This window comes from Danio aesculapii, chromosome 14, assembly GCF_903798145.1.
Source record: "Danio aesculapii chromosome 14, fDanAes4.1, whole genome shotgun sequence".
Lineage (NCBI taxonomy): Eukaryota > Metazoa > Chordata > Actinopteri > Cypriniformes > Danionidae > Danio > Danio aesculapii.
The window spans coordinates 30,554,840-30,699,018 of NC_079448.1; the positions used below are offsets into that span (position 1 = coordinate 30,554,840).

General features: G+C 35.3%; 6 protein-coding genes across 8 annotated transcripts; 4 read left to right on the top strand and 2 right to left on the bottom strand.

Moving 5' to 3' along the window:
• The first annotated feature begins 927 nt into the window (after positions 1-927).
• Positions 928-5,327, top strand: psmd10 (proteasome 26S subunit, non-ATPase 10). The gene is made up of 5 exons (XM_056472267.1): positions 928-1,104; positions 1,230-1,328; positions 1,573-1,719; positions 3,393-3,559; positions 4,799-5,327. The coding sequence occupies exons 1-5, from the start codon at positions 991-993 to the stop codon at positions 4,950-4,952; spliced, it is 681 nt and encodes a 226-aa protein (XP_056328242.1). The 5' UTR covers positions 928-990; the 3' UTR covers positions 4,953-5,327.
• Positions 5,328-12,469: 7,142 nt separating this feature from the next.
• xiap (X-linked inhibitor of apoptosis) lies at positions 12,470-22,346 on the top strand. Its single transcript, XM_056472739.1, has 6 exons — positions 12,470-12,671; positions 16,620-17,407; positions 19,443-19,542; positions 20,281-20,347; positions 20,615-20,705; positions 22,000-22,346. The coding sequence occupies exons 2-6, from the start codon at positions 16,639-16,641 to the stop codon at positions 22,188-22,190; spliced, it is 1,218 nt and encodes a 405-aa protein (XP_056328714.1). The 5' UTR covers positions 12,470-12,671; positions 16,620-16,638; the 3' UTR covers positions 22,191-22,346.
• Positions 22,347-26,016: 3,670 nt separating this feature from the next.
• Positions 26,017-68,177, top strand: stag2b (STAG2 cohesin complex component b). 2 transcript variants are annotated; one of them, XM_056472973.1, is made up of 34 exons: positions 26,017-26,216; positions 32,845-32,977; positions 33,082-33,160; positions 36,006-36,149; positions 36,344-36,440; positions 38,000-38,076; positions 38,186-38,390; positions 38,495-38,646; positions 42,633-42,706; positions 42,836-42,959; positions 43,077-43,175; positions 43,902-43,981; positions 44,581-44,688; positions 44,834-44,945; positions 47,839-47,956; positions 48,053-48,156; positions 48,263-48,355; positions 49,465-49,554; positions 49,646-49,849; positions 51,310-51,380; positions 51,498-51,585; positions 52,008-52,088; positions 52,181-52,273; positions 55,574-55,748; positions 56,092-56,231; positions 57,084-57,185; positions 57,276-57,424; positions 58,842-58,970; positions 59,076-59,281; positions 61,054-61,282; positions 63,247-63,360; positions 63,454-63,580; positions 65,337-65,414; positions 65,706-68,177. In XM_056472973.1, the coding sequence occupies exons 2-34, from the start codon at positions 32,934-32,936 to the stop codon at positions 65,727-65,729; spliced, it is 3,810 nt and encodes a 1,269-aa protein (XP_056328948.1). In that variant the 5' UTR covers positions 26,017-26,216; positions 32,845-32,933; the 3' UTR covers positions 65,730-68,177. The 2 variants fall into 2 exon arrangements, with proteins under 2 accessions (XP_056328948.1, XP_056328947.1); XM_056472972.1 differs by having other exon boundaries at positions 65,337-68,177.
• Positions 68,178-70,419: 2,242 nt separating this feature from the next.
• On the bottom strand, positions 70,420-75,627 carry zgc:113364 (uncharacterized protein LOC548339 homolog). Its single transcript, XM_056472829.1, has 4 exons — positions 75,283-75,627; positions 75,100-75,190; positions 73,008-73,230; positions 70,420-72,532 (listed from the first exon to the last, which is right to left on the bottom strand). The coding sequence occupies exons 1-4, from the start codon at positions 75,550-75,552 to the stop codon at positions 72,505-72,507; spliced, it is 612 nt and encodes a 203-aa protein (XP_056328804.1). The 5' UTR covers positions 75,553-75,627; the 3' UTR covers positions 70,420-72,504.
• A 4,355-nt stretch (positions 75,628-79,982) lies between these two features.
• hmmr (hyaluronan-mediated motility receptor (RHAMM)) lies at positions 79,983-97,040 on the top strand. 2 transcript variants are annotated; one of them, XM_056472621.1, is made up of 20 exons: positions 79,983-80,150; positions 80,936-81,034; positions 81,196-81,272; positions 82,267-82,344; positions 82,475-82,663; positions 82,755-82,841; positions 82,933-83,044; positions 84,944-85,009; positions 85,146-85,219; positions 85,353-85,423; positions 85,508-85,875; positions 86,264-86,412; positions 88,403-88,617; positions 88,697-88,813; positions 91,618-91,776; positions 92,177-92,563; positions 92,692-92,764; positions 94,414-94,590; positions 94,667-94,817; positions 95,985-97,040. In XM_056472621.1, the coding sequence occupies exons 1-20, from the start codon at positions 80,105-80,107 to the stop codon at positions 96,002-96,004; spliced, it is 2,715 nt and encodes a 904-aa protein (XP_056328596.1). In that variant the 5' UTR covers positions 79,983-80,104; the 3' UTR covers positions 96,005-97,040. The 2 variants fall into 2 exon arrangements, with proteins under 2 accessions (XP_056328596.1, XP_056328597.1); XM_056472622.1 differs by having other exon boundaries at positions 81,199-81,272.
• Positions 96,705-100,704, bottom strand: insb (preproinsulin b). Its single transcript, XM_056472623.1, has 3 exons — positions 100,554-100,704; positions 99,387-99,596; positions 96,705-96,851 (listed from the first exon to the last, which is right to left on the bottom strand). The coding sequence occupies exons 1-3, from the start codon at positions 100,702-100,704 to the stop codon at positions 96,709-96,711; spliced, it is 504 nt and encodes a 167-aa protein (XP_056328598.1). The 3' UTR covers positions 96,705-96,708.
• Between the last annotated feature and the right edge of the window lie 43,475 nt (positions 100,705-144,179).

Sequence of the window (144,179 nt, forward strand, 5' to 3'; positions counted from 1 at the left end):
ACCAATGCATGTTTTGTCATTACTTTTGTCTGCTGTACTATTTTGAGAGCAAATATTAGCCTAATAATTAATATTTTTATATTTATATAACAAAATGTTTAATTTATGAATTATGTAAAAATGTTCTAAAACGTTTATAAAGGTCTTTCTCAGAAACAAATTTCGACTTAAAATTGACTTATTTTCGACGACATGAAAAAGACGTCTTTTCATCTTTCACTTTTCCACCTGTTTTCCACATTGTTTGGACGTCTGACAATGTCGTCTTTTCGACGACATGAAAAAGACGTCTTTTCATCTTTCACTTTTCCACTTGTTTTCCACGTTGTTTGGACGTCTTACAATTACGTCTTTTCGACGACATGAAAAAGACGTCTTTTCACCTTTCACTTTTCCACCTGTTTTCCACGTTGTTTGGACGTCTTACAATTACGTCTTTTCGACGACGTAAAAAAGACGTCGTTTCGTCTTTCACTTTCCCACCTGTTTTCCACGTAGTTTGGACGTCTGACAATGTCGTCTTTTCAACGTCTTTTCGACGACTTTTTGCTGGGTGGGATATATATATATATATATATATATATATATATATATATATATTCAAAGTCATCCACTGTATATCCACTTATATTATTACTTTAAATGGCTATAATACATTACATTTAAAGCACTTTAACCATTTAAAAAACATATTTAATAAAAAAAAATATTCTTTAAGTTTCTAGTTTTTTGGGCTATCAAAATTTCAAATCTATCAGAAAACTAAAGCCAGACAACTCAAATGAATATATTTCCTGACTTTTACGTGGTTTATAGACCTTCATTTTAGGTACTTTCTGGTATTTTAAATAATTGTTTTATAATTATTCAGGCACTGTTCGGCGGCACCTAAGTCAACTGTTTTATCCAATGAGATTGCAGCTTCCCTGTTTTGGGCGGGGCTATCTAGATTGAATTGTCATACTGGTGCTGCACACCAAAAAGTGTGAGATGGAGGCGAGAGTTTCAAATGTAGAAATCTGTAACTTGGCTTACGGCGGAAAGTTTGAAGAATTAAAGAAATGCGTCTTGTCTGACAGCTCACTAGCGACGAAATCAGACCAGGTAAGTGGAAGCAGTTGCTGCACATGTGTGATGGTTAGCATGTTGCTATGGTGGAGTGTTTGTATTCATTCAAAGACTGCTCAGAGGTGTGTGAAAGTGCTTTGAATGTTTTCGATTTCGTGCAGGACAGCAGGACAGCTCTACATTGGGCTTGTTCAGCAGGACACGTGAATATCGCGCAGTTTCTGTTGGACCTTGGAGTAGAAGTGGATCTTAAAGATGATGTGAGTCAGCACTGTGTCAGGAATCAGTCCTGAAGCCTTGTACTGCATCACTACATGTGATTGTATTTATTAAGACGTGTTGCTAAGTGTTTATTTTGTTCTCAAATGCATACAGAAGTGTGCAGTTCATAAATGACAACAGTATTATGTGTTTAAATGTGTGGACTGTAGCACTGCAGACACCATTGTCATGCACTTCATATCCTCTTGGTGGAGATCTTTACCTTTTCTTATGTGATTTCAGGCTTGTTGGACTCCTCTTCATATAGCAGCATCTGCTGGGAGAGAAGAAATCGTCAAATCTCTAATATCCAAAGGAGCCCAGCTGAACTCTGTTAACCAGAATGGTTGTACGCCTTTACACTACGCAGCATCTAAAAACCTATACGAGGTAGCTTCTATGTTTCAATCTGTGGGTTACACTTAATTAGACATTAGATTGTTCTTCTCTCTCTGTTTCTTTCACTCTGTTATACTGTATGCAAGACACAGATGGATCAAAATAAGCAGGTCATGTGTCTGAAGAAGGGCGGTGATAAGGCAGATAAAGCATTTAAAATACAAGCATCTGATGATAAATTGTGAATGGAATGAAGGGTTGTGTAATCAAAACAAATTATATGACGTGTAGTATTAAAGAAAATAATTATTTTTATAATAGAATGCATCACACAAGAGAACTCGCTTATTCATATTTATTGAAAGGGGAAGATAAACCAACCTGTAAATTTCTATGTAAAATGTAAAACATAATTTTTTTTATTGGTGCTGGGCAATGATTAATTGCATCCAAAATAAAGGATTGTTTTGAGATTTTTTATATATATATATATATATATATATATATATATATATATATATATATATATATATATATATATATATATATATATATATATATATAATGCATATATGCTGCTAATATGATTTCGCTATTTAGAGTTTGCAAATAATACTTTTATGAAATTATAATACTAAGAAGAAAGTCCGAATGTGCGAATATAAAACCAACTTTACCTCTATGTGGAAGTTCACATACCCTGCCGTACAGGTGCAGTTCTCTGTCGGAATGCTGTTGTTTTGCGTGTTGGTGATTAATTACCCAGGCCGTGTATAACGTTAACTCCGTCTTCTTTCCTTGTCTTTGGCTAAGCAGAACCTCGGTTTTTAGTTCTACATAGTGTTGAATCTGGTAATCATGGAGCATTATTTCTTGCACATTACCACACAGAACAACATTGTTGGCATCCAAAGACTTATAGACCTTTAACTTCTCTCGTAAAATCACTTGGAGCTTTAATGAGATTGTATATTTGGGGCTGGATGCTTGGTCATTTCGTCGTATCCAATATTCATTGGGAGCGTGCTATGGCAAATGGACCTGTCAGATGAACGCCGCTCACTTTAAAGTTAATTTTGCTGAATCACTGTGCTTATCACTGGGTGACGAGCTGTTATAATATGCTGTAAGCATTATGTAAATAATATATATATATATATATATGTATATATGTATATATATATATATATATATATATATATATATGTATATGTATATATATATATATATATATATATATATATATATATATATATATATATATATATATATATATATATATATATATATATATATATATATATATATATATATATATATATATATATATAGTGTGTAATCAATATATCTTATTTCTAAGACAACAACAAACTCTGTACCGCATCGGATGTCATTCCCTCGCTGTAAATGCAAGTGCTTCTGGTTTCTTTCTGCCGCCTCCCTGCGTGCGCATCCTGAATATTTACAAACATGGTAATTGGTCTATAAATAAACATTTTATCAAATGTATCCATGCATGTGTGTATTTATATATACATAATAAATATATACAGTAAACACACATTCACTACATTCACTTTCATTGTAATCATAAAAACATAGTTCAAATCCTTAGTGATTTTCTTTTTCTAATAAAAAATGTGTGTGTCTATATTTATTTATTTATTTAGATAAGTAATTTAAAACCCATTCACTAAATGGGTGTTCTTATCATTGTTTTTAAGATAGCCCAGATTTTGCTGGAAAATGGCGCAGATCCTAATGCAACAGATAAACTGCAGTCCACACCACTGCACAGAGCATCTGCCAAGGGCAACTACCGCCTCATTCAGCTTCTGTTGAAAGAGAGCGCTTCTACCAACATTCAAGACTCTGAAGGAAACACACCACTGTAAGTTGTATAGAACCACTGTCTAATAGTGCTGCTACTTGTTGTCAGTGCTTCGTTATGTCTACTGTCTGTGTTATGTATGTGTGTGTGTGTGTGTATATATATATATATATATATATATATATATATATATATATATATATATATATATATATATATATATATATATATATATATATATATATATATAATATTTGAAGGCAAAATTATTAGCCCTCCTGTGAAAATGTAATACTTTTTAAATATTTCCTAAGTACTGTTTAACAGTGCAAGGACATTTTTACATTATTTCCTACAATTTTTTTTTGTAATTGAAAGCCTCGTTTCATTTAGTTTTGTCAAAATAAAAGCTGTTTTAAATTTAAAAACCTTTTTAAAGTCAATATTGTTAACCCCATTAAGAAGTTGTTTTTTTATTGGCTGCAGAACAAACCACTGTTGTCCAATGAGTTGCCTAATAACCCTAACTTGCCTAGTTAACCTGATTAACTTGGTTGAGTCTCTAAATTGCAGTTTAAGCTGTATATTAGTATATTGCAAAATAGCTAGTAAAATATTATGTACTGTTATCATGGCGAAAATACAAAAAAATGTTATTTGAAATCAGTTATTAAAACTATTTATTATATTATAGTTTCAAAATGTTTAATAGCACCTAGAAAATATTTTTAAGGACATTTTTTTACATTGGGGCTAATACTTTTGACTTCAACTGTATTATCAGTAGAATAGTAATAATAATAATTATTTTTATTAGTAGTATTTAGTTCTTTCAAATAGTACTATGTTTAAAACATTCTATGATATTCCATGATATCTTCTTTTATGTTCAACAGATGAAAAAATATGTTTTAAAGAATGTTGGTAACCAAATCGTTATCGGTAGCCTTTTTGCCTTTTTCCCCACTCACTATGAAAATGAGTGAAGGACCATTAAATGTTTTTTTTTACCAACATTTTTCTAAATATCTTCTTTTTTTATTCAACTGAAGAAAATATTATATATAAAAAGGGAATGCAGAACAAATACATTTTAAACCTTTATTCACATCTTTTATTGAAGGTTTTCCTCCAAAACCTGTTTTTTATTGGCTTTAAGAAATAGAATCACATGGATTTTGTATATCCTGAAGGTGATTAAATAATCAGGGAAGTTTATTTACACCTTTTTATAGTTTTATTGTAAATAATCAGGAAAGTTTTACTTGCATTTTTTAATTGTTTTATTGTTGTTTCCAGTCATCTTGCATGTGACGAGGAGCGAGCAGAGGCTGCAAAACTCCTGGTGGAGCATGGTGCCAGCATCTACATTGAAAACAAAGAAAAGATGACTCCTCTGCAGGTGGCTAAAGGTGGGCTGGGCTCTGTGTTGAAACGCATAGTGGAGGGTTGATGGACCCTGAGAAAAAAAATTTAGAAATGCACTTAAAGCTTTTTTTTATAAGCTGCTGGTCAATAATGAATGCTTCTCAGAGATGGTGATAGAAAGAAAATGCTTAATGGTGGGAGTTTTTTAAAACGAGGCAAAAAACAATGCTGTGTTCAGATTTTGGCAGTATGTTGGTCTCTTTTCATGCATTTTATTGAGTACATGAGTTTAAGGCTTACAAAAAACATTCTGAATATTATTTGTCTTTTCCTGCCATAGATGCTTTATTTCTGTTAAATCTACAGCTCGTTTTGTCTTTGTTAGTTTAATGTAAAAAGTCATTTCTAATTTTGTATCACTCTGAAAAGATTACAACATCAGTGTTTTCTTCCATCTTGATGCTTGTTTTTTAATAATGAAAATAAATTGTAATTGAATACAGTTTGATGTTGCAGTATTTCATCCGATTATGGAATTATGGTTTGTTTTATTCTATAAAGATCTGATAACTTCCAAAAATGCACTTTTTATTCATGTACAGCTGTGAAAATAGGTATTGAGCATGCCATGTTTTTCCTGGGAATAATATTTCTAAAGAAGCTGTTGACATGGAATTGAACCAGATGTTAAACCCAAACAATACAACTAAAACAAAACAAAAAAAATCAGTAAATGAATTATGTGGATTAACAATGGAATAACACAAAGAGAGAAAACGAATGAAACGTATTTAATACTTTATATAAAATGTTTTTTTGCTGATGGCAGCTTAAAGACACCTCTCATATGGTGAATGAAGTCACATGCTTTGCTCAGGTGTGAGTTTTTCACAGACCTCAGATGTTGGACTGAAGCAGCTAATAATAATTTACAATGAGGAAGGGCAGAGGGTTGCTGAATAACTACTGATAGATTTCAGCTGCTGTCTGGCCATTCACTGCCTTTCTAAACCTCCCTTCATGTGTTCAATAATTATTCCCTGTCATTTCATTTTTATTATTTTTTTTGCATGTTTGGATTTCTTTCGTTACCAACATCTGGGGAAAAAAGTCCATGGCACCTTTAGAAATATGTTTTCTGAGAAAAATGGTGACATGTACAATACTTATTTTCCTTGCTGTATATATTTAATTAATCAGAACTATCAGTAAATAATTCATCATATCCATCCATCCATCCATCCATCCATCCATCCATCCATCCATCCATCCATCTATCCTTTTAAATACAATATTCTGCTTTTATTAAAGACAAGATGCAATAGTAACTGAAAATTTAGCTTAACAGTTTACTTCCAATTTATATTGTTGCAGTTTTTCTGTTTTTGTAATATTTTGATCATATAAATGCAGACTTTCTAATGGTGATACATTGTAAATGGAAGTGTACAGGATTGTGAGATACACTTTTACCGTCAGTCATTCAGTTTTTGCTTTAACACACGCAACATGTGGCTTTTACCAGTTCTAGTTCTCCTTTTTATAAAATAAAAAAATCTTAATGGGTGTATTCAGGTAGACTTCCTCCTACATCAGTTTCTGTTAAATAATATCCATTAGATCATCATAAAGCAACTGCTGACCACATACATTCAGAAAACCCTTATAAAGGCATGTGATGTGGGTGCCAGTTTCAGATGCCATTCTGTCAGCGAAAGCGCAACCCTTCAAATACAGTAGTGGTCAGTAACTTCCCCAAATGCAAATCTGCTTGGCATGATTCCCCATGGTGTTATTCCATACCTGAATGCTCTCAAACACAAGAAAATTCCTTTCATGAATACAAAAGTCCCTCAAATCATAACTGCACATATCAGTTTCGTCCACACAGGTTCCATCAGCATGAACAATGTGTAGATTTCATTGATAAACTTTTTTTTTTTTTTTTTTTTGCTCAAGAAACCAATTCCAATCATATTTATTGCAGCTTCTATGGACTCATAACTGGTTTAGTCAGTTCAAAAGTACTATGCAGAACTATTTCACCTGAAAAATGAAGCATCTGTCTTCATTTACTCATCCTCCACTTAAACTTAAAGAATATATACTGATGATTGTCATGAAAAAATGAGCCATTGACTTCCATAGTATAGCAGTAGCATATATACATAATACTTCAGTATTATTGTGCCTATTATACATTTGAACTAAATACTGTAGTACTAGAATTCAATGGCGTTTTTTTTTTCCCAAAATAAGATTATCTTGTTTTGTGTTCAACAGAAGTAAGACATTCATAATGTTTAGAACCACTTGAATGAGTAAATAGTTCACCCAAATGTAAAATTTCTATCTCATTTAACATGTAAAATGCATTGTCACACTGCAATATTACGCAACTGAACTTTTACATACATAATCAAGATCCTACATGACTGGTGAATGCATATTTCAGCTCCTTCTCTGTAAGTATAGATAATATTTATCTCTGTGCTACTAGAGTTCACGCACTGTCTAAATACCCCAACATATATACTCACCTGCCACTTTATTAGGTATACCTTACAACTACCGGGTGGGACCCACTTTTGCCTTCAGAACTGCCTTAATCCTTCAAGGCAAAGATTCAACAAGGTACTGGATAATTCCTCAGAGCTTTTGGTCCATATTAATATGATAGAATTACACAGTTGCAGCAGATTTGTCAGCTGCACATCCATGATGCGAATCCTGTTACTCCACATCCCAAAGGTGCTCTATTAGATTGAGTTCTGGTGACTGTGGAGGCCATTTGAATACAGTGAACTAATTGTAATGTTCAAGAAACAAGTCTGAGTTGATTCGCGCTTTGACATGGCGTGTTATCCTGCTCTTTTTCAGACCATTCTCTGCAAACCCTAGAGATGGTTGTGCGTGAAAATCCCAGTAGATCTGCAGTTTCTGAAATACTCAGACCAGCCTGTCTGGCACCAACAACCATGCCACATTCAAAGTCACTTAAATCCTCTTTCTTCCATATTCTGATGCTCCGTTTGAACTGCAGCAGATCGTCTTGACCATGTCAGACCATGACTGAGTTGCTGCCATGTGATTGGCTGATTAGAAATTTGCGTTAACGAGCAGTTGGACAGGTGTACCTAATAAAGTGAGTGTAAGCCGGTGAGTGTAATTTGTATTTTGCAATGTTCATTATATTTAAAATGTACTCCTATTGTATGTTTATTTACTCGTACACTACTGATAGCACTTTGAAACATTAAGAGTTCTCTTTTGAAGGGCGTTTCGTTTTTTTTTTTTTTGCTTAACATTTGACATTACCATTTGAATTTAAAATATGTTTTGTGTTTTAATACATTTTAAAATGTGAATTATTTCTATAATATTAAAGCTGGATTTTCAACATCATTACTGCAGGCTTCAGTGTCACACGTTTCTTATGATTTGCTGCTCTTATGATCAGTTATCCGTGTTGGTGTGGGTTTCCTCCGGGTACTCTGGTTTCCCCCACAAGTCCAAAGACATGCAGTATAGGTGAATTAGATAAACTTAATTGGCCCGTAGTGTATGTGTGTGTATGGATGTTTCCCAGTACTGGGTTGCAGCTGGAAGGGCATCTGCTGTGTAAAACATATGCTGGATTAGTTGGCGGTTCATTCCGCTGTGGCGACCTCTGATGAATAAAGGGACTAGCCAAAGGAAATTGAATGAATGATCAGTTATTGTTGGTTTAATCATTAATTATGGTTCTTAGAATTTAAACGAAATCATATTTTCGTTGAAACCATATACGCACGATTCTTTGATTTATCCAAGTTAATAAAACCGTAATTTGCCTACTCAAATATTTTGATCTAAACTCTGAAATAGCCCTTCGGATAATGTTCGAGGCTCATTTCTCTTTGAGTAAAGCATACACGCAATGCATCACATAACTGTAGGATGCGTAAGTGTGCTCCATGCAGGTGAGTGGTCTTAACAAACCACTCGTAGGACACACTTTCTGTCTTAATATGCCAGGCACTTTATTAGAAATACTTCTATATTTGTTTATATAACTCGTATTTACATTTATAGCACTTCATTTACGCATTAACATTTAATATCTCTTGTTCAAATAGATTATAAACAGCGGCTACATTTATTATTTTCCACAAAATTATTAATTAGATTAGATTAGATTCAATTTATTGTCATCACATGTACAAGTACAAGGCAACGAAATGCAGGTAATAAGCATACACTAGAAATAAAATGACAACTGCTGTTTGTTAAAACTAGTTAATTATTTTTTTGTGGGTGGGGGGTTGGGGGGGACACCATTTCATATTCAATCCACTTAAATTAGTAAAAACTAATAAGTTACCTTCCTTCCTGTTTGAGCTTTGGGCTCGTGAAAATTAGATGTTATGAAACATCAACATGGTGCAGCTAAATATCAACTTTGATATTAACGGCCCTGGGAGTAAGTATAATTCTTTCATGTTGTCCCAATATTGACTGTGTGGAACCCATTTTTACAGACTAACTAACTAACTAACTAACAACTTTTTCAGCATTAATAATAAGAAGAATAAAAGAGCAGTTTAGAGCTGCAAACCAGGATATGATTTCTGAAAGTAATGAGTAATGGCTCCGGAAATACTTTACATTTTTCTGATGTTTCCACATTTTTGACATAGTGTACAATGTGTACTGGGTATGATATCTATTTGAAGAATTAGATGGTTGGTTCTGCATTTCCAACACAACTGAAATCTAAATATCTTTGACAAGAATATGGTTTTATGTCCTAATCCTACATGCCTGACGTCAGTAAATATATTATAGTACCACATATAAAGAACATAGTGGATAATAATTGAGTATTTCACTTTATTATTACTGTGTTCTTTGCATGTTTTTATGTTATCTGAGTATTTTCATTTTGTGAAACTTTTACATTACTACATTCTGTAGCATCACATTTTGAAACAACACAATGATAGGATGATAACAAATGCAGTATTTAGTCAAGTAAAAAAAAAAATCGGGAACACAAGAGAAATCAAAACAAACACACAAAAATCATGTATGTAGATTAATACAAATTTTTAAGGCCGTTTCCTCAAATGGAGTGTTTTTTTCTCCTTTGCTGAGCTATAATTGGCCACTTCAGCAGCACTTACAGCAAAAGTTCAGATTTATACATATTTATTCTGAAGGTTTTTACATTTAGATGTTTTTATAGATTATTTGCCTGATTTTCTAATTAAATTGATTTGTTTTTGATGAAAATACATAATATTCTTAAACAAAAAATTTTTTGCAAATCTTGATGCAATCAATCAACAGGGGAAGTATGGTGATGACCTTTTTTATGCAGATTTTTTAAGCTATTCATTTGCATTGCCATGCCTTAAATACACAGAACAAACAAATGAAGCTAGATGATAATCTAATCTAATTTAATCAATGACTTGGAAAACCAAACCAGTAACTATGTAAACCAATAAGAAGCAGGAACACGGCAAACCAGGTAAGAGAACACAAAGAACAAGATCACCATTAAAAGTATAAACTGTGAAAAGTATGCAGAAGTATACAGAAACTGCAAAATTAAGCTAAATTTTAGGATTTATTATTGTAAAGTATATTTTGGCTATCAGTGGTTTGTGATGTAAATCTGCTGTAAAATAAGGAGCTGTTAACGTCTACAGTATATGGAATGCTTGAATATAGACATTTCCATGTTTGTGTACAACCATTTGAGTTTGGTAGATTTTATATACAGTTGAAGTCAGAATTATTAGCCCCCCTTTGAATTTTTTATTTTATTTTTTATATTTCCCAAATGATGTTTAACAGATCAAGGAAATTTTCACAGTATGTCTGATGATATTTTTTTCTTCTGGGAAAAGTCTTATTTGTTTTTTTCTGCTAGAATGAAAGCATTTTTTTAAAAACCATTTTAAGGTCAAAATTATTAGCCCCTTTAAGGTATTTTTTTCCGATAGTCTAGAGAACAAACCATCGTTATACAATAACTTGCCTAATTACAATAACCTGCCTATTTCACCTAATTAATTTTGTTAAGCCTTTAAATGTCACTTTAAGCTGTATAGAAGTATCTTAAAATATCTAGTCAAATAGTATTTACTGTCATCATGACAAAGATAAAATAAATCAGTTATTAGAAATGAGTTAAAACAAAAAACTGCTCTCTGTTAAACAGAAATTTGGGGAAAAAAAAACAGGAGGGCTAAAATTTCTGACTTCAACTGTGTGTGTGTCTATATATATATATATATATATATATATATATATATATATATATATACTCAGCTAAACATTGCAATAATACATTTGCAGAATAACATATAGGATAATTAAAGATTCTGAAGTACAACATGAGTAATATATGTCTGCTTATTATAGTGTTCTTAAAATTAATCGATTTTTCATTCATTCACTTTCTTTTCTGTTATTAATCCGGGGTCGCCACAGCGTAATGCACTTCCAACTTATTTAGCATATGTTTAACGCAGCGGATGCCCCTTCAGCTGCAACCCATCACTGGGAAACACCCATACACTCTCATTCACACACATACACTATGGACAATTTAGCTCACCCAATTCACCAATAGTGCATGAGTGAATTTGTGGGGGAAACCAGAGCACCCGGAGGAAACTCAAGCGAACACGGGGAGAACATGCAAACTCCACACAAAAATGCCAAGTGACCCAGCCGGGGCTCAAACCAGCGACCTTCCTGCTGTGTGGCGATCATGCTACCCACTGCGCCATCGATGCCCTTAATCAATTTTTCTTCATGTATATTTTATATTGTATTTTATATTGTATGTTATATTGTATTGTATGGCAATTTTTTTAATATTTTGTTAACCATGTCTTGTTAAATAAACCTTTATCAGCCAATACTTGAGTAATATTTATGTAAAATAAAATATTATCTCCCACTTTCTGTTTTTCTAATTTAATTTGTGTACTGCATTAGAATAAATATCTAGAAATTTATAATTCATAATATTCCTCATATTTTGGTAAAATTATACATATTGTACTTCTTTTGCCATATGATGACTTTTGTTCCTCTAATTTGTATATTCCTTTGTATTAAAAGCTTACATGTAAATACTTTATTAGCGTATGCTACTGTTATGGTCTCTCATTTACTCAGGCCTACTTGTTTCTGTGTATTCAAAAACCACCACTGTACAATAAATACAGGGCGTAATCGGTACTCACTTCACTTTACCTCTCTTTGTTAGCTAAGTTAACTATATAAAGTAATGTATGGTATTTTCCAAACGTAATGAAAAAATGAAATGAAAATGCTGTGGTCGCGTTTCTCGTAAAAACGATACAAAAGCCCCTAAAAGAAGATGCAAGTGGAAAAAGAAAGCGTCATGCCAAATTTCCCACCACTGTCCGCTTGGGTGAATTGTGACGTCTCATACTCTACTTCCGTAACGTTAGACATTTTATTTAAATTTACTAATCCTTTTTAATTTTATGTATTTAATCCTTCAACTGAAAAGGTAGTGTTGATGATTTGACGTTGCTTGGAAATCCTAGTGAAGAGCCCCCAATCGTCTCTGTGTGGCTCTGCCAGGCATGTCGATAGCACGAACGTGACGATTCATGAACTCACCACACTGAGTTCCTGTTTGGGTTGTCACCATTGACGCATCCATCCCTCTGCGCTGTCTTGTATTCGTTACTTGCCTTCGACCAAGAACAGACTAAAGTGCAGCTTTCGTTTTTTGAAGAACTGCACTGGATAACGTGTTTCCTGACCGAAGGTAAGCAGACATTGATGTTGATTGTAGCACTGAATGTTAGCTAATGCTAACGCTAGTGCTTTGTACTTAACCTTAACAGCCTGGTTGTCAGTGTAAAGGTCGAAGTGTAACGTTAGCTGGTCAATTGCTCTGTGATCTCCTCTCATCTTAATGTTTTGCCTGTCTTTTTCCTGCTGTTTTTAAATCGAAAAAGAAGAAAAGTGGAAGAGATATGATTGAGACCCCTAACGTTAACTGTCAAAAGCGAAACTTTGTAAACGTGCCCCGTTTTACCGTCGTGTGCCATGAGGTTACACATGAAGATATTTGTTAGTAGTTATGTAAAGTTTTGTAAGATTATCGTGTTTAAATCAGTTGTTTTCGAACCCGTTTCTAGCTACTAGACCAGCTGGACAGGCTGGCCATACTAGTTTATGGTGGTCCAGTTGGGTTTTGGAACCTGGTCAACCTGTCACTGACAGTTGTACATATAATTATTGTAGATAGATGATACAGTTGTCTAAAGATGTCACTAAGTTTCCACTACCTTGCACGCAGTTTATATTTGCATGTATGTGTTTTACATGAAATAATTGTATTTATAATATTTAAATTGCATATTTTATAATGTTTTAATTTTTCAGAAATGTAAATATTTTGCACAATTAAAAATGAATCTATAATGTTAGCTATTAACTAAAATTTAAGCTTCCAAAGATTATATTGAATATTAAATGTATATTATATAAATTTGCCTCACTGTTCATATCTTCCAATCTTCCACATTAGATGTACACAAAAATGATTCCAGTACTTATTTTGGTGTTATTTTCTGACAGTTCGGCAATCTGTCATTACTCTGATCAGGATTTTTGGAGCCGATACCAAGTACTGATTCCTCATGGTGATCGGCTGATAACGAGTATGGATTCTGATGCTTCAGGCTTTATATTACTTTAACAAAGCATAAAGCACATTTTCCCTCTAAGTGTGATACTTAAGTGGAGATCTCTCCTTACCTGAGAGAATAAATGAAGAATGTTGCATATAATCCCTTAAACATGTCTCTTATAACCATTTAGTGTGGACATATCATGGTCAGCTTTACAGAAAATAATAGATAATACACAAATAAAAGAAAAATTACTGACAAAGTCATTTAGAAACATTTGAAATGATGAAAGAAGAATTCAACATGTCTCAATCAAGAAAAAGTTCAGAGCGCACACTTGATGCATAAGAAGTTAAAATGGATCTTCCTCTGCTTGTAAACAAACGAACACTTGCGATCGATCGGTTCATGTTATCGGCCAGATTAGCGAGTACTGATTGAGTCATAAAATGTGATTATCGGTGGAGCATCCCTAGTCATTACTATAATAATATCAATATTAATAGTTTAAAAAAGGTTTTGCACGTCTCTGGGAATTGTTTATATTGAACTGTTTGTATGTTTTGTTTATATGAACTGCCATATTTTCCATTATGGGAGTAGCATGTTATGATAATACATAGTAAGGTGTGATAATGTTACTAATTGTCATGCCCATGTCAGCAAGTGATTACATAAGGCTCCAAGTCATTCCACTTGTTTTAATAAATGTAAATTTAGACATTTGAATCATAATGTTCATTATGTACAGTCATATGATGTAAGGATGATTGGGTAATGTACATGTCAGTGTAGACTAGCCTGTGGAAGCATATCTGAAATTCTCTTTGAGAACAGGGAGGATGTTATATTTGAGTCTCCTACACATACTGGAGGCGCTATGCACATGTGACTGACAACGCCTCTGAAAGTGACAGCAACCTTAAAAACTCCCCTTGATTCTATATGTTTTAAAATGTCTAAAATAATCCTATCTTTTGACGCAAGTTTAAAGATTGCTTCAATCGTTTAGGGCAGCTATAGAAATCCATTCAGTATCATGTGTCAGTGAAGGACTGGTGGATATGAATAATGTGCAAACAACATGAAAGCAGCACAAAGGCGCTTCCTCAAAGTTTGGAATGTTCTGTTCAGCACTTCATGTTCACGCTGTTCCCAATGACTCAATTTGATATCGTACAGTTGTCACGAATGGCATGTGACGTCACTGGTGTATCTGATTGAGGCGATCATTTTGAAATCTTCTCCGTACGCATCAATACTTTTGCTCAGTCTTGCCTGAGTTATTGACCTGAGAAACCACATATTTAGTTTCTTGCACTCTGAAAGTCTATCAGTCAACACTTAACCAACAAAATATGTGTACAGTTCTGAAGTAGACACTATATAATCCAAAGCAGTAATATTGTGAAGTGCTAAATGCATAAGAAAAGTCATTTATAATTTTAATTTTTCTCTTTAGAAGCCATTCTAATGTGCTAATTTGCTTCTAAAATGCAACTAAAATTTAAAAGTATTTTAAGAAGTTGTACAACTTAATATTTTTGTGAAAACTGTAAAACATACAGTACTACGGTCATTTAAAGGTTAGTTAAGACAAAAAACTTTATCAAACACATTGAAAAATTATATTAGGAGGTTAAAACTATTAGATAAGATCTTAAATAAAACAAATACTCTTTAATAAACACTTGTGTTCATAAGTAAAAACAACATAGTTTTTTTAAAAAAGTTATTACAAAAATTAACACCATCTGTTATAATTGTGGTGCGAGGGAAAAACACGCTTTTTTTTTTTTATTACTTTTTTTTTTGTCTATAGCAGGGGTCACCAAACTTGTTCCTGGAGGGCCGGTGTCCTGCAGATTTTAGCTCCAACCCTAATCAAACACACCTGAACAAGCTAATCAAGGTCTTACTAGGTGTACTTGAATCACCCAGGCAGGTGTGTTGAGGCAAGTTGGAGCCAAACCCTGCAGGGACACCGGCCCTCCTGGACTGAGATTGGTGACCCCTGGTCTATAGAATATAAATCGATTCTCAAATGTTCAGAATCGATTCAAATAAAGCATACATATATAATTCTTCCCTTAACAATTTGTTAGTATTATAATCAACATAAATGTTTATAACTTATATACATATAAGTGCCACTTTTTTACATTCAAAGCTAATTAATCCAGAGTTTAAAAATAAACTACAGAGTGAGCCATTTATATGGATGCACCTTAATAAAATAGGAATGGTTGGTGATATTAACGTCCTGTTTGTGGCACATTAGTATATGTGAGTGGGCAAACTTTTTAAGATGGGTGGTGACCATGGTGGCCATTTGGAAGTCGGCCATCTTGGATCCAACTTTTGTTTTTTCAATAAGAAGAGGGTCATTTTCCACATCAAACTTATTGGGAATTTCAGAAGAAAAACAATGGTTTTAATGTAACTTTATTCTTTTATGAGTTCTTTACAAGTTTCTGACCACTTATAAAATGTGTTCATTGTGCTGGCCATTGTGTTGGATTGTCAATGCAACCCTCTTCACCCACTCTTCACACACTGATAGCAACACCGCAGGAGAAATGCCAGCACAGGTTTCCAGTATCCGTAGTTTCAGGTGCTGCACATCATATATATATATATATATATATATATATATATATATATATATATATATATATATATATATATATATATATATATATATATATAATTAAATACATAAATAATTAATAAAATTTTTAATGATGCTAGTACTGTTATACAGAGACTCCAATGATTGACAGAAGCATAGAAACTCTAATTTTGGTTTAAATGTAAAGTTGTAAAGATGAAAATGTACAACAGAAGAAATGGGAAAAATGTAGGTTAAGAATCATTTTGGAATTGTATCATGATCCTCAGATCGGATCGTGACGTCCCTAAAGATTCCCACCCCAGTTATAATATTTCACAATACTACTGGTTTTACTATATTTTACTATGCATTCGTTTCTATCTGTTTTTGACCGATTTATTATTATTATTTTTTTTTTTTTCTTTGACCTATTTTTAATATTATTTTCTTCTTTATTTGACAGAAATTTAGTTACTGCAGTTATGGCACACTCAACTCATAATGGCGAATTGGAATCTGACAATGTGCCAGCTGATTGGTCAGTCATGAAGAATCGGGTGAACTCATTCCAACGGTTTCCATATTCTGAAGACATTTCAGCACAGCGACTGGCCCGAGCGGGCTTTTACTTCACAGGCGAGGGGGACAGGGTGCAATGTTTCAGCTGCAGTGCCACTGTGCAGAACTGGAACAGAGGTGACACCCCATTGGAGAGACATCAGCAGGCATCTCCGGAGTGCAGGTTCCTCAGCTGTGCTCACGGCATGAGAAACTCCAATTCCATCCAGAGTCCTGATTACGATGAAGAGGCAGAGAATAGAGAGTTTCTACTCCGCACGGGAGAGGTGGTGGACGAGTCCATGTATCCTGTTGTGCCGTATATGAAGAGTGAAGAAGCGCGCCTGAGTACTTTCAACAACTGGCCTGCAGACTCTCCAGTTCAGCCTGAAGACCTGGCAGAAGCAGGGATGTATTATGTTGGGAGGGACGACAATGTGCAGTGCTTCTGTTGTGGAGGGGGTCTTAGCGGATGGGAGCAAGGCGATGATCCTTGGAGTGAACATGCGAAGTACTACCCAAACTGCTTCTTCTTCTTGGGCCACAATGTAGGCAACGTGCCTCTGACAACACCTAGGCCAAGAGCTAATGTCCACCCTACGGACACTTTTGAGGGGCGTCTTGATAGCTTCAGAGGCAGACAGCATCCGATTGACCCTGAGAGATTGGCCAGAGCTGGTTTCTACAGCACAGGTAACTTTTGTTTTCCTTGGTGGAGTTCTTTTTTATGTTAGTTGTAGTTTTATTGCTTTATGTTGGTGGACAATAGAGCACTGAGGTGATGATGGATTGTTGTTGGCAATCCTGGATATGTCATTGATTAATTAGTTCAGTAGGATTTGGATTATTCCGGAAATTAATATACAGTTAGTTGTCCAACATAGTTTTGAATTTTGAAGCCAAAATACTGACTTAAGACACTTTTTTTTAATGGTTGAAGTGTCTTTTGTCCAATCAAGTTAAATGGTTAAATTGTTTTCCGTCAAGTAGCAAAATCAAGTTACATAATTGGCTCAAAAAAGCCATTGGGGTGACAATGTTTAATCTTTGTACTTGGACTTTTTTAGCTGTTTGTTGCCAGTTTTCACAGCATAAATAAATTAATAAATTAATGAATGTTTTTATGGGAGCCTGTTTTTAATTGCAGGATAAAATTAAAATGTAAAAGTTGCGTTTTATTAGGGTTGAATCGATAGACAATGTCATCGTCCAGTGCCGATGGCCGTTAGACATCACAAGGCTGAGCCAGCATAGCGATCCTCTGCCTCACCCCATCGCAGCAGGCTCACAAAAAAAAATACACACTTAGGCCCGTTTACACTAATACATCTTAGTTTTAAACTGACGATTTAAGAATGAAAATGATCCACATCCACACTGGCATTTCATCTAGCATTTCTGAAAAGCCCTCCTAACACATTGTACTGCTGAAAATGCACATCACGTGACCACACACACAAACACAGTCATGCGCTGCAGCGTATACGCGCGTCTGAGCTCCAGCCATTGGCTCCAGCAGTCAGCGGGTGCTTTGAGCACAAAACCCCAGAGAGCAGTGCACATCGGACAGTTTATCAAGGATGCACTGCTGTATCGCGTCTCACTATAGTTGGTAAACATATGATATTTAATGAATCTTGTCTCTTATCTAACGACTCTTCTGTCTTTTGAATCTATCAGGTAACATGTCACAGCGTCAGTACACTGTTTCAATCTTTTGCTTTCACGCTTTTACTTAGTAATTTTAGGGAAAACCGCAGATACTGTTGGTTGGTGCCTTTTAAGTTTGTCGACGCCATTACAACCACAGATCACTCTGCCTATTCATGCCAGAGTCCCGCGGAAAAAGTGTTTGACAGGTGGTAATTTGTGTCCAATTTATCTTTATTTATGATTTGGTTATGGGTAAAACAAAGACCATGCGAGTCAGGTAGTTGAAACGGTAGGCTACAAATAATTATTTTGTTATAAATTATTATAATGAATTTGTTATGAATTATTCATAAATTATAAATTCACCGCCTACAACAACGATGCCATCATCCATCGTGATGTTTCACATTAGACATCGTACGATGCCAAATTGGTCGACATTGCCCAACACTAGTTTTTATTATCATTTCTTGCATGTTTTTTTTCTCTCAGAAATGAGATATAAACTCAGAATTTAGATTTAGTTCTCACAATTTATTTTCATGCTTTTTTTTGCTATTCTGATTTGTTTTATAGACCAGCAAAACAAAGCTTAAAATACTGAATAAAAATTGCAAGATATATAAAATCGCAATCTTCAGAAAAAAATTGCAGTATACATTTTTGATGACTGATTGTTTTATCTTGTGGAGTCAAATTTTTCATCTTAATTTATATCAATATTTTCCCATAACTTTATTTCTTACAGTTTATAGCATCTTTTATAGCAATTCTGGCTCAAGATTATTACCTTAACCTTCTTAGGAGCATAAAATATGTGATGGAATATTGCAGTTGCAATTATCTTAAGCTTCTACAAACCACAGATTTAATTTCAACCATTTAACTAAAAATACATTTAGAAAAACACATTTACAACAGGGGAACTAGAAGTAGTAAAGTGTAAAGTTCCTAGCGACTTACTTTACTTCAGTGTTTTGAAATAAAAAATATATTTGTTATAGAAGTATATGTCAAGAATGCAGCACTGTTTTGGAACACGCTGACCAACCTGTCCTGCTGTTTGGTTATACAGGTGATCAAGACCGTGTGATTTGCTTCAAATGTGGAGGAGGAGTGAAGGCATGGATGCCTGAGGAAGACCCTTGGGAGGAACATGCCAGACACTATCCAGGGTGAATTACTTTCTCATATTTTTAAGACATTTGCTTGTAATAAAATAGCTGACTAGAAGAGAGTTGTGAAAAGATGTAAATAAATAAATATATTTGGTACATTTTAATGAACTTGCTGTCTTTTAATTACTGTAAAACCATTCAAATGCTCCAAAACAACAACACAATTAGGATTGGATTAGAATACAAATTCTGTCTGATGACAAAAGTTGTTCTTATGGCTGAATGAATAAAAATGGTTAAATCATTACTATTTTATAGTCATTCATTCATTCGTTTTCTTTTCGGCTTAGTCCCTTTATTAATCAGGGGTCGGCACAGGGGAATGAACTGCCAAACTATACAGCATACGTTTTACGCAGCGGATACCCTTTCAGCTGCAACCCAACACTGGGAAAGACCCATACACTCTTGCATTCACACACATACACTACAGCCAATTTAGCTTACTCAATTCACCTATACCACATGTCTTTGGACTTGTGAGGGTAACCGGAGCTTTTATAGTGAATAAAATAAATTGAATGCATTTTAGGTAAGACATTAAAAGGTTTTTGTCAGTTTAGATATCACAACATAAGAATGTTCAGTATTAAAACAGATTTTTGGCTGATCTGTCCTTATTCTTCCTGAAATCTAACAAACATTTCAAATGTATAGTTTATTGTATATTTTAGATATAGATCTAAAGTCCTAAGTCTGATTACTAATTCTGAAATTATTATCATTGAACCCTAGTTGCAGTTTCCTTCTGGCAGAAAAAGGAGAAGAATATGTCAGCAGTGTTCAACTGAGATATCCAAAGGTGAGCCTTAACCTACACTAACACTTGTACTCTCTTAAATAAAGAGAATTCGGTAACACTTTATTTCCCATCTCCTTGTTCCATGTACATACTTGTAGGAATAACAGAATTGTTATTAGTTAATATACCACGTTATATGCACCTAACCTTCATCATGACCCTAAATATAAGTACATTTTTAGTGTATACTTGCACTGTATAATTTCATTAATAAATATTGTGACTTTTTTTTATATTGTCTTATGTAAATGTAATTTGTTCTTACAGAGGCCAACTCAGAATGGCTTTTCAAGTCATGAAAGCGGTTCTTCAGCCCAGGCATTCATTCAAGACCCCAGTGACATGTTTGAGAAAGCGGGTAAGTGCTTCTTTTCTGTAGTTTTCTACAGGCTTTTTCTAAAGTCTTCTATGTGTGGGCCCAAGTAAATTTCAGTATTATTTCACAAAAACTTTTTAACAAATGTATATTTATAACTCTTTTACCAATATGGTTTAATTACCTTGCTTACAATAACAATAGATGGAACATAGACCATATATGGTGAGGATATTGACCTGGACAGACTGTTGTGCATACATTTCGTTTATTATAGTTTTTAAAGCTTTAACATAAATTGTAAGCACTAGGTATGTATGTATGTGTATGTATGTATGTGTATATATATATATATATATATATATATATATATATATATATATATATATATATATATATATATATATATATATGTATATATATATGTATGTATATATATATATGTATATATATATGTATGTATATATATACACACCCAAGGGTGTCCAAACTCTGTTCTGGAGGTCCGGTGTCCTGCAATGTTTAGTTCCAACCCCAATCACAATCAGACACACCTGGGCAAGCTAATCAAGCTCTTACTAGGCTTTTTTAGAAACATCCTTAATGTGTTTAGGGAAGTTGAAGCTAAAATCTGCAGGACACCGGGCCTCCAGGAGAGAGTTTGGACACCCTTGGGCTAGCCACGTATTTTAAGAAATGTGCCAAAACAAGTTGGAGTTTGGACACCCCTGCACTAGCCGAACTGGAATGGTACAAAAAAATCCTTAGTGTTTTTTCCAGTAAAATTCTGAAATTTTATTCATAATTGTCTTAAAAAGGTTTTAAAAGTCTTAAAGGAGACCTGTAATGCCCCTTTTTACAAGATCTAAACTAAGTCTCTGATGTCCCTACAGTTTGCATGTGATGTTTCAGCTCAAAACACCTCATAAGTAATGTTTTATTACTCTTTGAAACTGCCCCTTTTAGGCTTTCATCCTAATCATGCCATTTTGGTTAAACAGGGATTGTGTCAGCATAGTGGCAAATCTAGTTTCCCCCACAGTCCAAAGACACGCACTGTAGGAATTGAATAAGCTAAATTGGCCATAGTGTATGTGTGTGAATGAGTGTGTACGGATGTTTCCCAGTACTGGGTTGCAGCTGGAAGGGCATCCGATGCGTAAAACATGCTGGATAAGTTGGCGGTTCATTCCGCTGTGCTGACCACTGATAAATAAAGGGACTATTATGAATGCGATTAATCTTTGCCCAGCACTAATTCTTCTTCTTATTATTATTATTATTATATTTTAGTTTGAACATTTAGTTTGTTTCTTAAATATATTTTCTGCTGCAGATGACCCAATGATGGAACTTGAGAAACTACAGAGGGAGAAGCTCTGTAAGGTCTGCATGGACAGTGACATCAGCATCGTTTTCATACCCTGCGGACACCTGGTCACCTGTCAAAAATGTTCACAGTCCCTAGACAAGTGTCCCATCTGCTGTGCTACCATCACACAGAAGATAAAGACGTACAATGCCTAAATGACAAAGAAGCCAGCCTTCCATATGAACCCCGAAGTTCACTGAAAGTGGCAGAATGTAAACCTCATTCCTACAATTGCACATGTGTAAATGTGTCAAATTTGATTTAAGGTGTGTGTGTGTTTGTATATATGTGTTGATGTACTAAATTCTTATAATATATATATATATATATATATATATATATATATATATATATATATATATATATATATATATATATATATATATATATATATATATATATATATATATATATATATATATATAGTTTTATTTTTTCATTTAGAACTAATAATAATAAGCTGTACATTTGTGTCTGTTTGATCAAGGAAGGGACACACTACATTAATATTTAACTTGTAATATATTGGGAAATTTATTTTTATTTGACAACTGCTTCTCTCGAATACACAAAATCTGATTGATGTTAATAACCGTAGTGCCTTCATGTAGACTTGATATGTATATTTACAGTTTGTTTAATTGACATAATCATGTACCTTGTGTTTGCTTTTATTCATTTCATATTGCTTAAGACTTTTAATCATGTTCAAAGTTGACAAAACTTCACCAGTCAAAGTTTTTTTTCTGTTATCAAAATTAATTTGAATAATGTTTTGTGTCATCACAGTGATTATAATAAAAGTAGAATTCTCCACGGGTCTTTTGTTTCTGTTATAAATACACTAGAAATGTGAGGCTAAAAGATGTTATGCTTACAATACTAAAACAAATGATTCAGAATTATCTTGGCTGCCTGTTAAGTTCCATATCGATCATGAAATATTGCTTCATACCTGAAGTCTTTAAATAATCTGGATCCTGTTATCTGTCCAACCTTCTGTCTGGCTACAATCCAACCCGCTCCTTAAGATCTCAAAAGTCAGGGCTTCTGGTATTACCCAGATAGCAAACTCCACTAAAGGAGGTCCAGCCTTATCATACATGGCTCCTGAACTCTAGAGTAGACTTCCTGATCATGTCCAAGGCTAAAACAGACTCTTTCAGTTAAAAAACAAGATTAAAGACCTCTCATATCACAAAACTGTAGGATGCGTGAGTGTGCTCCATGCAGGTGAGTGGGCTTGACAAACAACCCTAAGGACACATTCTTTCTGCTTAAATACACCAGGAACTTGGTTATAAATACTTCTATGTTTATATGTTTGTTTATATAAATCATATTTTCATTTATAACACTTGCTTTTCACAGTTACAGTTAATATAATGTAATGTGTATATTTATATAGCGCATTTATAGTGTATGGCCTTAAGCGCTTCACAATTATGAGGAGGATCTCTCCACACCACCACCAGTGTGCAGCATTCACTTGGATGATGTAACGGCAGCCACTGAACAACGATGCCAGTGTGCTCACTACACACTAGCTATAGGTGGAGTGGAGAGACAGTGATACAGCCAATTTGCTGGATGGAGATTATTGGGAGGCCGTGATGGGTAAGGGCCAATGGTTGGAATTTGGCCAAGACACCAGGATTACACACCTACTCTTTACGAGAAGTGCCATGGGAGTTTTAATGACCACAGAGAGTCAGAGTTAATATCTCTCCGAATACATTATGAGCTACAAATACATTATGAACAGCAGCTACGCTAATTGTTGAGTCAAGAGTTAATATCTCTCCAAATACATTATGAGCTACAAATACATTATGAACAACAGCTACGCTAATTATTTTCTTTGTTCTCTATTTCCACCTGGGGATGCCCATCCCAAAGCCTCTAGAGATTGTGCAGTGCCACTTGATGAGGAGATGATACCAAACTTTGAGGACAACACATACGCCTACACAAATATACTTAGTTAAACATGTACACATGGACATCACCTGTATACTGTAAAACTCCAGGTTAACGTTGTTTATTTATAATAACTTTAACTGTTAAAACCTAACCGTTACTAGTTAATTAAAGGCATTAGTAACTAATGAAGTTATGAGTAACTAATAACCTTAACTTTTCAGAATTTGATAGTAAAGCAATAATGTGCACCTTTTATGAAGCTGCCTTGAAACAGTAATTATTGTGAAAAGTGCTATTTAAACTTGAATTAAATTGAATTACACAGCTATTAAAATAAATAAATAGTAATTAAGAAACTGGTTGAAAATGTTTTCCTAATTTGTTTGATTAAAACAATTTTGATTCTATAATGTAAACTACTTTTGCTATTACTTCCAAATTTAAACTATACGTCTTATAGAACTTTGTTTGGCTTTATGGTGAGAAATGTAGCCTGTTTTCATACATTTCTATTCATTTTTAGACACAATATCAATGTAGAAGATAATATTTAGTGATTTTTTTTTTGACCAAATGTCGTTAAAAAGCTGTAAATGACAAAAAAATATGTGTAATTTGGAAGAAATATTATCAGAAAATCTAATTTAATAGAATAAAACTAACATATTAAATCAAGAGACAAAAAATCTAGTAAATTCAGAGTTTTGTAATGATCATTGAACTGATTGCTAATTAATTTTAGTATATTACGTTAATTGTATGCATTTAGCAAGTACTTCTGAAATATAAACTTTAATTAAATTGAATTACGCAGCTATTAAAATAAATAAATAGTAATTAAGAAACTGGTTGAAAATGTTAACCTAATATGTTTGATTAAAACAATTTTGATTCTGCAATGTAAACTACTTTTGCCATTACTTCCAAATTTAAACTATATGTCTTATAGAACTTTGTTTGGCTTTATGGTGAGAAATGTAGCCTGTTTTCATAAATTTCTATTCATTTTTAGACACAATATCAATGTAGAGGATAATATTTAGTGAATTTTTTTTTTTTGACCAAATGTCATTAAAAAGCTGTAAATGACAAAAAAATATGTGTAATTTGGAAGAAATGTTATCAGAAAATCTAATTTAATAGAATAAAACTAACATATTAAATCAAGAGACAAAAAATCTAGTAAATTCAGAGAGTTTTGTAATGATCATTGAACTGATTGCTAATTAATTTTAGTATATTACGTTAATTGTATGCATTTAGCAAGTGCTTCTGAAATATAAACTATAATTAAATTGAATTACGCAGCCATTAAAATAAATAAATAGTAATTAAGAAACTGGTTGAAAATGTTTACCTAATATGTTTGATTAAAACAATTTTGATTCTATAATGTAAACTACTTTTGCCATTACTTTCAAATTTAAAATATATGTCTTATAGAACTTTGTTTGGCTTTATGGTGAGAAATGTGGCCTGTTTTTCATAAATGTATATTCATTTTTAGACACAATATCAATGTAGAGGATACTATTTAGTGATTTTTTTTTTCGTTCTGACCAAATGTCGTTAAAAAGCTGTAAATGACAAAAAATATGTGTAATTTGGAAGAAATGTTATCAGAAAATCTAATTTAATAGAATAAAACTAACATATTAAATTAAGAGACAATAAATCGAGTAAATTTTAAATTTACTAAGTTTTAGTATTTTACGTTAATTATATGCATTTAGCAAGTGCTTCTGAAACACTGCAGTGACGCCTAGCTGTCAGATTGTTTGTACTTTTAATAATTTATGTAAATCCACAATAGTTTGTTAATTTATTGATTATACCAATATACTTGATATTAATTTAAGATTTTGTGTTTTGATTAAAAATCTATTAAAAATTCTGATATAAGTGGCAAATATTTTCATTTATTATTAATAAACCGATTTCTTGGATTATAATCTGTGTCGATCCCTTTTTTTTTTTGCACCTGAGGTTCCCGGCCGCTAAACGTCAGTGTAGAGCTTGGTGAAATGCCTCCACTGAGCACCAGGTGGCAGCTCAACACCAGCGGTTTCTCTCTGAGTGATCGGAACAACAAACCGAACGGAGCAAGCGGGGTAAGAGCGTGTCCAAAACCGCCTCTGACCGCCACTTTCAAACTACATCCATGAAATAGCCGCGAACGCGCACTTTAAAGCCACCGGAGTCCATCCAGCTCTATAAGAACACCTTATAAATAATCCGGAACCGACCCTGACGATCGGGTAAGTGGTAAAATGGCGGAGAGATTTATAGAAATTAGTGGCTTTAGGGTTATTTGGATGATGTGTTAGCCGTGTTAGCTTGATAAGCGAGGGACAGGATCCGAAACGAGCCGCCGTGCTTCTGTTGCCGTGTTTAAATCCTAAAAACCACCTCGCTGCTCTCCGTGGGAATTTCTAAAAGCTTGTTGTGGTTTCATGGACGAGTGTAGTTAGTGTATTGTGTGACGTTTCATTGGTAAACAGTTAGCTAGCGGGCTAACCTTACCCTGCACAGTCAGGAACACAAATTGAGAGGCAAGATGGAGGACGAGGACGCGATGTTTTCCCCCCTCTTTCCGAGATGGAAAAGCTGATGTCGCACTTAATATGCTAATATCATCACGTTATCAACATTAAACACACTCGCTGTCCATTTTTACGCGTTATATGCACGCGTGTGATCGGTGCGCGTGCATAATGTCTGGAAGCGAGCGGAGCCAAAATGGAGAATCCCGAAAACAGCTGTGCTGGATTGACTTCAAGATGGAGATTTTTTCCCCCCTTCTGATCGCGTTTTTATTCTTACTATCAGCCTATTGTGGGATTTCTCGAATGTAGTTCATACAAGCTTGTCGTTAAACGCAGTTATTATGCGTTGTGCGTGAAACACTGCGTGTAATGTAGTAATATCGTGGTAAGAAGTGCGACGAGGAGGAGTTTGCGAGCGTCCGCCTGATCTCAGCACTCAACTTCACAGACTAGCTCTAGACATTAGCAGATCCCATTATTTCTCACTTCTCTAACCAGTGGGGTCGTGACCCAAAAAATCAGGACTCGCTTTTGTTTTGATGGGGTGCTAAATCCGTTTAAAATGAAACAGTGTAACCGTGCCTGTGTAGAAAAGCAACATTACATATGCTGATCAACTTTTAAAAGGAGGAAAAGACACTTCCCATATCTTTTGTTCCTGACGTCACAAGCAGTGCGTCCAATCACACTTTACGGGATTTTGGCGCAAATTCATCTGTCACTTCGTAAAATGTACTATATTGTTATTATTTTTATTGACTTGTTAGTTTTACAATTTCTTAATCGTTATATGACATGCTATCCACATATTGCTTGATCTCAGAGGGTCTTTGCAATATTGTTTTCAGGGTGTTTTAGTGTACCGTACTTGGCTTGGCGTTCAGTATTAAAGGTAGTTGTTTTAGATCAGATATGTGCTTGTAATATGATAAACGCCGGAGCGGGGGGATATTTAGATTTGTACTATATAGAGCTCAGTTATATTTTGACAGATGTACACATATTGAAAGCGAGCAGGAACTGTAAAGCATGAGATTGAATAATGGTGCAGTATTAGTTTCGGCTGTCAGTGTCATCCGTGTGCGTTCAGCAAGTCACAATGGCTGTGCACGGAAGCGTCATTTGGCGCCACTTTTCTTTCGAACTCATTGTCGATGATGTTGATGCAATCGCTTTTGAATTCCCGCCTTATCGAGTATTTTTCAGCAAAGAAACCTGCGCTTTATTGCGTCTCTGCATCGCGGATAAATGCGTGCTTATTGTTACATGCTGCGTGTTACATAACTGTTATCTCACGTTCTCATCGCACGATTCGCAATGCATTTGGTACAGATCATGTTAGGAACGTGGTATATGTCATATCTTTTTTTACGCATAATGTACAAGCTTGTGCTTTTTAAAGCTTTTTATTGCACGCATTTGAGTAATAAAAGCCACACCTCTATGCACACATATAGCCTAAACAGGTTACATTAAGGGCCATAAAATAAGTGCTTTCTGTTAAAAATGTTTGTAAGAGAGTATTTATTAGTAAAACACACATTAAACAAGCATAATTCTGTATTTAATATAATGGGCAGTGTCTACTGCGTCATTTTTACAGCGGTGGCCGGGTTTCTCCTCTCCCTGTACATGTTTACGTCCACAAATGTTGCTGCCGGCCTCTGGTTGGATGCGGTAAAAGGAGGGCGGATGTGTTACTTCTTTATATGGGCACAGTGGTAGACGTGAAGCTCTGGGTCTCGGAGATGTTTCCTGGAAACGGTGGAATCTGGTTAGCCAATCGGCGAGCAGCGCGACATGACAGACTCGGCGAGCCACGCCCTCTTGTTTTCATTCTGAACTGCGAGCGGATCTTCAGCGCACAGCTCAGATGAGCCCGTGTGACACTTTCGTGCATCTGTAGTTCCTGTTTAGTTTTGCTTTTTTAATTTTCGTTTAGAATTCCGTTTTAGACGGTTTAGTTTACACAGTGTTGATTGAAGAAATAAGTGCCTCCATAATAAAGTCCGATAACTGCTAATTATTTAATAAAAATGCTTTTGTGACAGTACAGATGACACCTGCTCTTTAGTTGTTTCTTAGATTCAAAAGTATAGTAAAGGAGTATATTTCATTAACATCCATATTTAAATAAATCAACAACACTCTTTTTGTGAGGGAAAAGGAGTTTAAACCAAGACAATGCAGGTGAATGAACAAACATAAATAATAAATTGTTATTGTCATACTTCCCAAGTTAATTGATTAAAAGAGTTGCAAACTTTTTTGTAATACAGTATTTCTCAAATTATAAACACATTTCATTGTAAAACCTTCATAACATAGATGTGATTGGAACTATAACGTTTGCTTTATATGAGTGAAATGGAGATTTATATTCATTTTGTGAAAACAGCCTTTAAAATTGCTGACACAACTCTATAAAATGCAATTAACCAAAAGCCTTAAATTGATAGATGTTTAATGCTAAGAATCTTGTATCATGTAAATATGTAATAGTGTTTGACAATTAATGTTTATTAAAGTATCAAAGTATTTCCTGCTGGTGGATGTAAAACTGTTAGTGAACTTTGACACACTTACCCTCACATCTGCCATTTTGTAAAATTTGCCATTGTTCATTTAATAATTTTTGCCTAATCTAAAGGTTTATTTAATCATCTATTCTCTGTGTAGCAGACTTTATTTTTTATTTCTAAGTAAAATGAAATTGCTTTATTTCTGCTCAATGTTTAATAAAAAAAAAAAAATCATATTTTGTATATACAGGGGTTGTTGTACTAAATTCTGTCTCTACGGTGGTGATATTTAAATTACGATTTAAGATTAAGATTTACCAAATAGTTTGAGTTTTGAGGGTTGTTTTCTAAAAGAAGCAGTCAAAAGAACAAGACGAAAGAAAATTGTCATTTAGAGCGTCATTCATTAACCACTCCTTTGAGCTTCTTTAAAATGAAATTTGCAATTTAGACTCTGAAATCTTAAATCAAGTTTGATCTTTTTTTAAAGTCAGATTATTGCAAAAGTGGAAACTGTTTTAAAGTTTAACCTCACTGTTCTGAATTATATATAATTTTTAAAAATGGGTTTTACACTAAAACTGACAGAAAATCCAAAAAAAAAATCTTGAATCAAAAAGTTTCAAATGAATAATTTTTATCTGTCCTTTTTTCCCCCTAACTGCAAACAACAACAGTGGAGGTACCAGAACCTTTACCAAGTCTGTTATTGTTCAGATGAAGTAAAAAGTGCATTGTAAATGGAAAAAATTTATATGATCTGTGAGATAGTGGGAAAATATACAATATTCTTGTGGAGTATTGTGATAAAAATAATTCTTGTGATGTAACATTACCCTAAAGAAATGCTGTTTTTAAAAAGTCATTTATTTAATAATCATACTAAACTTAACAGGTAGTAGATATTTTCTAATCTAATTAATTGTAATTCAGGCTAAATGAAAAAGAAAAAAAAAATTCTATCAGTGTGCAAAGCATTTGGACTTAAGTATAAAATATGAATGACCAAAAACATTGGCAGATATTCTAATTGTTATTTGCTGTTGAGCTTTATTCACCTTTGGGTCTGTTCCAGCCAATTACATAATAGCACCTACTGATGCAGATATAAGGATAGTAAGGCCCTATCTGATTGGATAAACAATCTATGCATGATGCAACAAACAAATGCTTGTATTTAGATTCAAACTATAACGATAATGTTTGAACATTGTTCATTCCTAGACGCATCCCATCTTAAGAGTCAAAAATAAATAAGGTCTTTGATTGGCCCTAATGTGCAGCATCTCTGAAACAACTCAAGGAAGCATGTTAGTTTAGAGTGGGACAGTGTTTGTCTCGTTATAGGCAGATAAACAGCGGCGTACAGAAATTCTGAGCTTATTCTGCACTGATCCTGTATTCAGATTTTGCTTCATCTGAATGATCTTCAAAATGAGAAACCATCTTTCTCTAATACCATCTGCATTTGACAAACTGTAGTAAACGTTCTTGGCTGTGCTGTATACTGAAAGCTGTTGATTGTTGACTGTTGTTTTGTATTTCCAAGACCCAACATCCTGTTTCAGTAGGAAATAGCCATTTTGGGAGGTAGTGATTGAGGGTAATTCAGTGCTCTTTCATTGAGTTAGTGTTATGTTGCATAGATTATCTCTTACACAGTGTGGTTGTGTTGTTCATGAACAGGTGGTTGTGACTTTCCCTGTAGAGCTGTGGTCCCTACATGGGCCGATGCTGTAACATTGCTCTGATTTTGCTTGCTTTAGATTAGGGCTGCACAATATATCATTTCAGCATCAATATTGCAATCTGTGAATCTGCGTTTGTCTCATCACAGGATCTGCAATGTCAAATTGGGATCACAGTTGATCAGCACAGTATTCATATGTATATATCACAGACAAACGAAATATCGCGATGTAAACTTTTGTCCAATATCATGTAGCCTTACTTTAGATATTATTTTTAACTAATAAAGAAACAGTTTTTTTTTGCGAATGTAAGCCTTTAGTCCACCCTAAAATTAAATTCTGGCAATCTTTTAATTAAAATAATTGCATTCCACACCTGTATGGCTTGGAACATTCTAGTTATTTTTGGAGATTGTTAGCCACTGATGTACATTTGTATTTGAATTCTTTAGAGTTTTTGGTGAAGATTGCGAAATCAATTTGGTTCTTGTTTACAGGGCTGCACAGTTTGGGGAAATGTGATGGATATAAAAGAATAATTATAGAAACAACAATAACAGTATAGTGGCAATGAATATTATTATCATTGATTAATAAAAATAACAAAATGAAAATTCAGCAGGAAATATTATTTAGAGAGGTGTAGGATCGGCAAAGGACTTAGAGCCAGGAATCGAACTCAGGTCACCATGAGCACGCGTGTATTTATGTTGGCATAAAAAAAACATTTACAATTTTTTTTTTTAATTATTCTTTTTTTTTTTATAATACAACACAAAAGCAATAAAAATGATAGCAAGTTTTAGATGAAAATACTGTTTTTGCTGAATGAATTGAGAGGAACAATGAGAATTCTGTTTATTTTGGGTGAATTGTCAGTTTTAACATTGTCAGAATAATCTGTTCTGTTTGAGGTAATTATATGTGGTAAACAAACAAATCAGTCATTCTCTTTTAGCGTAAGTATCTTAATAAGGATCTTAATGAAGACCAAGTTAGATTTGATGTTTGATTTGTGTTGTAATTCTTACCATTTATCATGTTGTTAGTGCAACTGTATTAGAGCTGGGCCGATAAACAATATTATATCGAATCACGATAAAGTTGATGTCAATAACATTGATAAGCTCTGGACTTTTTTACTATATTGATCTAAGGGCCAACCACACAGCAGAAATGTACAACAATGGGAATCTAAAAGTGTGTTGATATTTATTAGAGATGTACCGAATTTTCAGCCACTGAATTTATTGGCCGAAAATGTTATGCTATTTAATGGACCCTCTAGTTTTTGTGGCTTCCATCATTATTGGGCTACCCTTTTAAGTCTGGAAGCCTTAACAACTTGTATTGAAATGTATATCATTATCGTTCAACGTGGAAATTAATTAATGAAATTGCATTTTTACCATATTCGCCCAGCCCTAAACTGTATGCTACTAATTTTTTTAATGGTGCTTTGCTAGAAATATTTAAGAAAATGCAGTGTCCTGCAGCCTTTACTAAGTTTCCTTCAGTTCAGTCAGAATGAAAGAGTCAGAGCAGCTCAGAAGTGCAGATGTGGAGTCACACTGCCCCCATGTGGTTGCAACACAACTGCGTTTATTCAGTCTCACTGTACTGACAGCCCGTACATACTGTACACATACCAAACTGAGATTATTATAAATGCTTTGAAGCTGTTTTGGTTGTAGTTCTCCACACATATGAGGAAAACAATTATGATTATGGATATTAGTTATTAGATAATAACAATCAACATAAAAAATTGATTAAAATGTCTTGGCCAATCACAAATAAGTAACTATTTATCAAAAAACGGTAGTCATGTTGTTTCGCCTTCAGCTTTAATCAGATTTTGTCATCTAATTCACCAGACAGAACTTTGTGTTAGCACTGTATGTTCTGACATTCAGTCTGCATTAAAATGCACCCCTCGTGGCCTGAGAACATGAAAAAAAAAATGATTGTCCAATTCAACGTCCAGTTAGTGAATATAAACTAGCACCAAAAATTGGTTATCGTGACTTAAGCAAGAGATCAAACTGATTTCAGTGTGCTTGTTTTTAACATACTAGTGAAATAAGACAAACTGTTTTTTTTCTATTTTGTGTGTGAATATTTCAGGTTTATGAGACAAAGGTCCCCGCTGTTGGCCTGTGTGTATGAAGACAAAGCCTTTGCCAAGTTGACGTGGACCAGAAGATGTTAAAGAAATGATAGCCGCACCGGAATTACAAACAGAGTTTCATTACCCTCAGTAAGCGGACAAACACACAGGACTAATGAATAACCGATCGTGTGTATGCATGCGGTCACCTGTTCTCCCTCTGTCTGATGACATTGATCTGTTTGTGTGTGCAGGGATACTGACACCCGATTCTCATCAGACACTGATTTCGATGATCCTGATGGGAGGAATGCCGTCATCGGGAAGGGGAAGGTATGAGTGGACTCTGACATTTTTGATTATCAGAAAGCGTTTAGAAGATTTCACAAGGTGGCCTTTTACCCTCTTTTTTTTTTTCCACGTAAATGGGTTTTGAGCTAATAATTGGCTAGGCATTGAGAACATGTCATGAGTTAAGATCAGCTCAATGATGACGTAGACTACTGTGTGACTTGCCTTTAAACAAATAAGTTAGTAATTCAGTGGTTTAGTATAAATTAATTAAAAATTTTTCTTCTTTATTAAAGCACAAGTTTGCTTGTTGAGCTGGCTGATTTTTCAGATTAATTCAATGGGTTAGTTTAGCAAACAATTTACATTTGATGTTAATTTATTCATGCTCTGGTCATCCAGGTTATAGGTGACTTTGTTTTTTTTTTCAGAAGAACATTAGTAAAGGTTTTTAGCTGGAAAAAAACTTTGCAGATTAGCAGCTGTCATCCCTTTAAGAAAAATAAAAATAAATAGACCATATAAAATAATCAAATAATAGCCTACTACAGATGCTATTCAAGGTTGAACTCTAAGAGTGAACATCTACCTTTTAGTTCAGAAATATTTAGCACTGTGTTCATTTTATTTTCTTTCGAAATGTGTTATTCACATATTTTGTACAATATTTGTTTTCGCATTTCAGATATATTTTCTGTATAGATATTCAATAATATATTGCAATAAACTATATTATTGTCATTTTAAGACCATTTTATGCCAGCATGACAATATAATACAGTGCTTCCCAAAGGTTTGAAACATACTTGGTAATAGCTGGATTGAAACACACCGTTTACCCACATCACATAAATAGTTTACTACATGCGACAAACAAAACATCATTTAAATTTAACAATGATTTTGTTTATTATGGCAGTGTTGTACACTGTTTCTTTTCAATGGAGAAAAGTAAAAAAAAAAAGACTCTTGAAATATAAAAGAAATCCACTAGTTCTCTTACTTTTTTACTATTACAAAGCAAACGTGAATGCCAAAGTATTTTAGATATGTATATAAAATAGCCTATGTAATATTTTGACGTCATCAAATTAATAAAATAAACAGTAAATGAGAAATAAATGACAGAAAAAGGAATAAAAACAGATAATATCTCTACAAATTATCATAATTACAAGATTAAAACGTGTAGATTTTTTAAAATAAGGCAAATGCATTGTGATGCAAATGCAAAATGATTAACCATTAATAATGGTGTACATATATTTTTCAGCTAGTTTAGACCAGTTGTTTCATCCTCTCTGAGTATATAACTGTCTGTGAGTCATTTAGATCAAAGAATGAATCATTTAATGTTTCTCTCGCTCTAGCTAAAGTGGGATTAAATAAAACAGGAATGCAAAAACGCGTTCGATTAACGGCAGCGTTAGAAAGCAAAAGCAGAATCCCGGACAATTTTAAAGATTTACTCCAGCGAGATGAATTTTTAAGTCAAGTCTCAAGGTGCGTCTCTGTAAGACTGTCTGTGGGAGTGGTGACAGTTCTCCCGCACACAGAACCAAACAGGTAAACGAGAGAAGATTTTCCACTACTTAATCGTGAAAAAAAAGTATCACTAAATATACTTGTGTGGCAGTTTATATACCTGGGCGGCCCGCCCAAGTAAAGTCTATGTGTGGGAAGCACTGTAATATCATCTCAATGCAAGAACACTCTTCCAAAGAACACATTATATTTTATACTTAAGTATATTTCATTTAGTTATAGTCATTTTAAATATTAGTCATTGGAATCAGAATGGGAAAATGCGTATCCTTAATAATTAATAATAAATGTTAACAAAAAAGGTGCAAAGTAAAAAAGTCATAGGCTGCAGTATCTGGTATCAGATCTATTTTCAGTTGTCAGACACCCACATGAAAATATACTATGGTAATTTATAGTAAATACTATAGTGTTTTTCAGATACAGTTACTGACACCTCCAACAGAGATAGAGATGTTACACAGTCAGCTAAAATGTAGCTAGAATTGGTTTTTATATATGGACGATATATATTGCATCACCAAAAATGATTGAGGTCATGTCCATGCGTTGTGAGAAGTTGATATATTGATTATTGTGACAGGCCTAATCATGTTGTAGTTGCATTTTTAGGTTGACTAGTTAAACATAAGGCATGGGCTGATATGAGATTATGATTGTATGATAGCCTCTATAAAAATATCACGGTTTCATGGTATTGTGATTACTGCTCTAAAATATGTTCTTTGTAAATATCTGGGTAAAAACAACACCTTTTTTCCCTTTTGAACACAAAATATTTTATTTTAAGAAACATTTATAATATTTTGGTAACAGTAAACATTAACAGTAAACATTTCAGACTACATAATTCAAACGAGTCATTTGGATATATTGAGTCTTTGGATACATGAGTCTTTGGATATATTTTCTGCTGGAGATACTGTTGTCCTAAAAAAAAAAGCATAAATAGAAAATGCACATACCTTAGGAACGATATAGCAAAAAAACTTTTCAAAGCCTTGACTTTTCTAAACCGCGGTATACCTTGAAAACGGTTATCCCATGCCTATTAAACATACTATATATATATATATATATATATATATATATATTATCAAGTCAGCTAAGTGATCTAGATTTAGCATCTTGTGATGCTTTAGTGGAGATATATAATTAAATAAATAAATTATGAAATAACTCCTACCAGTCAGATACACATATATATGGTACTTGTTACTTGGGATTCTTATTTGTTATGGAAGACATCCTGTCCTCCAGTCGCTGACTTTAGCTTTTTTTTCACTTCCTGAGAGTTTGATCCAGTTCTTTACTGTTGACCTGTGATGTCACTCTGCTTCAGGCGAAGAAAGGAAAGAAGGGCCCTGGAGAGAAGGGGAAAGGGATGGGTAAAGGAGTTGGACGCATGAACGGTCACCACCAGGAAAACGGCATGGAAAATGTCATGCTTTTTGAAGTGGTCAGGCTGGGGAAGAGTGCCATGCAGGTCAGTGAGCATATTACTGGCTTTTACACTACCCTCTGTCTCGCTCTGGCATTCACATCTTAAATTCTCTCATGTGGGTTTTGTGGCTTCTGGAGGGACCGGAGCGTTGGCAGGAGAATATGCAGACAGATGTACCGCTGGGTAGTCCAGCAGATTTTGACCTTTAAGAAATTTCTGCTCTCTCTGTTTTGCAGTCGGTCGTCGATGACTGGATCGAGTCTTATAAACATGACCGAGACGTCGCACTCCTCGACTTGATCAATTTCTTCATCCAGTGCTCCGGCTGCAAAGGTTTGAATGGCATTTCTTGTGTGATATGGTTTGAGATAGTAGATTGTAAATGTCATGTGACATAATCATGATGGTAACTGGTGTTGTTCTTTATGAAATAAAGAATCTGCTGTTTTGCTCACCATAAGTTTTTTTCTGACTTGCATTGCATTTGTTTTTGAATACAAATGAGGTATTTTAAAGAATGCTCAAGCTACTTTCCTTAATATGATGAAACTGAATTGCTGGAGTTATATAAACCAAAAGTGACTGATAACCATCATTAAAGTAAATCTCAGACCAAAATATAAGCCGGAGTGAATATTCATTACAATGCTTGCTTTAAAAATGATAAAGGTGAAGGTGTTTGATAAAATGTTTATAGGTACAAGTCTAAAGCAATACTTATAATTATGAGAAAACTGACTATAAATGTAACAAATAAGAAAAAATTTGATTGTCCCTCAAATTCCCTTTCTGAACGAGCTTTTGATGAGCAATGAAAATACAGTGGTCCCTCGTTATTCGCAGGAGTTACGTCCTAAAAATAACCCACAAAAGGCGAAATCTGCAAAGTAGTCCACTAGTTTTTACAAGTGTTATAAATGTTTTAAGGCTATAAAACCCCTCACTACACACTTTATACACGTTTTTCAGTCAGACATTAACATTTTCACACTTTTCTCTCGTTTAAACACTCTCAAAGTTCAAGAAAAAAAATTATAATTTCATTATTATAGAATGAAACCAAAAATCAAAGCCATTTGATCTTCATTTATTTATTCCCTAATGGCTCCCTACATCCGTGTAACTTCTACCTTAACATGTGCAGAAGTCCAACTTTTTGTGCGATGGTTAGCGTTTTCCTCTGCCTTTTGGGTGCTTCAGCAGGTGTCTTTGACGGTGCAGAACGTTTCGTCAACATTGTGGGGAGAAAACTTGGAAACATACAGACACTTCAGAGTCACACTGCTAGAGTTTGAACATTTATGTAAATTTGGCAAGCATTCTGTACTGCACAGGAGACACAGACAGATTAACAATGGTCTACAGCCAGTCAGGACACGGAACACAATGCACTAATCAAGATGCAAAGCACAATGCACTGTAGAAAAAAAAAAAGTATGTCAAATTGCACAAAAAAACTGTGAAGCCGCGAAATGTCAACCGCGTTATAGTGAGGGAACACTTTATGGACATTGTCTATCTGACTTTAAGGAGATTGAACCTTCAAAGCGGTATATGACAGAACTGGTGCATGTGCTTATAATTAACAGAACAGTATTATGTGTACATTTTAGTAACACTAATGATAGTAATCTTTCACTTTCTGAGCAGAATTATTATTATTATTATTTATTTTTTTCATTATATGAAAAGAAACAGCATGGACATTCTGCTAAATTCTCTGTCTCATGAAAGCAAGTCACTGAATTATTTTTCATTGTTTGAGATTGTATTTATCTTTTAGTATAAAATCTTAGTCATTTTTTAAATTGTTAAAAAGATAAATCTGTTTTAATCTACGACTTTAAACTTTTATTCTATTTCTTAATATTGTTATTCTATGTCTTCTGCAGGTGTTGTGTCTGGGGAAATGTTCCGCAACATGCAGAACTCTGAGATCATCAGGAAGATGACGGAAGAGTTTGATGAGGTCAGTTTCTCTGTCCAACACCAAAAATGATTTCTCCACTCAGTAAATGCTGAATTACTTTTATGTGTTGCTGTATGCGCACACAAGTAAAGAGTTGATGTTACTACAGGACAGCGGCGATTACCCACTCACCATGACAGGGCCACAGTGGAAGAAGTTCAAGTCTAGTTTCTGTGAGTTTATTGGCGTGTTGGTGCGGCAGTGTCAGTACAGCATCATCTATGATGAGTACATGATGGACACGGTCATCTCACTGCTCACCGGACTTTCTGACTCGCAAGTCCGAGCCTTCAGACACACCAGCACACTGGCAGGTCAGTGTCTCTGCTCTTATATATATGTGAACTTTTTGTTTTGATTGATTCGAATATGTGTGTCAGAATGCTATGTTTTGTTTTGTTTTGTTTTTCCCCCATAGCTATGAAGCTGATGACAGCTCTCGTGAATGTAGCGCTGAACCTCAGCATCAACATGGACAACACTCAGCGGCAGTATGAAGCAGAGAGAAACAAGATGATTGGCAAGAGGGCTAATGACCGACTAGAGCTCCTGCTTCAGAAACGAAAGGAGGTGAGTTTTTTTTTTTTTAAGGGCCCATGAAATTAAAAGTCCCATGAGATTAAAGTTTTTTAGATGTTAGTGACAGTATTGTTAGTTTATTGGATATCTATAAGCTAGTGTGCACCAAAGCAGTGACAAAATTTAGCTTGTCACTGCCGCCTAAACAGATCAATGGTTTTTATTCTTGTCACCTCATACTTCAGTTTCTCATCACACCATGACATGCTCTCATGTAGCTGACATATCCTGCCTCCAAGATGCTTTACATTTGATGTGCTTGTGCTCAACCACTCTCACTGGCAGAGCTGTGATAAAACAAAACGCTATTGGGAGGGTCCTGTCCCACCCTCTCTTCATCTTTCGGTTGAGATTACGTCGAACATCAAATAAAACTGCACATTTCAAAGCACTTCACAGGGCCGTTAGGACTTCCAGACTTTGCAATTGTTAGGAAAGCTGCCAAAACAGCCCTAACAGGAAGAATAAAGGAGTGCAAAATCCCACCTTCAGATTAAAGGCACTAATAAAAGACTGTGTTTTCAACAAATAGCAAGCAGAATGGGATAAGTGCTCAAAAAAATACGTTTTTGAAATACAGCGAGTAGTAAGAAGAAAATGGAACAATTGTTTTTAAAACTCAAGACTTGATGAGGTTGTTTACACAAGATGCTGTATCGAACACACAAGACTTACTCAAAGGAGAACTTCCCCCAAAATTGTCAATATCGCAATAGAAACCTAAGTGTTAAACATACTTTTGCAATGCCCTATCAGACGATTTTTATCTGGAGAGACATCAAAGGAAGTATTTTAAAATGTGAAACCATCAAAAATGGTACAATTTTTATCTGAAGTAAACCTTAAAACAAAAACATTTTTGATTATTATTTTATGTATTAAATTCAAAACACCCCCTTGCTCTCTGCAATTGTTAGGACTCTGTTGTTATTTTTTTTCTCCAGATTCACTTTTTTTTACTTCTGAATGCTCATTCTTTCATTCGTTTGTTTGTTTGTTTTTTTGGTTTTTTTTTTTTTCAATTCTAAATATACATTTCAGTAATTAAAAAACATTTCCTAGTAATCGAAATCATAATTCTTAATTAAATCTAACAACTTTTTATTAAGCAATCAACTGGATGGTAATTTTAGGAACTCTATAAAATATTTTAGGTTTTTCTTAGTTGAAATGAAAACTAAAATGAAACCAGGTCATTATTTAGATGTGTTGTCCTGAAGATGCGGTCTTCTCACATAATACAATGAAATACTCGGGAATTAATGATCAGATCAGCTCTGGACACAAAGTTCATGTGTTTATATCCTCACCAGACAGGCAGATCTCATATTTACACAATCTCTTACAGTTTTATTATTCACAGGCCACAATTCATATTGTGATTTGATTTTGTACACCACTAGATTTGATTTTATTAATCCAAAATCTGCCACATTCTGTAATATTTCACATTATACAGCTAATTCCATTTTTAACAATGTTTTTCACGAAATGATGGGGCTCAAAATGGTCTTTTAGCATGTGTAAAAGCTGAAAGTAAAAGGGGCAGAGTGAATAAACGAATCCTTCAGAGGAACCGAGAGGATGCATTACACTCTTCCTTATGGAGACACACTTCCCTTTGCGTGAGGCTGCCAGGTTACTGCAGTGTTGGTTGCTTTACTTCCAAGCACCTACGCCTCTGTTGGCAAACAGCCACGAAGCACACCACCAACACTCAGCACGTTCATCCATACTCATTCCCTCTACTTTAAAGCTGAGTAAACATGGATGAAGTAATTAAAAATGGATCCTGCCCTAATGAGAACTCTGTGTTATTGTAGGCTGTCGGGTCAAGTGCTCTGTCAGCACCCGTGGGGTTTGAGCTCGCCTGAATGGCAGTGTGTATGAAAGCTGTGTTTAGCTGGCACTGTAAATTAACTGGGTTATGTAATAACAGACCCCGCTGTTATGCCATCTGTGAGTGTGTGTATGTGAGTGTGACGTTTTATTGATGTCTTGATAGTATTGAGTTAAACCACGTGGATAGACACACAAATGACTTGGGTTGTGATGTTGTTAAAGGGATGCTTTTGGTTAAGGTCTTTTGATGATTTATATACAGCATGTGCAGAAAAAATATTTGCAGGTCAGTGGAGGAAATATAGAACAATATAGTTTGAAGCCATCGTATAAAAACAGTCAGTGCTCTCTTTTTTACTGTCTTTGGCAAAAGACAGAGGGGTTTTTATTCATTTAAAATCGAGAATATTACAGGAGTTGTGTGAAGATCATATCTTATTCATATGTGAAAGTTTTGGATTTCATATGAGCTTCAGATTCACTGAATAGGTTGAATGCAAGCCTGCATGCGACCCAAACTAAAGGATATGATGTGGTCTGATCAATCTGAGTGCATTGTTCGAGTTGCCAGTGCTTTTTTGCTTTTGTTACTCTGTAAACTCTTTCTGCAGTTATGCATGACAATGGCAGAAATTATTTTAGGTTATTAATTTGATTATCCCTACAAAAACTATTAAACAAATAGTTGAAAAACTGAAAAATCTGTCGTTTCCTGTAATCACCCTTCACTTGTTCCAAATCAGTTTGAGTTTCTTTGTTCTGTTGAGCACAAAAGAAGATAATTTGAAGAAAGCTGAAAGCCTGTATCCATTGGCTTCCATAGTATTAGTTTTTCCTACTATGGACGTTGATGATTACAGGTTTTCAGCTTTTTTTTTTTTAATGAAAGAAATAAACGGCAGATATAAAAGTTTTGAAACCACTTGAGGATGAGTGAATAGTGAGTAAAACTGTCCCTTTAAAGGGACTTTGTTTTCCTTGAAAAAATAAAACAATTATAATTATTGATTTACTTTCCTTTTAATTAAAATTAAGTTTCAGAATTCCAAAATTACGATAACCACATTAATAACATAAGCAAGCATATCTTGGCAAACTCATGACAATGAAAAGAGATGGAGATATCAGAGGTATTCAACAAGACCGAAAAGCAAGATGAAATTTTAGGCCTAAAAAAGTCTTAAATTCCCTAAAATATTTTCTTGTAGGTCTTAAATAATTTTAAACAGGTCTTAATTTTTCTGTTAATGTAAAGCTACCCAATCGATCCAAAATGCATACAATAACCAACAACACAATAAAACCTATTCTCATATACTCGAAACTACGCATAGCTAGGCCCACACCGAATCTGCGCATGCAGAAATTTATATTTATTCAGTTTTTAAATTAATTTTGACTAATACTAATTTCGTTATAATATTGGCTGATATGAAAGTGTTCATTTGATTTATTTTACAATACAGTTTGGTAGATATATGAGAGACTTGCTTTGTTTACCAAATATGTGGATCTAGATTGATTTGCATTGTAAAGATTAAATTTGAGTTAAAAAGCTATTTTTATTATTTCATATATTACGTTTTTAGTTGTGATGCTTCCAAAATCATTCCGCATAAATCTGCAGATTTTCATTTTTTTTTTTTAAACAAAATTCTCTGCAGAAATAGCAAAAAATGTCCACAAATTCTATCTGGCCCTTCTCATAACTAATATTATAACTGTAGTCTGGTGTGCAAACATTTAGTTTTTAGAGACGTTATGTTGAGCAAAATGTATGTATACAAGTAAGGTCTGCTTGTTTTGATACAATTTAAAATATGTGGCTGAGAAATTACTAATTAGATTCTTTTGCTGGGCCATTAAGAAATCCTTTGCATTTAGCCCTATATAAGTCTGAAATTTCATTCTTCATGGTCTTAAAAAGGTCTTAAAGTCTTAAATTAAACTTGGTGAAACCTGTCGAAACCCTGTAAATAGAACTGGAATCATCAAGAACAGTGACGTTAAAGCTGGTAAAATATAAGAGGCTTTTTATTTGTATGTATATGCATACTTTTGATTCGCACACATGTTGATTACTGTCATGCCCTGACTCCAGCAGTGAATTTAATGAACTTTTTTCCCCATTACAGTTACAAGAAAATCAAGATGAAATTGAAAACATGATGAACGCCATTTTCAAAGGAGTCTTTGTTCACCGATATCGGTATGCACACTCATAAATGTAGATTTTTCCACCAGCACTTCAATCACCACTCAAGTGATTGCTCAATAATAGTCAGATGTGGTCCTGTGGGTGTCTGTGGGCTTAACTGCTTCTGTTATTCCTCCTCAGTGATGCAATAGCAGAGATCCGGGCGATCTGCATCGAAGAGATCGGCGTGTGGATGAAGATGTACAGCGACGCGTTTCTTAACGACAGCTATCTGAAGTATGTGGGCTGGACCATGCATGACAAGGTGGGAATTATTTTTCTCCTTTTTTAAAAAGCCTAAATATAGTGTCAGATGGAGTTGGTCACGACACATTGCTGGAGTTGGAACGGAACTGTAACTCTCTTTATCTTTCTCTCTCAGCAAGGTGAGGTACGTCTGAAGTGTCTCACGGCTCTGCAGGGTTTGTACCATAACCGCGAGCTCAATGCCAAGCTGGAGCTCTTCACCAGCCGCTTCAAGGTGAGAAAACCATCTGGGGAAGCTTCTCGTCCAAAATAAAGCAGAAATTAGTCATGAAAAATAGTTCTCTGTGGAATTGAGAATTTATTGAAGTAAATCTGGTGGATTTTTATTACTCTCTTTTAAGATAGCACGGTTTGCTGGTACTATGGTAGTATCACGATACTATGGCTCCTAAATGCTGGCGGTTCAATTTGTAAACGGTGATATTGTCATTAATGGTTTATCTAAAATAGATAATGTTGCTTGTGGAACAGTCACTAAAATGCTCACATATTTGTGCAACAATAGACAATTTGATTTTAATAGTCTGTGGAGCCCTTTCAAACGTGCATCTGAATTGGTTAATTTCTGTTCTTGTTAATATGATTTAGTAGCTACAACAACCGTGACAATCTCATTGAAACATTGAAACCACGTTATATAGCCTTATTTTGTTGGAAAAAATGCTCTTTTTGGAACAAATTCCATTCGGTATAATTTGTATCTTTATTTTATTGTATTTTTGTTGGTCAGTTATATACAACATAAACAAAAAGAATGAATATATTACAGTATCACAATATTACTTGGTATTGTGATACTTCAGCTGGTATAGTATCGTAAGATTAATTAATGGTATCACGACAGCCCTACTCTCTTCTGTGTTTTGAAATAAACTGGTTTGCATTTTCACTGTCGATCATTTGAATAGTTAAGTGATGGGGTTTTCTTTGTCTCCAACAGGACCGTATTGTATCTATGACGCTGGACAAGGAGTATGATGTTGCAGTGCAAGCAATAAAACTGCTCACGCTGGTGTTACAGTATGTGAAAACAAACCTTAAATACACTTCCTACTTTTTTGCACATTACTTATTATTATTTTATTTTAGTTGTATTTTTGTTTTTGAATTGAAAGAAAGATGTTATTATCCAATGCATTAAATCTTTAATTAAACATTTTCATAGAAATGAAATATTTTTTTTGAGAGAACGCTGCAAATAAATAATGCACTTTTGAACTTTGTCACAGAATCCTTAAAGTAATAATAGTCATACTTTCCATACATTGAGAAATATTAAGTAGCACAACATTGATAAGATGTACTTTTGAGCACCAAGTCAGCATATTAAACTGCAGTTATGGCTGCTTATTTAAAAGAAGTAAATAACATTAAGTGTGTCTATTGTGAGCCTAAGACACTTATTTTTCACATTATTAAAAAAGTTAACAACCATAATGTTTTAAACTGTAATATAGTTTACTACACAAATGTTTAATAAGACTAGATTTGTTGGCCAGGAAGACTAAGGAATCACTCAAAATGACCTAAATGACCCAAGAATATAATGTAAGCATAATGCATTGTATATAAAATTTCAGTATGGCAAGATACTCATATAGTGTTGTTTTGTATTACAGTAGCAGTGATGAAGTTCTAACTGCAGAAGACTGTGAGAGCGTGTACCACCTAGTGTATTCAGCCCACCGGCCTGTCGCTGTGGCAGCAGGAGAGTTTCTCTTTAAGAAGTGAGTTTCGTCTTATCTGCTTTTCTGTAAAAACTAAATTTCTACTGAATCTTGACTAAGTGGAGACATGTATGAGTAGATGTGGTGGATAGACCGTATCAGATTCACTCAACAACAGCTTAACTTGTTGATCTTTGCTTTGCAGACTGTTCAGTCATCGAGACCCTGAAGATGACAGCATGCCTAAGAGACGAGGCAGACAGAGTGTGAACGCCAACCTCATCAAAACCACTGTCTTTTTCTTCCTGGAGAGTGAGGTGAGCTGATATCAGCAATGTTGTTGAGAAAAAAAATTATGGTAAATCAAATCAGTGCTGTCTGAATGGCAAAAAACTAGGACTTTGCAAACAGGGTTCCTGACACCTCAATACATAGTGGGATATAAAGTTTTTGTTTTCTTCCTTTCTACTACTAATGCAATATTGAAGCTTTCTTTATTATGAGTCTAAAATCCTGTTTGTACTAAACTTGTTTTCTTAGACATTGTTTTTCTAAAAGGTTTTGAATGTCTTAACTTGGAGATTTATTGATTTATTTTTGAAAATCAGGATTATTCCACTAAATGCTTAATTTTTAACTCTTCTGAAGTGAAAACATTGGTGTTGTTTTCTCTGTCAATAAATAAAAGCATTTTGTGCTAGCAAAATGCACTGAATGAACACGTTGGGTACCACTTTATATTAGGAAAAGCAAGTTTATTTGTATAGCACATTTCATACACGATGGTAATTCACTGTGCTTTACATAAACAGGAATAAAAGAGAAAAAATGATTAAAGGAATTAAAAATGGATTAAAATGTGTTAAAATGGGTTTTTAAAGAAAGACATAATAGTGCGATCTGTCGGACGTAGCACAGTGCTTATTCAGTAAAGGCACAGCTAAACAGATGCGTTTAAGTCTTAATTTGACTGTACCTAATGTTGAAGCACATCTGATCATTTCTGGAAGCTGATTCCCGCAGCAGGGGGCGTAGTAGCTGAATGCCAATTCACCCTGCTTTGACTGAACTCTTAGGATTTCTAATTTACTTGATCCTAATGATCTGAGTGATCTGTTAGGTTTGTGTTCAGTGAGCATATCTGTAATGTATTAAGGTCCTAAGCCATTTAGTGATTTATAGACAAGTAGTAATACTTTAAAATCTATTCTGAATGTAACTGGGAGCCAGTGTAAAGACCTGAGGAAAGGTTTGATGTGCTCTGATTTTCTGGTTCTGGTCAGAATCCTGGCCGCAGCATTCTGGATGAGCTGCAACTGTCTGTCTTTTTGGGAAGGCCAGTGAGGAGTCCATTACAGTAATCCACCCTGCTGCTGATAAAAGCATGGGAACAAAGCATCAGATTCTTGCAATATTAGGTGGCCTTAACTACTATGTGCTACTTACTTGTTCATAATGTATTGCAGAACACTTCTGGTGCTCTTGAGGTAGGATACGGGTAGGGTTAGGGACCAGTTTGGTAGGGGTGTCGAAATTAATGGTTTCTTCGGTGCACCGTGCTGCAGACGTGGACAATTCGGTATCGGTTCAGTAAGAATAAGACAATAATTAATAATAATTAAAATATAATTATGATGAAAAACTAAAAACTGAATTCAACCTCCAGACTAAACTTCAAAGTTATTCAGCCCTAAACAGAACTACATAGCTGCCAAATTATTTATCATTAAAGCAATTTAAAGAAAAACACATTCTTTCTAAATATTGCCTCTGTGATCATGACCTAGAAATAGAAAAAGGCAGACATAAAAAATCCTGGACTCCTAAAGAACAGAGAATATGTGAACAGTGTGACACAAACCAAATAGAGGATGAGATACAATGAATTGACAAATAGACTAGCTGCAAAATATGTATACACCCTACACACCATAAGAAATGGTTAATGTAAATTCATGTATCTTATTAAAATAATCTAGACTTTTTATTATTATAATTGTTATATTTATCTAATATATTGTTTGTTTGTTTTTTTGTCATTTGTCTTATTTACTGTATTATTATCATTTTTATTTTTTTATTTTATTATTATTATTTAATGATTTTAATATACAACGTACTTGAAGTGCTTTGGCAATACTGTATTGAATGTCATGCCAATAAAGCAACTTGAACTTAATCATAACCGGTTATCGTGTACTGACGTCATTTATCTCATATGCGCTATGTCACTGTAGCTTACTATGGCGAGGGAGGCGAGCGCGAGTATTTACAACGCTCCAACTAAAAAACGCAGAAACTGTGCATAATTTCACTGCGTGTGTGTTTGCTGGATCAGTCTTTCACTGATACTTACAGCAGAAGCCCCTATTTCACTGCGATTGAGAGAATGAATGTAAACTCCATTTCTCTCTCTCTCTCTCACTCACTCACTCACTCACTCACTCACTGTGGCCCATTTGACCTGCTGGCGTCACTTTTCCTCTACTCTTGGCTGTTACAGCCATACTTCTGGATACAGACACGAGCGCAGGAGTTTTCTCCACCGCATCTATCATGAATCAGCTGTAATTGCCACTGCAGTGTTGCCAGATTCCAGCCCAAAAACTATCCAAAACTTGCTGAAATGCCTATCCAAACCTGCCCAATCTGGCAACACTGTGCCGCTGCAGTTTATCAGTGAACAGCGCCTGTGAAGTCAAATATAAAATTGTGTATGGAAAGCATCATCAATGAACCGTGATGCACCAAGATATCGAATTAAACCGTATCAATGGCATGATAATCGGAACCGAACCGTGAGACCAGAGTAGGTTCATACCTCTATGGTTTGGTGGTATGGGTAGGTTTAATGGACGGTCAACAGTATAATTACAGAAATTAATTACAGATGTAATTACATGCAGGTATTTAATCAATCATAAGTACAATGTAAAATGTTTATTTACACTAAGTACATAGTAACAAATTAATCATTTGAGTGTAAGTACATATTTGTTTAGGTAACTAAGACTAATATAAAGTGGGACCCAACAGGGGGCTTAAATGCCATCAATGATTTACCAAATAAAAACATATTGTGTTTTAACTCAAATATTCAACTATATGTTGTAAATTCTCAATTTAATGTGTCTCCATTCTTTAAATTGGTTATAAAATGTCCCTCTGTATTATCTGATATGTTTTAACATGTTACTTTTTGATCCTTAGCTTCACGAGCATGCGGCCTATCTAGTGGACAGCATGTGGGACTGTGCAGCAGAGCTCCTGAAGGACTGGGAATGCATGATCAGCCTGCTGCTGGATGAGCCACTGCCTGGAGAGGAAGGTCTGACCCCGTGACCCATCACCAGATCATACAGCATTGACTTTGACTTGCTCCAAAGGGAGCGAGAGATTAATTACCTTTGCGTGTGTCTTCCAGCTCTGACGGACAGACAGGAGACTGCTCTGATCGAGATCTTGCTGTGCACCATCCGTCAGGCTGCAGAGTGCCATCCTCCTGTGGGCAGAGGCACAGGCAAAAGGGTAAGACTCAATGCCACACGTATCGACCAGCCCTTGATGACGGATCCCTGCTTTCGCGTGTTACCTGTTACACGCTGTTCTCAATTCTCACTTGATCTCGTTTCAGGTTCTGACAGCGAAGGAGAAGAAGACTCAGCTTGACGACCGGACGAGAATGACGGAGCTCTTCGCTATAGCACTGCCAGCTTTACTTGCAAAGGTTAAAAGTCCTTCAAAAGTCAAAACTAAAACAAAGTTGGTGTTCACAGAGCATTGAATGTGATAGAATATAACAAATTGCATTTAATGTGATAGTTCACATTAATTCTAATATCATTTACTCATTGTTTACTTGATGAACACAAAAGCAGATCATTTGAAAAATGCTGGTTGCTAGTATTTTTTTCTTATTATGGAATCCAATAGATCTCAGCAAGCAGCATTCTTCAAAATGTCTCAATTGTGTTCAACAGAAGAAAAAAAAAGTTTAAAATCCCACGAGAGAGAATAAATTGAGGTAATTTTCATGTTTGGGGCAACCATCCTTTCAAATATATCCTGATATCAGGACAAATCATCTGTTTTCTTTTAATAATCACGGAGTCATTAATACTAGATGCTGAATTGGACATTAAAACACGTGCACAAATTTTTATCAGCAAAAAAAAAAAAAACTAAAAATGGTCACCAAAATGGTCTTCATGTGAAAACTCTTGGGCGACGCAGTGGCGCAGTAGGTAGTGCTGTCGCCTCACAGCAAGAAGGTTGCTCGTTCGAACCTCGGCTGGATCAGTTGGCGTTTCTGTGTGGACTTTTCATGTTCTCCCTGCGTTCACATGCGTTCCGGGTGCTCCGGTTTCCCCCACAGTCCAAAGACATGCGGTACTGCTGAATTGGGTAGGCTAAATTGTCTGTAGTTGTGAGTGAGTGTGTGTGGATGTTTCCAAGAGATGGGTTGCGGCTGGAAGGGCAACCGCTGTTTAAAACATAAGTTGGTGGTTCATTCCGCTGTGACGACCCCAGATTAATATAGGGACTAAGCTGGAAAGAAAATGAATGAATGAAAACTCTTCCGCATTAAATATTTTATTAGACCGTAATACTTCTAGACTTTGAGGAACTTTTGACTTCTAAAAAGTTGAAAAATGTTTTTGATGTAGTTCGTTCAAATTTAGTTTGTTTTAGAAAAAAAATACATTAACCAGCATAGATTTTGGAAAAACTAAACCTGATTATCACCATGTATGTAGCCAAAATAGATGGCATACTGGAAAGAATGAAAGAAAAATGTAAAGGAAAGTGATAATGTATTTTTTTTTCTTCATACAGTACTCTGTGGATGCAGAGAAAGTGACAAATCTACTGCAACTGCCTCAGTTTTTTGATCTGGAGATCTACACCACAGGGCGTTTAGAAAAGGTTTGAGCCAAGAATAAATACACTGAATGATTATTCTCATTGGACATATTGTATAGACTGAGTGAAAGCCTTCTTCTCTCTTGACTTGCAGCATCTAGATTCATTGTTAAGACAAATCAGAGAGATTGTGGAGAAGCACACGGACACAGATGTACTTGAAGCTTGCTCCAAAACCTACCACTCCCTGTGCAACGAGGAGTTTACCATCTTTAACCGGGTGGATATTGCTCGCAGCCAGCTATTGGATGAGCAAGTGGACAAGTTCAACAAACTTCTGGAGGACTTTTTGCAGGAGGTCAGGACAGCGTTTGTTCTATTATTATGCCAGAGCAAGATTCGAGAGAATAACCGATCAAGAGAGAATCAACTGATTGAAATTAATTTGATCTACATTTTAATTAATATTTGTTAGCAGTCATTCTCTAAAGCTCGAAATAATGTTTTTGTTCAATTATTTTGTTTGTGGCAAAATTCTGCTGTAGAAGTCAGAAAACTACAAAATGAATGTAGATGTCAGAAACAGTTTGCATACCCCTTGAAGAATTTATTGAAATGTGAATGAAAATAAGAGATCATACAAAACGCATGTTGTTTTTTTTATTTAATACAGTTCTGAGTAAGATATGTTACTTAAATGTTTACATATAGTTCACTAAACAGAAATCTAGCTGTAATTATTAAAATATCCCCCTGCAAAAGTTTACATAGCCTTGTTTTTTAAAACTGTGGTTTCATAGAGGATATTTCTGAAGAACGGCAGACAGTTTAACTGTTCAGAACAAACAAGAGACTCATGAACAACCATCACAAAGCAGAAAAAGCACTCATAGGTCATCAGGATATCACACAGTTGTTAAAAAATAAGGATGTGTAAACTTTTGCAGGGGGTTATTTTAATAATTACAGCTAGATTTTTGTCTAGTGAACTATATGTAGACATATTTTATATAAAATATCTTACTCCGAACTGAACTAAATAAAATCAGAGAGATGCAAAATACACTTAATTTTTTTTTTTGTCAAAATTATTCACATTTTAACATTCCTCAAGGGGTATGTAAACTTTTGAGCACAACTGTATTATAGGCCAAGGTCACATGTTGGTATTTTAGAATTTCAAAGTTGATTTTATCAGGCTACTAGAAGAAATTTCTAATCGCTTTTCTAGTGTTCTGATTGGACCACTGTCCTAGTTCGTTGGCCAAACACCTCAACCATGTGTCAAAATGCAATGCCCCGGCTCAAGTTTTAAGCCTAAAACCTAAACTTTTGGTGTTTAGTGTCTCCACAATTGCTGGTGTTTTTAAAATGTGATGTGGACGTTTGCTTAAGTAATTAATGTCTGCTTTTAAACGAGGTCATTTAGGCCAGTGTTTTGTTTTTTTGTGCATTAGGAATAAATGGAATAAATTGGAATAAATTGTGTAGACTTTTAATTTGCATATATATTTTTTTCGAGCAAAACACATGCATTACATGGAGCAAAAACTTCTGTAAAATAGAGCAGTTTAGAAAGACATGCAGCAAAAGTTGATATCCAGACTACTACTTTAGGGAACACCACTAAGAAATTAATCTAATCAGGTGCACGTGATGACCCTAATGCTTTTAAATGTTCAGGACTTTTTCAAAAAAGAACAGTAATCCAGTTTCACTGATCAGTTATATAGTTCATATCAGTCCTATTCTTCTCTGAATGATGTCACAGTGTTTCTCAGAAAGGAGTTTTTCACGAGCAGCTTGTTTTCTTCACAGGGTGAAGATCCAGATGAAGATGATGCTTATCAAGTTCTGTCCACACTGAAGAGGATCTCAGCTTTTTATAAGTAAGACTTGACTAGCTGACCTTCTTGAGCATTCTATAATGTTTTATCTGTAACAAACTGTCTTTATAAGCAAAGAATGCCTTACTTTTCTAACATTAGTTCCATACTATGTTATAGTGCCCATGACCTATCCAAATGGGACCTCTTCACCAGCAACTACAAGTTACTGAACACTGGTATTGAAAATGGGGACATGCCTGAGCAGGTATTCATTTTACTACAGACTTTTGTATATGTCTTATCAATACTGACTGGTCTTTGATAGTGTTTGAAATGTGTATGAGTTTGACCAGAATGTTTTGCTGTTTTAGTTTTTGCTCTAAGTGTTTTAAGTATTTAATATAAAGCAAAGATATTGTTCTATTTTTTCCACTGGTTCAAAAAGCATTGTTAAAATTTGCTTAAACATAATTTCCACATAATTGTGACTTATTTATGTGCAATATATTTTACACAGTGAGAACTTGATTGCAGTAAGAACCATGTGGTTTTATGTCATACATTAAATTAATTCATTTTACTCTGCTGTTAACAACTTTGAGTAGAAGTAACACTTTAAATTGAACCAAATTTTCACTTCTGCCATATGATTGTTGGTTAACAGTACTGTCTCTCTGGACTTTTCAGATTGTTGTTCACGCGCTGCAGTGCACACATTACGTCATCCTGTGGAGCTTAGCAAAGGTCTCAGAGGGCTGCTCTAAAAAGGTAGCTCCCATTCATAGGATTTGTATGCGTTCTTTCTTCCCGCTTATTTACTGTGGTTTGTTGGATGTCAACAATGCGTTCTGTCTCTGTAGGAGGACATGTTGACACTGAGGAAGCAGATGAGGGCGTTTTGTCTAATGTGCCAGCGTTACCTAACCAGCGTCAACACGGCCGTCAAAGAGCAGGTTCGTAGCAAAGGTCACAACAGCTCATTATCGTACGTCAGTCTGATGAATCAAGCAAATGTCGCAAAATTCAGTGGCTTTCTTATCGAGTTATTGCTGTACCCTATGGTAGATGCGTTGCAAATAGCCAATGCCATTGTGAACATTTATACCTTTACTTTCTGTCTGTGGTACTCTAGCAATTACACTTCCAAAGCTATAGTAGGCAGTGGAGTTATTCCACTGTGTTGAGTTTCTTTGCCTGTGTTTTGAGTTGACGATGGAAATGTGTGCATTACTACTGTGGAAATAGCTCAAACTTGCACTCATTTAATAAAGAGAAAGCCGGAAACTGACAAATGTTCAACAACTTTAATGAAATTAACACAAAACAAATATCCGTGCATCCGATGCTTCTCCTTGTTAAACAACTTCAGCATAACGCATAAATAATCACCGCTAGCAAGCAGAACAGTCTCAGATCTTGCACTCTGTGTTGTTGCAACGTGTAGTTGAGTACGCGAAGTGTCCAACAGTCCACACTTATTTTTAATGGTTGAATAAGTGCATCATCTGGGTAATTAAAGTGCACATATGAGTTTTCGCTGTGAATGCACTACTTGCACTGTTTATACTCCAAAATAGCATAGAACAGTGCTTAAGTATGTGATTTGGGATGCACCTACACATAAGTGGTGAGCGTCAGCTTATATGACTTTGCGAAGGGAACGTAAGACCTACCATGTGCACTTGATGCAGAAGTATAAATTGGCCTTTAGACTTGACATGTAATGTTATAGTAACTTGCATTAAGCCAAAGCCCACTTGAAGTAGACTATGTCCACTGAATCAATTGCTAAACTTCTGGTTGCTTCAGCTATTAATGTCACTCCCTGTTTATCCAAACCTCAGCACACACACCATCTCTGACAGTAGGAAACTTTCTTTTCTTTGTTTTTGACAGCACTTAGTTTCTAGCAGTGTTCAAATAGCTGTCGATCTGTCATACAACACGAAAGCCTGATAAATCGGGCTTATGATACCGTAAGAATTGTCAGGCTTATGATGTCATACATGAAAAGTTGAGTTTTACTTGGCAACTCAAACTGGGCAAAAATAGCAGTTTTCTTCCCTTGCTATTTATGACTACAAAATGTTAATATTTTCATTGTAGTAACCAGGCAGACTACTTGCATAAAACGTAATCTTAATTGTGAAAAGCAAAACAAAATACAATGAATGCAACCATACATTTGATAAATATATTTTAGCCTAATTTTACTCTTGTCTATGATTTTACCAAAGTAGAAGAGATTCTTCAACAGAGTTGTGCTTATTTTGATCATTTAGACTAGAGCAATTCCATTCAAATGTCAACCATGCCATGAAAAAAATAACGTTTCATATAAAAAATAACGATAAACCGTTTCAGTGTTTTTTTGCATAAGCAATTATTTTACAGTGCTTTAAAAATACTCAAAAATGTCTGTCAATGTTTTCAAACTATTATATTTGATTTACCAAAGTCACACAAGTGGCAATTTTACTTCTGTCACATCCATAATGAAGAGATGTCACATTCAAAGCAAAGCTTTTCCCTTATAAATGCAAGAATGTAAAATGAAATAAAACCAATCATTTTTGTTCTATAGAGAGCAAACTCTTATCCTTTTGATTAGCGTTATATCTTTTGAGTTGTGCAGTTTAATTCACAGAATTTCTACAAAGTATGTTGTATGTTGAAGGCAAACTCTCATACTTGGTCACATCCATAACGCATGTTTATTTTCCTCACTTAAAATATATAAAATGTTTACTGATTGATATTTTTCTGATCCCACAACTCTGTGGTTAGTTATTTTGGAAAATATAAACAGATGTTTCAATATAATGTTAACATCTACTTTCTCTGTGACTTTCTCTGTGTGTTTTGAGATTTTACTGCAGATGGCACATCCATAACGCTGGAATTGCTCAAGTTATTTATTTATCAAATATGATACAGTAGGCTCTGTTGGTTAAAAGGTTTCTCATTCTATCTATGCATTTCCTTTACATAAATTACAGAGCCCAATAGGTCATGAGGTCAAAAATAGTCATTTAAATTTTGTTAGATTGTTGTCTGTATATTCAGTTAAGCAACACAAGAAACGGGGCAAGTATTGCTACAAATTTTAAGTTAAACCACAAGTTTTTTGCCGTTTTATGGTCTGAGTCCGATGCGTTATAATTAATTAATTACGAAAAAACGCAAAACATTTCGCAGTCCATTCAGGCAGTGATACTTTGTTCTCCTCTCTATTCTCCAAAGTAGAAAAAGAAAGAGGAATAGACCACATGTTATGTTTTTCCAATACTACATAGAGAGGCTGCGCTACGATTATCCCAAATCGAAAAGTTTATTTCATGAAGTCAGTGAAGTTTTAATACATTGCTTGTGATACTTCACACATTCACGTACGTAAACAAATCTTGAACAGAGACTGGCAGTACTTACAGACATTATAATAGATGGTGGCCACATTGACATGTTAAAGCAAGGGACCGAAAGCAGACCATGCTTTCTATTATAATGTCTATGGGCAGTACGTCAAATATATGGGCACACAAACACACACACACACCAAACAGCAGCAGGGGAGAGGTTCGCCAGTCACTAAATCCAGCATATAGGGGTTCTCGATTGTCTGCCACATTTTATCTTTATTTTATGCACTGTGTTTGTTATAAAGTTATCTGTAGCTCAAATGACGGCATTCTGTATTTGGCTTTTCTCTTGTAAAGTGGCTCCTAAATGTCGAAACACATCTCAAATCGCTTTTTCGGATGCGAAAAGTGGAAATAATTTATGACGGATGAATGTTTCGAGCATTGCGTTTCTGTGTGGAGTTTGCATGTTCTCCCTGTGTTCCTGTGGGTTTCCTCCAGGTGCTCTGGTTTCCCGTGGTATAGGTGAATTGGGTAGGCTAAATTGTCCGTAGTGTATGTGTGTGAGTGAGTGTGTATGGATGTTTCCCAGTGATGGGTTGCAGCTGGAAGGGCATCCGCTGCATAAAACAGGTGCTAGATAAGTTGGCAGTTCATTCCGCTGTGACGACCCTGGATTAATAAAGGGACTAAGCCAAAAAGAAAATGAATGATTGACGAAGGTTTCGTAGGCAGTGTGTCAATATGATCGACACGATGTGAGGTCGAATTAATTTTTTTTTTTGCGAATATTTCTGATTCAGTGTGCAAGAACCTTTAGGCTGCAAGAATAAGAATAAATTGTTCCCAAAATTCATGCTTCATGCTATAAACATACCGTATGTTCTCCTTCAGGCCTTCACCATCCTCTGTGACCTGTTGCTGATCTTCAGTCATCAGATCATCTCAGGAGGAAGAGAAGCTCTCGAGCCTCTAGTATACACATCTGAAGCATCCCTGCAGTCTGAGCTTCTCAATTTTATCCTGGACCATGTCTTCATTGACCAGGATGAAGACAGCAACAGCACAGGTCTATCAGCTAATGGCATAATGACTTTTAGTTAGAGCTAACAGGCTTTGCTCAATGGATTTGGCACCCCTGACTGTTTAATGTTGAATGACAACACTAAGACAACACAAAGAAAATTGGCTTTAGAAGCATTTAATTGATTTAGAGATTAGAGCCGCTTGCAACACTTAATCCTGTTGTGCACTGAGCTTTAGCTCAAGTAAACTGACTAGTTTAAAATATCAACTTGAGTTCCAGGTAGAAGTGTTTGAAAGGTGACCACTAGAGGGCAGCAGTTTTCCAGTTTGGGCTTGTTGAATTCAGGTGCAGCGTTTGAACGTGTTTCGCTTTATCTTTGGAACAGATGGGCAGCAGGATGATGAAGCTGGAAAAATCGAAGCTTTGCACAAGAGGCGAAATCTGCTGGCCGCATACTGCAAACTTATTATTTACAATGTAGTTGAGATGAGCACTGGTGCAGATATTTTCAAGCAATACATGAGGGTAAGTCCATTCTTTTTTCGAATCTGTGCTTTTCACTGACTGTGTTTTCTGTGAAATAAGATAATGAAGAGCTGTATTAAGAAAAGAAAAAACACAACCACACACACACACACATACATTTAATCTCGTATAGAAATAATGTTAATAATCGCTAATCTTATTAAAATTAATGGATAACACTTTAAAAAATGGTCCATTAGTTAATGTTAATGTATTTGCTAACATGAACAAACTATTAGTAATACATTTATGATGGTTTTTATTCATGATAGTTAATGTTAAGTTCTGTAACATTAGTTTGCTAACTCACAGTGCACTAACAACTAACTAATGTTAATGCACAACTTTAGAATATAATAATGCATTAGTTAATGTTGAACTATGATTAACAAATGCTTTACAAGATTATTTATACTTAATGTTAATAAATACATGACCTAACGGACCATTGTTTTAGTGTTACCAACTAACGTTTATATACATTACAATCATTATTTTAAATCTCTTTACTCCACAACACATTTTTTAATTGAACAGAATTCATAACAGGAAAATAAATGGGAAACAAATATGTCGCAATATTAAATTAAAACAAACTGAAATAGTTTAATTATACTGTAATATGTATTGTAGGCATCAAATTTAAACTCAATTTAAACTATTAACGTGTGTGAAGTTAACTGAACAATTACTCTCATGCCCCTCTCTCTGTCTCTAACTTATGTGTGCATGCTTTTCCATGTTATGTTTTTCACTCTGCAAAACAAGAGTCAGCACATTTTACATTTAATCCCCTCAAAATGTCCATTTATTTTAACACTCAGTGTCGCTCTCATTTTGTCTTCTCTGCAGTATTACAACGATTATGGCGACATCATCAAGGAAACTATGAGCAAGACGAGACAGATCGACAAAATCCAGTGCGCAAAGACACTCATTCTGAGCTTACAGCAGGTCAGTGGTTATAAGGTTTTGAGTCCTCTGTCAAATAGAGTTTTGCTTGCTGGTTTTGACATCTTTATTTCCTGATTCTGATGTGTGCAGCTGTTCAATGAGATGCTGTCAGAGCTCGGCCCCAGCTTTGACCGCTCATCCTCAGCTTTCTGCGGCATTAAAGAGCTCGCTCGACGCTTCTCTCTGACTTTTGGTCTGGATCAGCTGAAGACCAGAGAGGCCATCGCCATGTTACACAAGTAAGCTTCCTCGCGGTTCTTTATTTTATTTTTTAAATGAATTACTTGTTGATTTTCCTGAATGTAGGTAACCTATGCAGATATGATTATAAACTATATAATCACCTTTTTTGAGTACAACTTGCATGATATTATGTAACTGGGTAAAAACAAAGTTACAAAAAAATCTTGGATCTATCTATCATAAAAGGGAAAATATTAAAAAGCATCATGTCCTTTAAGAACTCATTTAAACATAATGTCTGTTCATGTTTACTCTACTGACATGGATTAATTTAATGCAATTTTCACGCTATTTTTAAAACTTTCTTGGCTTCCAATGACTTTCTTTGTCTTAAATAATCATGCTAGATATATTATAGTCCCAACCTCAATTACAGAAAATACATGTTTTGAAAAATTCTGTATTTGTGTGTTTATGCCTGGGGTCTCAAACTCAAATTGGCAGGGGCCCATATCAGTGACTGACAATTCATAGGAGGGTTAGGTTTAGGGTTATATTTTACTAATGGACATTTTTTTAAAATACAAATCTTAATATGCAGATGAGAAAAGTCTATTAAATGAGACCATTTGAATTGAATATTAGCAAAATGATCATATTAACACCACCAATCATGACGCGTAAGCCATGGAGATGTGTTTATACAACACTATACAGGCAGTATAAAACTAATTATAATTAAATGACCCTTGAATTTTTTCAAAAATACAGCTTTAGTAAAAACAGAGCACTTGAGGACATATATTTCAGCGTTTAAATCGGCCTCAGTAATAATCTGCATGTTGTTTTTTATTTTTCGTTACTCTCAACCGCACACTGCGAGAAACCAAAAGTAACCGAACATATAGTACAGTACTGTAAATGTCCAGTAGGTGGGGGGTCAAAACCAAAAGTGGCTCTATGCAACTGCACAACAATGATAGTGATTCAAAAATATGTTTTGGCGGGCCAAATCTCGTTTTTGACGTCAGTTGCAGGCCAGAGGTGGGAGGAAAGGGGGCCGCAAAGGGCCTGCGGGCTGGGAGTTCGAAACCCCTGGTTTATGCTTTACAAGTGATTTTTTTTTAAAGGCACCAACATCATAAAACATCTGTGTCCAAAACCATTTAGCAAAAGTTCATTCTAATATAAAGGTGCATATTTCTAGCTTGCATTTTCAACACAAATGATCATTGAACAGTTTTATTCTATGACTAAAGTAAATAGTCTACGCTGTGTGGAAATATCTGTGGTTAAGGATCTTGTATTGTCAACTCCCCTTTTGCGTTTTTAATGTATTTTTCCACATTTGACAAGTCTATGAATCCAGTTTGTAGTGTCAATCTTCATCAAAGCCATAGATTTCTCAATTTTTTTGAGGTGAATTAACAATTATGCATTTCATTTATACCCTGTGTTGCTCTCTGTTTAAAGGGATGGTATTGAGTTTGCCTTCAAAGAAGTCAATCCTCAAGGAGAGGGACATCCTCCCCTCAACCTGGCTTTTCTGGACATTCTCAGTGAGTTCTCATCCAAACTCATGCGTCAGGACAAGAGGACTGTGTAAGCGAGCATTTATTGATCTTCGGATTTGTGTTCATATTACTTTTGTGGATCGTTCATTGGCTGTCAGATATTAAGTTTTTTTTTTTGTTTGTTTTCTCTTAGGCACATGTATTTGGAGCGCTTCATGACATTTCAGATGGCTCTGCAGAGAGAGGACTGCTGGCTGCCGCTCATCTCCTACAGGAACTCACTGCAGGCCGGCGGTGATGATGACACCATGTCTGTAGTCAGTGGCATCAGCAGCCGAGGCTCCTCTGTCAGAAGTAAAAAAGCGAAACCTGCCACCGCCAAAAGGAAATTACCGGAAGGTATAAAAAGTTTGAATGCAACAAACTTTTGACTTACGGGTGCTTTTTATTCGTGTCTGGTTATCTGTTTCCCCTTTTTAGGATGTGAGAGAAGGATCCAGGGAAAAGTGGTTGTTTAAACGGATCACAAATAGAGGGGAGAGAATGAATATAATCTGCTTTCCAGTGTAATGCCAGAACACCTTTTTTTAACAAAAATAATAAAACCTATAGACCATTTATTTTGAGGCATGCAAACAATAGCAATGCTCCTAACGCATTTCCTGTTTTACATTTTTAATTTCCATAGCTTCTGAGAATGCAAAAAGGCCCAAATATTGATAAATAATATCATGGCAGTTTTCTTAATGTTAAGTTATGATTGAATTGCCTCTTGTTACAATTATGAAATAGTTTGACAATAAGCAGGAAATGTTCATGGGCCAATGGCATCACCAGATTGGTCAATATTTTAACAAAAATAAATTCAGTGTCATAATAAAATGTTAAAATACTCCATTATTAGTCATATTTACTATAGTAGTTACAAGTTGTTTATTAATATGTATATTTTTCATGCAGTAGCAGTCTAACAGATATAGGAAAGTATAAGAAAGTAAAATTGTAAAGTTTCATACGTCTCATACCATCCCATCGCTTATTTTCACTTAAGACATAACCGACAGTGTTATGTATGAATGCAGGTATTGTAAATGAATTTTGTGTGTGTCTGAATGTTCAAGAACAGTATCTTTTTAGGAGTCTTTTTAACAGTAGTCACGCAATTCTGTATTAGGCATAATAGATTAGGCAGTATAAGTTTCTGACAGTATGATAACCTTGGATAAAATAAATCACGGTATCGCAGTCTAAAATATATTCTATTTATTTGTCAGCCCCCCATTGAACACAATATCTTTCACTTTCATCGTAGTAAAATTGCCGCACACCCCCCCCCCCCAACCATACACAAACATCACATTTCAGGGGAAGACAGGTCTAAGAGAGGTAGCATTTAGAAAGAGGAAATAGATACATAGAGAGAGGCGAAAAAAAACTCCCTCTCACATTACGCTTGAATTAGGACAGTGTGAGATCAGGGAGAGAAAAAATATTTTAGGAAACATTTTAAATATTTTGGAACAGTAAATATGTCAGGCTAAATAATTAAAATAAATCATTGACTTCTGCTATCTGTATTAGTTTCAAAAACACTACTTTACAACACATAAAAAATATATATAATAAAAAAATCCCTTACAAATAGCTTATGCACTGTATAACAGAATTCTAGCGGTTTTAAAACATTGAAACCAGTTATCACCCCATGTCTACTCTGCTTACACAGTTTGGCTGTGTGTCAGTCAGTGTAACTAATGCATTGAGAGCTTTTCTTGAATGTTCAGCTAGGTATGCAATCAGACACCTCTGCACTGCATCATTTATGTTCTTTTTGTAAAAACCGACACATCAGACGCAAGCACTTTGCTTCCAAATATGCGTAAATAATACATGCAACTTCATCAAGTATGAAAACACTTGTATATGATGTTTCTGTTTTATGATACTAACAAGAATGAGAAAACAATGCGTGGAGATGCCTGAATCTTTTGCCCATTTTTAAGTTTTAGCCCCCACTTCTCTAAATGCAGTCAGAATCTGAAGAGTGCCCCTGTCCCTTTCTTGAACCTTGTGTTTATTTTTTGGATAATCCATTAAACTGATCTGTCACAATATTGAAAATAACCTCTGTTTCATTGTGACTTTACTGATTGTTTGTTTTGCATGTGCAGAGGAGAGCAGCAGCAGCAGCGAGGTATGGATGAGCCGTGAGCAGAGCATGCAGACGCCCGTCATGATGCCGTCGCCCCACCTCACCTCCACCATCATGAGAGAACCCAAACGCCTGCGTCCTGAGGAGAGCTACATGGGGGTGTACACAATGACCCCTGATCAGCAACAGCAGCACACACACCCTCACACCCCTCAGCCACAACACCACCAAACACCCATGGACTACAAGTAAGAATTAGGGATGAGCCATGTAAATATACATCATGAAATTTTCTAGTATTTATTGTGAAAATGATCGCAATCAATGGGGATATGTATTCATGGAGAGGCAAAAAGCTTTTAGAATTAAGTATTAAAGTGACTAGTGCTGACAAATGATTAATCAGAAAAAAATTGTTTACCTCTTAAACACAAAGCCTATTTGATGACACTAAATGATCAAAATAAACACAACTTTAAGGATCTCTTGGTCAATAACGTTTGGAAAATCAGGTTAGTTAAATTTTTTTTAGCAATAAATATGAAGAATGTAGCCTTGTTCAATTAGTCCTTGGCTAAATGGGCATTGCAATAGTGTCACATAATTCAACTAAAGTGAGTCACACACCTAAGGAGAAGCACAACAATGCGCCATATCTATTTAACAACTCATCGAAAGAGCACTTTTTATACACAAATATAATGTTATTTGATATAAAACAATGCAGATTTCACAGAAGGATTTTTTAACAGTCCTGGTTGGCCAAACTCTGCTGCAATTGTAAAAAAAGGCAAGCTCCTTCTCCGTCATTTGTTTGATTTTTGCATTAAATTCAGCAATTGCGAAATCAAAAATATTCTGGAGGGGACTACTCAACACAATAGCTGCCTGTTTTCCATTATAGGTTATGGAAAATCAGCTTTTTAGTCATTGAAAGTCAGGGAAGAGAGAGGGAATTTAGCATTTGTCTTAAGAGTGTTAACTCTGCAAATAGGACACTATGTAAATCAGGGTGTCCGCAGGGTCTTAAAAAGTAATAAAAGTTGATTAATCAATTTGGAGAATTTTAAAGTCCACATGAATTGGAAGCTGTGACTGTTGTATTTATTTATTTTTCGTGTTGTGACAGTTCCTAGAGAAACAGATTATTAAATGAGAAAACAGTGGGCATGGCTTGTTTTTTTTTCCTACTGTGAGCTGATTGGATGTAGTAGTCATTTCATTCAGAAAGATCAGGACAAGATCAGGAGGTTTAGCAGAGTTGTTACACCATTTCTGTTTGTCATCAAAACTGACAGTTGGAGGGGCGTGGTCAAGTATTTTAGCCTCGCCCAATTCCTCAGACAGATGTAATCTGAGAATTTAACGTAAATCTGAAAATGCATTTCCTGTTTTTTTAATTAAACATTAAAAAGGCAAACACACAGACAAATTGTTTACAACAAAACTAGCAATGTGAGCTAACGATATCATACGGTTAGTTTTGAATTCATTTGTACTTTAAGGCCCTTAAAAAGTATTAACAAATCTTAAATGCTATTTTACATGATATTAAATTTCGTGCACTTTTTTAATTGTACAGTGTCTAGTTGTATGCTAGAGTTTGCCAGAATTTAATCTGCAAATGTTTGGATGCTGTGCAGCCTATAAAATCGATAAAATCCTGCCAGATTTGACCTCAAGCAGCTTTATTTATGGCAGTAACTAAGGCAACACTCCGTCATTCCTGCTTTTCTATAGGTGCCACCTGCTGGATTAGCATTTTTAGTTAATAATATTATATGAATAATGGTTTAGTTTAGGATTAATTCCTTACAATAAATATTTAGTATATATATATATTGTAAGATAAAATGTCTGCGAGGTCTTAAAATACATGGAAAGTGTGTTAAAGTTCTTAAAAGTTCACTATCTGATGCTGTATATACCCTGTAAATAAAAACTTTTATTATGGATGCAGTTTGATCACAAGTAATTGTTTGACAGCACTAACTTTACCAGTTTCAGCATTTCCATCTATTTACTTGGCTAAAAAGAAAGTTAAATGTCTTCTAGCATTCATAAACCCATTGTGGCAGTATATTGTTTATCTTTGTTCTTCAAACTATCTATTTTTCATCAGAATATTGTATATTTACAATACAATGCTAATTGATAGCATTTATCAGTGTGCACAATATTATAATTGAGTTTGATGTTTTCTGTTTTCCAGCACACAAGTCACCTGGATGCTTGCACAAAGACAGCAGCAAGAAGAGGTGGCTAGACAGCAGCAGGAGAGAGCGATGAACTACGCCAAATTAAGGAGTAACCTTCAGCATGCCATGTAAGGAAAATCCCCATCAAACACTGCATTTTTAGAATGACAGAAAATGCCTTTTTTAGACAAATGATGTAATTGGTTTGTCAATGCTTGCAGTCGTCGGGGAACAGGCCTAATGGAGGACGACGAGGAGCCTATTGTGGAAGATGTAATGATGTCATCGGAAGGCCGAATTGAGGATCTCAATGAAGGCATGGACTTTGACACCATGGATATTGATCTGGTAATAAGCTTACACTAATATGAGCTATTTGTGTATTATTCTCATATTTGTGGTATTTGAAAAGTTATTCCTGTGATGCAAAACTCATTGTCAGCAGTCATAAGTAATCATTCTGATTTGGTGCTCAGATATTTTTATCATCATCTGTTTAAAGAGGTTGTGCTGTGGAATATTTTCTCTGGAAACTATACTTAAAGGGCTTGAAATTGCAACCATTTTGTTTGCATATGCACTCAAAATTTTGTGTGTTACCTCAAAATGTATTTGGGAGCATTTGTGCAAGTGTTTAAAATTGTTGCTGTGCAACCAGTTTCCACTGCAAAATGTTCACCGCATGCACGGATTTAGGAGACATCAGACAGAATTCATTTTTGCACCTGAAACTCAGGAATGGTTTAAAACTGTTGTCATGTCAACTTGCTGCAGTAAACAAATCCCACACCGCTTGCCCCGTCTTATGGCCCGTTTCCATTGAGTGGTACGGTACGGTTTAGTAAGCTTTTATGGCCGTTTCCACTGTCGAAGGGTACCTAAAAGCGCACCGTACCGTACCACTTTTTGGTCACCCTTTGCAAAGGGTACCATAAGGCGGTGCTAGATGTGCAGATGAACGCTATTCATTTACAGAGATGCATCACTCGCAGAACCAGGAGAATGAAAACAAAGGAAGCACCATTTTTAAAAACACAGCCAAGACATTACACTGTAATAATATATACATGTAATAACAAGCCATGGTCGACCTGAGCTCAAACAAACCTTGTCGTCGTCTTGATGTACAGCCACAAAGTTAAGAACAAAATCTGCTGTGTCCTGTTGTTGTTTTACTAGTCCATCAAAAGCGCGAGCGGTTTTACGTTCTCCAGAGAGCTCGCCGCGCGTCTATATTTGAAATAACAATCATATTATTAGCATGCGCGTGATCATTGAAGTGCTCTGATATCCAATCCTGTCAGAACGAGACAAATGCGAGACTGAAGCATGAAAAAAAAACGAGAAGCCAGAAAAAAAAAGCAGCAAATGATGGACTAATATGAATGACGGAATTACTCTCTAACAGAGGTTACATGTGCTGCTGAAGATTAAAGATACATATGAAAGGTTTGCTCTGACTGTGGGCTATATTTCGTGTTGTTTTTGAACCCAAATAAGTACTAAATGCATGCTGTGTGTAGTTTTTCTGTAATTTTTTTTTGTTAGTTAATTTTGATTGGTGTTGATTTCGAATGCAATAAATCTGTTAATAGAAAACTTGTAGTTACAGTGCTCAATTTTGGTGGGTGCGCCTACATTTTGGCTTGTGCTTCTAAGTTTTTGAAGTTAGAAGCACCAGTGCTAGAGCAGAAATGTTCATTTTGAGCCCTTGCTTATTTTTCCAGAACTCTTTGATGTAATTGACAGTAAAAAAAAGTGTTTTTCTTTCATAAAAAAAGAAACTTTTATTTAGTTTATTTTTGTTACTACTTGTGATCAGTTTTACTGAATAAAGCTATATTAGACTAATAGAACTGTAATAGCATCCCACCAAGCCATTACTCCAAAAATAGTCATCAAATAGACAAATGAATGTCTACACGTCTGATCTGTCTATTTGATATAACTAGACTATTGTTAGAATTCTAGTCCATCACAGCCCAAATTTATCCATCTATGATTAGACATATTCTAGACGCAGAGAAAATGCTTGCTGAAATTGAATATCTAACATGTATGTATGCACGTCTCATGTATATTGTGCTGTTTTCATATCTCGCAGCCTCCATCGAAGAATCGACGAGAGCGATCAGAACTGAAGCCAGACTTTTTCGACCCCGCCTCCATCATGGACGAGTCTGTAAGAAGCACTCACTTCCTGGGTTATGATGCTTTTCAGCGGTAATGGGGGACTGGTTCATTCCCACACTAAGGACGTGAAAGAGAGATCACCACTAGATGGCACTAGCAGGAGTGATTTCAGATAGTTTGAATTGCCCTTGAGCAAAAAGAGAAAGAGAGAAAAAAACATAGAGAGAGAGGGGGAAGAGCATCTCACTATTCTAAATACTAATCAGACCCATCTGGACTGATGATTGAATGTTTTGGTAACTCTAAACGCTGAACTGAATTTGAACATTTTCTCTTGTAGGTCCTGGGAGTGCCCATGTTTTAAGGTTAGAATTGGAGGAGTGTGAAGAGAAGAGACATTTTGTGTGAATTCACATTGATTCTCTAAAGAGAATTAAATTCAATGGAGTGATTGGCATCCAAATCAGCTCGTACCATTGACACTTACTAAAACACAGAAAGGATAAAGGAGCAATTCAAAGTCTTTGCAATCATTGTGTGGGCTTTCCCTGATCGTGCAAAACAGCGGCAGTAGATACTGAACGCCTTGGAATCTCGGACTGTCCTTAGCCATATATATGAGTATATGATATCAAATATATACATATATATATATTAAAGTATATATATTTCACAGTTGGACGTCAACATGTCTGAAGGAACACGTGTGAGATCTCTAAAAGTTGTGGTATTTCTTGAAACCGGGGGTGAATGCATCTTTTTTTAACTTAAAGACAACTTTGTTATGTATAGCCCTTTTGTAATAGTGAGTAATCCGGTGTAAAGTAGTAATTTATAAGCAGGTTTTTGCTCATCATAGTGAGTATTGATATATTTTATTCTTCTTATCTAATATGTGAAACAGAGGAGAACGAGAGAAAAACAAAAAAACTCCAGGTCTTTATATCTAGTGTTTAGTTTCCTTTTATTCCACCCTTAAAATAATAAATCATGACATACGACACGAAACCTAAATCAAAAACAACTCTTAGCTGATTTTTTTTTCTGCCTTCGGTGCATGCGTGTGCAGTTTGGGGCCATTTCGGTGATCGCTGAATAGATTCATTCACTAAAAACAGTCTACAAGCAATTTTACGTTTAATAGACATCTATTAGACGTCTAGAATGGATGTTTTTGCTGAAACAAGGCTAATTATCAGTGAAAATGTAATACGTGTCTAAAAATAGTCCAAAATCAAATATGCAGATTAAACGGGCTTCAGATGATTGGTCTGTTTTGGGGATATTCTTTATACGTTTATTAGATGTTCGCTGACAGCCCAAATTTAGCCTTATTTCAGTCTTTTAAACACAAACGAATGCTTGCTAGGCTGTTTTTATGTGCCAACTGCTCTACTAAATCTGTGTCCCAGCCAGTCTGAGGAGACTCTAATTGCTATCCAAAGATCAGATCTGCTCACGCGTCCCTCTAAAACAGGGGTCACCAAACTTGTTCCTGGAGGGCCGGTGTCCTGCAGATTTTAGCTCCAACCCTAATCAAACACACCTGAATGAGCTACTCAAGATCTTACCAGGAATACTTGAAACACTCAGCCAGGTGTGTTGAGGCAAGTTGGAGCTAAACCCTGCAGGGACACCGGCCCTAGATTGGTGACCCCTGCTCTAAAACGTAAGATCAAGCAAAGAAGAGGAAATCTCTCCAGTAGTGCCATTGTGTTGTCTCTAATAAAACAGAACTTAGTGTATGTAGTATGTCTGGTGGAGATTTTTGTCTCCCTGATTAGAGCTATGTAGACATCTACATTTAAATAAAGTTATATATAAATATATAAATTGGTGCTGATTTTATAATTGTGCTTTTAGGGTCTTTTTTTTTGTTCTTGTTTTTAAAAACTCCAACTTAGAGTTTAAGGTTTTGAGATGTATAAGAACATGTCCAAACATGAAAGTGTGTAGCCATGCAGCAAGTTTTGAGATATTTTATATATTTTTCTTCCTTTTTTGTGTGTGTGTGTGTGTGTGTGTGTGTGTGTGTATTGTTTTTGGATTATTTTTTTTTTTTGTCAGTCTTAAGAGGTTTGTAGGTTTTCACCTTTTATTTTTATTTCCCTGATTGTAAATTTAGTTTGGTTGCAATTCACGGACAGAACTATTTTATTCAGCTCTAAGTTTGTTTCTTTTTCCCAATATGAGATATTTGAATTGTAACATAGTAACATCCTGTGAGATCCTAAATGTTACAGCATCGCATTGGGCAGCTCTACGAAGCTTAACTAATACATTAACTTATATTGCAGACGTGCATTTTTTATTTTTTTTTGTCTGGGGTATACTTTTTAATCATTCCATGCCTTGGCCTTAAAACATCCTTGTTTTAAAAAGGAAAAGAAGAACATAAATCTTCCATGTTGAAACTTTTATGTGAGGTACATTGGATTCCTTTCGCATCAGAAAAGGAACGGTGCATTTCTGGAACGGCATGAGTGTAATTATTTAAAAAGACGGTGTGCAGGCAGATTTTGAGCTCCTGAAAGTAAATGCCCTTCGGCTTGAACTGTCTTCTGTTCCTCACCACTACATGAATTAAACTGCTGAATAGATTGTGTAAATATACATGCATTTAAACGTAAAGCTTAATTTTTCTAGTGCTTTTTTTTTTCTGTTAACATTTTAAAACATATTATCACTTTTTCCCTGTTCAGAGATATAAACTCATACATAACCGTTTCCCTGTCCTCTGTTATCCACTGTAATGTTTCTGATTTGTATCTGTCTGGAGACAGTAAGTTTTTAAATAAAAGTAAACAAATCATTCTCTGGTGTTTGTGTGGTTTTTAAGTTCTTTCTCTGGTCACTTACTAAGGAGGAATGTCGAAAAGCACCGGTTTGAAGCTCTTTTTGAATATCATACAGTAGGGCTGCACAATATATCCCTTCAGCATCGATAACGCAATGTGATCATCCGCAATAGCCACATCGCGAGTATATGCAATGTTTAGTCTGGATTTTAATATATAATATAATAATAATGGGTTTTTTTTAGGCCTGAATGCTTATGAATCCCTCACCGTTTCAGGCCTAAAAAAACCCATTATTATTATATTATATATTAAAATCCAGAATTTGTACTGAATTGATAATAAAACGAAGACTATGCATTATTGTTTTACATTTTATTATTCAACTACTGTGTATTTGAATCCAGTTTGACGAATCGGAAAACAACTAAATGCTGTATATTTAATTGGTATCTTTTTCTTATTGAATTTGTCTATGCTTGTAGGTTGTTTCTTTTATTTTATGCGTATGCACTTTCCTACAGAGTCATCCCAATCAATGTAAAATGATCAATTCTTTTCAAATAGTTATTCAACACATCTAGTTAAATTATATTCATATCGCAGAATAAAAAAATATATTGCACTGTTAGATTTTTTCAATATCGTGCAGCCCTATAATACAGTATAGGTATACATAAAATACTTGCACATATATACCATTTTGAAGGGAAAACCAAGTTTTGTAACATTGATCATTGCATTTATTTACTATAAATAAGGCATTAAACCTTGTGCATTCATTGGGACGTCGTTGTACGTTTTTAATTTGTGAGTATTTTATTCATTAGAGATTATTTTTGCTGAAATTTATTTTAGCTGAAATGAATGAAATACAATTGCAGCCTTGACAAACATGTCCCCACCATTAAAACGGCAACATTTCATTCTTTGTCAACAGGCTTCTGTTTTGTTTCAAATGCTAAAAGTTCCATCAAATGGTTTCTTTTTCTTTTTTCTGCTTTATATTAGCTGGACTTGCAGTGCTAATAATAGTCTATGGTTAAATCATTTAAAATCATGTAACAACGAGAATAAAACGTAGTCAAAAAGATAACTAGGCGGATCTGAGTTGGACGCATTGTCAAGTTGTATGGCAGACCTGTCCATTTCTACTTGTCAAGTTATTTTTTATTGAATTATTGATTCATTCCTTTTCAGCTTAGTCCCTTTATTAATCAAGGGTCGCCACAGCGGAATGAACTGCCACTTTATTAGGTACACCTGTCCAACTGCAAATTTAATAGTATTTTGAATGGAACTTTTGATGGTGGTGGAGATCAGCCATTGTGTGTTCTTGACAGTCTTCTTCCTCATTCCATTTTGCAGATTCAAGTCAATCATTGAAGGTGATCCTAAACACGCTACACTCTAACCTGTTGTTTTTCAAAGTATAATGACATCAAAGAATTTATCTGAAGTTTTTGGACCTCCCATCTTTCATTAAGTGTTTGTATTTGTGCATTCGACTGCTAGTGTCAGTGAGACACAAAGTCTAGTCTGATGGAGCTGTCAAAAAATGACTGGTGTAGGCATGGGCCGGTATAAGATTCTGACGGTATGATAACCTTGGATAAAAAGATCACGGTTTTGCGGTATTTCCTTACTGCTCTGAAATATATTCTTCTTAAATATCTGGGTAAAAAACTCAAACTTTTTTCCCTTTTGGAACAGTAAACATGTCAGGCTAAATAAATTATTGACTTCTGTCTACAGAAGAAACGGCATCTTTTCTGCTGGAGATACTGTTGTTCTAAAAACTAAAAAAAAAAAAACCTTAAAGGTATTGCAGAAAATGTTGACTGTTTTAAAACCTTGACTTTTCCAAACGGCGGTATACCTTGAAAACGGTTATCGTCCCATGCCTAGACTGGTGCAGTCAGTAAGGTGTTGTATTTATCTGTATGTGCAGAGTTCCTATCAGCCCTACCCTGCATGATGAATAGGAGCACTAGAACGCACTGGCGCTGTACCTGCTGGACAACAAAACGCATCTGGTGCCTAATATGTACCCTCAGACATCAACCAGCAACACAGCAGTGAGTTTACACTGTTTGCTATAAGAGAATGTTTACCAAGGTTTATGAAATTACTCAAAATGTTTGATTATTACCATTACTAAAACAATGATAAATAATTATGTACTTCAGTATATGTACATGAGAGATTGAGTACTGTATATTATGTTTGTGTATGGTAAGAGGAAGATGACAAATGAAGAGTGTAATGTATTTTTTATTTATTGTCATGTCAGCAACCAAGGCTATTTTCATGGCAAGAACATTTCAATAATAAACAATTAACAACAACAACAAACAAATGAATACACAAGTTAAATAAGACTTTTAGTATTAATACATAAGAATTCTACAATTTTTCCTGGTGTCACTTTGTTAAAAATGTCCTTAAGGGACTTCATTTCATAAAGTCTTCTGGAGTCATTAAAAGCAGGACAGTCCAGTAAAATGTGTTTTACAGTAAGGGGAGTTGTGCAGTACAAACATTGAGTGGGGTCTTTGTCTTTAAGTAAAAAGGCATGGGTTAATCTTGTATGTCCAATAAGACATCTGGTAAAAAGTAAAATAAAATAAATCACCTGATCAAATCTAGTCTTAAAATTCTGTTTGAGATTTCAGGTCGGATTTCATGTAATGTATTATTTTCCAATACATCCCTCTCCTCTTGCCACTTATTTAAAATGTAAACGTTGATAAAAGGTCTCATTTCTGAAGGAGGAATTTGACATTTGTTCACTCATTTCTTGAAAGCCCAACATGTCCTGGAACCCAGCAAAAGAATTCTATGATAAAACTGGTTTTGTAGATGGTGAACTTTGGTTAAAATACTACCAATCAAAGGAGGATCATTTTTTGAAGATTCCATAACCTGGAGGCATCAAATGAAGAGTGTGTCCAACATCTGCCACGCACAGAACTCAGGTACATATGCTGAACACACACGCACACGTCTATGCCATTAGCCAACAGTGGTTACTCAAAGGCTTGCGTTTACACAAAGCACACATGCAACACTCAAAATGAAGAAGGGTTTACTAGAATTCAGTTTTTGTTGTTTATTAGTCTTCTTCAGATGTTTTTTATGCATGTCTTTTCTAGATCAAATCTGGCCCATACTAAAATAATAATAATTAGGAGGTTTTTGGAGAAAGAAATGCACAAGTAAAACATGTATAAAAAATCCTATCTAAAACACGTTTATGTCTGTTAGTTTAAAGAGTATAATAAACCGCATAAGGCTGATCTGGTTGATTTACATGAGGAGGAGTGGGTTGGTTAATCAATTCTGTTTTTCATATTTTGCCACATGGCACTGATACAGATTGAACAGACCTCTGCAAGAGTGGAGGCCCAGATGCAAGACAATAGAAGACAGTAGACCAGAACTGGCCATCATAAAAAAGAACACTGGGCCCCAGGAGACACTTGGTATGGTGAGGGTCAACAGCAAAGATTGGTAATGGTAAGTAATATTGGACACTGGGAATTGTGGTTAGGGCACTGGCAGACACTGTAGTGTACAGTTGTGAGAAGCTGTGATGCTTTTAACCGTCAAGGTATCATCTCACTAGCCACAGTTGCCTTGAACTGTGCCAAAGGCACGGTTGTCCCCTCTCCCACGATGGCCTGCACTCACACTGCATCTTTACCTTTTGAGCTCGAGCACATTACATCATCGATGGTGCAACTGTTCAGTTTAACAGGAAGACAAGCGCTCTCACTCAGCAGTGGAGACTGCTTTAGTTATATTGTTTGTCGTTTGGGAAGCAGTAACACACAGTCAAATATTTTGCCGAACAGATCCACCACTTTTGACACTCATAAAAGTCCTTGTGCTGCACGTATTAGGGGGTTTGCTGAAGGTGTAGCTGACGTGCAGTGTAAACTACAACAGTTTGCATTCATTAAAAAGTAAGAATGATTAATAGATCTATATGAAACAGTCCCTTAAAAGTGACATCAGGTCTTCAGTTTCAGGCGCACTTTCAACTCACACTACAAGCAAACCATGCCAAAGCCCAACCGAACCGCGCTCTGGCACATCTCTTCTAACCGGGCCAGGGCTGGCCAACTGAACCACGCCTGCACCGGATTCGGAGCACTCACACTTGTCAAATGAACTGGGAAAGGGGCATGGTTCGGATAGCATAGTGTGAGTGCGCCCTCAAAGTGAAATCAAGCTGAAGTGTAGACAGTTTCTCTTCTCTGTGTCCTGTCCTCGACTGAACATACTTTCAGCATTTTTCAAGACTGTATTGAGAACTGACCAAGTGCTGAAACAGAATCAGGATTTAGGGACATTGTCTGCCAATCTAAAAAATAAAGAAAAAATATATATATAAATCACAATTGGAGAGCAACATTGATGTAAAAATAAAAATGTAAAAAATTACATTTGAACAGAAAGTACATCTCTATTTTTAATAAAAAAAATTAAGGTAAACGGTATACAAGTCAGAATCAAGCCACAAGGCTCAGAACAAAAGTGTGTTAAATACATAAAGTACATATATTGAACATATATTCAAAACGTGAATTAGAATTTAACACTGACTGATGAATAACTTAATTAAAATTCAATTATCACTTGCTGGAAGGTTCCAAGAACATATTACTCCAGTGTGCATTCATGTGTACACACAGTACAAGATTTAAACAACTGGAGCAAGTTGTCTTCAAACACCAAAAACGTATTTTTGGCAGATAGGGGTTTCAGAACACTATTTAATATAAACAGTTTTTTTTCTTTCTTTTTTTTTTGTTATAATAATGAACCATTTCACACACCTGTCAGAACGCAACATAGTAGTGTTCCCAGTGTCATCTGGCAGGAAGGTTGAATCTGACTGTGTGGAACTTGTGCTGGCTGGAGATGAAAAGGAGCTACAACCAATGTCTTTCCGTCTCTGTCTCTTAATTGGTACTGATGTACATACTGATGAATCTAAGATTTTGCCACAGACATCTCTCATGGTAGACTCTCTTTTGGCCACAGGATGCACCTGAATTGCTATTGTAAAAAAACTCAAATTAATACTGAAGTAAACTAATTTCATATTACTATTATATAAGTTTAAACATGGTATTATCATAGTAAAGTGTGGTACTCCCATTCAGCCCTATGATTGCGATCAATCACACAGTTTTACAACAAATTCCATGGTAAAATCATTGTTTGCGTAGCAAATACAACTGGTAAGATTTGGGTTACCATGGTTTTACTACAAAAACTACGTATTATTATTAATATTATTATTTTATCAAAACAAAACCATGATTAAATGAAACTATTGGGTAAGGGCAAGTTTGAACGCATCAGGTACGTAAAAAAATATCAGGACATTTTATAAGACCAAACAGAGATCAGTTGATATTTATCTACAGAAACAAAATTGAGGTTATTACTTTTGCCAACAAGAAGAAAAAAAGACTAGAAGCACATCTGGCAGGGCTTAGGCCACATGTGTTAAATTCAGATAACTTGTACCAATGTTTCTTTTTAGCCCTTATGTATTGTTCAAATTGACTACCTTCCCATTATGTTCATGGCTGTTTTTGCCCCATTGACTTCCATTATAATCACATTTTTTGATTGCAAAGCCATGATGCCATATGATCATGCAGTCTTGATTGTTGTTTGTTTTCTATGTTGGGAAGAAGTAAAATTTGTCATTTTACTGTTGATCATCAGTTGGCACCATTAACCCTTTAGATAGGCCTGTGCAAAAAGGCTTCTGGCTTTTAAATGGACTTCTATGGAGTAAAACAGCAAATTATAGTGTGCACACAAACACACTTATTAAGTTTACAATGTTCTGAGAGCTGAGTTTATTTTTTAATTTTCTCAAACATGTCAAGGTAAGTGTGCAAAGACCTCTTTCACACGCTCACACTATACTCAATATAAAAGCTGAAAGCAAATAACTGATGATCAACAGTAAAAATGACAAATTTGACCTCTCCTTAACAGGGAAAACCAAAAACCACCAACAACTGAGAATTCATGATTATATGATGTCATGACTTTGCAATCACAAAAATAGGGTTATAAAGAAAGTCAATGAGGTAAAAACAGCCACGAACATAACAAAGTGGTAGTACATTCGCCCAGTGTTTTGATGAGTTTTTGCTAAATTTCAAATGATTTTTCCAAATGATGTTGTGACCATCCCACATATAGTTTGGGCCACAAAGGAAATTATTTGTATACATTTCACTTTTACTAGTTTATTTCTATTTATATGTGTATATAAATTATATATAAATTACTCAAATGCAATTATAGTCAAATGCAATTGTTGCACTAAACAGTTCAGCTGCATTTTCTGAATTCTGAGTGGCAGTTGAGAGAGTTGAAACAACAACTAACACTTGACTCTATCAATTATCACTAAGGTTAGTTAAATGTCATAAAAAGGTAATATGCATGCTTTAATGTATAAATAATTAGTTTTAACTGATTATTCTGGGCGTCACTGTAGTGACGCAGTGGGTAGCAAGATTGCCTTGGTTTTACATTATTTGTTTATTTATCGTGACGTGATTTGATTTAAGTATCTCTAAAGTGTGTACTATTTTATCCAACCAGTTTATAAATCCTTTTGCGATTCAAATAGTCTTACTGACTCTAACGTATAAATGTGTAATAAAGACAACAAAAAAGGACCATGAAACACCAACTAACTCTTGTCTCTCTCATTATTAACGTTAGTTACTAAGACTATTGCTTAGTCTTCCAGACTGCCAGGGATTTGTCACCAAAAATCATTCTGTTTGCCGAAACACAAAGAGAGTGGATGAAAACATCTCCAACAACACACAAGGGTAAACGAGGTCAACACTACAGTTAAACTGATAACTGACATTGTATCTTTCATACCTTTACTCCTCCTGAGCACCATAGCGTGTCTGACTTGAGTGCCAAAGCTTCGCGAAGGGTCGCACTGACAGCCAACATCTTTAGTCGCTGGCTATAAGTCATTTAGTCAGTGTCATGTTAATCAAAACAAATACATTTTATATAAAAAACACACATTTAACATAGTTTTCTCAAAATACTCACTCGTGACGGAGACGATGATGCTCCTACAGTGTAAATAGTGGGAACTGCTGTGTCTGACAGCTGGAGGTTGATGGCAAATCCCGCAGCCACCATTTCAAAGTTGGTAAAACAATACTTAGAGAAATGTCGATGACACAGACGTGAGCTTGCATTAATACCGCTTTCCTCAAAGTGCGTGAACTCAAGCCATTTCGCTCTTAACCAAGTTAAAGTTGGAAAACGGAACAAAGAACGAGTGCTGTCACAGCCAAATAAACACCTGAGCCCCATGACGTTATTTATTTCCTCGCTTGCAACGAAGACGGCTGCAGAAAAAGGATGGCTCCATAGACGGGAGGGCTCAACCAAAATAGACATTTGAAGTCGTATACTTCCTGTTTTTTGCCGCCGCCTTCAAACGTCACCAATGGCGGAGATCGCGTTCGCGTTTTTTATTTATTTAGTATTTAGTTTTTGAACCTCATTTTTCAGTATGTTTATAGTTGTTGTGATTACAATAGCAACGATAGAATTCAAATAACTTTTATATATGGTTACAAAAACACTAGTATTGCTATATAAATTACTATAGTAGCCTATTTGTTTAATGTGGGAGAGGACACAAGGATGGTTACAATCACAGAAGGTGAACAGCTCATTGCTTAAAAAGGTGCATTTAATATATAAAACGTTTCTTTGATTCATTATCAGCAATATATATTTGTTTAACATTAGTTACCTGTGTAACTTTGACTTTTACAGAAGGAAAAACAAATACCATGGAAGTCAATGGTTACAGGTTTTCAAATTTCTTCTAAATATGTGTTCAACTGGTAAAGGTTGAGTAAATGATGACAATTTTCATTTTTGGGGGGTGAACTGTCCATTTAAAAGGGAAAAATATTTAAACAAACTTGTTCATTTAATGTGAGATGCTAATAGTCTAAATAATTCAATGATTTAGTGACCACAGCAGACACAGAGATTGCCTGAGTATATTAAGCTGTGATAAAACCCAACTGTTTAACTCTATAGGGACTTGTAAAATTTGCCTATTTAAAAAAAATATACATTTATTTTAATAGTGTCAAAAAAAAAAAAATCAAATCAAGAAACCAAAAAAAAAAATGTTTCAAGACAGCTATGAAGTATTGTATGTTGTTAACATAAACTGTAAATTTAAAATAAAAAATAAAAATCAGGGAAACAAAAGCAAAGCACACTTCTTCAAAAACTCAAATAAGCTGCAGTAGCTTATTTAATCAATTTAATATTGAAAAAAAGAATCAATCAAGTTAGTTACAACAATTTAGTTAACTTTTAATTAAGTTAACTCAATAGGGTCTGTGCATACATAGAAATACAGCTTTTTACCTTACTTTCTTTACTGGTTTATTACATTTAATAGGCTCCTTTAAACGTCAATCAGCTATTATGTTTCACTGTCACATTTGTGCATGCTTGTTTTAAACCAAGCTAATATGAGTCTAGATATAACACTAAAAACGATGAGGCAAAAACAACTCATAAAGCATATGTGATATGCGATTTAAAAGGGTAACTATAGCGACAGCAGAACACAGTATCATTCCCTGTAGTGGTCGGCATGATTGAAACTATTGTCAAATACTGTTTTACAGGGGCGATTTTAGGATTTTCATTTTAGGGAAACCCAGCTCCTTATGGGGTAAACAAAGAAAAATCTGTACACTGTAAAAAAAAATGCAGGGTTCCACACAATTCATTCATGTTGTCCCAACACAAATCGAATAACTTAACACTTTTATCAAATTTATGTGGATTGAAGTTTAAAAAATTAAGTTGTCCCTATAAAATCTCAAGAATTGTGTTAAAAAGTAGGTTGAACAAGCAAAAATATATATATATTTGTGAGTGTAATTATACATATAGAATTCATTCATTTTCTTTTCGGCTTAGTCCCTTTATTAATCTGGGGTCGCCACAGAGGAATGAACCGCCAGCTTATCCAGCATATGTTTTACGCAGCAGATACCCTTCCAGCTGCAACGCATCGCTTTGAAACATCCATATACACACTCATTCACACACATACACTACGTACAATTTAGCTTACCCAATTCACCTGTACCACATATTTTTGGACTTGTGGGGGAAACCCACGCAAACATGGGGAGAACATGCAAACTCCACACAGAAATGCCAACTGACCCAGCCAGGCCTCGAAACCAGCGACCTTCTGCTGTGAGGCGGTTGTGCTACCCAATGCGCCCCACCGTGTTGCCCAGAATTTTCCACTGTATTGTACAGACAGGCATGGCCATTTGAGTTCTGAATGAGCCAAATAGGCTCAACACACCTGTTTACTGTAGTACAAATCACTTTCTATATTCAGGTTAAATTTTTCCATGTATTGAATAAATAAAACTGCCACTTCGTGTGGATTTATATGTTTCTGACATATATCGGACATGTGCTATACATGTAGGGGACATATATTTTTTCTGGCAAATATGTGGACATATTTGTTTCTAACATATATGGGACATATATGTGCTATACATGTAGGGGACATATAGGTTTTTGGCATATATGGGACATGTTTCTGACATATATGGGACATACTGTATATGTGTTCTACATACAGTATATGAACATATATGTTTTGGACATAAATGGGGCATATATGTGCTATACATGTAGGGAACATATATGTTTCTGACATATATGTGGATATATATGTTTCTGACATTTATGGGACATACAGTAGTCAACATTCGAAGTGAATCAAAAATGTTTTTCAAAATTGTCCTAGGACAAGACTGGGTTTTTGTTGAGTAGTTTTTGTAAAACTTTCATGAAAGGTGATGATCCACTTTAAATGTTGACTACTGTCTATGTACTATATATGTAGAGGACGTATATATTTCTGGCATATATATGACAAACATGTTTCTTACATATATTGGACATATATGATTCTGACATACATGGGACATATGTTTTTCTGGCATATATGTAGTTATTTGTTTCTGGCATGTATATGGACAAATATGTTTCTGGCATAAATGGGACATATATGTTATACATGGAGGGGACATATGTTTTTCTGGCATATATGTAGTTATTTGTTTCTGGCATGTATATGGACAAATATGTTTCTGGCATAAATGGGACATATATGTTATACATGGAGGGGACATATGTTTTTCTGGCATATATGTAGTTATTTGTTTCTGACATATATTGGACATATATGTTTCTGGCATATATGTGGACATAAATGTTTCTGCCATATATGTGGACATATATGTTTCTGGCATAAATGTAGACATATATGTTTCTGCCATGTATGTGGACATATATGTTTCTGGCATATATGTGGACATATATGTTTGTGACATATATGTGGACATATATGTTTCTGCTATATATGGGACATATATGTTTCTGCCATATATGGGACGTATATGGGACATATGTTTCTGGCATATATGCGAACATATGTTTCTGACATATATGGGACATGTGTTATACATGTAAGGGACACATATGTTTCTTGCATATATGGGACATACATGGGTTTTACATATATGGACATATGTTTCTGGCATATATGTGGATGTATATGTTTCTGACAGATATGGGATGTATATATGTGCTATACATGTAGGGGAAATATATGTGTTTGGCATATATTGGACATATGTTTCTGACATTTATGTGAAAAAAATCAAAGGAGGGCATCATCATTTTGACTTCACATGTGTGTGTGTGTGTGTGCGTGTGTGTGTGTGTGTGTGTGTGTGTGTGTGTGTTTTGTTTACTGCATTTCTGACAGACTCCCTTTCACTTAGATGAAACCACACAAAGATGAGGCATAATGGCAAAACAGTCTGATTACCTTTGTATGCATGTATCTTTTATTGGACTGACTATGGAAAATGCTCACAAACATACATAATAGTGAAAATGACAACAAACAGCACTTTAAATTAGAAGGCAAGTATAATAAACATGTGCACATCCAAATTATTCATGTGAAACATTTAGTTACATTAGGTCATATTATGTTTTTACAAAGGTGTGTTTTGCTTTTGTTCACATGTAAATCTAAATAAATAAAAATAGGTAATGATTTATACAATTACCTATCTGAACGAGAATATAAAAGTATAAGGTATACAAAAAGGCAGGTATTACCTAACAAGAAAAGAGAGAGAACAAAGTGTAATTTGTCAGTCTCATCCAATAAGCATTATATCTTCTAAAACCAAATTTTGTCCGTTTTGGGGCACACTATTATAGAGAACCTTAAGACTTACATAATCAAATAACTAATAACAAATACTAACAGGTAAACAGTGACATTTTCACAGGACCTTTAACTGCTAATAATGCAGACTAATTCTGGTCATTTAGTTTGAATTGTTTTATTATTAAGATGATGCAAATATATACAAACATCTCACAACATTTTAGAATAAAAAAATAAATAAATCTAAAGGGTTTGCGAACATATATACACATAAGATAGAAGAAAGGTATCCATTTTTTGCCAGAGGTGTCTGTTTGAATTTCAGAACAACAATGCTGCGTAACTAGAAATGACGTAGGGCATTGCGTCTTTATCAATTGGTTGTAACGTCTGTTCGTCACACATACTTTAATTTCATTGGCTAAATCGGTTTCGTCGTTGTTATTGGGCGGGGTTAACATTTCAAATTTCCAGCGGATGCAAACAAATGGTTGATGCTTGAGGAGTGTAACGTTGTTGAAGTTTTAACACTTAGTTTTAAACAAACATTATCATTTTTAATTATTTTTTCCACTGTCTTTGGAATTTCGACCTCTCTTATCGGTCATGTCTTTCTCAAGAGCTCCGTTAAAGAGATTTAACGAACATGTCGGTAAGTTTCAAGCGTCTGTTCAGTTCTAATTTACGAAGTGAATGAAGCACTTCAAGCGCATTTAACGTTAAAAGCAAACAGTTTAATGTATTTGTAACGCTATGGATGGTTCTCATTAAAAAAAAACATTTAAAGAGTTTATAGCTTTTCATTGTAGCTGCGACGAACAAATATCATGATAATACTGAGCTGTCTATGGAAAAAGCCATTTTAGATTCTGGCTTTCAGAATTCTCTAGCACTTTAAGTTACATGAACTTAGACACAATCTTTCTGATAGCATTGCTGGCTTCGAAGCACCCTGGAGACACTTTTAATTATGTCAAATGTCAAGAATAACAGTTAAAAGGTATGACTCTGTAATTACTTGCAAGATCACCATATTGCCTGTGCCCACTGGCCTAGAAATATGTGTACCACATGGTTTGTTTGTAGGTAAAAAAACCTACGTACAAACAAACAAACAAGCTTTTGTATTGCTCTGTGTTGCTTTAAGGTCAAAATAAAGATATAATATTAAAAAAGAAAACAATACTGAGTTCAACGTATTAAACAATTTGTAACGTTATATGTAAATATGCGTTATGCTTTGTTGTTTTTAATGTGGGCTCATTTGTATTGTTCTTGTTTGTTATCTGTAAATAAATATAAAATGACATTTAGCAACTTTTTATGCTAATCACGTCTGCTGGCCTGTGGGAAGTGCATATCAGCTAAATCCTTATTATGAGACTTTCTTATTCAGACACTTTTGATTGTCTACTTAATATTTATTTGCATCTTTAGGTTGTGCTCCTCCACCTGGCACATATGATGTGAAGTCTGGAGACCTGAAGGGAGCTGCATCATTTCATAAAGCAGAGCGCTTCAAAACTGCTTCCAAAAGTAAAAAAAACATGTTTTTTTAAATACTAGTTTATTAATGTTGTTAATATTAATGTCCCCCCCCCCCCCCCTGTAAATTGAAAATCATGATACTATTTTAAACTGGTGTATTATTGAGCGATTAATATTTTATTTAAACTGTTTTTATTGATTTAAACCAGCAGAGGTACCCCTGCCATCTCCTTCAAAAGATGTCCTCATGTCTCCAGTTCGCAGGACCATGTCTGTTGATGGTTTGGTAAGAGCTCTTTATGTTAGTTGTTTGCTAGTGACTGATGATACCTCAATTAATCATTTAATAGATACACACACACAACTGATGAATATTAACCAAGCACAGCAAATTGACACACTTTTTGCACACAAAATTGCATACTTCATTAATAAAACCTTTTTGCATTATATTATTCAGAGATGTAGGTCTGGTTTGTAATTAGGTTGTGTTTGATTTACTCATTTAAACCAAGGACATTTCACAGTAAGTGTAAATAAATAAACATATGATTTAATTCAGAAATTTGCACCATGATTTTTTTTTGATCAGATATTTACTGTTTTACATTATCCTAAATACAACATGCTTGAAAACATAGATGGATGTATAAATGGCATGTTCGACATATGTTTTGATACTATGTTTGGGTGAACTGTTACTTTTATTTATTTATTTATTATTATTATTTTTAAATGATGTTTAACAAGACCATACAAAGGAAAAATTACAGACTGTCTTTTCTTATTTTCCCACTATCCCCTCAAAATAAAATAAATAAAAGTTGATTTATAAACACATATCCTATGAGAGAAAAAATATAAATAAATTAATTAAAAGTTAAAAATTAAAAAAATAAAATAATAATAACAGAGCAAGTTTACAATAAAAGAGTTAAAAAAAGGGGAAATAAAAGACAAAAAAAAAGTTTGCGTTAAAGTCAATATTTCCTCTTTCTAGTTATTTACTGTGTATTGGATCTGATATCAACTGAACAGGGTAAGCCTTTGATATAATCTAAAACAGGGTTCCAGATCTTGTATGGTGAACCATTACTGTTATTTAAATTGTTACACAAAATATGAATAAACTGAATAAAAAGTTAAATTTTAGTCTATTTTTAAGGTCGTTTTCAGAAGTCTGAATGTTGAAGATGTCATTTCTTTTACAATTTTTTTCTTTTTGAGTGTTGACCACAGTTTTAAAAATGTGCTTATCTTGTTCTTTTTTCCCATATTAGGCTGATGCATTAAGCTCTAAAAAGGATAAGAGTAGTTTCACGCTTGAAATGAAACATCAGAGACTACTAGAGAAAGAGGTACATCTGTTTGTACAAAATGTTTTAAACATTTCTTGGACTGGACTACCATTTATTGCTTTAAGGCCTGATTAATTTATTTGGCCTTTTCTCCTAATTTCGACCATCACTGCTAATGCTTGGAGTATAGATCCGTTCCTTGGTGCAGCAGAGAGGAGAGCAGGACCGCAGGCTGCTGGCCCTGGAGGAAGAACTGAAAAAACTGGAGTCTAAATTGCTTGTGGCAGTCAGAGAGAAGACTGGCCTCGCAGCGAATGTTGCATCTCTCGAGAGGCAGCTAGCAGAGTTAAAGAAAGCTAATGAATTCCTGAAGACCAAGGTGACTAGTCTTTCTGTACCTGGGTGCATTTGGGATCTGTTTTGTTTTGTAGACCCCTTCAGATAAAGTGGAATATCTTGGATTTTCACAGGTCTCTGCAGATATCACCAAAAAAAAGATCAATGCTCTTTCCATGGAGCTTATTGAAGCCAAAAATAAACTGGATGCCAAAGACAAGGCGAGTAATCTCAGTCACTTTAGACATGTTGGAGAAGTCTGTGTGTGTGTTTTTATAAGTTTCTCAGTGTAATATTGGCATTTTAAAACAGGAGCTGAGCTTCCTACAGATAAGCTCAGAAGGCAAGGTAAAGGTCTTGGAAACTGATCTGGAGACTGCCAGAACAACTTTTCGAGTTCTGCAAGACAGGAATAAAGATCTTGGTGAGTTGCTTTGAGGAGCTGCTTGTATGGTATTGCATATTGTTTACATATACATATCTGACAAATGTTAAAAGCAACTAAAGCCATTTTAAAAATAAAATATTATATGATCTTATCACAATGACTTCAAGTTTGTCAATCTCAAGACTTCAAGTTTGGTCCTTTAATACTAAAATGTTTATTTAGGTATTAATGCACATAGAAATTTAGCAAAAATAGGAGCTTTTCACAACATCCAGATTTATTATTTTAGTCTGACATTTTTCAGGCTCCTTAAATGATTCGGTGAGTCTCTCAGAAGTGTTCTCTGAAAACCCTGTCAGATGTATTTATTTTATTCATCGTTTGAAGTTGTTAGGCTGTCAGTACCAAAAATGTTAGTCTTTTTTCAGATGAACCAGGAACACTTGATTCTGTCTTTTTATCAAATAGCTTCAAAAAAATTGTTTGCTATCCAAAACCAGTCAACAGATTTTTGTCTTGTCTAAATTATTAAACATTTTTTTTCAAGAGCTTCACATGCTGGGCAAAAGTAAGCAGAAAAGGAAGTTACTTATTTTAAACGCCAACGTTCAAATTTATTATTTTGGGAATATTCATGAAATTAAAGTGGTAGTTCACACCAAAAAAATGAAAGTTTGCTCATCATTTACTCTCCCTAAATTGGTTCCAAAACATTTGAGTTTGTTTATTCTGTTAAACACAAAACAAGATGTTTTGAAGAGAGCTGAAAAACTGTAACCATTGACTTCCATAGTATTTGTTTTTCGAACAATGGAAGCCGATGATTACAGGTTTCCAGCTTTATTCAAAATAAATTTTTCTGTTTAACCTAACAAATAACAGGTTTGGAACAAGCAAGTGGTGACATAATTTTCATATCTGGGTTAAATATTATTTAATGCTTTTAATCATTAATAATAAATTGCTTTTGAAGATTTTAAGCAGTTTAAAATAGTAAAAGATATTTTCAGTTAAATTGTATCTTTTTTTTATTTGATATTTTTTACTTCATTAGTGTAACATGGAATGTTACATCAATAACACTAAGAAATGTTACTTGAGCAGCAAATAGGGTATATGCACTACTAGTGTTTCTTCCCATAACAATAAACTTCCTGTGAACAGTCAATGTGACTTTTTTTCAATATTATAATGTTCCTTTTACAGCATTAACATTGTAATGTAATTAAAATATAATCAGTTAAATAGACTTCAGCATTCATTTAGTTGTAGAGGCATAAACTGAGATTAAAAGTCGACACGTATGTGCCCGTCAGGATCAGCAGGCTTGCGCAAAAATGCCATTGGAAATACTGGAGTAAAATAAATTGAAATATTTTAAAACCATGGTGCGGAAAAGTTAATTTAATGCAGTGCTTCTTATACGTTCTGAGACCCACTTTATAGCCTATATCATTTAGACAGTGAAGATTGTTGATTTTTAAAGAAAACATACCTTAAACGCACCAATTTTGTAACTGCATGCAGTTCACTGAAAGTGTTTGACCCAAGTTACTGACAAATTAAAAGTCCTTCTGCATATACCCTATTGGCTTTTGAGCATACTAATAATTTTAATTGCTAATTAACATTTAAAATATAATAATAATATATTTTCAGTTTAAGTTTTAAAATATACAGCGTCTGTGGCCAAAACATGAAAATAACTTTGAATATTGGATTTTTATATTATCATTTCTGTTTGTTTGGATGTAAAAAAAAACACAGGGATGTTGGACCAATAAAGTGACATTTGATTTCAGATTTTTCCATCAACGGGTTTTAAAACCATTTATTTATTATTTCCAATGATTAGTAATTAATAATTACTTTAAATCATATACAATTAATGATGGCAATTTGAAAATTTTCCTTATTACTAAACGTTTTTTTCAGAGGACCTACATCAGGAAACAAGAGCCCAAAATGAGCTGCTTGAGAATGAAATGGACAAATTGCATAGTAAGTTTGCATGCCAAGTTTTGTGTTTGTTTTGTAATGTTATATTGTTTATATATTTTTATGCTATATGTTATATTGGTTTTCATGATGTTACATTGCTTCGTTACTCCTTTTTCTCTGACTTCTGCAAATGAAGACATAATCCAGGAGCTGAGGGAGGAGATCAAAGCTCTGCAGAGTTACTTGGACTCAGCGAATGAAGAGATTCAGGTATTGGTTTTGGTCAACAGAATTTGACTCTCCTAAGCCAGTTGACATTTATTCACCCTTAAGTTGAATCATCAGTCTTTGAAGTGCTGCTTGGTTTGAGATAAGCTGTCTGTCTCACTCTCCAATGTCAAAGGATTTGCGGATTAAGCTCCAGGACAAATCCACCATGGAGCGCCGGGTGTCTGATGCTCAGGAAAACCTCAGGTTAGAGCTGCGTGCATTTTATTTTTGTTGTTTTCATGGTATCAGTGTGCACATCTTCATCCGTCTTTACTCTGCTCTGTGCAGCGAAGTTGAGCAGAAGTTGGAGAGATGTACCGCTGAGCTGCAGGAGTGTCAGGAGGCACTGAAAGTAAAGGAAGATGAGGTGCAGAGGTCTAAGCAGGAGCTGCGGGACTCCCAGAACGCCCTAGAAGAGAAGGAGAGGGAGATGGAGCAGCATGTGCAGGACCTGCAGGAATCTCAGAGCTCTCTGAAAGAGATGGAGGAACGAATGAAGCAGAGAGATCGGGATCTTGAGGAATCCTGGAGCTTGGTAAGGCAGCAAGAACAGGAGCTGGCCCGTGTGAAGGAGGTCTTGAGGAGGACTGAGGAAGAGCTCGATCAACGTGTGGCACTCATGGGGGAACGGTGCTCGCTGCTGGAGGACGAAAGAGGTAAACAAAAAAAATTTAAAATCTATATTTAAGGCCTTAAAAAGTCTTATTCACTGATTGTGTTCTACTGTAGGTCTTAAATAACTGTACATGGGCCTTGATTTTTGTTTGCCCAAGTAATGGTACCTCTAAAACTGATTTAAAAGCTTCCAAACCATGCTTTAGGATGTGTTGTGGTGTTACTCTTTCTTTCACTAGTTCAAAATGAATCTCCCAGTATTACTACTATATAACTGGTATAACTACAAATGAAACCAACACTGATACAGGTCATAAATTTCCTTCCCAGTGGCCTTTAGTCCTCCTTAAAGTCTTCTTAAACCTGATTGTTTATTTGTTGTGTATTTTATTTGATTTAATGGGCTTGTTTGTATGTGATTGTGTGCAGCAAGGATGCAGGAGGAGGGTCTGCGACGGGTAGAGGAACTCAAGGCAGAACTCTGCTCGTTGGAGGAGAGCAGGAGGACTGAGACGGAGGCATATGAAAAGCTAAAGGAGGAGCACTGTGCAGTAACCAATCAACTGGAGGAGGAAAAGGTAATTAAGAGAACCGATATTTAGGTGCTGTTTACACTTGCACTAAAGGCATTGTTCACTGAAACATGAACATTAGCTGTTAATTAACTCGACCTGAAGAGTTGCTTTATGGAAGAAACTGAAATATAATGCTCAGTACTGGAATTCTTGCTTTAAAGGAGCCATAGAGTGCATTGATTCAATGTATTAAATTGTTCTTTGATATTTACATAGTAGATATGTGGCTTATGTAAGTAAAAATTCTCCAGAACTGGAATTATATGCTTGTTCATAACTAGAAAAGTTACCTCTAGAGTGAAAAGCACAGTCGTGAATATTAATGAGCTTCGCTTTGACACATTGCAGCTTGTTTCAGTACCTGCTCATGCACACGCAGCACATGATGTACTCTGAAATACACACAGTCAAAATTAATCATAGTTTATTTGTCAAAAATATTCGAACAAACTGTATTGATGTTGGAGAAGTTCATGTTAGGAGCTGTTTACATGTGTTTGTTGTCTCATTACAAACATACTCATCTAATTTCACAATAGACTCGTTGAACTGACAAGATGCATTTAAACAGACCATATGCCTTTTCGGAGTGCCGCTGAATAAATGTATACTCCATATCCTGCATTTTGCATCCTGATGAGTTGTAAACATTCTTCAGAATTTTTTGTTTAGTGTTTAACAGATGAAAGAAACTAATAAATGTGGAAACACTTCAGTATGAGTAAATAGTGACACTATTCATTTTGGTCATATATCCCTTTAAATGTATAATTTATACATACATATATACATACATACATATACACATATATGAAGCTGAAATGGTGTTAAACAGCAAATAAATAAATGTATCATTTGAAAAAAGTGCGACCTTTTTTTTTTTTGAATAATTGGCCCTCCTAAACGCATCTAATCAGGCCAGCCAGCCTGGTGACAGGGTAGTTCTTTTTTCTCAAAAAGTGGACCTTTTTGCAGTTATTCTCCTAATTTTCTATTTAACTATGAGGTTTAAATACATTTTAAACACTTTTTTTTAAGTTGAATTAGCCTGTCCGATGTCATCATAACAGCTTTTGGTGCTTCACACCTTTTTATTAGTCATATTCTTTCAAGAATAAGGTCCAAGATTTAGAATAAAAGTTTCTTCAAATATTTTCTCTATTTAAAAACAATACAATAGCGAAAGACTTTTGTCATCGCTGGATGTTCATAAAAAAATAATTGTTAGCATTGGCCAAAACTGATTAACTGCAGTCACACTGAAGCGACAGCCAACAGAGGATTCCGCATGGTCTTGAAGCCCTTTTCAATGGATTATTTTCACTATTTATGATGGCATATCAGTCAAAATAAGACAAATGAGCTCATGTATGGTGTAAATTCTGGACCTTTGTCAGTGCGGGGTGGGTCTTTCGAACCACCCTAACCCCCCAGGCTACAGGCCTGCTAATATACTTCATTGCTCAAGTGTTTGTGTATATTTTGCAAAACATGTGTAACTGTCAGCTTTGACATGATTGAAACAATTACAATATTATCAGTCAAACATTGCCCTATATGTAAATACATACACTTCTACTAATTATTATGATATTCATGCACAAGCCATTTGAGATTAGTTTTTATATATTTGTTGTTGTTTTTTCCTGACCTTTTCTGTGGATGACTTTTAGAAACTGGAACCTATTTATCCTATTTGAGTATTTCATTAGCTTGACTAAGTGTCTGTATCTTTGGACTCAAATGGGAAAACAGTTTTGCTAGAATGCCGTTGTGATTTGTTGTGCTGTTTTAGAGGAAAAAATCAATAGTGAATATAAGTGTAATGTGATTTATACCAGTTTGAGTGGGACAATTAAGTGAAGAGTGCATCTTAATAGACTTTAAGCAGGTTGTTCTGCATCGTGTCTGAATCAGGAAGTCAAAGTCTCCCTGATCGACTTTGTGGATTAGGCTAATGTCTCTTAAGCTCCTCTAATGTGTGTTGCTGCAGACTCACAGCGGCTCCCTGGCTAGCATGCTTGAGCGCCTGAGAGATGACACCGAGGTGGAGAGGAGACAGCTTGGCGAGGAGTTGGAGGACGCGCTTGAGGAGCTGGCGGAGCTGGAGAAGCAGGAGCAGTGCAGTGGAGAGGCCATCCAGCAGCTCACACTGAACAACCAGACACTGGAACAAGAGCTGAAGAACTCCTGTGCTGAGTTGCAAAAGTGAGAACTACTGATGACTTGTAACTGAGCTGAGATTTTTTGGGACAAATAGTGAGCAGTTTTTTTTTCCTTATGGCAGGACTTGTGCTGAGATGCAAGCTTTAGAAGAAGCGCACATGAGGACGATCAAAAAGCTAGAAGAGGATCACACCAGCTGTCTCGCAAAGCTAGGAGATGTAACGACTGACTTTGAGAGGTATTACTTAAAACACCTATTTGTTTAAACATAAAGCCCAAAGTATGCTTCTATACAAAGCATATGCAAACAGTTGAACGCACAACCTTTAAATGTGTACTGTACTTCATTTGACTGGTATGCATCCATAAATATTTCATTACATATGCAGTGTGACAACTCTCAATATTTTCTGGCCTATACGATTTCTCCTGTGCACCTGTTTCTCACCACAAGTTTAACCCACATAACTTTTTTTCATGCAAGAGTAGTAACAACGAGGGTACTTTCAGATATTTGTAGGCTTTGTATACAAGTATGTATGGTTACAAAAAGTCAGCAGTGAATGTACAAGTGTAGCGTTCCGATGATGTTCACATCATGCACACTGTATGCTGACATAGATTTTTTTTTTAAATATTAGGGTGCATTTACACATCAACAACATACAAAAAATATTAAGTAGTTTTTGTTTAGTTCTTTCCATTTTCAAACAGAAATGACAACATTGTCCACAGTATGGACCCTTTTCACAAGACTTCCTTGAAAGTTTTTAATATTTAGATTTTTATTTTTATTTATTTATTTTTTAATTTTATTTATTTTTTTTAATTTGTATTATTATTATTATTTTTTTTTTAATCGTATGAACATTTATTTGCATTTTTGAATGTATTAAATCATCTTTGCTTCCAATTTATTCTCAGTATTTTTTTTTGTAATTTGATGTTGTTCTCTCCTCTGGCTACCGTCGTTAGTCTTACACTTTATAAGTCTTACACTTTATTTAAGTCTTGATATTTATTTCAGCTAATAGGATTGTAAATAGTTATTTGTTGTACTCCCTCATTTACTGAGCTCTAAGTTTACCCAACTATGACGACTTCCACTACTGAGAAACCAGGAGATGTGAAAAGGGTCTACTCCTCCTGTTTACACAGATCCACCAAAAATAAAAAATGCTATATTTAAGCACATGTTCTTATTGATCTTATACTTTATGTATGAGTGGTCGCAGCCATTGGAATCTTTTTGGCTAGAGATTTCCGGTCTCATTCACCTCCATTGATTTTCTTTTTTTTTTTTAGATGTTAAAAACAGCTAGGTATGCGGCTAGATGTTTCAAACTGATAATTTCTTGATATAGTTTTCTACTTTTTATGTATTCTTTCATGGACACAGTTGTTTGTAGAGGGCTGGGTGATATTGCAAAAAAAAAAATCACAATATCATGTTTCATATCATTCGGTATCGATAATTATAGAATATAATTAACAATACATTTAGGAATATTAAGATTTTTTATTTTATTTAACCACTTTATTTTAATTTACCAACATTACTAAGACAAATAGTTTTAATAGTCAAAAACAAAAATGTTTAAACCAAATATCTCATCTCTTTATAATAAAATAAACATAAGTGTTAAAGAGGCTCTTGAACTTGTTAGATAAAATGTTACAAAGTGTGTGCAATGATAAAGGTATATCAAAATCTGTAAGGTGTGAATAATAATGATACAGTAAATCTCAAACTGTGTAAACAAAACTAATTAGGATAATCAAATCTGAGCTTTCAAGTAAAGGAACTAACCATCATTATTCAAATATATATATATATATATATATATATATATATATATATATATATATATATATATATTGCAACGTTACAAATTGTTGAATGACAACATTATCCCTATGCTGAAAACTCTTTCATATGGGGAGCTAGTGGCTGGGATGCACAAGATAAATAACCAAAAAGCCATTCTGGCGACATCTTTGTATCCTTTTTTTGAAATTTACAATCTGCTAGCCTTGGCACTCATTTTTGCATGTGTTGATTTTCTGACCTGGAGTGACAAGTGCTCCCCTGGCATCTCTCATAACTAGGCGGTCATCAACTGTTTTCTCAGAGGATAACAAACGGACGAACCATTTCTGCAGCTCCGATACAAGTTTAGGGAGAAAAGTAAAAAGGTGCTCTGTGTTTTTCTCAAGTAATTAGTCTACCATTGTTACTGAAATGTGTCTATCTCATACAAAGTGTGAAGCAGACAGGTTAGTTCTATTTGCATGAATCGCGGCATTCAGAAAAGTTCAGATGTTTTTTTTCAACTAGCTGTACCTGGAAAATACACGCGTCGTGCCCCTCCATTGGAAATGGACTTACACCCTAAGCTTATTGCCATTACTTCCAAGGCCACCTTCTCAGCAGCCACATTTGAATAAAACTACAGCCTTCATACCAAAAATTCATACCAAACTTTTTTTTATCATTATTGACAGTGGTGTTCGGTCAGTAAATACCGATAACGGTTTTATCGCCCAGCCCTACAAGTAACTAAACATCTAAAACAATCGCAAAATTGAGCCCACTTTGTGAAATGCATGTACAAAAGATCAGTTTTTTTAGTTTAAACAGAAGATAATGGTATTCATTTTAGAAATGGTGTACTTTTGGTTTATTTCAGGGCTGTCAATCGATTGAAATATGACTGCCATGAGTTATCTCTCGATTAACAGCACATTTTAGATGTTCTAAATACAGGGTGATTCCAAATGAATACCACAACTTTAGGTTGATGTTACTCGAATGTCTGGAGGGCGTCATATTGAACATCTATAAACTTGTTTTCTACTGAAAAAAAACTTTAAGTACTCTTCATATTGCTAAATTTGATTTAATACAGATTTTCAAAGTTGTGGTATTCTTTTTTTAATCACCCTGTATACCTTAAATTAAATATACTGGGTCATTCTTAAACCTTAAACCTCATAAATCAACCTTTTAATGTCTGTCACAATTTAATTTAATTACTGAAGGACAAGGCATGCTCTGGATGAGCAGAAGGACCACACAGAGGCTCAAGTTCATCAGCTGGAGGAAGAGATCAACCAACTGAAGCAACAGCTGCAGCAGGACCAGCAGAAGCTCATAAGCCACCAAGAAGTTCAGGATAAAAAGCAAGAGGAGCATGCTAGGTCAGTATAATGCCTGTAAACATCAGCTCATGTTTTAGCACGTAGTACTTCAGAATATACACTGGCTCTGATGGTATCGTTCAACCAAAAATGAAAATTCTGTCATCCGCTTGTTCCAAACCTGTTTGATTTTCTTTATTCTGTTAAATGCAAAGGAAAATATACTGAAGAATGTTGCGGGCCAAAAAAAAACATTGACTTCCATAGTATTTTCATTGTTCTAATTATGGATGTCCGTTTTCAGAATATTTTGTTTTGTTTAACGCAAGAAGAAAATCATTAAAGTTTAGGACCACTTGAGTGTGTGGACTAATATTTTAGTGTGAACTATCCCTTAACTGTCTGTTAAAGTGAATGACAGCTATTATGTAACCTGCTGTTGGTGGTACTGTTGTTTCAGGATGCTTTTAGAAGTTCAAACTAAGCTTGCTCAGAGAGAGGAAGAATTGAAGCGAGCAGCAGAGACTCATAGCGAGGAGCTGAGATGCTTGCAGATGGATGTAGAGCAGGAAAGAGGAGAGAAAGAGCACGCTCAGACCCAGCTGGAGAAAGAGCAGAAGAGGAGGCAGTCGGTGGAGGGCCATTCTGCAGAAGCCAGCAGGCTGAGGAGCCACGTGGAGGAGCTGGAAGATGAGGTTTCCGAGCTGCGCAGGCTGATGCAGGAGGAAAGAGATGCAGCTGAACATCACACTGTGGAGTGGCAGCAGGAGAGACAACAGCTATGCACACAGATTGAGGAGGAAAGACAAGACCTCCACAGGCAACTGGCTGAGGCTCGACTGCAGAGGTGAGAAAGTTTGAATGCACTCAATGGGTGTGGGGTTTCTATCATCGAGTCTGTCATGCAGCATACTGTGTTTGTATCAGATTGTCTTTTGTTGTTGTGTTTAATCCGTCTTATTCATTTACACCCAGCACGAGTGATTCTGAGACTGAACACTGGAGAAACTTGTATGAGGAGCTCTATGCTAAAGTTAAACCATTTCAGGTAATCCAAAGCAAATTCTTTTTTTTTTCTCTTTTGTTCAAAAAACAGCACTAAAATGTGAGTGTGTTCAACACAAATATGAGTACTTTTTGTTGCTATTTCTCTCAACACTGGGTCAATTGGCAGAGAGAAGGTAGTCTTTTCTGGGCAAACCATAGTCAGTAGCTTCCAGTTGTTCCCATCACTCCCATTCTCTGTGTTAATGCACATTTTAAAGTATTGCATGAGAAACAAGTGGTGAAATGCCAAATTTGTAATTTTAAGATTTCTTAATTTGCAAAAAGGTTTTTATGCTTCCTGATGTGGTTGCAGACTTGTGTGAAAAAGGATTGTGAATTATGAGACATGGAAATGCTTTTGCTAAATAACTAGGACTTGGTGAACAATACTGTTGGTTACTAGATTACCAAAAATACTGTTGGCTGCTTTGACAGTTTAAAGAAAAACGCACCTAATTTGCATTTGAGTTTTATACATTTTTTTTTAAACTTTGATAAGATTCATGTTGAGTGTGTGTGTGTGTGTGTACCACTTCCAAAACTTTTTAAAATTTTTATTTTAAATGTAATAAGCTTTTTCCTGTATGTTTGTTTTATTTACTTACTATACTGCTGTCAGCCATCAGGGGGTGAATAATATATTTTAGTGTCATTCCCTTGGTTTGCTGCAACTTTGGTTCAATGCATTTGGGCATATGCATGGTGGCCGAGAGAGCTTAGCATGCTGCAATTTAGGAAGACACATGCAATTACAAAAATACCAGCAAATTAAGAAAAGATCTTCATTCATTTGTGCTGCAAATTTGTGCATTTGTGCTGCAATTTCTTACAACGTTAACGCATTTTTAAAAAACGCACTGCATTTTCTCACAAAATAAACTAATTGATAAAACGCGCTACTTTTTCTCACAACGAAACAATTTGCAAAAATGCGTTGTATTTTCTCACAACACTTGCAAAAACATCGGAACAAGGGCACCCAAAAACGTGACTGATACGGCTGTGCCATGACTATTGCTCGGTGAAGTTGTAGGTGATCTTTGAAAGGAGTTTTTTCCTGATTCCCTTGTCTTTTGTATTTTATTAGCCTAAATAACCACAACCTAAATAGCTGGATCTGTCACAGATGCGTTGTGAGTATTTGAAGCATGTGTGCTGTCAAACGGATAAAGATTTTCTCTTAATTGGCTGTCATTTTTTTTGTAATCGCATGTGTTTCCTTAGATTGCATGTTAAGCTCTCTAATCCACTGTACATATGAGCATTTACACAATAAAAACAAATCAGTGTTTTTCATTACTTTTGGAAGGGGTCTAAAGTGAAAAACCTTAATTTCAGAACATCGTCCAGTTGTTATTTGTATTTCTGAACGCATTTCATGTATACAAAATAATTTTTTTGTATTTAAAATATATTATACATGCATGTATTAAATACCTAACAGCACTTTTTAAAATAATCATTAATACATAGAAACACACCGCTTAATTTTACAGGCATTGTAAAGGGTGAGCAGATCTGGAGCGATTTATTGTTATTTTTTTGTATATACACATGCAGATATGTAGAGATTTCTTCTAAATGGATAAGGGTTGAATAGTAAATATGCTACTATAATGATCTTGTTTGTCTGCTTGTTCTGGTCCTCAGGAACAGCTGGACCGTTTTGCGGCAGAGAGAAGCGCTTTGTTAAATGAGAAGGGAGCCACACAGGCCGAGCTGAACAAGTTAGCCGATGCCTACGCCAATCTGATGGGCCATCAAAACCAGCGGCAGAAGATCAAACACATGGTCAAACTCAAAGAGGAGAACTTGGAGCTCAAACAAGTAAGGAATTAATTAATCATAAGTAAGCTGTCAAAGATTGCAGGTGCACAGCTGACCTTGTCCACATGTTCTGTAGGAAGTGTCTAAACTAAGGTCTCAAGTTGGGAAACAGAAACAAGAGCTGGATCGACTCAAGTCCAGTGAGACAGCACGGAGATTCGACCCCAGCAAGGCTTTTAAACACGAGCTCAAAGAGAATCAAAAGCCCAGCTCGGCTCTTACACAAGGTGAGTTAACGATAGAAGCCAGGAGAACAGCACACAGTAGACTAGGCCTGTCATGATTTCCTATTGGTTTATTTTATGCCAGTAGTTTACATGCAGACATTACATGGTCCGTATTATCAGAATAAAACAAATTCAAAACTAATTATACAGTAGCAAATACAAATACACATATATAACACCCATAACATGTGCAGGTTTGATTAATACAACATTTTATTCTTTTAAAATGGTTCTTGATGTCTAATTTTACATTTAAATTATAAATATATGAATTTTGGAAGAAAAAAAAAAAAACACAGTAAAAGATTTATAATCTACATCCATCTCTAGACTGAGGCTTCAAGACTTTTTTCCTTTTGTTTTGAATAATTATTTTCCAGTAGATGGCAGCAGTCTTCCACTACTTTCACATTTATCTGGTTATTTCAGAGAATGAAGATGAGATGTGCATCATCTTTACAGCAGATTTTACACAATCTTGCTGCTTTATTATATACAAGTTATTAAATAAGACAAAAAACAGACATTTAACCTCTCAAATGACTAAATTGTAGTTTTGTGTCCATTGATGAAGTTTTGAAGGAATTGATAGGGCTGGGGTATAGGCATGAGACAATAACCAGTTTCATGGTTAACCGTGGTTTGGAAAAGTCAAGGTTTTAAAACCACTAACATTTTCTGTTATACCGTTCCTACGGTATATGTAAGGTTTTTTTATTTTTTATTTATTTTGTGTGTTGTAAAGTAATCTGTGTTTTTGAAACTAATGAAGACAACGGAATTCAAAGATTTGTTTGATTTAGCCTGACCTGTTTACAGTTCCAAAACATTACAAATGTTTCCTAAAATATAATATATTGTGTTCAATGGGGGGAACGTTGTTTTTTATTTATTTTATTTTTTTACCCCGCCATTTAAAAAGAACATGCTTTAGAGCAGTAATCACAATACTGTAATACTGTGAAAAACCTTTTTATCCAAGGTTATCATGCTGTCAGAAACTTATAACGTCCCATGCCTACTGCCTACTATCATTTTAGACAATGTTAAACATTCATGAAAGAATGAGAGGAATGGATGCATTTTATGCAAACAATGAACAATATATCGTCACATTATCTTTGATTATATTTGATTTTGTTTCTAATTTAACTCTTATTTTTAAAGGCAACAGATATCCGCATTGAACAGCCATAAGTGGACTTGTTTTGTGGAATAACCCAGGCTTCTGGATGACTGGTCAACATGGACACTGTGACAGGTGATTATTGTCTGACACACAAACGTCTTAATTGTGGCTCCACTATCTGTCAAATTGTGGATATTATTTATGTATGTTCTGTTTTTGTGTGTGTGTGCGCACGTGAATTTAATACAGTGTCATAAGGATGTCTACTGTGGCACAACCTGTCCTTTTAGATGTTGGTTTGGATTTGACTATAATGGTGAAAATGTTAATAGAAGGGCATTGCATCACTTAGGAATTTTTGTTTACTGGTTTTGTTCAGCTTTTGTCTTAACTTTCTTAAATTTCAAAAGTTAGCACACTGTTTGTTAAATTTTTGTTTTAGTTGTTTTCTAATTAACAGTATCTGGCACCATTCTGTTTGTCTTTGTATGAAAGTATAATTTGAATAGTTTTTAAATAAAATAATTGCTTTTCTCCTCTATTGCCATTCATCATTTTTAACACCGTTTAAGATCAAATGTTCCAGCAGATGGTGCTACAAGCCAGGGAAAAACACCACGTATTTCAGACAATTTTTTTTATTCCTGCTTTTGGTGGATCTTTTCTACAAGCTTCCATTCGAAATGTCAAGCAAACAATGGAGATTTTTCTTGCGTGTAATGGTCATTTATTGGGAAGCTGAACATACATTGCGCTGGCTGTTCAGCTGCAGTAGTCCTCCAGATGGTAGATGGTGCAGGGCCGGTGGCAGCACTGTTCCACAATGCCCCTCTTCATCTTCATCACCTTCTCTTTCAGCGGGTCCGCCTCTGCTGCCTCATAACCAGCTAAATTTGAGAGCAAAGCTGGTAGGAGAAGAGGAAGGTGACAATTAAAGTGAAAATGGGCGAACAATTAATTATCACTAATCACCAGTTGATTGATTACATTGAAAGGTCAGTTCACCCACAAATGTAAATTGTTATTAGTTACTCAACCTCATGTCATTTCAATTCATTGAGACCTTATTCATGATTTTTATTATGTGAAGCTCCATAAACAATTTTGTGCACCAAAAAAAAAAAAACTGCAAAAGTTTGCTCGTCTGACAAATATTAATAGCAAATATTAAATGCCTACCTTGACAAAGAGAAGATCTAGATCAAAGAAATATTTATTATTATTATTATTTATGCACAACTATTTTGAGGAAATTTGTATGATTACAGTAGAACCACTGTAGTCTCGTCTAATGTTTTGATAATGTTTTTGGTTCCTTTTCTGGAGTTTGCTGTCCAAAAAAACCTATTTGTGCTCTGAAGATGAACAGGGGTCTTCAGAGTTTGAAACGACAAGTGTAATTAATACCTTTTTCCAAAAACACAAATTTCTCGCCTTCAGTTGGTCCAAAATGCTGCTGCTAGATTCATTTGTAATAGTATGAAGCTTCACTTCATTGCCCCTCTTCTAAGGGGCCTCCATTGGCTGCCAATCCAATTCAGAATAAATTTTAAAGTGCTTTTACTGGTATATAAATCCCTTCATAATCTAGCCCCAACCTATCTCTCAGAGCTGCTGCATTTTTACACTCCCGTCAGATCTCAAGTGATCAAAATCTTCTTTTAGTTCCTCAGTCCAGACTGAAACGTAGAGGGGACAGAGCTTTCACTGTGACGGGTCCTCGGTTATGGAACACTTTGCCCCTTGAGATTAGAAAGACCCCATCACTGTCTATTTTTAAATCACTCCTAAAAACGCACCTATTTAGCTTGGCTTTTTAATATTATTTGAATCGTCCTTTCTACTGCTTCATTTTTTTTTTTTTTTCAGTCACTTCTCTTGGCTTATTTTTGTTTTTATATTCTGTCTTTTAATTTTACTTTGACTTATGTACAACACTTTGGTGTTTTTAAATGTGCTTTATAAATAAATGAAGTTTAACTTAAACATTTAATAACAGTTTTCTTTTTTTTGGGTGAACTAACGCTTAACTCTAACTCTTAAATCACTTCTTGGACTTGGAAGTGGTGTTAGTGAAGCCAGCAGGGGGCCAGCAGTCCTAATGCCCCAGTAAAAAGGACGGGGACACTATACTGTCATTGGGCGCTGTCTTTTGGATGAGACAATATACCGAGGTCCTGACTTTCTGTGGTCATTAAAAATCCCATGGCACTTCTCATAAAAGAGTAGGGGTGTAACCCTGCTGTCATGGCTAAATTCCCTCTCGGCCCTTAACTCTCATGGCCTCCTAATCATCCCCATCCACCGAATTGGCTCTATCACTTTCTCTCCTCTCCACCTATAGGTGGTGTGTGGTGAGAGCACTGGCACCGTTGTCCTGTGGCTGCCATCACATCATTCAAGTGGATGCTGCACACTGGTGGTGGTGTGGAGAGACAAACCCCCCTCATAATTGTGAAGCGCTTTGGGTGTATGGCCATACACAGTAAATGCGCTATATAAATACACATTACATTACATTAAGGAAATATTTTTGTATTATAGAGCTAATATATTATCACTAAATATGCAAATGAGGTATTATTTACTCAAATATGTGCTAATTTGCATACATTTCTATCGATAAAATCTTCAAAATCCTGTTTAGAAGTTTAAAATCCTGTTTTTTTTTTTTTTTTTTTTCTGGAGTATTAGATTCAATGGTTTTTACAGAGGGGGTTTGGGTTATGCGTTTTAATCACTCCATAATTCAGAAAATACATGTGGGAATAAATTATTATTATTATTATTAATATTATCAGAAGAAAAATATATCCTTTTTGTTAAAACCTACAGAATCTAGATATACATAAAACTAAAGTTTGGTGTATGAGCTGCTTAGAGGAGAAATTACGGCTCAATGCAGGTGGAAAAATTTTTCACAACTTTTAAAAATGTTTTAAATGTTAAAAAAGCTTTAGAGACTGGTAACTGATAGGGTGCTATAAAAAAAAAACACTTGGTGCAATAGTCTCAAACTCAGTTGCTGGAGGGCTCTGCATAGTTTAGCTCCAACTCACACCTGCTTAATAGTCCATAGTAGTCTTGAACACCTTGATTATTTGGATCAGCTGTGTTTGATTAGGGTTGGAGCAAAACTGTGCCGAGCTGCAGCCCTCCAGGAATCCAGTTTGAGACCTATGAACTAGTGTATTCAGTGCTCTCTTTCCATTATACCATAGGTCTCAAACTTGATTCCTGGAGTGCCGCAGCTCTGCACAGTTTTGCTCCAACCCTAATCAAACACAGCTGATGCAACTAATCAAGGTGTTCAAGACTATTAGTTTGAGACCATTGCATTAAACAAACAAAAAAAAAAAATCACTAAGAAAATCTTCAAATCGCCAGGTTCATGGGTAAAGTGTCATACGGTGCACGTATACGTTGGAGACATTTCTCACCCAGCAAGGTCTCCAGGTCTCTCCTGCCTCTGTTGGTGTAGAAGAAGCCTCTAGGCCCACACACAAGGTAAAGCGCATCCACCAGGCTTGAGCCACACAGATGCTGGGATGGAGTAGACTGTGATCCAGGCAGAGACGCCAGCAGCAGGATTAATACTGACGCCTGCAGCAACAGGACCATGGTGGACACAAACTGAGGACATGCACACCCTGAAATTCAAAATATGATATGCTTTGTAACATGAATAATTCAAGTCAGAATGAATTATTTAAAAACAATATTCCTATTATTATTATATTAAATAAAAATATTACACATATATTGTCAAGTTTTATATGAAAATCTATATTAAATAAAATTACTTTAACAGTATTAAAATTAGACACTAAAATAAATTAATAGAAAATTAATTATCTTTTACAATATAATAATGTCTTATTTAAAAGAAAACCCTTGTACTCTTGTAAATAAACACCAAATATTCTGAATAAATGTTGTAATTGTTATCACTAGAAGTGTTTTATATTTTTATGAACTGTTAACAAAGCTCGGCCCTCTTTTGAAAAGAGCACGTCAGTTACAAAAATAGCTAAAATTAGGCTCAAATCCTAAAAGGGGCAGCTTTGAAGAGTTATAAAACATTATTTGTGTGGTATTTTGAGCTAAAACTTCACATACACACATTTTTAGACTTATTTTTTACCCTGTAAAAGGGCCATAATAGGACCCCAATAAACTGAATGCTAATGTGTTTTTCAAATACAGTTACTCAACTCAAGTGTTTTCAACAATTTCACCAAAGGAGATGGAGAAACCTACTGGCCCAGATCATGGTATGCAAGATATACAGAACAACACAAAAACTGAACAACATCCTAAAACATGATAGAGCAGAAATGTGTCCTAGCCATACTGACCTACAAAATAGAGACCTTTAATTTTTTTTGGTGGTCTTAGTAAATGATATAACTACAGAAGAAGAATTAGGACAATTATTTAAACTTTTTTTGACTGCAAAATGTGTATTGTGAAAAGTGCTCTACATATAAATGTAAAATGACCATCATTTAAATGGAATGGAAACACCTAACATTTGTTTTCTGCTTCCTTTGTAATCTAATTATCATTTAAAAAAGCAGCCCAGACCTGTCTGTTTTCCCACTTACCTTTTCCTGAGTGAGCAGAGTCTGTGAAGAGTGGCCAGGATTGGGCCTGAATTGTGCTGCTTATATACCTGCCTGCTGCCTGGCCCATTGCTCTTGATGGCATCAGCGGAAAAACAAAAGTTCCCCTGTAATGATATGACTCCTTATGCATGTCATCTTGCTAAGAGGTATTAGGAACATATCAGATAACTGTAATGGGCTTTATTACGATCAGATTAAAAAGTACAGGTCAGGAGTGTTATTCGGTTTAGCATTACTATCATTTCTTAGCTTGTCTCGCTCGATTGTTTATTCAACTTAAAGATGCAGTCTGTTCCATGTTTTGCTTAAAAAAGGAGTCAAAGGGTTTCAATATGTTTACTTTTTGCACAATCCTCAATGATAAGCTTAAAATAATAATCATTTGAGGGGTCTGGTAGGTTTTGGTGGGAAATATGAGCTTGCTTGCCATCATTCTCTGCATATGTCATGTCTGTGTAAATTAGTAAGGTTATAAATAGGATTGTTTATAACATCTTCTCATAGCAGCTGGAATAATAAAACTTATTCATTTACTTATATGAAATTCAAATAGGATGACAATTAGAGACACATTTTTGGTCTCTACGAAGTTCTGATAATTTTTTTTTATTGTTACAAATGTATTTTTCCTAAGATTAACCACCAGGGAACGTCCAGTATAGGTTTTTTTTTAAAATAACCATTCAGCAACGTTGTAATGCTATTTTATGGTTGCAAAACGTAACCATGAGTAACCACCTTCTGTAGGCTTATAAACTATTGCCAAATAAATTAAATAATAGTCTTAAATAAATCAAACCTAAAAATAGCATTAAATAAAGTAATTATTTAATTTGGGTTCTTTTAAAAATTAACCAACTGGCATTAGGGTCACAATACACATTTGCTGGGTAATACAGTCACGCAGTGTATTAGCTGCAATGATGTTAAACTATTTATATTGAGAACAAACTTTAACAATGATAATAATTTGAAAAGTTTGATGTTATATTATCGAAGCAGTTATGTAAATGTAATCACCACTGGCAGCGTTTTGTTGTTCTCTCGGTGAGTCAGAACAGAAGCGGCAGACATTTTACTAACTTGTTCGAATATACATCCTATTCACTGACAGCCACACCTGTTCCTCAAAACATTCAAGTGGCGACAACGAAGCAAAACTTACAGACGGCAGCTTTAACTAACCTACAGTTCCTTGTGGACGAACGAAAGCAGGAAGTATTTCCCCCAAGTGTTGGAAATGTGATGAAAGTGTGGATTTTGAAAGGATGTGGAGTCAGGGCTCGGAGGTGTGTGAAGCTGCACGAGGCCTGCTGAAAAAGCCCTCACTCCTGGGGAAAAAGTGTGAAGTTGAAGCTGAAGAGCATCAGCATCTTCACCTTTTAAGTTTGCTCAAATGCGGACACGCAGATGACCGGTCTAACAGGACCCCCTGAGGTAATACAACAGTCTTTCACTTCTCTTCATCTGTGTGTGTTTGTGAGGCCGTTATCAAGGGGCCGCGAATAGTGAGCTAATCAGACTTAATGAATTACCTGAATTACCATATTAACACCCAGGTCACCTTGAAAAGAAATATTCTGGATATCGTTTAGTATTCCTGCAAGTAAAAGGCAATCACTCTATGTTATTTGGATTACATTAGGCCAGCTATTATTTTATATTTTAGCATACCTTATAATTACATTTATATAATATATTGTGTAAAATACTACATAAATAAACAAAGGAGACATATTTATTTATTCATTCATTCATTCATTTTCTTTTCGGCTTAGTCCCTTTATTAATCAGGGTTGCCACAGTGAATGAACCACCAAATTATCCAGCATATGTTTTATGCAGCGATGCCCATCCAGCTGCAACCCAGTACAGGGAAACATCCATACACACTCATTCACACACATACATTATATCCAATTTAATTTTTTCAGTTCACCTATACCGCATGTCCAATTTAGTTTTTTCAGTTCACCTATACCGCATGTCTTTGGACTGTGGGGGAAACCGGAGCACCCGGAGGAAACCCAAGCCATCACGGATAACTGCATTGTAAAACAGTGAAACTCACTAAATGAAATGCCACACAGAAATGCCTACTGATCCAGCCGAGGCTCGAACCAGCGACCTTCTTGCTGTGAAGCAATTGTGCTACCCACTGCACCACCATAATGCCCACATATTTATGATCAAATTACAAAATATTGCCATATAGAGCATTTTTATTTATAATTTTTTTTCTGAAACGATTTATTTGTTGTAATTAAAAGTCAGAGAAAACCCACCAAATATTGATTTATTAACATTTTTTAAGTTTAGAAAACATTGTTATTATGTGTAAAATTTAATGTAAACATGTCTAAAACATTTTTAATACAAAAAAGTAAATAAATGCTACCTCACAACATTTTTGTTTTAAATTTCATTAGTTTACCAAATAAAGCTAAAATAGTTTTACTCAAACACAACTATAAATCACAAACATTTTGAAGCAGTCTCTTGTCTTTTCCCATAGATTATTTATGTTTATATAAATATATAGTAATAAAGCGTATTATGGTTGTGCAACTTAGGGCTGGGCGATAAACGATATTTGATCGAATCGCGATAAAATGTATGACGATAACAATGATAAGCTCTGGACTTTTTTACTCTATATTCAGGGTATAACACTAAGGATTTTTTCTACTGGCCTGATAGGGCTAGTGGTTCAAATTTTTACTTGCCCTGCAAAAATTTCACTTGCCCGAAAAAAGTTTGCTATTTCTTAGCCACATATTTTAAATAATGTGTCAAAAATAATGTCTGTGAATATAATAATGTTAATGAAAATGTTAATAAGTGTATAATGAGCAAAATTCAAAGTGTTATGCAAACATAAATAACAGTAGCAAAATGTGCAGGTATTTTATTGTAAAACAAAAGGTGACTGACTTGCCAAACGGACAGCAAACTGTGCAGAACATCAAGTCATTTTTATCTGTGGTGTTGTTCCCACATAAATGTCGCTTCAAGATGTTAGAAACAAATGTTTTCTTTTAGCCTCATAATTTGATGTTGCCACCATGTTGCCGTCTCTTTGCTGTACTGGTTGTTACCAGGTTACGAAAAAAAATAACATGCTCATGACATCCAATCAGATAGGAGGAACTGAAAAGCAATACGGGGTTTATGACTTCACAGAGAAGGTGGCATTTAAAGGCTTAAAAGCACAAACTGTTATCGATTCTAACACTGTAGTTGCAGGCAAACTAAAAAAACGGAAGGGACAAGGCAGCATTGGTCTGATCGGGCCAGTACCGATCTTGTCTACTGTCCCGAGCGTCTTGCATCGGGCAGTCCTTATTGTTGAGCGCTGCTATGTTGATCTAATAGTCAATCGCACAGCAGAAATGTACAACAATGGGAATCTAGAAGTGTGTTGGTATTAGAGATGCACCGAATTTTCGGCTGCCAAAAATGATCAGCCACCGAAAATAGGTTATGCTATTTATTGGACCCTCTCATTTTTGTGGCTTCAATCATTGTTGGGATACTCTTAAATCTGGAAGCATTAACAACTGATATTGAAATATAAATTGTTATCTTTCAATATGGAAAATAATTAATCGAGATTAATTATTTTAATTGAGATTAATCACCCAGTCCTAGTTCAGCTATAAGAAACAGTAATCTGACATGATGTCCCTGGATTAAATATCTAGCAGTCTAAATATGCTTACACTTAACTTGGTATAGGTAACAAGTGCAATTTGTTTAAAGCTGCCTTGTGTCCATCAGTGACAGCAGGAAAGTCAAAGTCAAATACAGTTTTCCAGAAAGAACGTCCAGTCTGACTCCCGTTTGTTCTTCGTCTGGACACTGTGTCTATCAGCCTGAAGCAGTGACAGGGTCCCCGGGGCGTCTGCGCTCCCTGTCCCACCACTGACAGTCCGTAATTCAGCACTAACCTCTACTGTGACCTACCCCTCGCCCTGCCACTCCGTTCCTACTCCAAAACATGCAAGACTGACGTTTGCACTTTCACTGTCCTCTTTTGAAGATTTACAGTGGAATACTAAACTCAAGGAGGTGAGAGCAGGAATCCGCACCAAATATAGCACATCAGATTGAGTGTTTTTCACACACACACATACTGACCTGCTATGGCAAGCCACTTTGGCTTTTATCTACTGAAATATCAAGTAATGAGAAGAAATCAGTTTAGAAATTAAAGTTAATGCAAAATTTATTATTGATATAAAATAATAATTTAAATGATTTCTTTGATGACATTTTGCTTGATATACAGCTGAAGTCCCCCCTGAATTTGTCCTCCAATTTCTGTTTAACGGAGAGAAGATTTTTTTCAACACATTTCTAAACATAATAGTTTTAATAACTTATCTCTAATAACTGATTTCTTTGATCTTTGCCATGATGACAGTAAATAATATTTTACTAGATATTTTTTAAGACACTTCTAAGGCTAAAGGCTTAACTAGGGTAAATAGGTTAACTAGGCAGGTTAGAGTAATTAGGCAATTATCCGACATACTGTGAAAATTTCCTTGCTCTGTTAAAGATCATTTGGAAAATGTTTAAAAAAGAAAAAAAGAATCAAAGGGTGGCTAATAATTCTGACTTCAACTGTATGTAGATGATATATTTTTAATAATTGAAATGTAATTCTTGATATCAATAATTCATTTTCTCTGAGTGATGACCTCATTATTGATATCAAGAATGAACATTTTTACTACTGATAATGATACTGCGGATAGCTATCTATTTCCTGATATAAAGAATTGCCATTTGAATGAATCAAAATGGACTTGATATAAAAACCTGCAAATTAGTAAAAGTCCAAATGGCTTGCCACGATCCCGCTGATATCTGGATATGATAAATGTCCCCGCAGAATGATGGAGCTGACTGAAAGGATGAGTTGACAGTTGAGAAAATGGCTAAATGTCCCAGATATGACAAATCCCTGCAGAATAAAACAACAAGCCGGAGCTACGGCTCTCTTTATCTCTTTGTAAAGAAAGAGGCATTTCTGAAGTGCTAGGTAATTGCCCTTTTAGTCCTCAGCTGCGAAGGAGAAAAATGGAATATGAACTGTTGGAATTGAGTTTTGTCTCATTTTCGTACTGCTGTGTCATCTTCAATGTGATCGATGCCAGCGTTCGTGGGCATATTTTCTCCCTGGAGATTGCTTTCAACATTTCTCCTCTGAGCTATTCAGCCATGATTCTCTTCTGCCATTAAGGAATATTTTCAGGAGAATTCCCTGCCAAACATACCCAGCGGTGAGCTTTATTCCGAGCATGATAACCTATTTGCAGCCTCTTCAGCACTGACCCTCTGTGAACCCTCGTGTTTGCAGTGTGAAAGCGTCTGCAGGTCAGAATTGAGAAGTTTCGTCAGGCCTCTGTGGAATGAAGATGTGCTGGACTTGAATCTGAGGGGTTATGGCAAGCCGTTTTGACTTTTACTCATTTAGAGATTTCAGTAGGGCTGTGCGATTTGGGGAAAATATCTAATTGCGATTTTATTTTTTATTATTATTATTATTTTTTTTTGATTTGCGATTTTAATTTTGTAGTCAAGCTTCAGCTTAGTAATCTGTATCGTTGCATCTTACCGCTAAAATGCAGTGAAAAGATATGAAAAGATATCAATTTATATTAGCAAACAACACTGAAACTGTACTTTGCTTGCTACTAGATTGAGTGTCACTGGCAATACTTTTAGTTGACTTTTTAGCAAGATACTCCTCACATATCCGCTGGTGTTGCCTTTTTAGGTGCTGGTTGTTGCATTTCCTTGTGCTGTGGCAACAATTCTGTGACAGCTCTTACAAATGACCTGCTTTTGTTTGGTGTCTATGACTTTGAAATCAAGATATTACCATATTACCGACATGCTGTTTTTCTTTGATATGAATTAGTCTATTAATGCTTCTGAAGCAGCAGACGTCATCATCTCACTTGTCCGCGCTCTCTGTTAGTTTGTTTTTTATTGTGGGCGTTCCGTGCAGTTCGGTTGCGCAATTCTGATTGGGCAGAACGTAAGTGCTCACTAAATTGGCTATTAAGACTGTCACACAGAGATGGAACTCACGCATTTGCTCTGTGTTAAGGAAGTTAAATAATATAAGTAATATATGTTTCCCAAATACATAAGTAATATATGTTTCCCAAATACATTCTGTGTATTTGGGAAACATATATTACTTATATTATTTAACACAAACACGAACACGAGGAGAACATGCAAACTCCACACAGAAATGCCAACTAACCCAGCCGAGGCTTGAACCAGCAACCTTCTTGCTTTGAGGTGATCGTGCTACCCACTGCGCCACCGTGACACCCTATCTGAAATTATTATATTGAAAAAACATTTTAGTTATCAATATTTAACATTTCAATAGTGAATTCTAGATGCGCTGAATACAATGATTTCTGTAAAATTGTTGCAAACAAATTAACTTTAGTAATGTTTAACTTTGTTTAAATTCAACCCAAATAAATTGTTTACAACTACTTAACAGAAAAAAATGGAAATCCAAGGAATCATCTTTCAATCATATTTGTCAGTGTATCTGGAAATTGCGTTTAATAGTAACAATGTGCTTATTGATATAACAAATATTGCCAAAAGTGTTAGGGCACCCCTTCAAATCACTGAATTCAGTTGTTCCTATATAATCCATGGCCCAGTGTAAATATGACTCTTTATATCAGTAACTGTCTACAAAAAAATCTCATTCCTGGTTTAAAAAGAAAAATATTTAGCAGTTGAAATTAAACTACTGAAATTGAATTGTTGCTGTCAGAAACCCAAAAACTGAACGGATTAACGAGAAAATGGCTTGCCATACATGGTGAGATATGCAGCATATCGATCAGCCTGTGCCGGAGAGATGGAGTAATTTTCTGGGCTCAGCGTTGTGGAGAGGGCCAGAGAGTGGGATTTTGGTATTATCGTGGAGCAGAATGAGCAGGGGTGTGTTGCGTTTGGCAATGCAGGGAAGCAGACTGTAAAATGACCGCAGAGGTTAATCGTCTCCTCTGCATCCACACGCAGGTTAATCGATACACGTGGATCGGCCTCCGGGGGTCTGTCGTGCGGTACTCGTGCTCTCAGAGATTAAACCCGCTCAGTGCAGCCAGTTAACCGTTTAACAGGCCAGCGAGCTCCTGCACAGAGTTAAAAACACGGCACGTTGGGTTGTGTTAATAAATAGATGTGAAATCTACAGTGCCCTGCATAAATGAGTATACCATCTTTTATATTTCTTTTTAGGAAAGAATTGGGGAAATATTAACTATATAGTGCTGTGTTTTTTTTACGACATAGTAAAATAAAATTAAACACTAACATAAGAGTATGGACACATAGGTGCTGCAAAAAATAATTACAGCATCAAATAAACAATATGTATGTATTCATGGCCTCATTTTGCCTGTTTATTACAATTTGACTTTTTTTTTTCTCCTAAGATCATGACTTGACTCAATGTTGCACCAGGGTCTTAAGTCATTTTGTTGGATAAATATCAATAAAACAACTTTGCACAAATACCTCTTTGTATATAACTTGATTTAAAAAGTTCCAAAAGTAATTTAAAGACGCAAGATGGGTGTTTTCCTCAATAGTATGTGGATGCAGCCTTGGTGATGCAAGCTGAGATTGCAGATCTCAATGTCAGACACAAAGGAGCTAGTGACGTCTCTCTGAGGGGTAGGGTAAGGGGTGGGAATAGGTTTGCACATTAAAAAGTATTGCATGCAGCTCAGATTGCAACTGCAACAGGTCTGCATCCCGTCCCCTCTCTTTTTTCTGACAAATGTGAGTGTACTCATTTATGTTGGGAAATGTACTTCTTTACTGACATAACTACACTCACTGGACACTTTATTAGGTACACCTGTCCAACTGCTCGTTAACGCAAATTTCTAATCAGCCAATCGGATGGCAGCAACTCAATGCATTTAGGCATGTAGGCATGGTCAAGACGATCTGCTGCAGTTCAAAGCAAGCATCAGAATGGGGAAAAAAGCTGATTAAAGTGACTTTGAACATGGCATGGTTGTTGGTGCCAGACAGGCTGGTCTGAGTATTTCAGAAACTGCTGATCTGCTAGAATTTTCATGCACAACCATCATTAAGGTTTACAGAGGATGGTCTGATGAAGAGAAAATATCCAGTGAGCAGCAGTTCTGTGGGTGCAAATGCCTTGTTGTTTCCTTAGGTCAGAGGAGAATGGCCAGACTGGTTCAAGCTGATTGAAAGGCAACAGTAACTCAAATAACCACTCGTTACAACCGAGGTATGCAGAAGAGCATCTCTGAGTGCACATCACGTCCAACCTTGAAGCGGATGGGCTACAGCAGCAGAGACTACAATTCATACAGGCTCACCAAAATTGGATTATAGAAGATTGGAAAAACATTGCCTGGTCTGATGAGTCTCGATTTCTGCTGCGACATTTGGATGGTTAGGTCAGAATTTGGTGTCAACAACAAGAAAGCATGGATCCATCCTGCTTTGTATCGGGCGTCCAACTCAGTACTATTAAGGTGTACCTAATAAAGTGGACGGTGAGTGTATGTAATATGATATAGTTTTGTCTGACAATTTGATATTTATTTTTTGGACATTTCATGTTGTTTTACTTGGTAAAAAAAACATAGACACGCTTTCACAGCTATATTTATGGGGACTTCACATAGATGCAATGGTTTTTATACTACAGACTGAATATTCTATTCCTCTTACCCAACTCACAGGAAACAATCTGCATTTTTTCATTTTCAGAATACATCATTCTGTGTGATTTCAGAGCCATTTTTATTATGGGGACCAAAAAAATGTCCACAGGAAGTCAAAATGTACTGGTATTGCTATACTTGTGGGGACATTTGGTCCTCACGATGTAAGAAATACAAGGCATTTTTGAAATTTTTTGCTTCTCTTGATTTTTCCTCTTTTTTAAATTTGTATTTAATATTTTTCTATAACATATAAATTTGGGTTGTTAGTTTTTGGACTGTTATCATAAGTTATTTTGTTAGATAAGCTTCAGATTTAGCTTCAGTAGTGACTGATCTAATGTATATGCACAAATATAACAATGTATAGCTTCCTATTAAAAATATGAATTTAGGGTGTGAGGGGTGTATTTATATATGCTGAGCACTGTATGTATACTTTCGAGTTTCTCTGACTGATCACATGCAGAACAATCTGGTGTGTTGTTTGAGGCATGTGCTGTCTTGGCTTTTTGCACGCGTGTCAATACTCTCACTAGTGCGCATGTAAAATAAGAATGGCAGGTTGGCATTAAGGAGTCTCTGTTCTTTCTCTGGTCAAATCGATTCCTCAACGTATCTGTTTTAATGACTGAGAAATAAACCGAGCCACAGCTTCTGCCTCCTAATGAGACTGGTAATAGGTGCCAGTGCAGGACTCCAGAGCTGAATGTTTTATTTGTAGTAGTAAGCATAGCAGTACTTCTGCAAACCCGAGACACACTGGTAAACAGTGGGATATATTTGAGAAGAAATGGAGAAGAAGGGTTATTGAGGGAATCCAGCAGAATCATTTTTATTTCTTTTCAAAATCTATTTGGTGCACGTGATCCTGTCATGCTTACTGTGCGCCTGAAGAAAATTCACAAATCTGTCAAAATTGTTTGGAGCTATACTTGTATTATTTAATTCCTAACACTGCCTTGCCTTTATGCACTTCTTTTTACTTCAAATCAGAGTTTGTAATGTTGAGATCCCTCTCATACACTGTAAAAAATATCTGTTAATTAACAGTTTCTGTATTTTGTGATGCACAGGTGTTTTCTGTTTATTTATGGTTGTGAATTGCATTATGGGGCTTTGATCTCTGCTCTGGTGAATTTTGATGGTGAAAATTCAGTTCAACAGTTTAACAAAGTGACTTTTATTGACATTTTAGTCGCTTGAAATAATAGACCCTTTTCACAAGACTGTTATGATGCATTCAACAGTCATCATAATCTTAAATTATTATTATATTTAATTATTATTATTAAATAATTAAAGTTTTAATATTTTGACTTAAAAAAACGTATGAACATTTATATGCATTAATGTATGTATTATATCATCTTTGCGTCAAATTACACAAAACTAATTACCGCTTATTTGAGACGTTTCTAATGCAGTCTATAGGACTGAGAGTAAATTTGATGTTATTCTCTCCTCTGGCTGTCATCCTCAGTCTCACACAATTTTTTCCTTTTTCTGAAAGTCTTGACAACACCATCGTGGAGTTTTTCTTTTATTATTTCAGCAAATAGAGTTGTAAACATTTTTTTTGTTGTGCTCTCCCATTCACTGCGCTCTAAATTCACCCAACTATGACGCATTCTGCTACTGAACAACCTGGAAATGTGAAAAAAGGTCTATATAATGTAGAAGCAATAATATATAGAGAAATAAATCTGTAAAATAACAGAAGATATTCATTCATTAATTTTCTTTTCAGCTCGTCCCTTTATTAATCCGGGGTCGCCACAGCGGAATGAACCGCCAAATTACCCAGCACATGTTTTACGCAGCTGACGCCCTTCCAGCTGCAACCCATCTCTGGGAAACATTCATACACTCATACACTACGGACAATTTAGCCTATCCAATTCACCTGTACCGCATGTCTTTGGACTGTGGGGGAAACCGGAGCACCCGGAGGAACACGCAAACTCCACACAGAAACGCCAACTGACCCAGCCGATGCTCGAACCAGCGACCTTCTTGCTGTGAGGTGACAGCACTACCTACTGTGCCACTGCGTCGCCCTACAGAACATATTCTGTCAGTTTATTACAAGGTACTTGTACTGTGATGTACAACACCAACCCAGACAATATATTACTTTAAACAATTAGAAATGTTAATAAGAGTCACTTTTTCAAACTTTTCAAGGTTAAAAGTTGTTGGAAGAAAGATCAAGGTCTCACAATGTATTTCAAATAGATAAATAAACGGGAAACATAAAATATAAAAATGACAAAATATGGAAAACTGCTAATTTATTTTTTATTTGGTCCATGGCTATTTTTGTTCTAATTTGAAAGAGAAAAATGAAAATGAAAAAATAATACCAGCTGTTCTATTGGTCACCAGATTTCTTTCTGAGATGCAAAAATATTTCGCTTTAAATTCTCACAGATGGTTGCAAGGTATAAGATTCTGATGGTATGATAACCTTGGATAAAAACATCACAGTTTCTTGGTATCGTGATTGCTGCTCTAAAATATATTCTTTTTAAATGTCTGGGTAAAAAACAATAACGTTTTTTCCCTATGAACACAATATTTTTTATTTTGAGAAACCTTTATGAATCTTTTGTAACAGTAAACATGTCAGGCTAAATTGTTAAAATAAATCATTGACTTCTGCTGTCTTCATTAGTTTCAAAAACACAGATTTCATTACAATTTAAAATGGCATCTTTGGATATCTTTTCTGCTGGAAATACTGTTGTCCTAAAAAAAAGGGAAAAAAAAGGAAAAAAAAAAAGTTACACATACCTTAGGAACGATATAGCGGAACATTTTTAGGTTTTAAAACCTTGACTTTTCCAAACCATGCGTAGTTATCAGAGAGTTTAAAAATTAGGCACAATATATTTTGTTTATCTTTATTTTTAATAATTTTTTATATATTTTTTTGGCATTGTTGGCTTCGATGCCACATGGAAACCCTTTTTTAAATTACATGTCAAATGTCTAGGATAACAGTTAAAAAGTATGACCCTGTCATTGTTTGCATGATATCCATATTGCCTGTGCACAGGCCTAGAAATATATGTTACATTGTTAACCTATGTATAAAACTGGAGGAACTGATGTAACAATGGTTTTACAGTCTTTTTTTGGTTTTGTTTGCCTTTTCTGTCTTTATAGTTGTTGTTGCTTTTTGTATTGTTCTGTGTTGCTTTAAAGTCAAAATAAAAATATAATATTAAAATAAGGTCAGACTTTATTTTGATGGTCCGTCTGTTGAATTCAAGTTACATTGTATCTGCATGCCAACTAATTTTCATTAGATTATAAATGGACTGTTAAATTGGGGTTGGGATTAGGGTTAGCATTAGTGTAAGTTGACATGTACTTGCAAAGTTTCTTATAGTCAGTTAAATGTCTGTTGAAGGAGCAGTATCAACAGATATTAAGCAGACAGTCTAATACTCAAATGAACCATTAAAATAAAGTGTTACCAAGAAAGATTGGGCTTTTTCCCATTAAAGGACATCTGGTCACCCTACATTAGAGGCCTAATCTTATATCATCAAGCATGTTACATATGTAATGTTTGATTTATTTATTTAATTAAATAATTAATTTACTTCATACAATTTGTTCTGGCTCTGTAACGCTATTTGAACTAGCCCTTAGCACATAATTGGTTGTCAAAACCCTAGCCACACTAACAATCTAAATGCTAATTTCTAAACGGTGTTTTTAGTTAGAAGCAAAGAAATAACAAACGGCAATACTCATATACGCAACATTCAAGCAATGGCTTATACTTACATTCGTCTCTTCAATTCTAGCCAGCATAGGAATGTGTAAAATGAGAAACTTCACCTTGAATTTCTTGCCTCAACCACCAAAGCAAGATAGAAAGATTATTCTTGGAGGTTTTACATAGTTGCGATCCTTTGGAATTTGCAAGAAGCTCTGCTGATTCTGCATAATTGTCAGATTTATATCAGAACATCCAACGGTTTATAAACTATTGGCTGGAGGCTTTTCAGCACGGCTTCATGTGTTTGTCTGTCTAGCTGGGGCCATTAACTGGTGATCATTTGTTTGCGTCCGTGTAGTGCGGCAGAATCTGCAGCTCACTTCTGTCGAATTCTAATGCATTAAGGAGGCTTTGATGTGTTGATGAGGCCGATCCTTATGTGAAATAAGACTCAGATTTTTTGCAAAGGCACATGGTGGTGTCCTTTCATTCGAAACCCCTCCGCAGGAAGCCAAATAGAACGCTGAAGCAAATCCCATTGTAGGCACAGCGCAAGACTGAATTATCCCTTCAAGGCTCACACCCTCTTTGTTTAACGTGTATGTTTTAAATTGGCAAGGGAGAGATTGAGTCTGCGCTACCTGTGGGGCTCCAGAGTCCTGCTGTTTTGTAATTTTTCAAATTAAATCCTTTTGCAACTCATCTTGCGCCCGACTGAGGGAATGTCAAGGGTAAAGGAGGGTCGGAATGTCTTTCGCTTTTAATGCCGTTTTGCTTTTTTATGTTAATTATTTTAACAGGTTTAATCTGCCTCTCTCTCATCAGCAGTGACCACATGCCTCAAAGACATTGCTGGTCCATGGCAAATCATGACACCTAGCCAACTCGAGCCCCTGGTGTTAATCATAGATGTAACATTAGAAGAAAAGTTGCACTCATTAAGTGAGACTGTTTGTGTCAACCTGAAAGGAAGATCAAAGTCAGTGGCATCTATTCTTTGAAGGACTTGACTTCTTTCTTTGAAAAAAGGATGTTCTACTATATACATTTAAGGTCAGAATTATTAGCCCTCCTGTTAAATTTTAATACTTTAATATTTTTTCACACCAATTTCTGTTTAACGGAGAGCGGATTTTTTTTTCAACACATTTCTAAACATAATAGTTCTAATAACTGATTTCTTTGCCATGAAAGCAGTAAATACTATTTTACTATATTATGCAAGATTCTGGTAAGTGCAATTTCAAGAGTTCACACTTAAATATTGCTTGACGCTATTAGCAGGTTTGGCATGCTGTCCCGGGAGAAAACCCTGACCTCGGTGATAATTGAGCCCAGGGCTCTGGCCTGGTCAATACGCATATAAGGGGGTCCTAGATCAGGTAGTTCTCAAGAGCTTTCCCTGGTAAAAGGAGGAGAGAGGAGGAAATGGGGTGGATGCAGGGATTCTTCCAAATCGAAGATAAGGTAGTAGGGCAAAATCTGTCTATTTATTGTAGGTTTGGATCAATCTGATTCAATTATTGTTGATAATTACAGATGAGAGACCAGCCGCGATCAATCATATCACATGCTCCTCTTGAAATTAAGCTGCAGTCACACTACAGTTTGAGCTTGCGAAATTCTGTCGTACGGCACTGCGAAAAGGGGCGGGATTAAACAAGATGATTAGACAATAAAAAAGCGAGCGATTGCTCCATATTTTAAATTCCTGTACAGAAAGGTCATGTTTTGATCCTCGATTGGTTTCACGCAGTCAAGTGATGCGATTTCGCAGGTCAGAGTTCACCAAGCTTGAACTTTGGAGCAATCTGCGAAACTTGACGCACGAATTTGCATTTCCGGTCTGATGCATTCGCGTGCAAATGAATGGAAGTCTATGGGAAGAATAGTCCAGTGTGACCGCAGCTTTAGTTTATGGGTGCTTTCACACCTGTGGGTTGATTCTTTTGTTCCGAAACAGGAATTAAAATTGTTACAATGTTTATTTTTGTTCTCTGTGTGGTTTGCTTTCACACGGCAAAGTTTCTAAATCAAAATAGCTAAAACAAGGAACGTGCGAGTAAACTCTCCTCACATTGATCAGAGTTTCACGGTTTATTTTTCAGAGTCCCGGTCAGCTGTCATGCATCCTTATTTTAATTTATGACAATGATCAATAAGACATTATAAGCGAAAAGCTGTGCTTTCATTTTGAATGGTGACACCCACAGACATCATCACCAGATATAAATAAGAGGAAAGACTTTCTCATACATATCAGTTGGCTTATGCATTATAGGCTTTACATTATAGAGAGAAATAACAGATAACTTTCGTTAATAGTTAACATGCTTTCACTTTCGTATTTGACATGAAACGCACACTTACCGGTGGGAATGACATCCCGCCCTACTCATATTTCTCTCTTCAAATAGCCATATATATGCTTATTACATATCCATAATACTCTGTGAAATAACCTGGTTCAGATTGTATTGCTTTCTCACTACAATCGATCCGCTCCAGAGTTCGTTTTAATCAAGCCGAGACTACCACATTCAAGCAATCTTGGACCGATAGTTTAGGCGCGGATCCGAGCACGATTGCTTCATTCACATATGCCAAACTAACCGTGCTAACTGGGAAAACATGCCAGGTTCTGGAATAAAAGTCTAGGTGTGAAAGCACCCTATAAGACTTTACTTAAAGACTGGACTAAGTTAACTAGGCAAGTTAGGGTAATTAGGCAAGTCATTGTATAATGATGGTTTGTCCTGTAGCCAATCGAAAAATAAATTCTTAAGAGTGGGTAATAATATTGACCTTAAATAATAAGTAAATAAATAAATAAAACGGCTTTTATTCTACCTGAATTAAAACAAGTAAGACTTTCTCCAGAAGAAAAAAATATTGTAGGAAATACTGTGAAAAATTCATTGCTCTGTAATCATTTGAGAAATATTTGAAAAAGAAAAACTAATTTACAGGAGGGCTAATAATAATAATATTAATAATAGTAATAATAATGTATATGTATATGTATATATAATTTCAAAATTAATTTTAAGTTTTGCAAGTCCCCTTAATCTTTTATATATTTTACTGAGTACAGGTCAAAATAACTGCATAAGTCATACATACATGTATGTTACGCTGAATGACATTTTTGGCTTTTATCTTGACATTTTATTTTTACACAGGTTTTAGAAAAGTTTAAAAAGAGCATGTATTTAGTATGCATTCTGTCTATATAAAATCACTTTTGTAAATTGAGTTTGAGGTGGACACCAACATGCAATTTCTTTAATAAATTTATTGAGAGTGAATACTGGAAGTATTTTAAATCAAACACTTTATTCATTTTTAAATATTGTATTAATTCATACAATTCTTTTTGTATTTACTGACAAAACAGTAATCGTAATGTTGCAAAAAAAGCACCCTTGAGTGATTCCATGATTTTATAGGTTTTTTTGTGTTTAATGCAAAATATAATTTGAAGAATGTTGGAAATCAGTATTCACTGACATCTATAGTTGCATAATACTGGAAGTCAATAGCTAGTAGTTCTTATGGGTCTTATAGTTGTTGAACATTCTTCAAAATAGTGACTTTTGTATTCAACACAAGTGAAAAACTCAAGCTGCATTTTTTATCAAGTGATGAGTGTCTAAATGATGACAATTTTCACTTTTGGTTGAACTCTTTAATTTAATGTTAAAGTTTGCATTTTATTTGCTGTATTTACCTTTTATTAATATATGCTGAAAGTGTGAAAATCAACTTTTGCCATGTTGTTTTTTTCAAAGAAGATAGATTAACTAACCAGTTGATGACAAAATATCATAGCAGTTTATTTGGACATTTTCTTTGACACCCACATCAATAATTATGAGAAAATGTTCATCTTTTTTAATTTCTAGTATTCATCAATGCACAACTACATGCTTAATAGCATTTTTATGATGTGCATTTTGCGTTTGTTTTAGTTTTTTCCTCATAAACAGGTTGCAAGCCTCCAGTAAAGAGGCTTTGCTCTTCTCCGCTGTCCCTCTGAGGGTCTGTGAGCAGGTGGGCTCTGCCTCTCCTCTATCATGGCCTGGTAATGAGATCTCGAGCACTGCTCTTGATGGCGAAGAGGCTTTGATATTAAAATCAACACCAGCTAACGTGCCTGGAACTGGATGCAATGCATAGCAATTTAATTCCTCTGATCCCCTGTGAAAATTTAAAAGGTACTCAGTGCTCTTTGAATATAGATATTAGAGTGGGTGGCAGTACAGTTTGAATATGCATGTTATTGTAAATGATTGATGTAATTGATGTCTGTTTAATTTATGAGAGGCCAATTGGCTCACGTTAATGGGGAGAACTTGCGTGGATTTTGCTTATTTGAATTAAAGGGACAATTCATCCAAAAATAAATGTTGAGTCAGCGTTTACTAATCCCGGGGTTGCTCTAGTGCTGTATGCTCTTTTTTTCTTTTTACTACAGAAAAGGAGAAATTCAGTGTCCTACTTTTTCTCATCTATATAGTGGCAGTGAAAGTTTTTTAAAGGACCCAGAAGTATCACAAAATAATCCCCTTATGATTTGGTTTGGTGTAAAACAAACTAAAATGTAGTGTATTATTTATCAAATAAAAGTCTAGAGTTTTTGATACTCCATTAGTAACACAGCAGATCACTCAGACTTTCATAGAAAGAGCAAGTGAAAATAAAGATGAATATCAGTCTGACACAATATATCCAAAATGCGTGTACTTTGATTTCTTAGATGAATATTTTTGTGTATCATGTTTTATTTATTCTGATTTATCTATCTATGTAATTTCAGAGCTACTATCCAAGTCTGGATTTGTGTGTTTTTTAGAATAAATTTAATTTAGGTTTGTTTTTCACCAACCCTGTTTTACACCAGAACACTTGGACTACATGTCACATGGAACTATTCTGTGATACTTGTGCTTAATTTTAGTCTCTATTGACTGCAATTATATTGAAGCCTGTGAGCTGTTGTATGAAGTATAAATGCTTTCTGTAAATATCTTTCAACATATGCCTGTTTTTTAGTATTTGTTGCCTAAGAGGATTTAATTTTGTTTAATGTGGTTTGTAAGAAGTTGGGTGACAATAGAGTGTGGATCCATGTGCAGCTTTATTTATGAATGTCAGACAGGCAATTGCCAGTCACAGCAGCAAACAGGTACATACAGGGAAATCCATAGTCAAGGTCATTGTAGGGTTGGCTGATGCGAAACTGACGTTTCGACAGTGTCGAGATCCTGAAGTCAGGTCAAGTCAAGTCAAGTTAGCTTTATTGTCATTTCAACAATATACAGTGTAGTCCACAGTGAAATGAAACAATGTTCCTAAATCGACTAAATCGACTAAATCAATTCAAAGCATGGGACATTTCAGAAGCTTTTCGAGACCTGGTGAATCTGTGTTTGATTGACAGGTTTGGGAAAACCCTTATGTATCTCATGTAGCCTAATAGACCGTGCGTGGGCATGAGAAAGTGTGCTGCAAATGTTCTGAGTTCGAATCCTGACTTGTAAAAATGCTCCGAAATTGGGACTTGATGTTTTTTAATAATGTTACTTTTTTATGAGCAAAAGAAGACATACTTATTCACGCGCTCATCCGGATGTCAGACCAATGTGGAAACAAAACACATTACAAGAATAGAGCATTTAAAAGCTAACTTCTATAGCTGCATCACCCTGGATTCGAACCCGGTATCTGCATGCTAGTCAGGAACTCTCACCGCTTCACGAAATCACTTGAAACCTCAAATCTACAACGTGGGGTTTTAACTGTTTCTTTGCTGAAACTGTTCCCAAACAATACATAAATAATTACCACTAGGTGTCACAGTAGAGATGGGTTTTGAAGCTTCGACATATTTGCTTCAACTGTTTCAGTGTTTCATGAAGCCTCACTTTGCCCATCACTAGGTCAAATGCAATAAGTTTGGTACAGGTGGCAAACAACGAAAACAAGGCAAGGAACACAGAAAGACTAGACACAGGAAACGCTTCTTAATGTTACAGGGATAAACCAACAAGACTCAGCAAAGTATGTGGAAATGTGAGCTGTATAAATAGTCCATGTACTCAGTCTTAGATCAGCTACCAGCTGTGTGTGTGTGTGTGTGTGTGTGTGTAATCATCAGAGTTCCAGAATCAGGTGTATGTGAGGTGCGTGACAGGATTTGTAGTTCAAGGTGACAGAATTGTAGTCCGGGTGATGGTGCATGCTTACCAGTGATCTGCAAGCCTGGATCGCTGGTGATCGTGACATGGTTATACATATAGCAAAAAGGCTAAATAAACCTCCTTCAAAAGTATTTGTCAAAAAGATTATTTTATATATAGTTGGCAATGTCATTTTGTAGAGAATGATAAATCTTAAGTACTTAAGCATGCCTATAGACTATCTAATGTAACTGTGTGGATGCATGCTTATTATGCCTGTAACTATTGTCTTACTTGCTAAGCTGTCACTGAATCTTAAGATTTATAAATGCATGGCATGTGATGTTACTTTGATTATGTCTTTGCCCAGTGCTTTGGACCTCAAGACAAATTATGACGAGATGTCAGACTGGCCATGATCAGAGAGATTAGTCTTTTCAGCGTCTAGCGGATTTCAAAGGCCTGAGACCCAGGGCAGTGAACACCATAACTCCTGATCTCAGCACTTGCCAGGTTTGCAGATCATAAAAGCACATTTTAAAATGTGCATATGGCAGTTTTCAGTTCACCCGTATCTTATTAATCAGATGATATAATTGTGCTCACAGCAAGGCCACAAGCAACTATAGTGGTTTGAATGGAGACTCTATTACAGTGTCAATTTAAATAGATTTTTTGTAATGCATATGATAGATAGATAGATAGATAGATAGATAGATAGATAGATAGATAGATAGATAGATAGATAGATAGATAGATAGATAGATAGATAGATAGATAGATAGATAGAGAATCGAATGACACTTCAAACATGCGCACTAGACCTATGCTTTAAAACATACAGCCATGTAAATCAGATCAATTATTCTAATAAAGATGAAAGAAATTAGGGTAAAATTTGCTTTTAGCCTCTTATCTAAATGCAACTTAACCCTTACACACATTAACCGTAAACCCTAACACTAAATAACCCTAGACTCTAAACCCTAAACTTTAACACTACATAACCCTAAACCCTAACCACAATACAAAATAACCCTAGACATTAAACCCTAAACCCTTAACCCTAAACCTTAACTCTAAATAACACTAAACCCTAAACACTATATAACCCTCATAACCCCTCCCCCCTGTAGGGTAAATTTCGGCTAAGGTTTGACACTTCTTAGCAGGATTGAACACTAGATAGATAGATAGACAGACAGACAGACAGATAAAGAATCGAATGACACTGCATACATGTACACTGGACCTATGCTTTAAGACATACAGCCATGTAAGTCTAGGCCAATCAGATTGAATATTCTAATGAGGATGAAAGAAATGAGGGTGAAGCTCGCTTTTACCTTCTTACCTAAATGCAATTTAACCCTTACACACATTAACCCTAACCCTAAACCCTAACACTAAATAACCCTAGACTCTAAACCCTAAACCTTAACACAAAATAACCCTAAACCCTTAACTCTAAACCTTAACACTAAATAACACTAAACCCTAAACCCTATATAACCCTCATAAACCCCTCCCGTAGGGTGAATTTCTGCTAAGGCTTGATACTTCTTAGCAGGATTGAACACTAGATAGATAGAAAGAAAGAAACCCAAAATAAAAATATTTTTGAGTCATTTCAATCTTATAACTGGTAGAAAATGTCTTCTTCAAACATGAAAGCGTGGCCAGATTTTATAAAATGCATTTGTCCTCTATGTTTTGGTCACGAATGAAAAGGCTTTCGTCAACCGCTGAAGCAATTCCTTTTATTTTAAAAAGCATCCAATATCCTCTGATTTAATCTTTGTGTGTAAACGCACAAAACCCCTCTTAACGTTAAATAAATAAGCTAACCAGCGACCCTCTAGTTATGTGCGGCCATTTCCTTGAAAAGTGCTCTTTGATTTATTAGAAGACCCTGTACAATAGGAGCTTTAATGCGTTTTATTAATAAGTTTTATTTTATGAAATTGGATGAAAGGGGTCATGGTCGTCATTAAGCAGATTAATGGTGTATGTTGGGTAAAGAAGATGCAATAAAGCTAAAAGTTAATGCTGTCATAGCTGCAGAAAGAGGCTGATGGCAAGGCAAGCTGGGAAGCAACTAATAGACATAATTCAGTAAGGTAATGTCTGATAACCACAGACAAGATGGATATTGCTTGGCAATATTATGGAGTGTGTCGAAGGGTGCAGGCACATTTATGCACATTATTTATACCCAGTAATGAACACCATAATGAAAAGTGGACACAACTATAAATATGAAACAGAGGTAGATCTTGCCTGATAATCATTGGTGCAATTAATGTGTCTCACCAAATTGTCTTGGCTTAAGAGTTTGCTTTTTACCCCGGCAGCCTAAATAGTATGCAGAAAACTCTGGTTTTAAACATTGATGTGCATCTGTGTGTAAAACTGATTGTGGAATCGACATCAGAGGCGTTTTATTGAACGCTAAAGTACTTTATACACCGCTAATGAGCGAGGCATGTTGGAAGGTCTTGTTTTCAATGGCTTCCAAACCTATTACAGTTGTATTTCTTTTAATGATAATGTCTGGTCCATGCACGCTGTTAGAATTACCTTCCTGTTATATATACAGTGTTTAATCACCAATCCTGTGAATTGCTGCATACTTCATTTTAAAATGCTGCTGCGATGATGCATGATGGCTTCAATATGAAAACACTAAACATCAGACATAACGATGTGTGGCGATATTGCTGAATGTTAATGGGCTATGTAATGTCTGAAACAGAACAGCAACTATTTTTAATTTTTAACAAATAATCCCTAGCACCCCAAACACCTCAACTCAGAAAAAATCACTGTGGCAATGGCGATAAGAAGGTTTATGCATGGCCTGAAAGATTTCGAGTTTGCCTCCATGAGCTGATTTGATCCTCCTACATACTTTTCCAATATGCTTTGTTGGACATTCAGGTGGAAGAGCTCTTTTTATGGTTGACTGCTGCACATTGATGTTTGTTTCTGTAGTTTGTGGTGTTGCAACATGATGATTTATTTACAGATAAAGTGCAGTTAGAGATTTGTCATTACTGGGGATCATGTCAGTCTGAGATGATGGATTAGAGTCAGATCTTGCCTCTGTTTCTTTTTTCTTTAAAATTGTTTGCTTTGATTTAGCAAACAATTAAGACAAGGATTTTGCTTTACGCCTCAGTCACACTACCAGGGACTTTGTAGCTGCCTGTCACTCTGGGTGGCGACCTGTTGCAAACGCAGTTTTGTGTAGGTTTATAGCATGGAAAATACAACCGACCTCTGAGCGAGCTGAGAGAGGATCGTGTGAGCTCTACTGGTGCTACCATTGGCTGTCGCTCAAAGTCACTCTTCATTTGCATAAAGTTTAAAGATTCTCAACTTTGTCACGTCACTCGAAACGCCCACCTGGTTGCCAATTGTCGCTGTCACTCGTATTGATGGAGGTCGCCAGAAGTTGCTCACTCTCCATTGAAATGAACAGTTGCTTGTCGCTTTCCCACTGTGAGTCGCTCGTAGTGTGAATGAGGCTTTATACAGAAGGCATTTTGGTGTTCAAAAATGATGTCATTTAGAGGGTGTGGACTGTGCAGTAAGAGGAACTCCAAAATGTTCAAAAAACGTGATTGAATTTGACTTCACCTTTAGCTTCGATGAGTTTTGAAATAAGAGCATCTTTTGATAATGAATAATGAATTTTTTTAAAGCCTTGAAATGTTTTTTTTTTAAACTCTGTTTTGTGTAGACATTAGGCATGATTTTTAATTTAATTTAATTTGTTTATTTTATTTTATTTTTAGTTGCTGAAAATATTAAGGCCCCTCTAAATATGCAAACGATACGTTTTCAAAATTTGAAGTACAGAACATGAAAAAAAGGTTTATATTTCATCAACCACATTTAAAAGGAATTGATCATCTTTTTTTAATAAAAATGGAGTGTAGGGCTGCACGATCAGTGGAAAAACGATTGTGATCTCGAATCGACCCTACACACGAGCTTACAAGCTTTTCTACGGTTCAGCCAATTATTTTTTAAAGGTCAGGAGAGAAGCATAAAGGCGGTTGCTAGGGCTAATCGAAAAGTAATTGAAATCGACATTAATAACCTAAAATCTAACTAATTTTTCCTGGCCGATTATTTTATTTATTTATTTTTTCCAATCACTTTCCCTAACACGTGTTGAGTCATGTGATCCTGCTCTGTTAAGACCATAACTACACATCGGGACGACAAGTAGCGTAGGCTTTGCGATTGTTCAGTTTGATAGTGGGGACGAGAGTGGGTGGCGTGGGTTCATTTCAGTTGTTCAACGTTGATATTCAATAAATAATCATAGATAGTAGATAGTGTGTGTTTCCTTCAATTATTTTATAATCAAGCTATGCACCCTTCATTCAAAAATCTCTCACTGGTAAGATGTGAACATATTTACAGTACAAAACTTGTCAGTGAACTATGAGAGCCAAAAAATAAAATAAATAAATAAATAAAATACTTGTTCATTCATTGCAATCGAGATAAAATGTTCAATTAATTGAGATTTTGATTTTAGGCCAAATCACCCAGCCCTAGCAGTCGCACAAGTCTTCACATTGTTTTACATACGTTCCTCAGCAACATGAACACTTCCAAATGGTGTTAAAAGTGTCACATACTGTATTTATAAGGTATAGGGGTGAGGTACAGGGCACAAACTAACACTTTGGTTTTGGCCAAATAATGAACAAAGTAATGGGGTTAGACAAACCATATATTTTTTTTACCAACAACACACACGCCTCTCCTACAAACGAGCACTGAAATTATGATCACTGGACCCATGGTTTCTATGCAGTATTTGCAAAAGTGCCAGGAGTAAAAATGTTACTATTTACCCCAACTGCAGGGCAGTTTGTAACAGACAGAGAGTTAGTTGTAACACGTGCTTATAAAGTCAGATTTCACACAATTAATTTAAATCCAGTTTATAAAAAAAAAAATATATATATATAAATATATATTAATATAATATATTGATATTTATATATAAAAAAACATTTTATATAAAAAGTTCTTAACATTACACTCAAAATTAAAAAAAAGTTTGTTATGCTATTTGTGTCCAACAGTATGTGGCTTAATTGTAACACCCTGTTACAACAAACCCCGCTGTGTTGTGTTTTTCCTGAAAACTGGATAGCAGTCACTTTGTGTTTATTTACATCTTTCAAAATGGTTCCATCTTTTAGCTTAGAAGATGGTAATCACAACAATATACGATTTTTCTTACATACTTTCACAGATTTCTTTGAAACAAAAAAATATTGACTATAATAAAAAATACTTTCATGCTGTAAAAATGGTTTCTCCTGTGTTTCTCATCCAAATTTCTTTAAAGTTTTTCAATAATTGGCAGGAAAACGTCTGCCACCGATGTGGTGAAAACCTTGGAAGCATGCCATGGTTAACCCTGAGCAAGTACCTTAAAACTCTGTGTTACATTTTACCCCGTGTTCTCCACACTTCCATAATTCGCTCAAAAATGTTACTGGAATCTAATCAAGAAAAATGTCTCATTTTACCAGTGAAAAAATTGTGTGATAATAATGTTGTCAATGACAAATGACAAGTACATGTACAACTTCAGATTTATGAATAGTTATATTCCGGTGTCGTCACTTCACTGTGAATTAACAACAAGGATATATTTAAAGTCTGTTCAAGTCTTCCATTCAAAGTCTATACAAAATTTAGCATCTTAACAGTAAACCTACACATAAACCTAATATTATTATTGTTGTTTTACCATAAGTTTGAGATATAACAATAATAACAGCCTACTCATATTAACCTTTATTTTACATCTACAGAATCATGAGAAAATCATGATCTTGATTTTAAGCTTAATAAATCGTGATTCTCATTTTATCCAGAGTCATGCAGCCCTAATGGAGTGTATAATAGAGCCATATTCCCAAATATATACTATTTAATAAAGTTTATTGAGGAAATGTAATGGTTAAAAGAGTTCACTATCATTCAAAAACAAGTAATGGTTATGTCTGAACTTTTGAGTCCAAGTGAACATTGACCTTCTGGTCTGTTTTCTGCTTCTGGTCACATGGGGTCAGATATTTATTAGTCCGGAGGTCGTAACTTCAACAGGGGAGATTCTGTGAGAAATCAATCTGACCGTGGCATTTTTAGTGTCCAAACCTCTATAAGAAGAAGACAGCAATTTAGACAGGTCTAGAAATAATATAGCACCGTGGCCTTGACATAAAATGATTTTATTTGAAAAACCATCAACATTGTCAATGTCTGGGCTATGAAAGCAATAGAGCAAATGAAACAAACTTGTCACTGGTAATAGAATTTCCCTTTACTGCGGCCAAAATGACTTTGGTGGTCGGGGGATGAATCGATTTGCTCTCCCTGATCCTCCTCTACCCCAGAGTTTAGGTGTGTGTCTGCAGGCTCACTGCTTTCGGGGGAGCTGCCTGTCATTTCTGTGTGTGTTATATGTGAATGTGAATTCCCCACGTCCCGCTTTGCGCCTCCAAACGCCCATAAACACAGTCTAGCAACCCACTGTCTGATTCATTATCTTTGAGAAAAGAGCAGGACCAGGCGTCTCACTGCTCCCAGAGTCAATCTCAGCTCCAAACCGATGCTTTTAACCTGACCCACCGGGAAAACACAATCACCACTTATACACACACAACTTTTACCAGCAGGAGAGATACTGAGGATGGCATGTGAAGGTGTAGTTTTGAAATTGATAATAGTGCACCTGCGTATTACCTCCAAAGGGAACAAAATGCGAAAGATAAAAAGATGTAAGTTGAAGTTGTGTTGGTTAATAAGAGCTTTTTATTATAGTTAAAGCATTTAGATTTGCTGCAATTTGGTAAAAACTTCAAGCCATACAAGATGTAGCTGACTTTGCTTGTTAACAGATTTTTTAAATATGTTTTGGGAACATTGATTCACATGTTAATTACAATATTCTCAGAATTCACATTAATTCAGTTTTCTCGATGTTGGTTAATATGGTGAAAACAATGTGATGACTTTGAAGCAAAATGTGAAAGTCAAGTGCAATAGCAGTGCTGAAAACGTCATTTTATGAATGGAATGTGATAGAATTTGGTCGTTTTTTACCAATATGTCAAAAGCTGTACATCAAATGTAATTGTCATTTGGACTAGGATATATATCACTATATCACTTCAGCACCGATATTCAGACCCATAGACGGGGTTTGGGGGGGTTTGGGTGGTTCGGAAGACCCACCCCCATTGACAAAGTTTCAGTATTTGTCCCATTCATGAGCTCATTTGTCGTATTTTGTCTGCTATACCATCATAAATAGTAGAAATAACCCATCGAAAAAGGCTCTAAGACCAAGCAGAATCCCGGTGTGATTTCAGTTAATCAGTTTTGGTCAATGCAAACATTTTTTTTTCATAGTCCAACATCCAGCTGTGCAAGAAAACAATCTGACATAAGTGAAGTCATCTTTCCATACTGTATTGTTTTTAAATAGAGAGAAAACATTTGACTAGTAACTGTATTCTATATATCGTGGATCTTATTCTTGAATAAATAAAAACATGACCAATAAAAATGTGTGAAACACTTTTATAAGAGAGTCTAGAAAAATTGTGAAGCTCTATTAATTTTATTATTATTATTATTATTATTATTATTATTATTATTATTATTATTATTATTATTATTATTATTATTATTATTATTATTATTCAAATGGCCAAATTCTGACTGAGTAAAGTTGAATGTGCTGGCCAGATTGTTATTTGTCTAATAAATTACAGTAGGCTACAATTTTTAATTTGATACTTTTTTAATAATGATATATGATGTAATACATTTGTATTTTAAAAATAAATATTTGTCATGTTTCTTTATTCTAAATATTTAGGAAATATGTTTGGTACATCAAAAAGGGGTGAGTATGATGACCATCCGACAAGCTAATTCAGCAAACTGCAAAAAGGTCTGCTTTTTGAGAAAAAAAGAACCACCACTTTTACCGGGCTTGATATTGCAATGTGTGCATCGAGAGTAGTCACATCGCAAGATATGCAATGTTGAGTCTGAATTACAGTTGACCAAGAACTACAGAACACATCTCATTTGTAGAGTCACTGCTGAGTTTTACCATAGGGTGAAAGTTGATCATTTGCATGTGTTTTTAAGACCTCCGACTGAGCAAAAAAAAAAAAGTATGTAACAGAAATCAGGTGTAACAAAAATTAATGGTTTTTATTTATTAAAACGATTTAGGTGAAAAAAAAATTAAATAAATTTAACTTAGAATTTTTGTCTGCTTTGTAGTCCAGATATCTACATTTCAAAGCGAAAATGAGATTACTTTAATTACTTAATTGGCAGATAATTTAGCATGTTTTGATGAAAAATTTCTTATTTTGATTTATTTCTTCTGAAGGCAAAAACAAGAGATATTTAAAAATAAAGACTGCACGTGTGTGTGAATGAATGAGATATGTTTTGTTTACTACACACACACACACACATCTATGCCCTTTGCATCTAAAACTAGCTGTTCTTTTTAAAAAAATCTTTGCAAAAGTATTTTTTATTCATTTATTAAGGAATTTATCCTTGTACCAACTGGTTTTTGCTAGATTAGTCTCAAGGCTGTTTTGCTTAATTACACATGCCATTTGTTTTATAATAATAATGACATGATTAACTGCAAGAAAAACAAAATGCATTTCACGGTCTATCTATCACAGTCAAATAATAAAAAACGTAACTCTAAACAGAAAATTGGAGTGAAATCTTAAGCATACTTTTAATTCAAATTAATGTGTTCAAAACAGTGCCATTTTGATGGAAAATAGAATACACGTGTCCTTTCATTTCTATTGTTAACAAACAGTGTCAGATGTTATCCTACATGAAGCTTATGTTTGACTACTGTGGATGTTCTCAGCACTCTCTGCTAAGGATGTGATTTAAAAAATGTATAGAATTAATCAGTTTCTTGCACAAAGCGATCATTTTGCTTCCTTAAGCTCTTAATATTGAGTTAAGAGCCATGGGTATTCATTTAGTTTTGCCTTTATATATATATATATATATATATATATATATATATATATATATATATATATAGAGTCAGAATTATTAGCCCCCCTGAATTATTATTCAGTTTTTAATTTTTAAACCCATTTTAAGGTCGAAATCATTAGCTCCTTTAAGCTATATATTTTTTCGATAGTCTACAGAACAAACTATCGTTACACAATAACTTGTCTAATTACCCTATCCTGCCTAGTTAACCTAATTAACCTAGTTAAGCCTTTAAATGTCACTAAGCTGTAAAGAAGTGTCTTGAAAAATATCTAGTATAATATTATTTACTGTCATCATGGCAAAGATGAAATAAATCAGTTATTAGAGATGAGTTATGAAAACTATTATGTTTAGAAATTGGGGGAAAAAACTAAAAAGCAGGGCTAACAATTCAGGGGGGCTAATAATTCTGACTTCAACTATGTATATATATATATATATATATATATATATATATATATATATATATATATATATATATATATATATATATATATATATATATATATATATATATATATATATATATATATATATATATATATGTATATATGTATGTATGGATCTTCATAATAACTGATTACCAAAAGGGTGCATTCTTAACCAATTAATAGTATCATTTAAATTATTAAAAAATATTATTTAATTGTTTTTTTAAGTTAGGCTGCAACACATATTTGTTAACTCGTGGGACGGTAACATTAGTTATAGGTGTGTTTTGAGCATAAAGTGCATTAAACCAATCAGAGTCTCATCTACCATTCCCTTTAAGAGTCAGTTGCGTCGCACGATGGTGATATTTTTATTTGACGGAAGAAAAAAAAAATAATTGGAAAAAAACTGCATATGCTGGTTCTTAAAAAGGATTCAACACAACACAGTCAGTGTTTTTGTTTTGTAATCTAAATTTGTTATTTAGGTAAACAATATCTAGGCCATGCAGGCCTATTTATTTTCTTTTTTTTATTTAGTTTGTTCTTTTTTCCTATGCTGTTGGAAACACTGCAGGTGCATGAAGATGTTCTGTAGACTATTGCAAAAAAATAGCTTAAAGGGGCTAACAATTTTGACCTTAAAACGGTGTTTAAAAAATTATAAAACTGCTTTTATTCTAGCTGTAATAAAACAAATAAGACTTTCTCCAGAAGACAAAAATATTATCAGACATACTGTGAAAATTTCCTTGCTCTGTTAAACATCATTTTTGTAATATTAAAAAAAGAAAAAAAAATTGAATTGGGGGTGCTTATAATTCTGACTGTATATCATTCATTCATTTTCTTTTCGGCTAAGACCCTTTATTAATCCGGGGTCGCCACAGCAGAATGGATTGCCTCAACTGTGTGTGTATGTGTGTGTATATATATACATATATATATATATATATATATATATATATATATATATATATATATATATATATATATATGAACACAATGCCAGTAGCCATTGACCTTAATTTTCTAAATCATCAAGAATTACTGTTTCCACTAAAATTCTTCCTTTAATGTTCTACTAAAGAAAAAAAAGAAAATCAATGGTCAGTGGGTGAGCAACCTTCATTTTTGTGTGAACTGTCCCTTTAAGACTGGCTGTTATTCCTAATTAGCAGCTTTAAAAAGATTCACATTAAGATTAGCTTCACAATCCTCCAAAATAGCAATAAGCTTTAAGCACACATTATGTAAACTGTTTATATGTGCTGAAGAGAAACGCAAGAAGATCCATAATGATCTTGAATGAAGCCGAAAGACGATCACCCCCGAAGTATCATTAAACAATTATGTCTAATTGAATAGCTTAACCTCATCGGCACATCTTCCTTTTCATTTAATATCTAAACACTCTATCATCACTTGGGAGGCAAAGCAACTAAGCTTTGATCTGAAGTGGGTGTAATGTTTTCAGCAGTAGGTGGCAGTAGGACACTGCATTAGGACTGTGTGCCCGTCCGGCTGGCTTGTTATATTGAATGGACATCAGCGTATTGGCTGCAGTTTGTCCAGCATTGCAAACAAAAGTCCCACACAAATAGATATATGGACCTGTGACGACTATTCCAATGAGAGATAGTGAGAAGATCAATATTTATACGGCTGCGTTAGTCTCTGAATTGAGATTGGGGCTTCTCTTTCAATATGGGGCGCAATGTAGAATGGTTTTAGAGAGGCATTTCTGTGTGTGTGTGTGTGTGTGTGTGTGTGTGTGTGTGTGTGTGTTTTTGGACATTTGGATGATTACATTTAGCTTCTCTGCACATGTTAATATGGATGCTGAATTTGATTGGACAGATAAACTAATAGATGCCTAGAGAGATCTGTCAACAAAAATCTGCGAGTCTCTTGCCATACTTTGCCTTTTTTTCCACCAGTGAAGCCAGCTATAATTATTGTGGGCCGTTAAATAGATTAGTTTTTGAAAGAGAAATAATTTTTTCACTCAATTAAGCGTTGTAAGGTTAGCGAACTCTAGTCCAGCTTGATAATTGAATAGCTCTTGATTGTCTCTTTCAGGAGGACCCTGTTTATAGGCCAGCGCTAGAATGGAAAATTATTGAACACCTTTGGGAAAAAAGATAAGAGGCAACGTCCCATTTTAATGAACCAATTGTGTTGAAGAAAAGGAATTAATTATGCTCCTAAATATTGCGTATTGCAACTGGCAGAAATATTAAGCGGCCTAGTCAGGTGTAGACAATAATTGGTCTAAAGGGTCATTTTGAAATATTTTAAAGGAAAACTGCATTGTTTAAGCACTGTGACAAAACATGAGTTAATTGGCTAAGTTTGAACAAGTAATAAAAGTGATAAAAGCATGAAACAAGGAACAGTGTTTGCTATTTAACAACCCTGAATGAATCAGTAAAGCGGTCTATTCCTTCTGAGTTGAGCCTTAGATCTTTATAATTTACATTAGCATTGCTTTTGTTAAGCCAACCATAAAATACACTTTTATCTGTGATTTAGGATGGCAGGTATATAAATAATCACTTACTGCTCAAAAGTTTCTTTGTTTTAGAAAAAAAATTTAATGTAATGGAATATACACTCACCGGCCACTTTATTAGGTACACCTTATATGATCTGGGTTGGATACCCTTTTGCCTTTGGAACTGTCTTAATCCTTCGTGACATAGATTCAAGAAGGTACTGGAGATTTTGGTGCATATTTACATGATAGCATCACGCAGTTGCTGCAGATTTGTCGGCTGCACATCCGTGATGCAAATCTCCCGTTCCACCACATCACAAAGGTGCTCTATTGGATTGAGATCTGGTGACTGTGGAGGTTGTTTGAGTACAGTGAACTCATTGTCATGTTCAAGAAACCAGTCTGAGATGATTTGCGCTTTATGACATGGCGTGTTATCCTGCATGAAGTAGCCATCAGAAGATGTGGCCATAAAGGGATGGACATGGTCAGCAACAATACTCAGGTAGGCTGTGGCGCTGACACCATGTTCAAATGGTACTCAATTGTGCCAAGAAAAAATATCCCCCACACCATTACACCACCACCAGCCTGAACCATTGATACAATGCAGGATGAGCTCATGCTTTTATGTTGTTGACACCAAATTCTGACCCTACCATCCGAATGTCGCAGCAGAAATCAAGACTCATCAGACCAGGCAACATTTTTCCAATCTTCTATTGTCCAATTTTGGTGAACCTGTGCGAATTGTAGCCTCAGTTTCCTGTTCTTAGCTGACATGAGTGGCACTCGGTGTGGTCTTCTGCTGCTGTAGCCCATCTGCCTCAAGGTTGGATGTGTTGTACGTTCAGAGATGCTCTTCTGTATACCTGTATTCTGTAAAGAGTGGATATTTGTGTTACTGTTGCATTTCTATTAGCTCGAACCAGTCTGGCCATTCTGCTTTCACCTCTGGCATGAACAAGGCTTTTGCATCCACAGAACTGCCACTCGCTGTATATTTTCTTTTTTTCAGACCATTCACTGTAGAGATGGCTGTGCGTGAAAATCCCAGTAGATCAGCAATTTCTGAAAAACCCGTCTAGCACTGACAACCATGCCACGTTCAAAATCACTTACTGTAAATCACCTTTCTTCCCCATTCTGATGCTCAGTTTGAACTGCAGCAGATCATCTTGACCATGTCTACGTGCCTAAATGTATTGAGTTGCTGCCATGTGATTGGCTGATTAGAAATTTTGTGTTAACGAGCAGACAAACAAGTGTACCTAATATAGTGGCCGGTGAGTGTACTTATTTTCACATGTTATTTTAAATGTCTGCCTTGTAAGCTAAGAGCTAGCCAGAATGACAATAGTACTTGGAACTTGTAGTAGTGCAACAGATGCAAGCTGCAGAACCACAAAGCACAAAGAACTTATTTTTCCTGAGTTATGGTGTCCTTAAACCATGTATTTTTTGTTATTTTATGTATAGAATTTAATATATTATAAAACATTTTTACCCCATTCTCACATTAGAAAAGAATCTCTAAGGAAAGTCTATTGCTATACTCCTATTTATCAAAATATGGAGATTGTATTAATATTGTTCCAGAGGATATTCAATCAAACCTGTTATCTTTAGATTTTGCATGAATACGCAGGAGACAAAAGCAATATGCCACAATCTTTTTCCATTACAGTGCTGAATGAATCATGTTAGTTTGGTATTTAAACTGTAAATGGAATGCAGAATGCAAACAGACATGATGCAACAAGACAACAGAAGATAACAAAAAGAATGTAACCGAAGTCATATATGAAGTGTGACAATCATCATTTTCTAACTAATCTATTATGAAAAATACATTCAAACAACATTAAAAAACGGCTTAATGAACTCTGTAGAATCAAGCAAGCTTTTATTTAATCAAAGCTGTGTAGAAAACAACAAAAAATGTCATGTAAGATAGATGTCTATAGTAGTGCTGCACAGTACAGTGGGGGAAATAAGTATTGAACATGTCACCTATTTCTAAAGGTTTACCAGATGTCAGTAACAAGCAAAGCAATCCATATATGTAAAGAAAACAAAACGAACAATTTTTCAAACTAAGGTATGCGTGATAAAGGGAAATGGCACAGATGAAAAAGTATTTAACACTTGAAGAAAGGGAGATGTAGAAAAGCAGTGAAAACCCAGACAGCAGCTGACAGTCAGCTTTCAGTAGTTATTCAGCAGCCCGCTGCCCTTCGCTGTTGTAAATGAATAGTTGCTGCTTCATTCCTACCTCTACTTTACCAGGATGATGAAGAAGATTTCATCAAGAATTCAGAATTTCAGCAAGACAATGATACAAAACCCAGCCAAGAAAAACCCTCAAATGCTTTCAGAGAAAGAAAATCAAGCTAGGATGGCCCAGCCAATCGCCTGACTTGAATCCAATATAAAATACAAAATAAAGATCAGATTTGATAGACGAGACTCACAGAACCACCAAGAGTTTTACACTCTGTTGAAGTCTGTGAAAACATTACACCTGATCAATTCATGTGACTTTCATGTGACATTCTTCATATGACAGGCAACTTTAAGCTGACATCACCAAAAAAGCTTTTGATATAAAGTATAAAATAGGTTTCAGTAGTTCAGTCTTGGCCTTGTGTCATTTCATCGTTATTACACATACATTTTCAGATATCGTTTGTTTTTTTATTTATAAGTTTGTATAGTTTGGCTTTTAACCAAAACCTGGTTCAATTTCATGTCAACAGCTCCTTTAGAAATATTATTCCCAGGAAAAAAACACAATGTGTTCAAAACCTATTTCCCCCACTGTATATTGTTTCAGCATCGATATCGCAGTGAGTATTCTCAACAGTCACATCGAAGAATGTTGAGTTAATGAAAGATTATAGTTGATCAGCACCACGAATCAAATTGCAAGATATTTGTGGAGTCACTGCAAAGTTTAACCCATTAGAGTGAATGGGGTATATGCACACAAGCTTTTAATTTCAGTCAGCTAGCCACAGAGCTTCCGGTGAAATGTCATCCCATACAAAATCGCTGCATTTAGGATCTGATTTCTTTAAAAAACAGCAATCTGCCTGGCTGAGATACGATATAAAGTGGGTCTCAGACCAAACAAGAAGCACTGCATTAAATAATATTTTTCCGCGCCATGTGTTTAAAATATGGTAATTATTTTTACCCCAGTATTCCCAATGGAGTTTCTGTGCTAGCCTGCAGCTAATGACGGCGCCTGCGTTTAAACGGTCTTTCGTCTCTTTTTAGACTTCAACAACCAAATGGATGCTTACAGTAAGTCTATTTAACTCATTGAATGACATTACAAAATCAATGTTGTACCTTATGAAATTGAAAATAGTCAGATAAACCTTTCACTAGAAGTTCATCATTGGCTAAAAAACACTAGCTGTGCATATAGCCCATTGCATGTTATTTAAAGGGACTTCAACATATAATTTAACACATTCAAGCACAAAATATTACAACATTTGTAACTATTAAATATAGATTTTACTGAATTAATGAAGATTATACAGTGTTATTTTACGTTGCAATTTCTCTACCTAATTACTGCTTGACTCTTTGGAAAATCATAAATTTCATTCATTCATTTATTTTCCTTCGGCTTTGTCCCTTATATATCAGGGGTCGCCACAGCAGAATGAACCGCCAACTCATTCATTCATTTATTCATTCATTCTTTCATTTTCATCCGCATATGCGGGGCTGGGTCGCGTGGGCAGCAGTCTTAGGAAAGAACCCCAGACTTCCCTCTCCCCAGACACTTCCTCCAGCTTCTCCGGGGGGGTCGGGGGGGGGGGATCCCGAGGCGTTCCCAGGCCAGCTGAGAGACATAGTCCCTCCAGAATGTCCTGGGTCTTCCCCGAGGCCTCCTTCTGGTGGGACATGCCTGGAACACCTCCCTAGGTAAGCATCCAGGAGGCTTCCAAAACAGATGTCCGACCCACCTCAGCGGACTTCTCTCGATGTGGAGGAGCAGCGGCTCTACTCCGAACTCCTCCTGGGTGACAGAGCTCCTCTCCCTATCTATAAGGGTGCGCCCTGCCACCATGTGAAAGAAACTCATTTCGGTCGCTTGTTTCCGATATCTTGTCCTTTCAATCATGACCCAAAGCTCATGACCATAGATTAGAGTAGGAACGCAGATTGACCGGTAAATCGAGAGCTTTGTCTTTCGGCTCAGTCCTTCTTTACCACAACGGACCGGTACATCAACTACATTACTGCAGCCGCTGCACCAATCCGCCCGCCTGTCAATATAAGTTCCATCTTTCCCTCATTCGTTAACAAAACCCCAGGATACTTGAACTCATCCACCCTGGGGTAAGGGCTTTTCTCCAACCTGGAGATGACAAACCACCTTTTTCCGGTGGAGCACCAGTAGTAGGACTAGTTAGTAAAAGTAGTCCTTCCTGCAGCTACTACTGGGGTTGGGGCTCGTATGCGAGCGCTTGGTGGCCAGACTCAGCCCAATGGAGTGACATGGGACAATCCTTCTGCAGGCCCACCACCCACAGAGGGAGCCGTAAAAGACCGGTGCATTGTCCACGACAACCCGATCGTAGGGCACAGAAACTAGCTCAACTGCCAACTATTCCTGCATATGTTTTACACAGCGGATGCCCTTCCAGCCACAACCCAATACTTGGAAACACCGATACTCTCGCATTCACACATGCACTCATACACTAGAGCAGGCATGGGCAAACTCGCTCCTCGAGGGCCGGTGTCCCTGCAGAGTTTTGCTCCAACACTAAACAAACACACCTGAACACCATAATTAGTGTCTTCAAGATCACTAGAAAGCTACAAGCAGGTGTGTTTGATTAGGGTTGGTGCAAAACTATGCAGGACACCGGCCCTCCAGGATCGAGTTTGCCCATCCCTGCAATAGAGCCTATTTAGTTTATCCAACTCACCTATAGCGCATGTCTCAGGACTGTGGGGAAAACCAGAGCACCTGTAAGAAACCCACACGAACACAGTGAGAACATTCAAACTCCACACAGTAATGCCAACTGGCCCAGCCGGGACTCGAACCTGTGACCTCCTTGCTGTGAGGTGACAATGCTGACCACTGAGCCACCGTGCCATCCCTAAGCCATCCCTTTATGCAAAATTGTTCAGTTACTTCTTTCATCATAATAGTCTTCATATTCATATTTAGTTAACAGACAAAACCGGGTGTATGAAGAACGTAATTGGTTACTATGTTCAAGACAATAAAGAGGAAAGGTGAATAAAGAAGACAGAAGGCATGCTGAGCAATGCAGAGCAGACATTGGGGGATTCTTTGGTTTTTTCATCTGACATTCAATCTAACTGTCTCATCAGCAGTTCTTCCTGAACATTTAATGGGAATAGTTCTGCAATCATGTGGAGTGAATTAGTGAGCTTGTCACCAGCGGACCATTGAAGACACATTATACAGTAAAGCTCATGCTGGGCCCTGGAACGGTACCAAACTCATTACAGAGAGGAGAGGACAGTCGTAGCTCCGGGATGAAGAGGGGAACAGTCTCCTCCTCGGAAGCTGTCCTCGTCTGTCTGGAGTCACTTCATTAATGCGAGGACTCCGATTTGAATGCATAACCACATGAAGCTCTAGTCAAAGTTTGTTTTGAGTGCTTGTATGATAGTTTGTCAGCTATTGTAAGAAGTAGAGATGCATCGATTTATCGACCAGCCAGAGATCCGAATCAGCAGGCAGAGCAGCTCTCTCCTCTTGATGTGTGATTTACTGAGAGAAAATCGTAAATATTGAATTGAGGATTGGAGATTTTATTTAATTGTCATCACTTGCTATGTTTCCATCCAAAGTTGTAAATTTACTTTGTGCGCAAAGATGGATTATTAAATATTAAAACTCCATTTCCATCCCTTGTGCTCAAAACAATAAAAACGGTCACTTCCCGGGAAACTAGCGCAATAAATTAAAAATAAAAATGATTGTTTCTGCAAGCGGAGGAAACAGCTTATCTTGTTTTTTTCTTCATAGTAAATAAGTTTCAACTCAGCAACAGACAATGCACAGTCACAAATATTGTCATGTTATTTATGTTTGGGAGCAGTGACCGAAGTTTGTGATTTATTTGTAATTTAATTATTAAAACAACTTTAGACATGATGTGTTAATAATTGATGAGATCGATTCTCTGGCTAGTCTGTTATCTTCTGAGGCAAAATCATATGACTTTATTGATGCGGATTCAGGAATTTATTCTGTAAATATTTCCATTGTATTTTATCTGGATGAATTAGTATCCAACTCAATTAAGCACTCTTGTTTATGATGTGATTTTAAGAAATTACGTGTATTGTTTTGGTTATGCATAACAATGGGTGGATAGAAACACTACTGTCGTTAAAAAAATTTAGATGCAATTTTCTTTTTAGTTTTTTTTCTATATAAGTAAGGCGTAATCAACAAATTGCAGCACTTTAAAAGATTGTAAATGCATGACCTGGAGGCAAAAAACACCCAACATGAAGCAGATTTAAACTCCTTTGTGCTGTCCATTGAAGACTTTGAGAACAACACATACACTTAATACACAGATACACTTCACTGAACATGTACACATAGACATCACCTATATACTATATAACTGCAGGATAACTATATTTATATATAATAACTTTAACTGTTAAAAGCTATTAGTTGCTAGTTAATTAAAGTAATTAGCAACTAATAAAGTTATAAGTAACTAATAACTTAACTTTTCAGATTGTGATTGCAATACAATAATGTGCAACTTTTGTAAAGCTGCTTTGAAACAACAGCTTTTGTGAAAAGCGCTATACAGATAAACCTGGATTGAATTGAATTAAACTTTAATACATGGCAACCTATTGGTTATTTCCTTAATTTATGGCAAGTTATAAACAAGTTCAAACAAATTGAATTTTTGTTAGTTATGAGATAAGATTTCTCTGCTTTTAATCAATCACAGGCAGAGAGAGAAAGAGAGAGCGAGAGGGATAGAGGGAACACACGTGAAAGAGATCATTTTAGTGCATGTAAATGACATACACTAGTAAAATAAATAAAACAGCTCATAGTAAAATGTGTTAGCTACCTCATTGCAAATATTTTTAAGCATATTGGTGAGATCGTTGATCTCCTTTGGCTCCCTGGTGAACTATGACCCCTAGTAACTATTTTGAACTGTGATCAAAACTGGAACCATATGATTTTGTTGCATGGCTCCCAATTCAACCAGAATCCAGAGTTTCAACAGACCATGGGATAATGCATATTAAATGCCATTGCATCTGCTTTGTTTACTTAATAATTTACTAAATACTTTTATTCCTTCAGTTCTGGAAGCGCCTCCTACTGAAAAGGAGTGAATTGCAGTTTTATTCACCCTGTCTGCTGTTTTTGTATTGCACATATGATGTATGTTTATCTAGCATAATTTTAGAAAGCTAAAGTATATATTTTAAAATGATAGAATTTAATTAAAACCACTATGGGCTCTATTTTAACGATCTCATCCCTTATTCTCTCACCACGGCGCATTAGCTATTTACCTGGTGGACTTTGTAAGTAGAAAAACTGAATGAAAATCTGCATGCTTCACTTGCGAGAAAACAGTTAAACAGACCATCTGCATGAGAATAAAGAATGAACCTCCTCCATTCGGCCTTTTTACTTTCTCTTTACTTTACTTTTACTCTTTATTTTACTTCTTTTCTTTCATGGAGTAAGGAAACAGTGTTGTACACACTCCACTGAAGAGTTAAATTAGCCTACATATTTAATTTTGTTTGTTGAGCTCAAAGATTTGTTTTAAAACTATTTCTAAATTCAGTTGTAATTTCCAGCAAACGAATAAATGAACAATAATAACAAAGTGTGAACAACTGAGTTACTGTACATCCAAACATACATCCTATTCTTATGCCCCATATGGTGATGCATACATCTCCAAAACCCGACAGGCGGACAAATGTAAACTTGTTTTTATATAAATAGTTTTAAATATAAATAGTGTTTTTTTAAATGTGGAATATATACATTTTTGTAACATTTTAATCCTTTAATTTTTTTCATATGTAAAGATACTTGTGTATTGCTGTACATCCTGTGTGTATTAAGCGTTTGAACCTGCCTAGGGCCATCACTAACGCGCTCTGTGCTGGACTTTAGACCAGCTTTTACTTGGTCGATGGCGTGGTCTATTTCAGTTTCTCAAAATAGCGAAAACAATGTGTCTTAACACACCTCCTTCCAGCACACCCATGAGTTTACAAAGTGGTGCAAATGGATTTGCTATTTAAACAACGTGGTGCAAAAGGTGAAAATTAGGGTTGCGCTGGTCTAAAAATAGTAACAAATCGTGCCAAACACGTCTTGCGCCTTATTACACTAGGTGTATTATAAGACCCAAAATGTTCAAGCAGTGCAGTGGTTGCCTTTAATTTGATGTTCAGCCTACATAAAACAAATAGCATTATATCATGATCAATTAAAAAGGTTGATGTATTCATATTTAAAATCATTCTTGCTTCTATTTTTTTAAATGGATATGAGAATAAACAGAAAAAAAATGGAATCGATCATGAAAAATCAAGAAGAATGTATCACTAGTAAGAAGTCCTGGACCATGGCAGTGGATAAAGAAAGAATGTCATAATGTTATTTGGAGAGTTTGCAGTTTCTTACAGCTGTTGCTGGTGTCCAAGGGCACTCAGTTTTTCGGTGTCATCACCCTAGCACCCCTGCCAGCTGTTTACACTCCGCTTGTCATTCTAAATCATTCCAAATCATTAGGCAGCTCTCAGACAATCCTGGAGGTCTCAGAGGAAGTCAAATGTGCTGTGCTGTGTGCTGTGACCTGCTGTTCATTCAAACAGCTCCAGAAGATAAAGAGGAGGTGCTGCTTAATCTAGCCTACTTTTCACTTTTTTTTTAAGTTAACTCTTACCATGTATCATTAAGTTATTGATAGTTTAATAAATCATATAAACATCAAACAAAACATCTTAGATGCACATTCAGATAGACAGTTTCATTAAAAAATAAATAAATCAGTGTCACGCAATATATTAAGTGGCCTTTCTATTAGGTTCTTGAATCAAAAAATAAGTACAATGTACTTTTAATGTGTTTATAATGTACACTAAAAATAAATCCGTAAAATCTACAGTAAAAAAAAAAGGCAGCTGTGGTTGACAGTATTTTACCATTAAAAATACGGTACAAACCGTAAAAGTAATTTCTCATTTTTACAGTAAACTACTGTATTTCATGAATTTATAGATGTAATATGTCTGTATTTTGAATTACCAACATCTACACATCTTTTGTTACACAGTTAACACAACTATATGCTGGTGGTGATGAGGAAGTTACATAACGAACCAATGATCATCACAAACAACTTTTCCCACAAGTACCAAACACCAGTATGGTAACACGCATAAAATAAAATTTATGAAATAAACATTGTTTATCAACATTATATGTAACATAAACCTCTAATGTACAGAACTGATGGGGAAACAACTGAAAAAAGATCCTTAGTTATGTCAACAAACAGCATAAAAAGTGATGTGCCATGCAGGGAATTCTGGGAAATTCAATTTACGGTTATTTACAGAGTATACTAAGAAAACAAACTGTTAAACAGGTTACGGAGTTTTACTGTAGCATTTTTACAGTTTTTTTACTGTTGAAATTACAGCCATTGTTTATTGTACAACACTCCTGGTGCTATTGAGGTGGCATATGGGTAAATGTAGGGTGGTTATTGGTAGGTTTAACGTTGAATTGAGATATAAAGAATGGGTCAACATTGAAGTCATAAATATAATTACTGACATTAATTTCAGATTACATTCAGATCAACTTTTAAATAGAACAACTATAGATAGAAGTACACTATAAGGTAGAAGTACACTATAAGCGCAGTGTACCAAATTATTCAATTAATTGTAAGTACATAGTAGTTAAGGTGAATTAATATAAAGCGGGACTTAATATAAATCAGCAAGAAATTGATACTTTTAGCAAAGATGCATTGAAACGTCAACACAAGTGACAGAATTGAAGACATTTAGAATAATACAGAACACTTCTGTTTCAAATAGATGCATTTTTTTTAAAACTTTGCTAATCAAATAATCTTGAATAATATGTTTCATGATTTCTACAATGATATCAAGCAGCACAACCAAACCAAAAACAACTAACACAGTCCTGATTTGCTGAGCATTCACACTTGCATTTATCATCAAAACTAATGACATGTAAGTTCACAACCTAATTAGTCTGCTTTTTTAAAAATGATATTTTGTAACAGAACTAAATAACTAGACTAGACTTTTTCAGTTTTTGTGAACCTGTGAATTTTTTTTTTTACCAGTAGAGCATTCATAAATGTTTAAAGTGGTCAAAACAGATCCTAAAACTTTTATGTTTTGCACAGTTTTTAAAATAGTTTTTTAAGAAATTATTTTGCAGCTGGAAGGACATCTAATGTGTAAAACATATGCTAGAGTAATCGGTGGTTCATTCTGCTGTTGCGACCCTTGGAAAATCAGGGACTAAACTGAGGGATAGTGAGTGAGTAAATTTTCTTTTTCTTTTCAATTGGCAACTGAACAAACCATTCTTGTCCAGTGACTTGCCTAATTAACTCTGGTTAATCTAATTATCCTAGTTAAGCCTTTAAATTGGACTTTAAGCTGAATACTATCTTGCAGAACTTGTAAAACATCATTATACGAAGATAAAATAAATGAGTTATAATAACTATCATGTTAAAAATGTTATATTTAAAGATTACAAATACTTAAACTGAATTCATCATAATAGTGAAGATAAAATAAATGAGTTATTATAACTAATATGTTTAAACTGTTATATTAAAATATTATAAACACTTAAAGTGAATTCAAATTTTACAGTAATTTCAATTGTGTATGCTTCTATCATTAGAATGTATTTAAAGCTGAAGTTGTTAAAAGATGCCTAATCATACACTTAACTTGTAAAATGCCTGTTTGTGAACTTTAAGCCATTGTGTTATTGTTTTTTTGCAACATTAAATGTTACATCCTTAGAGTTGTAGTAAATCAGAGCTTGTTTATTGGTTCATATAGGTAGATGGAGAGCATGTGGCACACAAGCACTTGACTTTCATGAGGAAAAGGTCAAAACTAAATCAACGGCAGCCACTCATTCAAGCAGCCTCAGCAGCAAAAAAAAAAAAAGAAAAAAAGGGGGGTGTCATGGAAGACCAGCTATATCCGCTTAACATTAATGCTCTTCCTGCATGGAAATGCTTATTGCTATTCTCTTTGAGACTCTGAAAATGGTGATTAAATTTTTATTGTCCAAATTAGAATTTTAATTTAAAACGTAAGATCAAAAGACTCAATTTCTATGGAAGAAGTAATCCTTCATGGCCTGGTGCTGAGGCTCCAGGGACTTTAGCCCTTACTTTGAGCTCAATCGAGACGTGACTGTCCTCTTCACAACTCTTCATTTCATTTAGGACTTTCTATTGTTTCAGTCTGTCTTTCAGACGTGGCAGCTTCTTTTGATCTCGTGTGTGACTAGTTTTAAGTTCAAATCTCAAATGATAGTGATTTTGCTATCATTGTTTGTGCAGAATCAGCCTTTGAGTAAGAGCACATTTTTATTAGTCTGCGTCTAGTACAACCTACAAAGTGTTTTCTGGAATGAACTGAAATCAGAAACCAGAAAAACAGCATATCACAACTGTAATATTTCTGATTTTAGTTCAAAGCTAAATGCAGTTTATTTATAAACTAATTTCAAGAGGATTGTGCTTATCATGTGCTTATGAATGACCAATGGCTGGTCCCGCATTAGCTGTCATATGATGGATTCAGATGAATCCAAGTGTACATGAATAACCAGATTTCCTTACCTTAGTCATCTTTGAATGGGAAAGAATAGACAGAGAATGGAAAACATTTCAGATTACAGCTACACAAAAAAAAACATGTTGTTTTCATTTTTCAGCCGATCTGTTGTCCGAATTTTCAGTAAATCTGCTTTCGGCTTCAATGATCTTTGATGCCGTTGGTTTTTGTTCTAACGGCACACATAAAGGCATGTACTGTGAGATTCGCAAATAGAAGCCTCTTATACCAAATAATAATGATAATATAATAAGATGTAGCTTGATGGTCTTATAAAGGAGCATGGAAGTATGGGAATTGTCCCCTTCACAGGCGATGGAAATCAGGCAGTTGAGATTCAGGCAGAAATCATGTTCATGGATGAGATATTACATTTTTGTAAATCTTGCAGATGTGATATTTAAATTCACATTATTTTATTGCACTCCAGTGAAGTAATGTGAGTAACAGTGTAAAATGCTAAATTACAACTCAGGTCACTTTATATGTCGAGTTAAAAACACAGCACTGTTTAAAACATTTCTGAAATACATTTGAATGTGCTGAATATTGTCCTGCTATAACATTATTGTGTATTAGCTTAGTGGCTGTACATGAATACAATTATTGACGCACATTTAAGTACGCTAGATTAATATTAGAATACAGTATAAAGGCATCCAAACAGTTGCTTACCGTCCAATGAAACACATGCAGGATTGGCGATTCAATGCCTCTGTCTTGTCCAAGATTGTTGCAATCTCTCTTTATCTTGATATGCTAATATTGATCTTACCACTCCTCTTATGCTTCTTGTCCTAAAATCTTCTTTGGCAGTTTAAATTACACTTAAGTTTTTACTTTATGATGTTTGTTTTGAATGAAAACTACAGCAATGATAATGAATGGATTGGAGTGGATTGCCAGATCCCAGCAGGCACAGGACGTCAACATGACATCAAATTGA

Coding starts and splice junctions, on each gene's coding strand:
- psmd10 (XM_056472267.1), top strand. CDS start 991: ATGGAGGCGAGAGTTTCAAATGTAGAAATCTGTAACTTGGCTTACGGC. Junction 1,329..1,572: donor AAGTGGATCTTAAAGATGAT/GTGAGTCAGCAC, acceptor ATGTGATTTCAG/GCTTGTTGGACTCCTCTTCA. Junction 3,560..4,798: donor TCTGAAGGAAACACACCACT/GTAAGTTGTATA, acceptor TGTTGTTTCCAG/TCATCTTGCATGTGACGAGG.
- xiap (XM_056472739.1), top strand. CDS start 16,639: ATGGCACACTCAACTCATAATGGCGAATTGGAATCTGACAATGTGCCA. Junction 19,543..20,280: donor CATGCCAGACACTATCCAGG/GTGAATTACTTT, acceptor ATTGAACCCTAG/TTGCAGTTTCCTTCTGGCAG. Junction 20,348..20,614: donor TTCAACTGAGATATCCAAAG/GTGAGCCTTAAC, acceptor TTGTTCTTACAG/AGGCCAACTCAGAATGGCTT.
- stag2b (XM_056472972.1), top strand. CDS start 32,934: ATGATAGCCGCACCGGAATTACAAACAGAGTTTCATTACCCTCA. Junction 44,946..47,838: donor TTTTCTTCCTGGAGAGTGAG/GTGAGCTGATAT, acceptor TTTGATCCTTAG/CTTCACGAGCATGCGGCCTA. Junction 63,361..63,453: donor AGTAACCTTCAGCATGCCAT/GTAAGGAAAATC, acceptor CAATGCTTGCAG/TCGTCGGGGAACAGGCCTAA.
- zgc:113364 (XM_056472829.1), bottom strand. CDS start 75,552: ATGGGGCTCAGGTGTTTATTTGGCTGTGACAGCACTCGTTCTTTGTTC. Junction 75,191..75,282: donor CATCATCGTCTCCGTCACGA/GTGAGTATTTTG, acceptor AATGACTTATAG/CCAGCGACTAAAGATGTTGG. Junction 73,231..75,099: donor GGTGCTCAGGAGGAGTAAAG/GTATGAAAGATA, acceptor TTTTTACAATAG/CAATTCAGGTGCATCCTGTG.
- hmmr (XM_056472621.1), top strand. CDS start 80,105: ATGTCTTTCTCAAGAGCTCCGTTAAAGAGATTTAACGAACATGTCG. Junction 85,424..85,507: donor GATGCTCAGGAAAACCTCAG/GTTAGAGCTGCG, acceptor TGCTCTGTGCAG/CGAAGTTGAGCAGAAGTTGG. Junction 92,765..94,413: donor CTAAAGTTAAACCATTTCAG/GTAATCCAAAGC, acceptor TCTGGTCCTCAG/GAACAGCTGGACCGTTTTGC.
- insb (XM_056472623.1), bottom strand. CDS start 100,704: ATGCATAAGGAGTCATATCATTACAGGGGAACTTTTGTTTTTCCGCTG. Junction 99,597..100,553: donor CTCTGCTCACTCAGGAAAAG/GTAAGTGGGAAA, acceptor TTTGAATTTCAG/GGTGTGCATGTCCTCAGTTT. Junction 96,852..99,386: donor AGACCTGGAGACCTTGCTGG/GTGAGAAATGTC, acceptor TTCTCCTACCAG/CTTTGCTCTCAAATTTAGCT.